At 45.7% G+C, this 143,380-nt stretch overlaps 5 protein-coding genes across 14 annotated transcripts; 4 read left to right on the top strand and 1 right to left on the bottom strand.

Annotated features, from left to right (window-relative positions):
• The first annotated feature begins 2,881 nt into the window (after positions 1 to 2,881).
• LOC144106358 (uncharacterized) lies at positions 2,882 to 21,947 on the top strand. 2 transcript variants are annotated; one of them, XM_077639136.1, is made up of 5 exons: positions 2,882 to 3,081; positions 8,745 to 8,817; positions 14,975 to 16,615; positions 17,038 to 17,184; positions 19,913 to 21,947. In XM_077639136.1, exons 3-5 carry the CDS (start codon positions 16,552 to 16,554, stop codon positions 20,164 to 20,166), a joined length of 465 nt encoding a protein of 154 aa, XP_077495262.1. In that variant the 5' UTR covers positions 2,882 to 3,081; positions 8,745 to 8,817; positions 14,975 to 16,551; the 3' UTR covers positions 20,167 to 21,947. The 2 variants fall into 2 exon arrangements, with proteins under 2 accessions (XP_077495262.1, XP_077495263.1); XM_077639137.1 differs by lacking the exons at positions 17,038 to 17,184; positions 19,913 to 21,947 and having other exon boundaries at positions 14,979 to 15,272.
• A 5,844-nt stretch (positions 21,948 to 27,791) lies between these two features.
• On the bottom strand, positions 27,792 to 33,118 carry LOC144107851 (uncharacterized). Of its 8 annotated transcripts, XR_013309415.1 has the most exons (4): positions 33,047 to 33,114; positions 32,890 to 32,972; positions 32,190 to 32,309; positions 27,792 to 28,308 (listed from the first exon to the last, which is right to left on the bottom strand). XR_013309415.1 is itself a non-coding variant. In XM_077641069.1 (2 exons), the coding sequence occupies exons 1-2, from the start codon at positions 30,907 to 30,909 to the stop codon at positions 27,911 to 27,913; spliced, it is 417 nt and encodes a 138-aa protein (XP_077497195.1). In that variant the 5' UTR covers positions 30,910 to 32,181; the 3' UTR covers positions 27,792 to 27,910. The 8 variants fall into 8 exon arrangements, 1 of the variants encoding a protein (XP_077497195.1); XR_013309414.1 differs by lacking the exon at positions 32,190 to 32,309; XR_013309413.1 differs by lacking the exon at positions 33,047 to 33,114 and having other exon boundaries at positions 32,890 to 33,039.
• A 4,613-nt stretch (positions 33,119 to 37,731) lies between these two features.
• On the top strand, positions 37,732 to 50,145 carry LOC144108214 (facilitated trehalose transporter Tret1-like). The gene is made up of 6 exons (XM_077641492.1): positions 37,732 to 37,967; positions 38,603 to 38,861; positions 39,805 to 39,993; positions 44,412 to 44,648; positions 46,898 to 47,137; positions 49,784 to 50,145. Exons 1-6 carry the CDS (start codon positions 37,732 to 37,734, stop codon positions 50,069 to 50,071), a joined length of 1,449 nt encoding a protein of 482 aa, XP_077497618.1. The 3' UTR covers positions 50,072 to 50,145.
• Positions 50,146 to 51,599: 1,454 nt separating this feature from the next.
• LOC144106822 (uncharacterized) lies at positions 51,600 to 62,801 on the top strand. Its single transcript, XM_077639769.1, has 4 exons — positions 51,600 to 51,665; positions 53,941 to 54,416; positions 56,055 to 56,265; positions 61,938 to 62,801. Exons 2-4 carry the CDS (start codon positions 53,941 to 53,943, stop codon positions 62,316 to 62,318), a joined length of 1,068 nt encoding a protein of 355 aa, XP_077495895.1. The 5' UTR covers positions 51,600 to 51,665; the 3' UTR covers positions 62,319 to 62,801.
• Positions 62,802 to 77,490: 14,689 nt separating this feature from the next.
• On the top strand, positions 77,491 to 102,547 carry LOC144107850 (E3 ubiquitin-protein ligase MIB2-like). 2 transcript variants are annotated; one of them, XM_077641067.1, is made up of 12 exons: positions 77,491 to 77,712; positions 82,817 to 82,889; positions 84,505 to 84,735; positions 86,025 to 86,196; positions 89,532 to 89,638; positions 90,229 to 90,423; positions 92,835 to 92,965; positions 94,251 to 94,358; positions 95,087 to 95,191; positions 97,479 to 97,595; positions 100,579 to 100,702; positions 102,204 to 102,547. In XM_077641067.1, exons 2-12 carry the CDS (start codon positions 82,829 to 82,831, stop codon positions 102,434 to 102,436), a joined length of 1,584 nt encoding a protein of 527 aa, XP_077497193.1. In that variant the 5' UTR covers positions 77,491 to 77,712; positions 82,817 to 82,828; the 3' UTR covers positions 102,437 to 102,547. The 2 variants fall into 2 exon arrangements, with proteins under 2 accessions (XP_077497193.1, XP_077497194.1); XM_077641068.1 differs by lacking the exon at positions 97,479 to 97,595.
• Positions 102,548 to 143,380: the final 40,833 nt, after the last annotated feature.

Below are 143,380 nucleotides of genomic sequence, written 5' to 3'. Positions count from 1 at the left end.
GATGAGTACAAGTATCTTGGGGTGTGGATAAATAACGGTGCGGAGTATCTGACCGAGCATGAAAAATATGTAATGGATAAAGCTAGTAGGAATGCAGCTGTCATGAAAAATAGGGCACTGTGGAATTACAATAGGTATGAAGTGGTAAGAGAGATCTGGAAAGGGGGGATGATTCCTAGCCTGACTTTCGGTAATGCGGTCCTGTGCATGAGGCCAAATATGTTCAAGCAAGGTTAGAAATTAAACAACGTGGCGTAGGGAGGCTAGCTTTGGGAGCACATATGACAATACACCAAATCAGGGGGTACAGGGTGATATGGGATGGGCGTGGTTCTAGAGCAGAGAAGCTAGCAGTAAGATATCATTTGAGGAGCGATTGAGAAAAATGGGGGGAAAGCAGGGGGCTAGGAAAGTTTTCAGATACCTGTATATAAGGAATGTTGACTCGAAATGGAGAAAGCGAACTAGAAAATTGACAAGAAAATGTCTGGACAGTTGTAGGGGGGGGGGGGGGGGGGCATCAATAATTATCGGTTAAGAAAAAGGTTTAAGAAAGAGAGTGAGCTCTGTGGAAAACAGGGATGCTGACGAAATCAGCACTGGGAAAATACAGAATTTTTAAGCAGGAAATTGCCAAAGAAAATATCTGTGATAACTGTAGGGGAAGCTCTTCGTTGTTTGAGGCCAGGACGGTAGTTTTGCGGACTAAGACCTATAGAGTCAGGTACCACGAGATAGACACGTTGAGCTTTGCGTGCGGAGAGTAGGAGGAAATGGCTGAACACTCGATACTTTTCTGTAAAGGGCCTAACCCTAGAGCGGAAAGCAGCGAGGCTTATTTATCCAAGGCATTGGGATTTAAGGACAGTAAAGGGAAAGTAGATTTTAAGTGGGTTGAAGTAACCAAGCGAAGGTTATCTGATTGGTGGCTAAAAGCAAGACAGGAGTAAAATTTCACAAGTCATGGATAGGTGACCTGAGCCACCGCCCAATTTAAAGGGTTCAGCCGTATCCATCCTTCCATATGCATCCATCCTAGCAGGCGACACGCAGAGAGCACAGAATTTTCATGTGACTGCCGTTGCAGCAAAAAGTATGCCTTCTGGAGAGCTGTTTCTTATATTATTTAGTGTGGTGTGTTTAGTGTTATCGTCTGACAAGTGACGCGTCGATGACTGCAGTTGCTGGAGGGAGTAGCGAGCGAAAATGCGTTGCTGATCGTTCTGTTTTGCATGTCCAGTCAGCGAAAAAATAAGCCTGACGTTTCGTTCCATGAAATTCCTGCCGACTTACAACGCCGGGAAAAACGGCTCAAGGTAATTATAGGAAAATACTAGCAGCCAAGCACAACATCAAATTATTCTGCAGTTTGTAGCTTGAATTTCCACCCAAGGAAATGGTACTGAAGACAGTTGGACTGCCCACCAAGACAGGGGTTGACTCTTTTAGCCGACGTCAGCGCTCCGAAGAGTGTTACATAGCCTCAATTAAGAAGTTCGTTGATATCATGCTCAAAGACCGAACGTATCTTCAAAGGCCACTGCATGGACACATTCTTGCTCTACAACTAGTGTGAATAAAATCGCGGGTTTGCCTGTCGATCCTGACCTGTGAGAACAAGAATAGCGGCCACAGAGAAGCACTGTTGCATATTATATTATATGCAATAAGTTCATCAAACCGTTGCTAACAAACCATGCACTTGACATAACAGACAAGAACGCAGTTTCGAATATGTACAACAAGAAACCCCTTTCCCGAAAATTCTTGAAAAGGCAGTAAGAAACGATTTCCGCCGCCTTCATCGCACCGACGCATGCCTGTGTCTGTGACTTCAAGCGCAGTTTTTTTTAAATATTCACAAGTCGCTCGTCATGTCTGATACTCCCCTTGTTCAAGTTGTCATTTCATCAACGCACGTGCTTGCCATTTGGAGAGATCCGGTCAGTCAGGCGTGCTGTGTTATTCCCAAAGTCACTGTGCGCGTGTGCATCACACAGGAACCTAGTGAGCTGTGTTTCTTGCGGAAAAAGTAGAGAAGAGGGGCATGGGTTTATTTGAAATTTTTTCAGTCTTATTCAAGGAGGTACCATTCGGCGAAAGCTCGTCGGAAAAATGACCAGAAAGCAGCGCAGGCTGGGCCTTTGATCCAAGATCTGCTTCAGCCGATCGAAACATCTCTCGCAATGCTCCGCAGCAAGATTGTAACAGACGCGCGCTTCGCAAAGTTCTAAGAACATTAGATATGAGGGATGTGCCCCCGTGGGCCAACGACTCCCCAGGCAGGTTACTGCGACGTCTCCGGCTTCCATCCATTGAGCGCAATGCAGTCCTCCATTCCCACGGGTTACTTCTACATTTGAGAGCTCAGGTAACTCCGGACTTCCGCCTGTCCTTATTCTATCTCAGGGAATGTTTTCTTTTTGCTTATCCGAAGTAGTTTATTTCTTGCCATTGGCAACAGTACAATATATACAACCATGCGTCATGCAATCTGAATACTTATTTTGCGGCATTTCTAGCCACTTCAAACCCTTGTTGCAATATGGACGTTTCGAACATGTTCATTTTGTTGTAAACCGTCCAAAAGTTACTGGTTATGCAGCAGACAAAAGGTCCTAACGGCATGATAGAACGGCGTGCACAGCACGCTTTCAGATTTCGAAAACGAAACTGATGATGCTCTTTCAGCATGTGGAACTCAGCTCAGACTTCTTAAGCATTTGTTCCACTGTTAGCCCTTAAAGAACATGTTTTTTGTCATTAAAAAATAAAAGTTGCTGCTCATTTTCTCAAAAAAGGATAAAACAAAATGATCGGGCGCCGCGCATTGAAACCGAAATTGAGGGTCATTTTTTAGCGTCGCCTAGCGGCCAGTCTGCGCAATGTCGAGGCGATCTCGGGGGCCATTGAAATCGAGCAGACGCTTGTTCTTCAGGAGGCATTGTTTATGACACGAAACCGCCGACCATGCCGCCGACATAGCCTAGCAAAGCTTTCGCTAAGTCAACCGTAGCCTCGGGCGCTGTTGCTGCCTACTGCAAGCGTAGAAGCAAGCCGGCCGATGCAGCGCTTCGCCAGGTAATTCTGTCTGGAGAGCAGCAGGTTGAAAAAGTGCTGAACTACTCTCCAGTAATCAACAGAAATATTAAGCTGCGCGCACGTTTTTCAATATTTGTATACGCGTGTTGGTTTCGAAGACAGCATCGCTTGGCGCGGTGCAGACAATTTCGTAGATCCCGCATCACTGCCGACTGCAGGGCCACACTTGTTTACAAACATGACGCTTGTCTATGCCCACTGACATGCCCCCGAGCAGTATTATTGGTATTATATAACCTCCTCGCCCCCGAGTTGCATGCATGGGAATGGCTGAAGCACGTGGGCTCAATCAGAAGAAAATATAGGAGGCCACGGCTAAATGCTCAGCTTTCCCTCTAGAGTCAGTATATTTGATTTGTTGCCATTTGCATGGGTGCTTTTCCGGAGGGTAGGTCCGGCTTTCCAAAAGAGGGTAAGCGTCTCGAGGAAGCGAGCGAGCAAAGCTCCGTTGACTGAGCGCTGAGGCGTAGGAGGTACTTACCACTCTGTCATGCCCACGAACATACCGTATTTACTCGCGTATAATGTACTTACTTTTACCTTTGAGAATTCAGCGATACAGCGTAAGAGTTCCTTAGCACGCTCCTAAGTTTCGCTTAGTTCGCGATTCAGACCGCGCTGCTGTGCACCATGCGGCACCAGTTTGCGCCTAGAAAGTCGGAGAGGAGCAGGACCTCCAGCTGCTCCAGCCCCTCTAAGCGATTTCGCGCGATCGGGTGCGAAAAACTGACTCGTAACCGTACTGCGAGTATTTTTAACCTCGCGTAAAAAAACGCGCACTTGACCATCTGCGCCAGTGTTTTGCATGTTCGCTTTATCTCGCCGCGATTGGCCGGCGCCGCGTCGATCACCCCAGTCCATTGTGAACCAGTGGTGAAATTCAATTTAATAATGCAGAAGAAGCCCCTCCTCTGCTGACTTCTTATTGTCTGTAGTGTTGAAAAAGTGTCTAGTGAGGGAAACTTGTGATGGAAGTGATGGGCATCCTAGTGCCCCAGGTGATAACTTTGTGTTCTGTGCTTTAGCCAGTGCGCTTCCTTTAACACAGTAAGAACCATTCCTCTATTGAATAAGGCAGAAACTTCTTATCGTCTGCTGTCTGCTGACTTCTTATTGTCTGTAGTGTTGAAAAAGTGGCTAGTGAGGGAAACTTGTGATGGAAGTGATGGGCATCCTAGTGCCCTAGGTGATAACTTTGTGTTCTGTGCTTTAGCCAGTGGGCTTCCTTTAACACAGTAAGAACCATTCCTGTATTGAATAAGGCAGAAACTTGTCTTGATAACTGCTTTATCTTGTCTTGATAAAGCAGTTATCAAGACAAGTTTCTGCCTTGATTGGATGTTGTGCATTGCTCTAGACAAGAGGAAGTGAAATTAGGCGCCTCATTTCAGAAGATTGATGCAAACAGTAAATAGCACAGTGTCAGCAGGCATGTTATGAGCGATTATAACCAAGCTGCACTATTGTAGTTATGCAGAGTGTAATTATATAGGTCTGCATGGACAAACAATTCTAGCCATGCATGTCTACAGCTGCAGCCTTGTGAACATCAAATCCTTATCATGGCTGCTGCCCATAAATATCAGCCCTGACATGAGAAGCACTGTCAGGCATGCGAGACAGCCGTGCTTTCATGTGGAAACATCGCCACTTCCATTCTGCAGTGCAAGATTAGAAAAAAGTGAAAGCCATCTTTTAGAGATTATTAGATATAGTCTTATATAACTATTCTTGCTGAAAAATTATATGCAGGAAAGCCAAATTAGAAATGAAGTGAAAATAAATAACCTGTTCTTAGCATATTACTTTTATGCTCGTTGTACTCGTGCCTAACAGTTTTAGAGCAGATGCACAGAGGAAAAGCCGTGAGCGTTGTCACACTAATTCAGGATTGGTGGATGGTGTTCTGACTTTACATGAGCTACGAAAAGAAAATGATTAAAACTCGAGTTAGATTGTGACTATTGGGTCATAGCATGACTCGGATGTCAGTGGGACCTGTAAGGGTGCAAATTATATATGCCGAAAAGAAAATTGGGGTAATTAGTTTGGAATTGAATTCGTGACCTTTGGGATACAGGTCATACACTGCACCTAGGGTATTGAGGCATGTTCATTCCACTTGTTTAAGGGGAGACCTTGTGGTGTATCAGGTGGTCTAGTATGCCCACTTATGTATGATAATAAGTGTGTGTAATTAGAAAGCATTACTAATTAAGAAATAAAGTAGCAAGTAATCATTTGCTGTCGTGCCATACCCTAAAGGCAGAGCTTAAGTGTTCCCCAAATTTTTCTTGTTGAAACTGTTTCACATGCTTTCGAACAGTGGGAAATGAGGCAGAGGGACAGTCGTTTCATAGTACCTCACATATAAGTGTACGCGTGTAGTTCTATTCATTTTATAATCATGCAACCACACAAAGTTGCCCAGTATTTCGAGGTGCTGCTCAGGTGCTCTCAGTCGCCAGGAGAGGAGGATTCAGACCGTGCACCGAGGTTATAACCAGGGCTTGCACACGGCTGCACCTGTGTTTGATTGCCCTCTAGAAAAATCTTTTTCATGTGACGTGGTGGGAAACGATCGACATAGCTGCAGCAGTCTAGTTTGTGCACAGCGATATATACAGCGGGAGGGAAGTGAGTAATTATCATCATTATATTCATCATCATCATCAACCTGACTACACCCGCTACAGGGCAAAGGCCTCTCCCATGTCTCTCCAATTAACTCTCTCCTGTGCCAGCTGCGCGCCCACTATGCCTGCAAACTTCTTAATCTCATCCGCCTACCTAGCCTTCTGCTGCCCCCTGCTACGCTTGCCTTCTCTTGGAATTCACTCCATTACCCTTAAGTACCAGCGGTTATCTTGCCGTCACATTTAAGTAACTATACAGAAGGCGTAACACCAAAGAAGGAACGTTGAAGGCTCCTGCTGGTTCAGAATACAGCGTGTGTTCACAATCAGCCCACCAGGAACACTTGTTCGTGAGTACGAACAATGCTGACTTCAGCGTGTCGTCTGTGTGCAAGGGTACTCAAAGGGCATATCTACGAGCCGATTAGATTTAAGCGTCCATTAGGTGAGTGATGTGGCTTTAATTGGATGTAAAGAAAAAGAACCCACGCAATGAACACACCTGAACAGAGTTGTGTTCACACACCTGTGTTCGTTGTGCGAGTGATGTGTCTTGAAGCAGGCACAAAGGAAAGAACCTGCCCGACGAGCACAGATGTGTTAAAACACCCTTATTTGTTGCTGACCTGTCAAGGTAGAAAATAATTTGGAAGGCGGGAAAATGGAGTTGAAGAACTCTGGGAAAGGTAGCAGTGCACTCAGAACTATGTGGTACAGAATGCCTGTCCTGATGAACTAAAAAAAATGCGGGTTTAGCCAGCAGCCTGGAGATAGACAAGAAAAGGTGAGGTAATAAGCAAGGAAAGAATGAAAAGAGGATGGCAATGAACGCGTAATAAGAAAAGAAGCTGCTTGAGCCATAGGGTCACGCAACGCTAAAGCATCAAATCGAATTTTTGCTGTGAATGAAGTTTATTTCAGTTGCAACGCTGACACGAGGACCATGTTTTTTCCTGAACTTCTTATGCAGAAGCCTTTTGCCCTGTCGGCTTTGATCAGTGCAGTGCAGTTTGAAAACAACTGTGATTTTGTCTTTTCATAAATATTCACGTCCATCTTCACTGACATTCCCACTCTGTGCCATTTTGCTTCGTGCTCTGCGCAACTTATTAGCTACCCCTAGTCAAACGTCACAGGAACCTGCACTCTACAGCGTAGTTTCAAGTGCATTGCTAACCATTAGTGTCGACACGTGTTAGCCTGGACACCTGTTTTTCGTTTCTAAGCTTATGCCCGTTCGGTGTACGTTGAGAGCAGAGGACAGGCTGCAGTTTGTCAGTGTTTTACACGAAAAGTTGTTTTAGGGAGCTCACCTACAAGGGAAGTTGTGTCCCACCACAGGTGCAGCTGACCTTGCTGTTCTGCGCAGCCTGTGCTCTGAACAGCCAAGTGTGAACTAGATGAAGGGACAGAAGTCTCAGTAACCGGCAAAGGCTGCGGTCATAAATTATCAGCAGTCATGGCATCGGCAAAGGGGTGCGGTGTCATGTCTTCTTCGTATCTGCGTTTCCAGTGCCCCCCTCCTACCCTGTCTGGCACACCCAAAACCGCGAATTCGGGAGGGAAAGGCAGCGCTGGTGAGCAGGCCTAAACGCTCTGCGTCTCTCTGCAGCTCCTACTAACTTCTCTGTGGTTGACTCTTCGATGCCGCTGCTGACTGGGTTCAAAGAGGCCATTCCTAGAACATGCAACCCAGGGGGTTGTAGAGTGGAACATAGGGGCGGCTTACAGCACTGCCCCATTGGCCCCGCCCAGGTCATCCATGGAGCTGCGGCTAGCAAAAAGTGTGCTAAGAGATAAACACTGTGCTCACAGGTTGAATAGCAGCGGGAACGCCTCTGCGGGGATGTTTTTTTGCTGAATAGTTCCTGTTAAGCAACGACTTAGCTGATGTAAATTTTTTTTTTCTTTCTGAACAAGCGAGATTAATTCTCGGCCAGCTGTGAAAGGTTGGTTCACAAAGTGTGCTTGGCACACACTGAAAATGATCTGCATTGGCATAGTTGGCACAAAAAGCAACGAGGGGCTGGCTAGATGTTTCTGCGTCAGCGCTGGTAGCTTTAGTTGTGAAAGCAACTAGTTATCGTGCAATTTGCATCAGGTGATATCATTTAGGGTATGCTACGTAATTACTGCTAAAATGTACAAGAAAAAGCAACTTGATAGTCCTCAAACTCGCACAGACTGAGCTTTTGTGTTTGTTTTGGACAATCAAGTGTTTAATAACGGCACTTGGTCTTTTTCACCAGCAGTGAATAGGAAAAGAAAAAAGATAAACGTCGTTTCTGTGTAAGAGCGACCGTGCTCGCGGTTTTGGGGAGAGAATTTTTTTTCGAAAAGTTGTTATGCTTGTAAAAGAAGCCTTCTTTCCTTGTGGATAAATTTGTGACAGAGTACAGCTCAGATCTTTGTATAATATGATTTTTTGCTCTTCCTGTGTCTATGATTTGATTTTGCTGACATGAAATGTCGTAGAGTGGGAATGTAGTTCAGGCGGTCTGGCTCTGTAAACAGGTATTCTGGTCATTCTTCTCTCTAACCATTTCTTTGGATGCTTGTACTTCTATATGTGGATTTATGTTCAGGAAGAGACAGAAGTATACAAGTGCACGTTTTGCAGACTCTTCGTTTATAGTTTAGAAACTATTTTGATGTTCGGGCTTTGAAGCGATAAGGATTTTGCTTCTCACTCATTCACCAGCACTCCATCGGGGTAGTCATTTGTGAGGCATGAACTCTGCCTACACGCCGGAACGGCTGAAAAAGTTCCACTGTGCAGAGTTACCACTGTGCTCGAACAGTGTTCTTGTGGCCGAGAGGCGTTCAGCATTGTCTTCTTGTGTGTCCATGCTTTCATGGCAAACATGAGGCATGCTTTTGGGATGAGTGCAAGGCATTTTTGTTAGCTGGTGCATGTGAGAAAACGTGGTTTCTCTTTAACAAAGCATTTTTACATGCATTATAGCAATGGTCGTTTTGATGTTTGCCTGTTTTGTGCTATTCCAGGATGCTGTCAGACAACCCAAAACAAGCGTGCGGCTTGGATGCAAGCTCTGTGCAGGCGGAAAAGTCAGCTGAGGTGTGTACCTCTTGTAGTTCTTGACTTGATGATGTCGGTGTAGCCTGTAAGCCGTGCCTTTGCTGGTATTACTTGTGTGGCTACCATTAGTGTCTGCTGTGTGAACTGCCATCGTTTTTCGCAGCAGTGAAGATCTGCAAGCACGGGAGATCGTTTCTAGCTTCCAACTACAACACAAACATTCTCTGGGCCTCCTAACTGTAAAGAGAAACACCAGTGCTGACTGCCATTGGGTTTATTACAAAAAGCTGCCAATCAGGATGCATTATCTGCTCACAAAACAGCTGAAGTTAGAAGTGATTCGGGAACGCGATGTTAAGGTTAAAGGTTGGGATGATATCTTACTTGATTTTTTGTAGTGTTTGGTAACGTAGCGCGCAAAAATTGTAGCTAGTGTGACCCATGACACATTTTTCACTTGCAACTCGGTAGAAGGTTCCGCTTTTTGGTTTTTAGTGTCCGAGTGAAATATGAATTTGAAATAACAGTACTGCTCTGAAGGTGTCACCCGTCGCACCTGGCTGTTTCAGGTAGCAGGTTGTAGTAAATTTATTAAAAGGTGAGTGCGCTTCTGTCAGCCATGTTCTCTGGCACAACTGTACTGCTACTCACTCAGGATTTCAATTACCTTCTTGTTGTTTGCAGCAAAGAAGTTGCATTCAAGTTTGATGAGGCACATTTCTTGAACACTCTAACAGTCTTTGCCCCAGATGTAGAAATCTGAAATTTTATGTGCAAATAACTTGCATCAAGTGACATTCATATGAAGAAAGCCAGCAGTCACCGAAACCAATGAAGGCATGGGGAATTTGTGTTTATTTTAATTTGGGGTGTTATCAAAGGGAAATTGGTTGTGTAATCACTTTATGCCTGAAAGATAATTGATTAGCAAGTAGAAGTAGTAATAACCACATGTCACTGGTGGGATCAGAATGAGTGCTGCTTTGAAATGTTCTTCTGGTGCACCAGCAAGCCTTTAAATTTATTCATGCTTTGATTGTGCAAGCAGTATGACATGTCATCTTGTAGTTCTTAATAGCTAGCCTTGCATCCAGGGCAGTGGCCTGCCCTTTTCCCGTGTTACACATCAGGTGCCACAAGGAGTACACTGTGTAATTTTTCTCTCTAACCATACTCCCCTATTAAAATGCCATTTGATTACATCGCATTTGAAACTTAGCAAGCACATCATTGAGAGCAGGAGCCAGTACCATGATGTCAGCTTTGTTTGGCGTCAGGTCCAGCATTTGAATTTTTAATGCGATGGTCTTAAATGTCCCATTACTGAAAAAATCTTGCTTCAGCATTGTTGGCATTGTGAGTTAAAAATCACGAGCATGGCTGTGGCAGGTGGTGCCCAGAGAGCAACCTAGAAGGCAGGTGGGTCACCTAGGTTGCATGACCTTGCAGAGTCATCACAGCCTGCCCACCGGATCCTAAGCAAATTACCCACTGTGGCAGGTGGCAGTTATACCCCTGTCACACGGGCATTTCGAGGGCCCTCGAACCGATAGTCTATCGACTCAAAGGCGATCGAGCGCTGCCACACGGGCAGTTTCAATGGCGATCGAGTCAATAGCCTATCGAGTCAACGGAGTAGCGCAGAACTCCATCGAGATTTCGAGGGCCTTCGAGCGCTGCCCAAGGTTGCTAGCGTTGCTTCGAGCGGCGCCAAGCGCACTTTCGTACACGACACATTCACGGTGCAAAAACATGAAGAAACATTATTCGCATAAAATTTAATGCAAGCAGTCTGTAAAATTTTTTAAAAATTATATTAGACTTGTTTTAAGCGCAATAAGCGCATTAATTTTGCGTTGCAACCTTTGCGTTGCTTGCGTACTTAACGTTGACAACATGGCGGCACCCTGCCCGCCCGCTTCACAGCGATAACAGCTTTGTCGCCAATCCCTCAAAGCAATGTCGTGTTCTAAGCTGTTGTATTCGCCTTCGATTTGCCCATTCTTACCCTCGCATAAGGTTTCAAGAGACAAATAGCTCTTGTTTTTCAGATATCAAGGCGATTTCCCAGGTCTTAAGCCTGACGAAGCAGCGCTCCGACGCAGTTGGATTGGCTGGGTTTTGGCTCGTCTTGTATTAGAGTGGCTACAGCAGTGTCTGCATATGTCCGTCGCGTACGTGCAATTAAAAGGGTTTTGAACGACTTTCGCGTATGCGTGTAGTTCAGCATTTAGTATACATTTGTCAAATATTTTTGTTATTTTTGCAAAATCCAAAGTAGCGATTCTGGCGCCACACATCCGTGGCGTAAGACACGAGAACCATTTCAATGGCCATTGAGATTTGCCGTGTAGCAGCGGCGAGTTCGATGGCGATTGAAAATCTCGAAAACCCTCGACTCGAGGGTGATTGAAACTGGCCGTGTGACAGGGGTATTAAATTAATGCTTGGTCTCAGTAAGAGCAGCCTGGGCTGCACAAGGCCCACCACTGCGAGCGCCTGCCATCGTAGCATAGTGGCGCATTGCTTAACCGCTGCACCACTGCTCCGGGAGGGGTATGAGGATTCCCAGAGATCTATGGCTGTAAAGTAGAGAATGACCTTCTGCATATACGGGAATTAACCCTTAACACTATCGCATCATACCCTTAAGGCAGAGCTTAACTGTTCACTCCAATTTTTTCGCAAATTTTTGCCGCTACCAAACATCTCCTTTTCTTGAGGGTTACTTGCAAGTCCTGTGTAATCGGTTTTTCTGGGAGACTCTTTGTGCAAGGAATAGCCAGCCTACCTCTATTTATCTAATCAGTGTGCATCAGTGATGTGAAATGTTGTAAGGAGGCTTGCGGCTAGCGCTTCCACATTGCATTCATGCACAGTTATGGCCAGGAAAATACAGAGCACACTTAGTTGTTTTTACTCTTCTCTTGCATTGCACAGAGGAAGCAGGAGGGCTTTCTGTTTTTATTCCGAATTTCACGAGTGGAACTTACTTGCCCAAGTATTAAGCAGCCCTTAACTGTTGCTAGGTAGCATTTAAAAGGAGTTTGATGGCCGATACATTCATATTATCCCGGCCTCTACCGCATATGTGTGGGAACTTGGGTAGCATCGTTATAGACGTCCCTGTCTTGGTGTTGTGCCCGAGGAAGCAGCAATCCCAAGTTCTGGGGTAAGGAAGAACTTCATGTAGAAAGTTTACACGTTAGAATTCAAGACGAGAGAGAGGTACAGCATAGGTTGGTTGTCCCCTATATAAAAAAAATGTTCGGGAAGTCACTCTATTATCTCTATACTCTATTTCACAAATCATTTGCAGCGGTATGGAGGCTATGTTGGTCTGAGCCTATCAGGACAGCACGCGCTGGATAAAAGTGTTTCTCTTGGTCTGTCACCCCACAACTGGTGGCTCCATCACTGGGATGAAAAGAGCACTAGTGTGCAGCTGCTGTGCACAGAAGACTTGGCTCACACCGTGTTTAGGAATGGCAGTGCACCACTTAGCAGGCCTTCGTAGTGCTGTATGATGACTTAGCAGGCCTTAGCAGGGCCACCAGAAACTTCCTCTGGCTCTGTAGCGAGATTCAAATCAAGAACGACTCTCCCCGGTGCTTTGTGCCTTTGGCGTTAGGCTGTTGATCCCAAGGTCGAATGTTCAGTCCTAGCCACGACAACCATATTTCGAATGTGGTGAAATACAAGAGCGCCCGCGTGCTGTGCGATGCCAGTGCAGATTACAGAACCTCAGGTGGTCTAACTTTATCTGGAGAACTCCACCGGGGATCCTTTATATCCCATGTGCTGCTTCAGAAGGTTAAACCCCACTGTTTACAGTTTTTTACAACTCTAGAATGAAGCAGCTAATGCCCAGCAAGAGAGACCCTCCAGCCAATGACGTTGACCGATTGTGATGAGGTTGTGGTTGATTTGGTTAATTCATGGTTAATCCTCTGGTTCCTCGAAGCTTTAACAGGTTCAAGAGGATTAACCACAGTATCTTGGCAATTTGTTTATGCTATTTGCTGGAAGGTCTCATTTTGAGGGGCATTTGCGACATATTTTTTTAATTGTATCCGACTATTGGCGATCTTCACGAAAGCAGCGCCACACTGCGCCGGCGTTGTCGCGAACTAGTCTAAGAGAGATCGGTGTACAGAACTTCATTTGCTCCGTTGCCCCAGTGGTTCGCTGGCACATTCCGAGGTTGTTTTCAAATTTTTGCTGTAAGAATATACCTCTTGAGAGTGCTGTTACATGGATGCCTGCAAGCCGATGAGACAGAAGAGCCACTGTGTGTGTAATTACATGATTTTCCTGGTGCCTGTAGTAGCGAGAGTGCATGCTAACAGGAGGTTTCCACGCTGGAGGGACACGCTCACAGGACCATCGCAGCATAGTTTTTGCCAGGCACCCAGCCTAATATTTCTCAAAACATGATTTGCCTGAACTAGAAAAGTCTGTGCAAATACAAGCCACTGTGTGTTCAAAAACATCACCGAGCACACATGACTAACCGCCACATTTAAAACATGAAGAGTTTTCTGCTACTGCCTCTGTAACTGCAAGCCTTATCACAGCAGGCATGTACAATGACATGGTGTGTTCTTGTTCACCATGTATTTAATGATATCATTATAATTTTGATATCCTTCGGATTATTTTTGCAGTTCAATTACCCAGTGCAGTAGATTCACTGGAATTGGGCTGATAGACGGATGACAACAATTGAATAAAATTGAACAAAACTAACTTTATCATAGCAGCCTTATAATCATTACATGCCTTCCAGCAACTGCATATGAAGAAACTAAATATGAATAAACTGAGGGCTTAAGGCAAGGTTAATTGGCCTGAGTACGGAAACAGGCGCCATCATTGATCTCAATTTCCACCTGTATACATATGACTAGAAATCTGTACTCATTTACTTTCACTTTCATTATTTTCACTTCAGATATTACAAAACATTTGCAAAAACTGCTTGGCCAATAGCCGAAGCTAGTATAGGCCCAAATTACACATCTGTTATTACAGCAACAGAAGATACCAACATGCAACTCGGTTACAAATTATCAGTGAACAAAGTAATAGCGAGCAACACTCAACAGTAGACATAAAAAGATTAACAGATAAAACCCTCAATCTTCAAAAAGGAGAAGCGCTTAATAGAAAACAGGAAATTGTTAGCCATTTTGATTTCAAGTGGTACACTGTTCCATACTTTCGCCCCGCAGTATTGAGTTAGGCGTTGACCATAGGCTTTTCGGGTTACAGGGTAACTAAGCATATCAGTAATACAATTCACAAGTCAAAGAAAGTGCAAAAGGTGCAGCTTCTTGATCAGTTAAAATCTAAGCGACACTGGCTACGATACTTTTCTCGTTTGTTTTGTGCAAAGCAGCATGGAAAATTGACATTTTCTGTGTTTTGCTTACCTGATCTCCTGGTTTTGTCATTCACCCACTGTAAATTCTTCATTGTCGATGACATCGATTTTAATTTCCCCCCAAAGTGCTCGTTGATTATCTACCACTCACATCTTCATGCGGGCCGTTTTCAAATGCCAGACAGTGATTCCTACGGTGTTTCTCGTTTATTCTCTCAGCCCTTCAGAAAAGAAACTGTCTAACTCACATGAGGCTGCTTCCATCAGTAAAAAAATGAGTCTTTTGTGAAATGTTAAAACCAGCACGATTCTGCATAGGATGAACCCCAGGTAGCCCGGGAACAGTCCTTGGTGGTCCTGTCATATTAAATCAATTGAGGCACCCCTTCTAGATTGCTCTCCTGTTCCATTAAAGTCCTTCTCCTCCTCCTTCCTTCTAGATAGCGAAAACTGCCAATAGTTTTATAGGCTCTTGGTCGGGTACCTCTTCCAGAATTATGCGCGCATCGCAAAAAATAAAATGGAATTAAATTGTTAGAATAGATTGTTGTTTCTTTTTTCTGTTGGAAGCCACTAACAGTTCGTCATGTGTTTATTGCCGAAAAAAAAAAAACTGGCTAAGGTGCTTTGCTTCTGATTCTTGTGGAAAGAACTAGTATTTTCTTTTTTCATGCTGAAATACATGTCCGCTTTTGACTGCGTTGTTGTAAAGTGTACAGATTTCAGCAACTGCATAAGTTGCTTGTATTCTATACAGTGGTTTTATGGAGACTATACACGTGATACGCGCAGTGCACTGCATTTGTGCAGGCAGTCATTGGTGGCCAAGAACGCTGCATTAAACAACGGAGGTGTCCACTTTTTGCCAGAGCTTCGCAACAACAGGAGTGCAGCACGGAGCCGCCAAAGTCGAGGGTAAGCCATGGTGTTGCATGGGAGCAGGTGTAGGAGCAAGTTATCGCTCATAGCATGGATGACACTCGGCGTGCCATGTCTGAAGCAGAGACGCTCATTTTGAGAAAATGCCACGCGTTTGTAATCCTGGCCCTCCAGGTGCTCTTTATGCTGCAGCCCAACGTGCTGCCAAAGACGAGGTGAAGTGTTGGTGGTGTGAGGATCCAAAAATCTGACCTGCCGAAGCAGAAGCAAAGCGGAGGAGGCGAGAAGATCCCACAGTGCAAACCGCAGTAGCTTGAGGCACAGCGTCGACGGCATCAGGATCCCAGAGTGCGAGCTGCCAAAAGAGAAGATCCAGCCGTTCTAGCTGCCATAGCAGTGGCAAAAGATCTGAAGCGAGACGATCCCGCAGCGCGAGCCACAGTAGCTGAGGCACAGCGTTGATGGTGTCAGGATCCCAAAGTCTGAGCTGTCGAAGCAGTAGCAAAATGGAGAAAGTGAGAAGATCTGATAATGTGAGCCGCTTTAGCTGAGGTGCAGCGCTGACAGCGAGAGGATTCCTGAGTGCGGGCTGCCGAAATAGAAGCAAAGTAACGAAAGCGAGAAGATCGTGCAGTGCGAGTCGCCGAAGCAGAGGCACACCTTCTAAGGGAAGAAGATACTGCTGTCCTCCAAGCTCCTGGAGCAGAGGCTGAGAGCAGAAGCACAATGGAGAAGTCTACGGGTGAACTGAAAGCATTTCACCAACACTTCAACTCTGTCCTTCCTATGGGGCCACTCTAGTTGAGTACAACACAAGCACACAGCAGCAAACACTCCTCAGAGGAGGCGTTCCAACCAATAACATCGACCTGTTGTCATGATGTCATGGGCAACACCTTGCACCTGCCAGCCACTTGCAGTGCCACTCTAACCAGCCATAAGCTGGGCAGCTATTGCTTCATATTTGTTGTTGTGTTGGGTTTTATGGCACACAGGCAGTTGTGGGTTCGTAAATTGTTCACTTTGCTTAGTGTTTTAGCTTTTTGCTTACAATTCTTTTTTTATATAGATTTTTTACTTATAAAGATGTGTTGCATAGTTAGTGATTCCATTTTTTGTTCCTACATAATTTTTTTTCTGTTCTCGAGATATTTATGTACTTCTAGTTTGTATGGTATCAGTGTGCTGTTACGTATTCCTTTATCCCTTTGGTGACCTTCCAATAGATAGTAACCTCGATTGTGTGCCTTTATGAATTTCTTGGCATTCAAATAAGCAGTCAGCTGAAAAGTATAGTGCCTGCTCCATCTTATGTGTTTTCCTACATTGCATTGTTGAATATTTCACTGAGAAAAAACTGCATAATCTAGTTCTGGCACTATTCTTGAAGTTAAGCATATATGAGAAATTGAGATATGAAATGAAAAATCTTGCACACTATAAAGAGGCTGCATATTTTTGTTCCTGCAGTGCTTTTTACTGTTCCTCTGTTGATCTCCTGTCTGCAGATGGGCTGCGGCAAACCTACCAGCAGCTCTCGAGATGCATCTAGGCGGCGACGTTCAAACTTGGGTGAGTGTAGTTTGAGGTATAGTCCACTGCACTTAAGGAGATGCTCTGAAGGCGAGTCTGCATTTGAGCACCACTTGCGTTTTGCTCATATTCAAGTGAATGGAGTGCTGTTTATTTTATTTTATGCTAATCTTAGGTTTAGGCCTGAAGCACAGCACCATGTGTATGTGATTTGTATCTTCACAAAATCCATAAAAATGTGGCCATATAAGACTGGGCAGTGAAATTTAAATCAGGCAAAGTTTGTGTTTTATGTGACTCTTTGTACTTCTGAAAGTGAGCGGGCCTGCTGTGTTCAGCTATGTAGTTCAGCAGACTTTCACATGATAGTGCAAAGAGATTTCTAACTTGATGCATGAGCTTCATGACTCAGGTTTCTGAGCTCGGTCCCTTTTAACTATGCGGCTTTTCTGTCTCTGCAGGGGAGCGTGAAGCATCCAGCCGCAGAGCGCGAGTCAAGGTCAAGCACACTGGCATCCAGTGCTGTGTGGGAGTAGCCAGCATGTCTAGGTCCACACAGTGCAGTGTGCCAAAGATGTCCAAGGGCACACAGCTGGGAGACCCATCATGTAAGCATCACACACTGAGCCAGTACTTGATTCATTGGTTTATGTGTCATATGAGTGAAGCCAAGTGCGCATATGTTTATGTATTGATATTAGTAGCTAGATTAGCTAAGCGAAGCCAGCATGCATGTACCAAATTTATATATCAATGTATTTTTTTTTGCATTGATACTTATTAGCCAAGCGAAGCCAAGAAGCAACAGATCCATAAAATGTTTTCAGGAGCTGCACTGTCTTAAAATGAAAAAGAACCTTCCATTACACTGCTACAAGCAGTTTCTGTTTCTGTTCACCTGAAACAGGAGCTTCAACATGGCACTTTCTGTGAAGCAGTTTTAATAACTTGATTACATGGCCACGTCACCTGTGGCCTAATGGCAATTAGAAATATGCTTGTATTATGGTATTTTGGGTGCTAACATTATTTTTATGCATCAGCTTATACAGTAAAACCTTGTTGATACATTTAAAAAAAAAATGCGGGATAAAGGCGTTATCTGGGAAAACATATGATCCAAACCACCTAATCTTGATTAATGTAACTGTGGAATGAATTACAGACATTCATTGAAACTTTTACTTTGTAAAAATTTCAGTTAGCATTTCTTGGCATAAGATCTGAAGAGATTCTTTTGTAGCACTGGCAGAATTCAGTACATGCTTCTGCTATCTTAAGCGCGGAAGGAACTTCGTAATGCATCCTGTCCATCGGCGGCAATGATGAAAGTAGCCAAAATCTCTTCCTTGTCATTTGTGGATGCTTCGCCCCTTCGCACATATGTACCGCGGGGAAGCCACCGCGGCAGCTCCCAGACCAACTCCATCTAGGTTACTGGGGGTGTTGCCTAGACCCAGCATGCTCATATGCAAGCACATAGCTGTAGTTCATAGATGCTTCGCCCCCTTTCCCTTATGCACTGCGAAGAAACCTCAGTGTTTCTCTTCTTCATGTGGTATCCCCATAAAAATGTCACTCTGGAATACTAGCGCACGCTTTTGTTGTTATTGATAGTGACGGTGGTAGTAGTAATAGTAGTAGTTTTCACCTCCTTGCACCTCGGCACTGCAGAGAAGCCTGCACGGCGGCTGACTGCTGGTGCATTACAGCTCTTCACGTAGTGTGCCATCATGTTGCATGTTTGCACATGTGCGGCTGGTCAATAAAGGTACTATATGACCATAATTTGTCGAAATTGTGAATGTAGTAGTCAAGAAGTCATGTTATCCGGGAACATATTTACCGGGAGAAATCTAGTCTAGCTCTATGGGACAATTTTAATGTCTGTGATCTTGAGCGTACGAACCGGGAAATTCCATGAGCCGGTAATATATCGACGCGACTTGGATAAGGGCTGCAGTTTTATTTGAAAATTTTGATCGGCTGCGACCCTTACATGAAAGCTCATTCCCCCGCTTAGTTTTTCCAACTATCACATTCCTGTGGCAAGCCATAATTTATGGGAAATTAGCATGGTCCAGTGGAGCCTTTATACTGCTTAATGCATTGAAATTCTGGGCAACATGAAAACTGGTGGGAATAGCACGCAATAAGACTGGCTGGCAGGGTACTTTACTGGCAGGTGTCGCGTCAGGCGAAGTTATTATGTACAAGAACCAAGGCAGTTATGCCCTGAGGCAATAATCATTGCCTAGAAAGAAAAGAATCAAGGCAGAAACGTGTATAGCAGTTTTGTGCGAGAGCGTAATGACAGTTTGGCGGCTAGCTGCAAAACATCCCACACCTAGGCTCCTGTACAGAGCACACTACACCTGGCAACATTGAGCCAGCGGTTTGCTACCAGTCTGCTGTTGCCCAGTGAGAGTGGGTAGCGTATTGCTGCAGGGAAGTGTACTGCGAACATGGCTTCTTCTCATTCCTGCTTTTGAGTCACAAGCGATTGTTGGAGTAATGAAGTTGTCATCGTGGCATCGTGCACGAGCAAAATATGCACATGTAAATAACTGCTTTCCGTCCAGTTTTTTTTTTTGTTAAATTATTGGCTGCCAAGTTGGTGGGAGTGGCAGTTGCAAGAGAGCATTCGGTATATTACTGAATTAAAAACTTGGTGCAAGCTTTCCCCTTTGTGTATTCCACAGCCCAGATAGCACATGACTTTAGAACAGTATTATAAAAATATTTAAGTTGCAGGAACATTAAATGTTAGTTTGAAATGTTACTGTAATGTTACAACACAACGAATAATGCTGATTGTACATCTAGAGCATTTGTTTTAATGTTTGAACTGAACATGTATTGCTGAAGCTGTTTTCTATGTGCTTCTATAATGTTGAAATCATGAGTGTAAAAAAGCCGTAAAAGTATATTTTGAGTGCTGCGTCCCAAAGCTTCTTCCACTCTTCATGCGGTAATAATGGTTTTGAACAGAATTTTCCACTTGAGCTCCTTGGATTGTGCCCATCGTAAATTGCATGCATTGTGCAATTTCATTAAAAAAAAATGCTTATTACCAATTCACCACTTGGAGGCTGGGTATACAAGCATGAGCCCATAGCGACAGTTCAAATGGTAGTCTATAAATTCCGTGTGTTCCTGTGTCCAATATAATACTGCCGTTCACAGCTTAATACCAGTTGACATAGCCATTTAGCATCATTTTGCTGCCTTCAATTATGGCTGTGTAACAGAGATGATAAATATCGTTAACAACCATTTGAGGTCAAGGACTTCGATTTTTTTTTTGCAGCGTACTCATTTTCTCTTTGTTTTCAGGGATACCTGAAATTGTGATCTGGCCTTGTGGAAGCAGCAGTGGTGTCCAAAAGTGTGCAGCCACTAAGGCAGTTGGAGGCAGCAGTGGCAGGCTGCCAGTGCGGAAGGCAGGACACCAATGTGGAAGAGTGTTGACGTCCAGTGTGCAACAAAGTGCTGAGGGAACTTCATCCAATCGCATATCATTTAAGGGCGGGACGAAAACCTATAGCCGTGTATCTAAGCCACCCACATGTTTGGACCCGAAAGCATGATGTCACCACTAGCTGTTTTTGAGAGCCATGTTAGTGCATCGTGTGTGCACTGACTGGGATACTGTGATAGGTTGCGCACGACTTTCCAAGCCAGTTTTGACTCTGTGGCTGAGCACTGAAACAGATACTACGAGGCACTGTGGAATCTTCTCTCTTGGTCATAACTTGAAAGTGACAGCTATTACTATCTGTAAGGTGCCGTCTTTCAACCCGAGGCAGGTTTGTAATGTTGTGCTACAGCCCTTTCCTTCCAAGGACTTTTTGGACCGACATAGTGAAAAAAAACTTTGTGTGCTCACTCTACTTCATGTTGCTTTTGTTTCCATGTGTCATGCCAGAGAAGCACATGTCATGCCCGCACTAAGTAGTGACTGTGGTATTGCAGCAAAATAAATAATGGCTGGCCACTAGACAATGTCATTTACTATGACAACATTCAGCACGCATGAGGGAGAGTTGTTTGGGTGGGACAAGCTGTGGTCAATGTTGATGGCAAAATAGAGTGAATACAGTCGAACCCCCTTATAACGGTACCAGTTTTAACAATATATAGGGTGCAACAATGAAAAGCTGCTGCACTGTCCACTTTTGTATGTTTTCTATGGTAAAATAACCCGCTTACTACAATGCTTCCATGCCGCATTGTTGGTTATAACATTGAAGTCTGGCTCCTGAGTGTTCGTGCCAAAAGGTAGTGGAATGTGAAATCCTTGAAAAGAAAAAAAAATAAAGAAATTCCAGCCGCTGCACCCTCCCTGCCTTGCGCTCATACAATAGAACCTGTTTTCCGGCTTTTTCCGCATCGCCAGCCTCGTGCGCTTCAATCCCGCCGCCCTTCCACCCCTCCAAACACAAATGGGCTGCGCCTATAGCTCTACACCGCGCCACCCTCCAAAACACGAATGGACCTCGACAACGCGCCAACAGCGCTGATCTGCTTGCTCACCTCTCATTCTGCGCAGTTCTACCAACGGATTTGGTTGTTTGTGTTATTTGATTGCGTCGAAGTCGTTCCTAGCCACGTGGTGTCTCCGTCTCGTTTCAATCGTTGCTGAAACAAAAAGTGAGTGATCCGCCCACTGATTATCGGACGACGTTGCCAGTGAAAAGAAAGCGCACGGCTATTGATTTGGAGACTAAGTGCTGTATCGTGAAGGACTAGAAAGATGGTTAAGAAGTACGCAATATCGCAACCAATGATGTTGATGATCATCCGCTCCGCTGTGTTGTTCGACAAAGAAAAGTGCTCGCTTGGCAGTGGGTGCAAACACGTTTTACAAGGTGTCTATAAGGAGGCGGGGGAGACCTTCTACGAGTGGTTTCTTGGTGCCCGTTCTCGGAACTTGCCTATCACTGGGCCGATTCTGGCCACAAAGGCGAAGCAGTTTGCCCTGCTGATTAACAGTGTGGACTTCCAGCCAGGTGGCGGCTGGATACAGCACTTCGAAGAGAGGCCGTGGAGAAGGATGTCGGCGAGCTTCGCGTGAGGCAAGCAAGGTTGACGGACATGGGGTTTTCTCGTGCAAGTCAGTGAGAAGTATATTGTGAGATGCTTGTGGCGATTTCACCCCAGCGTTTCTTCGGGATTTCTGAAGCTGAAAGGCAGCCGCGGCAGCCTTCTCGTATTTTTTACAAGGCCCCTTTCGGGCCCACCAAAACGATGCCTCGCCGGAGCTGGCATGTCACTTGCCGTCCGTAACCCCTCTTTGCATTTGTTATGCTTTTTTTCGTGCAACCCGTTTATAACAATTATCGGTTATAACAATGGAATTTTCATGGCACTTGAATATTGTTATAAGTGGACTCGACTGTAGTTACCACACGGAAGGGAGCGAGCAAGTGAGACTTGACAGCTGCTCCATAATACCAGCAACAATGGCCCAAGTTACATCAAGGATAGAGCTTATAGTGGGGCTGACAAACGATGGGACGGATTTTCTGCCGATGCGGAAAAGGCAGGGCACCTTCACAACATGGCCACATGAAGGCATCGTGCACGTGTCGCATGCCGCATGTTGCATCAAACAGACTAAAAGGCTTTGACTTGGGGCTTAGAATTTGGGTGCCAAATTTTCAACTGGCATGGTGTTTAACACACCTTAGCACAGCGCAGAAACGGCGAGATATCGGAATCATGTATGCATTGCCTGCGGCGAACGGAAAGGTGCATTGTGCACCTGCAAGTTAACAACTATGCTGTGGACAGTGTGAGAGAGACGCACAACTGCCAAACTGAGCACCGAGGGAAAGAAATAATCAAATATCAGAAAAAGAGACTATGAAAAAGGAAAACTAAACTCATGCCATTTTTAATTAGGATGATGTGAGTTTTTGTCCTGTGACCTCACTATGACCTGACTTCAGGTGTACTGCAGTAAATGTTCTCAATGCATTTATATTCTTGCCCTTCCCTCTTTATTTTTATTTTTCTCTCACTGCAGTTATCTTGTAGTATTGAAAGGCCATTTTATTAATTTGCGTGCAACACATATTTGGGCACACCTAGCATGTTCACGTCTTTATTTTGGTACACTTCTGTTAGGAAAGTGAACTCATTTTCTTGGTTCTTTCAGGTTCATCTTAAAAGTAGTCTACTGTGCGAGCTCTCCAGTTTGGCTTGATGGGATCAGCCTGTTCAGAAAGCTGTAGGCTTATTGTACTTCAGCAGTACTAAGCTAGCAGAGGGAGGGTCACAGCTGTGTGACCAAGCAAGCAACAGTTAGGCTGAAGCTCCTGCAACTCAGTCTTCAGAAACCACCTATCCAACCTCCACTTTCCTCTCAGACACCAAAGTTTTGCCTGTTTGCCAACAATGGATGAAAATTAGTAATGGAATATGGTTTCGTCAATAACAACCACAAAATCACCAGGTATTGATGGTGTCAGAATAAGAGACATAGCAACTAACTTTGCTCGACTTGAGCTACTACTCTACATAAATAAAATGTTGAGCACTGGTCTAATTCCAAACGGAATGAAGATGAGTGAGACCTAAGCACAAGAAAGGTTCAAAAACTAGACTAGGGAGCTACAGGTCAGTAGCAGTCCTATCTTCTCTTGCTTGTATTTTATAGAAGTTTGTTTATAAAACTAAGATACGCTTCTGCAGCAAGTTTGATTCATTGTATCTGGCCCAAAATGGGTTTCAGAGTGAGTTAAATACTATTCATCTTCTAGAAGATTTTAACGAGCTTCTTTGCAATGCAATAGATATAAATAATTTTTACACAGTCCTTAGTGTTTCCACTGACATGCGAGGTATTGGATACAATAGATCAGAGTTACTTTTGGTCAAACTGTATAAATTTGGTCTTAGAGGTATACTTCAGTCATTTGTTAAGGTTAAGATCGTCCTTAGTGTGTGCATGTTGAAAACACTTTCAGCACAGTTAACTTGAAACACAGGGTCCCACAGGGCTCTGTGTTAGGACCTCCCCTTTTCAGTATATATGTAAATGAGCTGGGTTATTTGCCACTGTAATCAAAAATTTATTTTTATGCAGACAATGCAGAGCTTGCTCTCCGCAGTGAAAGGTATGATGAAGCAGCCCGTGTTATTCAAAAGATTGTCTCTTGTCAGATTGGCTTGCAATGAATAGAATATTTGTAAGTGAACCTAAGACAAAGCTACTCTGTTTCTGTAATGCACACGAAAATATGCCAAACCAATCTGTGCGATGTTACTGCACATTAAGAGACCCCAGATGGACAAAATTTACAAAGCCCTTCACTTCGGCGTCCCGCATAGCCTGAGTCGCTTTGGGATGTTAAACCCCCCATAAACCAAAGCAATCTGTTTATTTTCATGGCAATACCTGCCCACACTGCAATTGCCGTCCGTTGCAATTCGTAAAAGCTGTGAAATATCTCGGCTTGACACTTGAGGATACCTTATCCTAGGGTGAACAAATTGTTCAAGTGGCAAAACGGCTGCTATCTATTTCCACACCTTTGCGCATAAAGATCTTAATGTAATCTGCCAGTAAAGAAAATGGTATACAAATCCTTGAATGAATCTGTCACAAACTATGTTATTGCAGTTCACAGGTTTGCTTCTCAACATGGGTTGTGCGAATATTGAAATTTTCGAATACGAATATGAAGAAAAAACGGCTTCGAATATCGAATCGAATATCGAACATCTGATCAGCACAAACATAAATTCATAAAATATGAACAAGCAAACATTGTTGCTCATATCTTTTTCAAAATAATGTATCGCCTCTGCAACTGAAATAAACAAAACTAGACTGCCTGAGCACCGTATAAAAAAAGACATGATGTGCGCAGAAATGTATACTACTTAATTAAACAGCATAACAGTATCTAACCTGTAATATGGTCAGGCAAAATGAAATCCATAACATGACAAGACTGGAAACAAAAAGAACATGATGGCTAGTAAAACCTCGTTAATATGGAGTTCAAAGAACCGACAGAAATGCCTGGGTTATTCGAAGGTCGATTTATAAAATGCCTCACGGCCCCGAAAAAAAAACTACCGAAAATGCGGTAGTCTTATGAGGCGGCTCTATCGTGCAAACACCTGTAATCGCGTGACGAGCACCGAGTTTCGGCGTGCTGGAAGACATCGCAAACATAAGCGAGATGGGAACGCATATTGACGTCGGAACGGCGAGACTGCTTCTAAAAAGGAAAAAAAAAATGACCAGCGACGCGTCAGTCAGCGTCTCAAAGAGGCACGGTGCTGAGATTGGACTACTGGTTAATGCGCGGGCCGACAGTTTCCATTGCCGCGGTCGAGTGGCGAAGCTCAGAAACCAAAACTATGCGGCTACGCGGCCAGGTTATTTTTTTTACCTAGTGATAGGAGCCCTCCGAGCGTTGTCACGCCTGCCGTTATGCTCACTTAAGAGGTGCACGGGTTACAGTGCACCATGTAATAGGCGGGATTTTTACAGGGTCGCTTGCCCTGTTGTGACACCTCGACTCGCCCCTTCGGGAGCGTCACGCGAAATTCCGCAAGTAGGCTTTCCCGCATGGTGTAATTGACCAAAACAAGGTGGTGGTGGTCACGCTCAGGGAGTTATGGTGACAAAACGAATGCCATGGGTGTGGGCATTAAATGGATAACATATTACGGAAGGATAAAAAAATAAACGCGCTTTCGTGTTGCAATTGTTACAAGCGGGTCGTCCCCCATCTTGTTCGCAGCACGTCTGGTATGTGGGAAAGCCCACTTGCGGAATTGCGCACAAGGTCAAGCCTAGCGGCATGGGAATGCGATCGTTCCACGCGGTAAACGATGGAGAAGGAAGAGAACAGGGCCTTTATATTGTTTTCCTGGTACATTAAACTCTATCTTCAGATAATTTGCCCAGATATTGCGCTTTTGCCACAATCAAATTTACGAAAGTTGGCGCGGTATACGATCGCTGCCGAGTATTCGGGAGTTTTCGAATATTTGGAAATTCACGAATACGATAATGTACCGAATATGAAACATATTCGATTCGTATTCGAAATTTAGAATATTCGCACACCCCCACTTCTCAATCTAAGTTAAATATACTAAATTCCATCCTTCATAAAATACACAATAGTCTTGCTTATGGCACCCAATATCACGAACAATTTCTTAAATACGATGCGCAGTTTAAGAATTCTTTGCATTTGTGAGCACTGCTTCTTTGATGTCCTGAGCAAAAATTTTTCTTTTGCCTTGAAGCCCGAAAATGTTAAAACAAACACTTGCTCTTCATATAGCCCCAAATTTTTACCCAATATGGAAAAAGGACACAATGATTTTATATACCATTTTATTTCAACCAGATTTTGTATGATAGCAGTGTACCAAATTTCAGTGCAGTTAAAAAGCTCCTAAGGTTGTGGCCAACATGTGACATACAATTTTTCCTGTTTGAATGGTCAGTGATTTGTATCTTTTGAGTGTCTTGTTCCCTTTCAAGATTACTTTTTTTCTTTTTTGCCGGAAAGTGGATTACACGATTTTTATTTGTAAAGATTTAGTTGCCTCTTGTTAATGTTGTTTTGCAATGTTGCTGGTCTGCCCAGCTAAGCACACAAGTGACCCAATGCTTATGCGAGCTGGATTAAAAATTCATTTAAAACCTTATTATTATCATTATTAGGTAGTGACCATTGAGATTAAACAAGATCTCCGAGAATCAAAAATTACAGTCTAACCTGAATATAATTTTGGCATTTACTAGTAAAATTCAAATGTACGCATAGGTAACCTGCTGTCCGAGGTGCCTTGATCCTGTCCTACAGTAAGAGTTTTCAGAAAAAATGCAAAAGCACTTGAGCACAAAATTATTTACCGGTGCACAGCTATTTCTGAGAACTCAAAGCCCTGTACTTTTGGCTATGGTTCTTACTAGAGCATAATAGATCTGATGTCACCTTGGGATGTAGAAACCCAAGTATTTTTCACAACAGGGTGACTGGAAATGGCTTCTGTGGAACAAGAGAAAGTGCATATACAATCGAGCCCTTTTATAACTGCCTCGAATATAACAAACACTCACTTATTAAAAAAGTTCGCGGTGCCAGCGTCAAGACATGCATGAGGGCAATGAAAATCTGTCTCAGATACAACGAACAACTCTAATCATTGTTTAAAGCGAATGAGGAGGTGCCATAAACCGTCCCAGAAATTGAAAAACTCGCGCTTCCAGCAATCAGGAACAGCGTCTCTCAGCTGCAGCAATATCACCCCGGAACGAAAATAAAGCTAACAATACGATGGCATTCAAACGATTGGTAAATGGCAGCCAAGCATGTGCCAATGGCCTATAGATTGATCATTGCCTGTGTGTGGGCCGGCTGGGCAAAGCGTCTGAAGTGGAAGCAGAAGCGACTGCACATGGCCGTCGATTTGGTAATGACAGTGATTTAAGAAGTTTTCAATGCCTTGTTGGCCAAGCTCTTGTATGCGCTGCCTGCTTAGTCGGCTTTGCCTTTCATGCTGCTACCACATAAAGGCAGCTAGATAGCAGACAGTGCAGCATCGTCGCTGCATGCACCCAGGAACGACGGACAACACTGTTGAAAACGCACGTGATCGGACACATGTAGATTTCTCGCGACGCATTGTTGATGCATAGCTGTGTTGATACGTCTATGCGGTGACATTGCAGAGACGTGCTCTGACCGATTCATTATACAGGAACTATGAGAAGTCCCTTACCACTAGGAATCCGATTAATGTTGGCAAACTGCCATCAGCTGCTGTTGACGCTTGAACCACGATTAGGTATATCCTGTTGTTAAAAGCAGATTTTTGGCAGGAGGACATCACCGCACTGGAAACCACCACGGCAGGTTCTGCTTTCAAGTAGATGCATATAAAGCACGTTTTACGAAATTACCGCAACTTTTGGCAGAATTACTAATTTTGACTCTAACACAGGGATTCCATTAACTACAAAGACTGGATATAACGAACACAATCTGTGTGAACTTCGTGTTTGTTAAAAGTGGGCTTGACTGTATATGCAGTTGAGTCTGCATCTGCCAAGGATTGAAAGCCACACAGTTCTATATGGTCTGAATGAGGGACAGCAAGCCTTAAAAAGGTGATGCGTGTACATTTAGTATAAAAAAAAATAAGATGGGAGTGCTGTAATAAGACGAAAAGCACCGTTTTAAACACCACATTTAATCGGCAACATGTGAATAAGTCCAGTCTTGCCACAAGAAACAAGAACTTGCACCTTTTCCCTTGTGTCCATTATATGGACCGACACGCTACAACATCTTAGGAAGGTTCTCGCTTGACCCTGGCCCGACAACTGTGCTTGACTATGCTCCTGGCGTTTTTAAAGATGTCGCCGCACATCTTGCAGCAGTGAAACTTGACCTTATTGTGCTTGTTAATATGCGCAACATACTCTCCCCTTCGCGCAAATGTTGAGGTGCAGTAGTGGCACTTGAAGCGGTCCACGACGGTGTGCGTCTTCTGGTGTCGTACCATGTTTGAGCGCTGCGTGAATGCCATGGGGCAGAAGTTGCATCGGAATGGTCGTTCACCCGTGTGCGTCCGCATGTGACGCACCAGCGTGCACTTGGCGTGTGTCTTGTAGTCGCAGAGGCTGCATGAAAACCAGTTGAACGCTATCTGTGGCTCGCCAACGTTGGCCGCAACCTCAAGGCACCCTGCATTTTTGAGACACACGGTGTCCTTGTCATGCCACTCATCACCCAATTACTTCAGTGCTCAACATTTTGTAGTCTCTCAAGCTTGACATGTATGCCACTAACTTGTAACAGTACCTATGCGAAACAAGAGCAAGGTTAAGTAAATAGCAAATGAGTTAAAAGCAAGGTTAACTAACTGCCATGTGAGTTACGTTTAGCCATTTCATTCTGTGTGGCCTAGTTTTAGGACTTTCGACATCTGCCAACATTCAAGCACAATTCAACAGCTGGGCAGCTGGAGAAACCTGCAATCTGAGTGGATCTGCAGTTGCTGCACAATCAAGTTGTAGCCACATGAAGGATTGCAAGGTTTATATTTTTCTGTCAAATATTATATAATAGAGATTCATTACCGATTCCTAATTCTCGCAGAGTGTCAAAGGTTAAGGCATCAGCACCAAGCCTTCATTTGTGGAAGCATGCACTCAGTTGCAGCACTGAGCTAAACCGTGATAAAAAAAAATCGTGGAGCAGAACATGAAGATAACGAAGTGCAACAAATAATGTGGCGACATCAGGTACTGTACATGTAAAGTTATGAATGCAAATAGGGCATGCTTCTGTCCCTTAATGCAGTCACTAATATGTCACGTAAGTAATGCTCAGGTGGATAGCAAGCATCTTGGGGAAGAGAAAAAGCTAAAGAAAAAGTGCATGCCATCAAAGCTTTGAAACTACTCTAAAGGAGTGGTGAGCAGATGAGCAAAAATTAGATGTTATCTCTTAAATTTTTCAAATGCTCATACCTTTAATTGCGTATGTGTTTTAACAGTGAAAAAGCGATGGATGTTTGTGCTATGGATTTGCAACAACAGCGAAAATTAAAAACATCTAGCATGCAACTCAACCAAAGCAAAATATGCGCGTCAGGCCTGTACACAAGGATTACAACATCCAAGTACAGAAAGTACTCAGACTTTCTGAACAATGTATGCCTCTTGATAACATGACAGCTAAAGCTAGTATCACACAAACAAATTCTTCATGTGAAGCAATTCCATTGCCTAATTCTATGGCATACTACCTGCCTGTTAAGTGAAGCAGGTGCATCAGCGACAGCTATGTTGAAATCATCACTTTTTTCAGCAAACTAAGAAAACAATGCAAGCAGGCACTTCAACCTGGCTTCTTTTAGAGGCTAGGCACATGGTAATAATTGGATTTTCAGCAGCACTGGGCTAAACGCTCACATGCAATACAGGAAGTGTTGAAAATAGTTTGAATTACCTAGTCGACTGCTACCACTGCATTCCCAGCCTGCACATCTCAAAACTTTTTATTCACCATTTGGGCATGGCTCTTGCTGAACACATTCAAGATGGGCATATTACTAGCACTAGCCATACCATAAGTTTCAAACCGTGAATCACATTTTCCACTTCATTTTTTTAACGCCCATTACCTGAAACAACTTTCACCTCTATTGCTGCTACTGCCTGCCCAATGTAAAGGCACCATTTGGGAATCTTTCAGGATGTAAAGTGATGTGAAGTTATGGCGAAAAATATGATATCAGTAATCATAAACAGCATGCAAGCCAAGTAGTAAGGGCAAAATGCTTATAAGCTTTGCATGGTACATTTTGATAATTTTCTAGCCATTTTTTAGACACGAGCACAATGAAATTAGTGTTTTAGACTGCACAATTTCTGACTTCAATGCTGAAGCTTCTAGGTTTTATGTCATTTTTGAAAGCCTTTTCTGTGTAGCCAACAAACGAAAAACACAAAAGAATGCATCACCATTTCCCGAAGCAACAAGCTGCAAGGGTAATGTGGTAGAAAAATTGGTGTGAAGATTAGTTACACAATAAGTAAAACTACAATATAAAAAGTCAATATCAAGGGCTTAAAGCACACCGATGCACACCAAATAAGTCATAGGCTAAAATTCAATGCAAAATCGCCCACATCAACACAGTGCCTTCTAGTAAAAAGGTAAGAATGCAGAAAGTTGCCTATTTGGCATTTGTACTTTACTTCCCTCGATTTCCTTCACCAGACTACATGTAGTAGTTGCTACAGCACAACTCGCAACAGGTGCAGCTTTGGGCAATTTTTCAGATTGATAGGAGCCAATGGCCGACATCTCTGCATGGTGAGCATTAGTGGCAACAATTGTGTAACCTGACGAAAGGAAACCTGCGCAATCTGCCGCAGACACTGAAACGCAGCTTGGATTAAGTCAGGGACTACTTAAAAGATAACACAGACTATAGTGTCTCAACAGAAAAACCAAGTAGTTTTTCTTGCACTGTAGGCTGCTGCAGTTGTGTCATGACACCTTGTTTGAAAGCCTGCAACAAAGATGCAACGCCACCGTTATTAGCTTCTCTTATAGCTAGGGAAGCCTAAGTGATTTCTTTATATGAATTTATAGAAGAGATTGATACTTCAGACAAAATACATGCAAAATCTGCATGGAAGATTTGACTGAAGAATGAAAGGAACATGTAGGCATTCCTGAGCTGTTGTTAACAGCAGCACTCTTCATACACAAACAAAGTTCGGAGAAAATGCCACAGCATAGGCAGACCGCACCTGTCAAGTGACATGCCATGAGGTTTCATACTGCAGAGATCTGGTCAAAACAGTTGTGCCTGGCCCGCGCGTTCTCCTAGTGTTAAAATACAAAGCACAAAGAACAGGTGGAATACACCATTTTGGCGTGAAAGCATTTGACTTGCAGCAGTCACAGTGTCAAAATACAAAGCGCAATATGTCCAAATATGCATAAATGTGGCCACAAACAGGTGCACCAGATGTGTTTGGCAGCCTCCGCATTTTTGCCACACCCTACAAAAGAGAACCAAGTGTGTTTAACACAGCAGTCAATCACTGAAGAATCAAGTGCAGGCTGTCGGCCTGCAACTAGCTCCTCTGCCGCTCTCTTGTTATGCCCATAGTGCAATGCAAGCAATGGCAAGCTTTATTCAAGCTTTGATTCCACACCTTGAACAATTATTCTGAAAGACTCCATTTCTTTACATACACCTCCTTTCAAAGGATGCCAACGAGCTCCAGTTATTAAGCCTTGTTGTTTTCTCGAGCTTTGAACAATAGGAGGGCCTAAGTGGAACCTCTTCCGTTCTCACAACTGGTGTACCTTAATGTAGTCATAGGTGACCCACCTGCTAATGACTCGTTTGCTATGTTCTATATCATTTTGGAAGATGAATATGGATTTTTTATGGTGCAAAGGCATCTATGGCCAAAGAGCGCCATGGCACAAGGTATTTCCGGTTACTCAAGGTGGCGTCAAAGACCCATTTTCCAAGCATTTCAACGCTGATAAGCTGAGCAACAGGGGAAAGCTTGTACCCATTTTATCACCGGTGGGTGCCCGGCAGCACTGGGGATCGAACCCTGCACCTCCTGCATGCAAGGCGGATGCTCAATCACTTGGCCACCGCTGCGGTACTATATAATTTTTATAATTACTTAAAAAATTTGCTCACAACAAAATGCAGGCAGTCTAAATTTCATGTCAAAGTGCAGAGGCATTGCGATAAGTACTCTAAATTTAGAGCACCTCAGTTTTTATGTGAAAGGAGGCTTGTAGCTCATTCTCAATTGGCTACTATCATTTCAAACTGGAATGATTTATCATTACTTGACGCTAAACAAAACACAGCAGTCCAATGTTCTTTTACAAGGAACTACTACCTATCTGGTAGTATTCCAAAACTGGAAACTGTTCTGGACCAATGGCAGTATGTCGGTTGCTGTTACCCCTGCAATAAAAAAGAAGGTAGAAAAAGCAGGATCTCTAGCTTTTATACATATATTTTTCGACCTGCTTACTGCCTTTGCTCAAATTTTCTCCCTCATAGGTTATACCTATGAGATCTTCGCAATCTTCCTATCTCTTCTCTGTTTTCTATGTTTGGTCCATTCCAAATCATCTGCCGATCCATGTCCCCATGGTACTGCAGCAAATGGCCGAGGCAGAATTCACGCCTGCGTAAACCGTGAGCAGACTCAGAGCCACGGAAGTAACAGCAGTAGCTTAGGGACACACTGAAGCTCCCAAAAAAGCACAGAGCGACGATCAAAGCTACTCAACACCTTAGCTTCAATTCAGTGTTACTCCTTGCTCAAGATCACACAACAGTTAACGTCGGGCTAATAGAGAAACAGAGTAGTTCCACAGAATTGCCACGATGAAAGTCCCCAACTCAAACTGACGAAGCAGGCAGTCACTCGGGCAAAACGGCAGCAAACGATAAACAAGAATCACTTGAATTTACGGCTGCAACAATGCAAACTTCGCAGGCTGCGGACTGTGAGACACGCTGAGACATATTTCTAGTGCTAAAAACGTAAATAATGGAAGAACGAAACAAGTGCGGACAGGCGCATCCACATCGCACATGTGTGCTCCATGAATGCAAATTAGTATCTGAGCAAGGATGTCAGTATATTTTGCGATTCCGCGCATTATTGCCCTGCTTCGCATGCGAACAAAGCATTTCAGGGCTTATTTATCATCACGAAGCGACTCATTGAAGCGGGAGAACAGTTCCTACACCGTAGTTACCTTGAGGCTCCTGTACTATTTATCGTATGCTCTACACTTCAATTTGCTTGATGCGGATGGACATCTTTCCAGCTAGGCCCCGGCTGCTGACAAAAAATCAGAGTAAGTCTTTTTGGTGCGGTTTCCAGGCCGCACATCAAAGCGAAGATCGAATTACCAAGCAGAACGGTAACAGGAGCTTGTGCATGGAGGCAGCCATTCCGTGATGCTCATGTTGCTGTCGATGTAGGAAAACTTTCACTTTTAGTCATATCAGTAGTTCTGCTAGAAAAAAGAGAACAATAATGCCAGTCTTTTTATATTAAAGACAACACTTCAATAATACCAATGCAAGGAACAGTGAAATGCGAATATAGACGGTTTTGTCGTATACACACATGGGTGGTGATGGTGATACTAGCCCCATAGCGCTTTCGGTATCGTGGCGCGGTGTTTGAAAAGGTTTGCGCCGGTGCAGGTGACGCGCCAGCTTTCGGTGCTTCTCTTTTTTCCTGGCACGCAGCGTGCGTTCTTTGAAATGTAGTTTAAAATAGTATAAACACCTAACTTTGGTGGAATGCTTTCTTCTCTACAATGTGAGGAAGGCACTACTATGCATGAACCACCCGTGGTATTTCTACGACCGCTAAGTAATTTGCAATCGAGTTTTTCTGGCATGCTGTTTCCGTTTTAACAGCCGAGCGATGGTTCGAGATGTGTGTAAAAGTATGGGCTCTTGCCCGCCGAGCTGTTTAGAACGTTCGGCTACTGATCCGGAGTTCTCCGGTTTGAACCCGACCGCGGCGTCTGCGTTTTTATGGAGGAAAAACGCTAAGGCGCCCGTGTGCTGTGCGATGTCAGTACACGTTAAAGATCCCCAGGTGGTCGAAATTATTCCGGAGCCCTCCACTATGGCACCTCTTCTTCCTTTCTTCTTTCACTCCCTCCTTTATCCCTTCCCTTACGGCGCGGTTCAGGTGTCCAAAGATACATGAGACAGATACTGCGCCATTTCCTTTCCCCAAAAACCAATTATTATTATTATTAGGTCACTTGAGGCACGAAAAAAAACTTGTATAATGGGTGCTTCTATATTCGTTGTCATTCCAGCTGTTGAGGCAGGCTGACTTTAGCATTGTATTGCATTAAAACGACGAAGCAGAGATTATGTCGCAGTTTTTTTAATATCCTGCGTGTCATTATTCGAATGTTGAAACCGAAATGAAACAGCACGAGAAAGAAAATCAATTATCAATATTTAGCAGTCGCAAAAGAACATGCGATAATTCATGTATAATAATGCATTACGCATCATTACAAACCACGCACCCAAAAATTAGGTGCCTATACTCCTTAACGTTAAGAGATCGAGGAGGGCAGAGTGGGCGAGGGAACAAACGCTCGTTAATGACATCCTAGTCGGAATCAAGAAAAATAAATGGGCTTGGGCAGGGCATGTAATGCGAATGCAAGATAGAGGAATCTGAACTCGTCTTTTTACCGCGGGAACTCTATCTACACGTCCCGGGCATACTTAGAAACTTTGAATTATCGTCCTTTGCAGCCGATTGCCCTAATTAAATGGAATTGCACGTCCCGGCTCCCGCCTTTATTTTTGAACTCGACGCGGTAGGTGGGAGGAGTCAACCTACGCGTCAGCCAGTCCCGACTCCCGCGGCGGCTTTCCGCTTCGCCATCGGCGAAGTGATATGTAAATGAAAGAGTCCACGTGTATTTTTATTCCTGCGGGCCTAATTTGCGGCTATATTGTCTGTTACTGAAACTGTTTACTCACAGAAACAAAAAAAGCAAATAAAAGTGAAAGCGAAGCCGCCACATGGCTGGCTGAAAGGCACTCCACGCGTTGGTTGACTCCGCCTACCTACCGCGTTCAGTTTAAAAAAAAAAAAAGGCGGGAGGTGGGACGTTTAAACCGATTTAGTTAGGACAATCGGCCGCACAGGATAATAATTCGAAGTTTCTAAGAATGCCCGGAACGTCTAGATAGAGTTCCCCCGGTAAAAAGACGAGTTAAGATTCCTCTTTAGTGCACCTCTAAGGGTAACGGAGTGGATTCCAAGAGAAGGCATGCGTAGCAGGAGGCGGCAGAAAGTTAGGTGGGCGGATAAGATTAAGAAGTTTGCCGAGGTACGGCGGCCGCAGCTGGCAAAGGGCAGGGTTAATTGGAAAAACATCTGTTTCTCTCGTGTACGTGGTTCGTCCAATGTTTGCGCACATCGATCTTCTGTATTATCATCATGGACCAACTAGGCCCAACAGAAGTGTTATGGGAGAGGCCTTTGTCCTGTAGTGGGCGCAGTCAGGCTGATCGTGATGACTCCTTTACTTGCCTACGTTGTCCGGGATTAAGGAAAAACTGCTGTAAGGTCATCTAGTCACCGCCCCGTCTGTCTTATGATGACAGACATAGGGCAGGCAGGGCGCGGTGCCAAAATGATAGCCTAAGACAGCACAACATAAATATCAAATATGCCGCGAGGAGGAACTTACCTAAGCACGTGGTCACCTGCAAGCGCACTGCAAACTTTGAGAAAAGCAAGGTTCCCAGAAGTTACAAGCATCAGCTTGTGTGCGAACTATATGAGGCGCATGTAATTCATTGCAGGGGAACAGCCTGCTTGAGCACTCATTTCAACTCTGAAGAGGAAAAAGTTCAGATTCGGGTGGACAACACCACGACCAAAGCAGCAGAAATCGCTAGAAAAAATGAATATTGGTTTTTGAGGAAAGGAAATGACGCAGCAACTTTCTCACATATCTTGGTGGACACCCGAGTCGCTAGAACCAAGTTTGGCGAATTGTCAGTGGCCAAGCTGTCCATCATTGGCACAGCTTTGGTGACCAATCTGTGTTGTTACTTGAAAATGACGACAAGCCAGTGCACGTTAAAGATCCCCAGGTGGTCGAAATTACTCCGGAGCCCTCCACTACGGCACCTCTTCTTCCTTTCTTCTTTCACTCCCTCCTTTATCCCTTTCCTTACGGCGCGGTTCAGGTGTCCAACGATATATGAGACAGATACTGCGCCATTTCCTTTCCCCCAAAACCAATTAAACTACAATTGGCCAAAGGAAGGAAAGCCAAACATACGCCCAACAACTTGGCATACCTTGGACCATGAAGGCGACAATGATAACAGTCCTTGCATTCAATTGCCACTTATTTGTATTTTTAGCCAAGCCTTTTGTCCAATATTTGTTATAGCACTTTTGCAGCATATGCAAGGTAGTTGGTCCATGGTTTGTTCTAGCACTTTTTCAGCATGCAAAATATATTGTCTACTGTTTCTTCTAGCACTTTTTCAGCATGCAGTTTAGGCAGTTCCTGGCATGCTTTGACTTACGGTGTTAATTTTGGAGTGAATATTATAGTCTTCATGCCAATTTTTTTTCCGGCGCCAGCAGTAGCTCTATCAGAGACGGCTGTCGTGTCTGCTCGCGCTGCCAGCACAGAGGAAATTTGTGTTTTTATTGCCGATTGCTGGAGTACAATGGCACGACTGATGTATAGCGGGGAGATGAAAATGAATCCTAGTTGAACGCAGAAAGAAATGATGGAGCAGTTACTTGAGGGTCAGTCCGCCTTGCAAAGCGGCATAAACCACTTAAAAGAGCCAGTAAACAATATGGAAAAATTATTCACCAGCTTCCAACTGACGCTTACTCAGTCGGAAAAATGGCTTGGGAATACTGCACAGTTTTCGGGCAGCACTGAGCAATATGAAACCAGCCTGAAATCGATTGAAAATTCATGACCTTTCAAACTAGAAAGCTGCAAGATCTAGAGGACCGTAGTCCGCGCTCGAACCTAGTCATCTATGGTATTACTGAAGGACATGAGGAGACAGAACAGTGATTAAAAGAAAAGCTAGACACAGAAGCCCTCAATGATTTATTTGTTATTTATTTTTATTTATAGACATACTGCGGACCGTGGTTAGGCTTAAGCAGGAAATGCACTTTACACAGTAAATAAAGCAAATAACATTATCCAAATTATAGAACAATTCACACAGCAATGCACAACATAAATGGCACTTACAACATGAAAAATTTCAGAATAAAACCTTAAGAATCATGACGAGCTCTGAGGTGTGATACAAAATATATACAAAAATTGCTAGGAACCACTCAGCATAGAACACACTTGAAACAATCCAGGAGCCTGCAGCTAAACTTAATGTTAAGGTCGAATCCAACTGGGTGCATCCACAGGCTCGGAAAGCAAAGCGGGAAAAGGCCAGTCATCATATATCATCAAGATTTTGCTTTAAAAAAACAACGCAACAAAACGTAAAGAAAGTAAAAGGGTCTGGTATCTTCCTTCAAAATGATTACACCAATCTACGTTAAAAAACTCAAGCCGCTTTAGGAAAGTGCAAAGGCAGAAAGGGATGCTAGCATTCCTCTTAGTTAAGAGGAAGATTTTTCAGCGGGAAGAGCCCATTATACCAAACTTATTTTTACGTTGAAATACCAGGAAATGTGTACACAGGACACCTTTTCACCACCTTCTGCAAGAGCTTCCACCAAATCCGCTCCTAAGCTAACGTTCACAAAAAAGCAGAAGAGGAAGAATAGGGTGGGCACCACCCCCAACATCAGAAGAACAAGGGCCAATCCCCGACGTGGGTATGTGCCTTTAAGCCTGACGACATCATCAGCATCATCATCAAGAACGAGGAAAGGTAAAAATCATCATCATCATCATCATGGAGTGCTTGAAGGCGTTGTAAGCAAGCCACTCTCTTTCTCGTGGACCAGCTTGTTAAACCCCGATTTCTGGCGGTTTCGAAGAGCTTAGACAGCCGACGGGAGCACAAACACCGCCAAGCACGCCGTCATGACCGTCTTGGGGGCTGATACCGAAGCATCCGCGCTTTGGCGGCCCATGTGGGGCAAGGGACGTCCGAGGGCTCTCTCGCTGGCCCAGTACCGCACGCTGACTGCCGCCTGGCTGGGCGGCCTGTGTATGGGCACGGCCTTGGGGTATGCGCCGTCCGCGCTTCGCACTCTGACGAGGAACGCTGCCAACGAGAAAGGTTTGTCGCCGCCACTCCTGGAGGAACAGGTCTTCTGGTGAGAAGGATGCACGCCTCTCTTTTCGTAGACTATCTAAGAGCCCCAGGTGTTGTGGTGTAATTGAACAAGAGTTTGTGTTGTTTCAGCTGAGGTATAGGCACAGTGATACAGCGAAGTGGGAGCAAGAAGTTATGGTATAGTCAGCTTTCGCAAATTGAATAAAGACGTCCAGATACGAATGACACGAACGCGCTGAACTTACACAAAATTTTAATTGAAGCACTTCAGAAGGCCTGGAAGGAGCATGCGCAGTCCTCCTTTCTTCTCTTTTTTAAGCAGAAAGATTGCGGCAAGAGCTGCTTATATGTGACACCTGGAACGAAATCACAAACCACGTTTGACTGAATGCCTCGTGTCTTTAGGACTTTCCACGTAATATAGTACTTGTAATAAGGGAGTAATTACAATTGGCATCCTTGGCCTGAGTTGGCTATGTGCCGTAAAACCCAACACATAAAAACACAACAACAATTAGCATCAACCGAAGGGCATCCATACGGCTACAAAGGAAAGCTGTACAGATTTCCGGAAACTTCGCAGAAGTCCCGGACCAGCACGAATTTTTCTTCAACTCAGCGGGCCGCGCAGGTTGTCTACAGATCAGCGCTCAGCGGAGGCGTGCCTGTGTTCAGGTTCAGCCGCATTCTGTCACCGGGTGCCGTGCTGGGAAGCCTGTGCGGAGGGAGCCTGTGCCAGTGGCTGGGCCGGCGTCAGGGACTGCTCGGCTGCTCCGTAAGCTTCCTAGTGAGCTGGCTCCTCCTCCAGTCAGCCCGTAGCTCGCTGTGGCTACACGCAGGCCACCTGGCCGTCGGTTTCTCCGCGGGGTTGGTCTCCCTCTGCGCGCCCGTCTACGTTGTCGAGGTGGCCGCTACCGAGAGCAGGGGACTGCTGGTGCGTGCACGCCAGAATTGGGGGCGATGTCGATGCCAGAATGACACTTTGCCGGCTGTTCTTGCCAGGGCGACGTTTCAGCTGCCGTACTATCGTGCTCAGCAGGAAGATACAGTTTCAGGACAGTTGGTCAGTCGTACTGAAGGGAATGTAGCAGAATGAACAGAAGGTAAGAAAGAAAGGTTCGAATGACAAATCACGCCATCTGTCCGTTTGGATCGTTTTTCGCTGCGTCGTGTCCGTCCCGCTATCTTTCTTTCAGCGACACTATGTGACCTATAACATGCTGGCAGTGACCACTTAGTGTGGTTCTCACCTGTGAACAGAGGCATGCGCAGGGATGCACGACACTGAACATGGGTGGTCATTGTAAGCGCAGCTATTTTTACTGGTCGATAAATGGATAACTTTTAAATACGGCACAGGTCCCGCTAATTTGCGAAATAATGCTCCTCGCACTTATTGGGTGATGTATAATCGAGTAGAAAAGAAACGTTGAAAATTTACAGCTGGAAACAGACAGAAAATCTAATTGGTTCCAGTTATGTTTTTCACTCACCAGCTGGACCCTTCCATCTGAATTCATCTGTATCCAAATAAAACAAACCAACCGGAACTATTAGGCCCGAGGCTGCTGTTGCATACAGCAAATGTTCACAAGGTGATTCTCCGAATTCAGTTTTGCACACTGCACAACATGCTTCTTCCATCTGTGTTCACGTCTTTCTATACCATTTAGCGCGATTTACTCAGAAAAGGCACGAGGTCTGCTAGTTTCTATGTAGCTGGTCAACCGAACCTAAGCTGTTAACATTGTCCGTGAGGAAGCCTATTTCGACACTTGGAACGATCATCATAGGTTAACGCATTGTAGACCTTCTAGCAGGAGTGGGAGTCCCGGACGCCGAGTCGAGTTCAAGTAGTGAATCCTTTCTATCCTTAGGGTGGCTGCCTGTACGTGTCCGTGGCGGCGGGCGTGCTCCTCTGTCGCTGTCTGGGCGAGCTTCTGGACTGGTCGTGGCTGGCGGCTGCCTGCGCCATGCCGGCGCTGCTTCTCGGCGCTGCGGCCTTTCATACGGTTGAGTCCCCGCGTTGGCTTCTAGCACACGCACGCAGGAGCAGCGCCGTGCAGGTGAGTTGTTGCAACGAGATGATTTTTACGGCCAACTTTAGGACTTTTATGCTGTCCCATGTAGCTTCTGAAAGTTACAACGTTACAAAGGTGAGCCTGGAAGGTGAGACAGATTGAATGCATATGTAGAAAAAATAAAAGATTGCCTCAAACAGAATATTCGAGCTTCGATGAGAGCTCCCGTGAAGGGTGGAGAAAGGTAGCCTTGATGGAGTGCAGTCATCGTCACGCTTAGGTAGAGGGCTCAAGTAATATGCGCACTAGACGATCAGAACTTTAATTAGACAGAAGTCTGCGATTTCGAGGAATATGCTGGCACCCGCATAGCTAGTAGGTCTATGGGGCACTGCTCTTTCGCAAATGGTGCCTCTAGAACCTAGAAGTAGTGAGGTGTCACCTTTCTTACGGGGCAATGCACCGCTCGAGCGTTTTACACGATGGTTACACAGACTGTTCATTTGTTTCTGTAGGAGCCGTTTCTAGAGCGCACACATGACTTGACATATAATGCGAACACTCTCACATTAAAGTGGCTGTGAAAGGGGGTCTCAACAAGGATGTGATGTGCCTAGGATCCTAAAGGACGCCGCTTCACAAATAACCTCCAGCAAGAATTTTTTAGATGCGTTTTGTAGAAGCCGAGTTATATGTAGTCAAAATTTGAATTTCCTCGTCTTCACGCCTCTCCCTCTGTCGTCACTTTTTTCACGCTGAAATGTCGGCGCTCCTCCGCCGGCCCCTCGCACTCGCCCCGTCCGCCGGCTGCCGATGCGTGCGAACCAATGCTAGCAGTCCGCTGCTGACGTAACGAGCGCGGATTCGAGCGAAAGCCCAGCACCGCAGGTCGCCCGCCGCTAGGTGCGGAAGCGGGAGTTTTAAAACTTGGATGGCAAATTACCGGCTCGCTTTTAAGGTCTTGTACGCGGCATGAACACTAGTTGGCCTGTACTCTGCATAATGCGAGCATTTTATAGACAACCTCAAACCCCCTTTTCAGAGTCCCTTTCATGCAGACCCTACTGTTTCCTTCTTAGGTGCTACACTAGAGGACTTATCAATGCTAACCACTTGGAACACTTTTCGGAGTCACAGAAATACTTGGAGTTATCTTAGTTTTAGTCCTGCGCTGTACTGAGAAATTTACATATATTGAGGAGTTGCGCTTTCAAGTTCTTGTAGTTGGCTCAGCTCCTTATACCTAGTTGCAAGGACCAGTGTCAAATCTTTTCAAACGTCGTTGTACGTTGTACTCTGCTGTTGTATCAGAGCGTGGTCCGTAAGACCATAATTACTTAGTGAATTGGGAATTAATTTATTTTAACCTAGTAAAGGAATTTAGATTAACTTTAGTTAATTTAACTTACTGAATTTAACTTAAGTTAATTGACCTTAATTAACTCAATGTAATTTATTTCGCCATGGCAAGTGGCGGCCACCTGCCAAGGTTGGTGGGTGGCAGAGTTGAGAAGGAGAAATCCATCGCTCCCTTTTAAGGCAGAGAACGGAGAGAAAAGAAAGAGAGAGATAGGGTGGGAGGTGACTGCTAGCCTCTGGAGGTTATGGCGAGAGCGGAGGAATGCTCAGCATGAGGGTGGTTCCGCGGCGGAATACAGGGTGTAACAACTTTCGCTGACTCATGCGCAAGATTTTTATTGAGCATGCTCTTTAGTTAACATCGTTGTCTCCGTCACTAGGTGCTGCAAGTGCTCTATATGGCTGATATTTTCGACAAAGGGCCAACTATAAAAACAGCTACTTTCCTTCACGTCAAGCTAGCAGTTATGTGATGTTTTTATTCCTGGAAATATTGCACAAAATATTTTGTTTTGATTACAGAAGGGGGCCCAGTAGCAACTGTAGGTAGGAGCTCCCATGTTGATCGAGTAAAACAGTGCCAACGAATATGAAAGGAAAAAAAGTAAGAAACAAATATTGCACATAAGAAATTGAATAATATACACTCATACGTATACGATCCTAGACAATATTACATCTAAAACATAAATCAAAGATAATTTGAAATTGGAGTAGTCGAATATATTGCTCAACGTAAAACTGAGATTATGGTACGAATTGTTACATTCAGCCGCAATTAAAGAAGTGGTGAAGATGGTGAATAAGTTTTTTGATGAAAAAAGAGTAGGGGGAATTTTGGAAAGGTGGTCGGGACCTCAGTTCAGGATTCCGTTAGCAAAGGGCCCGTCTTTGCTCTTTCGATGAGGGCTGACTGAACCTCGAGGTCCGAATCAGACAGGGTCGCCTCACATTCTTTCCCTGTTGGCTGTTCTATTAAATCCGTAGAACTATTAGCATGACAGGCCCATCCTATATGATATAGGTCTGTGTACTGGCCAGAGAATTTGCACTCCTATTTAGCCGCTTCTGAATTTATCTTGTGAAGTTTAGCCGGATTGTTGAATGAGATATTTTGCAGTTGCCCGATATGACATGCTTTGATTTGTTCGAACCCTTAGGGGTATTTGGATACATATGCCTGGTAAGAAATAAGTGTTTTAGAATTTCGGCATAGGTTATGAAAGGCTGAAATCGGTCACCTTCTCCAGGAAAGCAGGAAGAGAAGAGATGCTTTCAGTGAGGTTTCAGCAGTTCACAACTGGCAGCGAGGGGCTGGAAGTGGTAAAGGAATATGCCTACTTAGGGCAGGTAGTGACCGCTGATCCGGATCATGAGAGTGAAATAACTAGAAGAATAAGAATGGGGTGGAGCGTATATGTCAGGTTCTCTCAGATCATGAATGGCAGTAAACCAATATCCCTCAAGAGAAAAATATACAACAGCTGTGTCTTACCAGTACTCACCTACGGGTCAGAAACGTGGAGTTACGCTAAGGAAAGGGTTCAGCTCAAGTTGAGGACAACGCAACCAGCTATGGAAAAAATGATAGGTGCAATGATGCAATGTTAAGAGACCGAAAGCGGGCTGAGTGGATGAGGGAACAAACGCAGGTTAATGATATCCTAGTCGAAATCAAGAGGAAGAAATGAACTTGGGCAGGGCATGTAATGCGAAAGCAAGATAACCGCTGATCCTTAAGGGTAACGGAGTGGATTCCAAGAGAAGCCAAGCGTAGCACGGGGCGGCAGAAGGTTAAGTGGGCGGACGAGATCAAGAAGTTTTCGGGCATACGATGGGCGCAGCTGGCAAAGGAGAGGGTTAATTGGAGGGACATGGGGGAGGCTTTTGCCCTGCAGTTAGCGTGGACTGGCTGATGATGATGATGATGACTTTCACTATTACCGCGCTTGGACTAATGGCAGTGTGTACCGTGTCAGCCAATCAGTGTGCTTTGACCAACGACAATTTATCCACATGGTTGCAACACAACAAACTTCAGTTAAATGCAGTAAAAACAAAGTACATGATATTTAAGCCAATCAATACGCATAAAAAATAATTAACTTACAGTACAGAGGACATATCTTAGAACAAGTAAGTGTGCAAAAGTTCCTTGGGGTATGGTTTAGTGAAGAGTTGTCTTGGACCCCTCATGTTAATCATCTGCTGTCCGAACTCGCTAAGTCTTTTGGATGTATTAGAAAAATAGCTTCTCTTCTACCTCTGTGGCTAAAGCAATCATTATATTACTCCCTGTTCTATTCTAAACTTTTGTATGGCATTCTGGTCTGGGGAACAACGACAAAAGGGAACCATGATAGGCTACAACTGCTGCAAAAACGTGTCCTCCGAATTTTTGTGAACCACAACGGCACTATAGAGTGTTGTCGACGCAACCACTTTTTCCCAGATTTGATGTTTTACCAGCAAGTAAACTCTATTTATGGATACTGCAGGGACAGCAAATATATAAAAAGAAATTTCACAGTGTTTACACACCTGTTCTGGCTCAATATGATATTCGTAACCCCATACGCAGAAGTAAAAAAGTAAGAACAAATTATGGAAAACAAGATCTGGAATACCAATTAATAGACATGTTAAATAACTCTGCTTCTATTTCAGATTTCTGCCTACCCAGAAAAAGGTTCAAACGTGAACTGCGGGCAATTTTGTTTTCCGATGAGATTGTTAAGTAACAATGAGAAATGTAAATTTTGTTTTCAATTGTTGACTTCTATTTACGTGTTTTTGTGATATTGGAGTACTATCTGTAATGCAGCTTCTCTTTTTTGTACCAGCTCTCTGCTGTACTGTTGTGGCTTGCTCCTTTTGTTACGGGGGCAGAGACCTCGTCAGGCAACTTAGCCTCTGCCACCCGCAGTATGATGTGATTTTCCTGCAAATAAAAACTGACTGACTGACTGACAATGCACTAATTCCGGCTATAGTCAGTTCGAAACTGTGGGTGTATTCATTTCAGAACAGAGCATATCGTTACAGAATGAGAGAGCGTTTTTTTCCTTAAACCTGAAAGGGTTTTTGGTTTACGCATCGCGCAGGCCCTCAGGCTCCTCCGTTGGAGAGGCACCAGCGAAGACCGCGAGGCGCACCGTACAGAGGAAGCCTTCATCTGGGTTCCCCCCTCAGCGGTCAACGTGCTGCTGGCATACCACATCATGTTCGTCCAGCAGTTGACGGGAATCGCAGCGGCACCCTCATACATCGAGGGCCTGGCACAAGCTATTGGTGTGCCGCTGTCAACTTCTAAATTCGCCATCGTCCTGGCTTCGTTGCAGGTGCATATAGAGCTGCCCGCTCCATGCGGAAGTTCTAGATGCTGTGATTCTGGAAAGCGAGGCCGTCGACGCAGCATCAAATTCTTAAAAATCGTAGGGACGAGAACTCAGTAGTCTGCGCTGTGGTGATGCTAAGCCTTTAGAGCGCCTTGAAAATATATGAAGGAGACCACAGGATTTTACGACAAAAAGCGCTGCAGATAGTCTATAAAATATGCAGTGGCTGTGGCCAGCCTAGTGCTAAGCGAAAACCGTTCCTGTCTACACTTGGCTGCTGCTTATTAGCAATAGAGGTATGGGTCAGCCAATATTTTACACGTGGCTGCATCTTGTCGCTACAAGCCTGTTACGGCACGGCAAATAATTGTAGGTTGAAAATATTTGAAACTGCTCGGGTTTCACGACTATGGCTGCGACGGGGAATGGAAGCGGGGATGTACAGTCATTGTGAAAAATATACAGCCCAGAGGATTTTATTCCAAGTCGTGTAGCGCTGCTCTTAAGCACATTGACAATCCTAAGTTTGAGAGGGTTGAGTACTGAAGTTCCTCCCGCATTCGTGTGATTAGGGTCACTAAGAATGCAAGAGGAGCCGCGCTGCAGTGCTCAGAAACAGACCCCCTTGGGCTGTGTAGTTTAGACAAAGACCGTACATTGGGCGCTTTCATGTGCAACGTTTTTACAGCAACTCCAGCTTAGAGTCGGCGTTTCGTGTATTTTTCTTCCTACTCTCAGTGCCGCTATTGAAGGTTCGTTACTCCTTCAAGTACCTTTACGAATTGCGCGTGACACGTATTTAAAATTTACCGCATCTTTTGTACGATGCAGTAAGATACACGGTAATGAAAAGCTATAGCATATAGCTGCCGTACACCGGTATCGTTTACCGCCGCCACCGGCTACGACTGCTTACGAGCATGTGCTGATGCCTCCGGGTGGCTGGGTGCGCCCGGTGGCAGCCCGCATCTAGTTCATCGGGGCCATGTGCGAATGCGCTCTGGCTGTTTGCTGCGTGGAAAGCCTCATATACACCAGTTTTAAAATTACAGACGCTTTCCCTGAGGGTTCGGCGCGTGATCAGCGTTGTCTGGTTATGGAACTTGTATATATAATGAGGACGGCACGCATGACGGCAACTGTACGGAGCTGCCATCAAACAAATAGTGATATCCGCATAGCCTATGAGTAGGGGGTTCGTGGTTAAGTGTACTCTGCCTCACGGCCGGTGTGAAGGCCTCCAGTTTGAAACCAAGTGTTGTGTTGGGTTTTATGGCACATAGGCGGCTAAGGCCGTCAGTTTAAAACCAGTTGTCGAAGCTTGTCTTTACTTAAGGGTGAGTGCAGGGAGATCAGGGTAGCGTGGCTGTGCCCCCGGCCGGCAGCTTCCAACATGTGCACTATTTTTCCATCTTTTACGACGAAAGCAGCACCAGCATCACAATGCGAAAAAGTCGGTGCTTGTCATGTCTTTAGCCTCGGAGAGTGAAAAATCCACCCTCCAGAAAAACCAGCCACCCACTACTTCCCCATCTCACCACCCAATCTAAAGCGAGTTGGCTAACAAGAAGCATTCTAGATGAAATAAAGAAGCACATTTTCATCAAGCGAAAATATGTGGAAGAGTCAAACGGTTGTACAGTCGAATGATGGCTCAAATACCTGGTTTAGGGAATGTAATACAGAGGAAACAATATGTATATATGGATACAAAAAGTTCAAGAGATCGGTGAAGTGCGTAAGCATGGGATGGTCGTGTTAGCTAATAACAATCCTGGTTACAAAGCGATTAGTAAAGTCGCTATAATGAGAAGATAGTATTTTCATGACGCTCGGCTACTGATCCGGAGTTCCCGGGTTCGAACCTGACCGCGGCGGCTGCGTTTCGATGGAGGCGAAAGGCTAAGGCGCCCGTGTGCTGTGCGATGTCAGTGCACGTTAAAGATCCCCAGGTGGTCGAAATTATTTTGGAGCCCTCCACTACGGCACCTCTCTCTTTCTTCTTTCACTCCCTCCTTTATCCTTTTCCTTACGGCGAGGTTCAGGTGTCCGCCGATATGTGAGACAGATACTGCGCCATTTCCTTTCCCCCAAAACCAATTATTATTATTATTATTATTATTATTATTATTATTATTATTATTATTATTATTATTATTATTATTATTATTATTATTATTATTATTATTATTGTGATGCAAACAAGCAGCCATGATTCAGAGTTAGACATGCAGTTCCCCGCATTGTCCCAGCTGCTGTCTTCCGCGGCCTCAGCGGCGACCATGGACACGCTGGGCCGCCGCCGTCTCTTCCTCGCCTCGTCGTGCGTGTGCGTGTGCACACTGTTCGCCGTCGGAGCCGTTGGCATGTCGAGCCACTCAAGGGAGGCGCATTGGGTAGTGAGGGGCCTGGAGCTGGTGCTGCTGGTTGCCTACCTTGTCGGTCACTCCTTCGGCCTCGGACCGGTCAGCTGGCTACTCGCTGCCGAGATGGTACGTTTGGAAGGGTATATGGTACCCTGGTTGTGGATTTGCGTGGCGGCGAGGTTTTTTCGTTCAAGCCAAAAGCTGATTTCACAAATGTTGCATCGATAAACCGCGGTGGTTGATTGGGCAGGGTGTTCGGTTGCTTAACCCGAGGAGGCGAGATAATGTCCGTACCGCGTTTCGTTGCGGGCGACATGCAAAAGACGCCCGTGTGCTTTCCGATGTCAGTACACATTAAAGAACTCCATTAGATCGAATATACCCAACAATTCTGGACAAATGCATTTTTGAAAGAGAAATAGTTCATGAGCGCAGTTTTTTTCACATACAGGAAGCTTTCACTATAACAATCAATATACCCACCGATCTCTTGTCGGCACGCTTTTATTTTATTTTTTTTGCTATCAAGATTCTTGCTATCGTCAACAACTTTCCCCATTTGTTTTTTATGATAGTCTTAGCTACTCGCTTCGAGTGATGGAAATAATATAAAAGAAAGATTTTGCTATATATCGGAAGAATAAACCATTACCTTCAATATTTATATGCAACTACCTATACTTTTTATAATATTCAAGGTGTCTGTCCAAGAATGTTGAACATGAAACCAGAAGTTTTCCACTAGTGTGCTCCTGGCTCTCGTACTTATTTCGCTGCCTTCTTCCTTTTTTCCAATGTTGCGCGGTTCAAGTGTTCATCGAGAACTGAGACAGTTACTGAGCCTTTCATTCTCTGATACCAAATTAATTTATGTATTCAAGCACGCAGAAAGACATGGATTGCAGAAAGCGCATGACATGCTCTGGAGTAGCCAGCGCAGCATTATTAACTGCGGTAGCATTAGAATGGTCATGCTAACGAGAACAAGGCGTCCATCTGTCAGTGTACAGCCTCCGAGATATAAGAAAAATAGATTCGCATACTATGGTTAGCAACGGGATTTGAACCCGCCTTGGAAGAAGAGATCAAATTCGCTTGCCAATGCTTTAGACTCATGTCCAACATCTCTGACAAAAGTTTTGATAACTAGAAAATTGCAAGCTATAACTGGTATGGAAATATTAAGTTAATGGTCCATTCTTTCGATGCGTAGCATAATCTTTTTTTTAAAGTTTTCCATCGCTTGCATAGAGTAGTTAAGACTGCCATAGGAAAACAATGCAGAACGATGGAAAAGTCTTATTAACCAAAAAATGCAAACATGCAGAGGAGATATCTGTGGTTATATTGATTGTTATATTGAAATCTTACAATATGTGGAAGACTGCGTCCTTAAACTATTTTTTGTTGAAAAATGCCTTCGTCCAGAATTGCTGGGTATGTATGAAAGAGACAATTACATTTGGAAACCTTCCAGCTGGTCTATTCAAGGCTCATGAGGTCCTTACTGAAAAGGACGGGTTGCCACCGTTTTGGAGAAAATGGCAGTGTAGCCCAGCTTCTGATATCCGCGCCCAAAAATCGGTGTCGACGCAAGCCCTTTACGTGCGAAATCGGCCGCTGATGGCGAAGCTTCCAATCTGATCTTTTTTTATGACCCACAGCGGTGGCTCAGTGGTTAGGGCGCTCGGCTACTGACCCGGAGTTCCCGTGTTCGAACCCCACCGCGGCGGCCGCGTTTCGATGAATGCGAAATGCAAAAGGCGCCTCTGTGCTGTGCGATGTCATTGCACGTTAGATCCCCAGGTGGTCGAAATTATTCCGGAGCCCTCCACTACGGTACCTCTTCCTTTCTTCTCTCAGTCCCTCTTTTATCGCATCCCTTACGGCGCGGTTCAGGTGTCCGCTGAGATACGTGAGACAGGGCGCCATTTTCTTTCCTCAAAACAAATTTTCATTTTCATTTTCTTTTCTAGCTTATAACTGCTTAGATTTGGATGAAAGTGGTCTCTGTGATTACAACGCAGGACTCTTTGCAACACATGGCAACTTCTATTATTCTAAAGTGTGTCCATTCACTACTCACACTCATAAGCGCTTGTCTCCTGGTTCTGCTCAGCACTTCTGCCACTGGATGTTCTGCCTGCACTTGGCAAATGTGTGTCCAGACGAGCCTGCCTCACGCGATCCTTGCAATCATTGTGTAGAGGGAGGAGGTGTCACACGATACAAACGTCAAGGTCACTCATTTGTCCCGCAGGAAAGCGCATATCGCGCAAATCTTTTCCTGCGTCTGGACGACGCAGCGTAACGTAGCGCAGAAATGAGGATTGTTGGGCCAGTTGGTTCATCATGAATGTCGAAAACAGCGCGAAACACGGAACAGCGCTGTGTGTGGTTTATTTCCTCTGTCTGCGTTGTTTCTTTTCTCTATCCCTTGTTTCTAGCCGTTCTCGACATTAATTACTGCGAAAAATTATATTTTTTTTCGAAAATAACACAGTCTAGGTCATTCGCAGGAAAAGTGCGCTCAACTCACATTGTTTACCCGCCACTGTTGCTCAGTGACTGTGACGTCGGGCTGCTGTACCCAAGGACGCGGGTACGAATGGCTGGCGTGGCGGCAGTTTTTCAGCGCAGGCGAGATACAGAAGTGCTTGCGCCATGCGATGTCAGTATGCGTTGATGAACCATGTCTATACTACGACGTTCCTCACAGTTAATGTGCAGCTTATCCATACCATATCCCTCTGTTTACAAATGGCGGCGCAGATTCCACTGCGCGGCTGTGGCTTCCTGCTGAGTCTGGCGTTCGCCTTCAACTGGCTCAGCTCGTTCGCCGTGGCGCTCTTCTTCGGCGCCATTCGTGAGAAGCTGCCCTTCGCCGCTGCCGGCTGGTTCTTCAGCGCCGTGACCATGGCGGGCGCCTCCCTGTTCTACTGGTTCGCTCCGGAGACCAACGGCCGCTCGATGGAGCAGCTGCTGCTGGAAATCACTGCCGACGGCGAAGAGTACCGTTCGGTGATCTCACGCCAGCAGTCGCTGTTCATGAAGCACTGAAATGAACTGTCTCAGCACTGAGAGAACGCCTTTTCCCTTACCTCGCGTAGTTGCTTTCGGAACGCTCGATTTATGCCGTGTAATTTTTCATCGCTCGTTGATTATCTTTCCCAGAATAACCTGTTTCATCCTATAGCTCTCATTAAAGCAGTTGTCCAATCCTGTTTCGTCTTTACGGCATGAAATGCATCACGCGGTTACAATTTGAATGTGCCGTGTCCGGTCTCCTGTTGTTCGCCTTCCCTGTTTCTCCTAAATTTTGTCCATTCGTCCGCGAAGGTGCATCTTCGAAAACGTAAATCTGACCTTGTTGTTGACGTGTTCTTATACGAAATGTTTTGATCTGCGCTATTGTCGCTTGTATATAGCTGTCGCGGCTATAAGGAAGCTTCACTAGGCGGTCAACTTACCAACAGAAGCCTAAGCTCAGCTGCATATCATAGAAACCATCTATGTATTCGCAAGGGAAAATATTAGCCTCAAAGAATGCTTGGGCCTCTATTGAAGTTATGGGCGCGTAGCCCACTATACGTAATATCCATATCAGTTTTTGAATTTAGAAAACGCAGTTACCCTGGGCGCTCTGGTCCAAGAAATTTTGGCTATTTCTACGAGTTACGGCGTACAGTGGAGGGGTTGCGTTGAATCAATTAACCTTGTCGAAAGCGCACCTATTTTGGCGGCATGTAGGCAAAATTTGTTGGGTCACAGCACCGAAGGTAACCGCGTTTTCGAAATTCAAAAAACTGGTGTGGATGTTATTTGCGGCGAGCTACAAGCCTCTCAATAATTTAGGAGCCCAACAGAAATATTTAAAAGGTTAACTATTTAACATTAGTTAACTATCCTTCTAGTTAGCCCATCTAAGCTTTATTCTGATGTAGTACTGCGCTGAAAATGCTATGCCGAGAAAATAAATCTTTTAGATTAAAAAGCCTGCTTTTAAAAATTGTGTTAATTCCTAGGGGAAACACTTTGCATGAGGCTGTCGCCGCTGCATTTTGTTCGTTTTATTCCTTATCTTAATGAATTGAAATATCAGAGACATCCTGCCTACCCACAATTGGCTCCTCCCTGCCAGCTCTTTTCCAAGCCACCTCATTACGGATGTCCTGGCGAATTTTCTGATTGCGTCTTTGAAAGCATTAGTCGTGTACTTGAAGCTTTAGTGACATATGGGGCTAACTGGTTAGTCGCGAAAACTTAAACATCCATGTTTGGGAAGTTTCGGATTCCCTCGGGTGCAGGCAAGTCGCGAACAAGGAAATGTCTGCGTAAGTGATAAGGACAAGAAAATGTAGGATGTCACAAGCGCACAGTGGTTCAGGATGTCGGCTATCGCTATATCCAGTCATCCGCTCGAGGCGTTCTGTGAGCTATTATGAACGCTGATATGAACGCAGTTTCTCAACTCGATCACTATAGACGGACGGAAGAGGAAAAGCGCACAGGCGCGGCTCTGCAATACGTACGCTGCGCTATCTGGCCTCGCTTCCGCAGCCCTCACTTTCTTGCTCTTGCTGGAGGCGATACAGGGAGGTGTGCCAGCTTCTCTTCCATTTTCTGGGACCCAGGACGCCGGCCACGCAAGACTGTGAGTGTGCATCTCTTTCCCGATTCACTAGCGTCACTGCAGAGCAGCGCAAGTTGAAACCAAACTTGGCGCCTTTTTTTTTTCATATACAGGGTGTTTCACTTAAGACTACACAATTTTTAGAGATAGACTTTCTGACTTAGAAGAGCCCAGGAGTGTATCACGCTCGGCACAGAAATGCGGGGATGCTAAAGCGAAAAATCACATAATCCACAACATCACAGTTTCCTCGGACAGGTGAGGTGGTGAGTTGAATGTTGTGCTTTATTAGCGGCGTATATGTAGGCGGAGTTCGTGCGCAGGTCAAGCAGGAGAGTAGCTATGTCACGCGACAACCCTCGTGTAACTCAAGTGAGGTGCCCAGGCGGACGAAAGGCAGAAAGGTGTTGAACTACTAGCTGCCTTACGGAGTCCTCATCTTTTGAGACAGCCACTGGAGACAAATAACACCGGGCTTCTGGAGCAAGAAGGTCTGCCACCATGATACTAACGGCTTCTGTGATGTTCAACATTCGTGAACAAAAAATTTTATTACTTAGAAACTCTAAGATTCTGGTATAAAAATATTGAAGATCCGTTCTTTCTATGGGCAGCAAAATTTTTCTTTTTTTAGTGTTTCCATCGCTCGCATCTAGCACTTACGACTGCCGTAGAAAAGAAATGAGGAACGCTTTTTACGACAAAGAAAATGTTGTAGCAAAAAATAAAAAAGTGCAAACCTGCCCATCAGAGGTCTGCGGACGTATTGATTGCTGAAATATATTGAGCTTACAGTATATGAAAAAATTACGCTCAAACTTGTTACCGCTTAAAAATGCCTTTGTCCAGAATTGTTGGGTACGTAGCCATTGGAAGCAAACTGTAAATACTTGAAACTGTATCCTGCCCAGCCAGGTTAGAGACTGGAGACCGGAAGCGCCTGCCGCAGGAGTCCGTCGTTGAAGGCGCTCTAGTGCAGACATGGAGTCAGACTGAATGACGACATTGTGTGGTTTCAGAAATACACGAAAGCAAGAAACAAATGCAAGCACCCCTGGCAGTGACATGAAAGACCAAGCGAAGAGAGGCGTTAGCCATCTAGTATAAATATAGCACTTTTTCTATCATAATTAATTTATTTCTTTCGACACACTAAATAGCGCCGATAGAACACAACCCTCCTGTCCCTGAAGCTTTGTGAACGCTGCGAAACACGCAGTGCTTTTCGCAACGCTTATCAAAGTCGTCTGCATAGAAGCTCGAAGTGTACTGTGAAAGCTCTTTGGAAGAATATTGTCACGTAGTGGTGACGGCAATCGAAGCAGCGATGAAGACGGACGAAAGGGTCTTGTAAAAGAACTGTTTATTGGGCTGACTTGCACCCAAAATGGACTGAATCACTCGGCGGCGGCGAAGCGACAAGCGGGCTCGGCGGTCGTCGAACAGAATGCCCGCCGCTGTCGGCCGTGCTCAATTTAAAGCTGATAGCGAACATTCGAGATAAAGGACGCAAAGTTACTAGAATATTCCGGAACAACGTAGAATCAGCTTTGCCTGGCTGCGATCAATCGAGATAGATCTAGTCGCGTCTTGCGTCGCAAACAAAGCGATAAGGTGGTGTCGCGGCAGATTTGAAAAACGAACACTGGAAATATTCGCGCAATATTGTACAGATTTTTCTAAAGTGAACCCCTAATTCCCACAGAAATACCGTAGTTCTTCCCGGGGACGTTTCGTATTAATTACCAAAAAGTCCTCACGCATAATTTCATATATGTGAATAAGGCGTGCCAAAAACATTTTCCACACATACCATTACAGCATGTGCTATGTATGAAATTTAAGGTGCCGAATCAGAAGCAAATTTTTGTGGTAACGCCTGTCTCTCTTCACACAACCAATAAGCATGAAAATGCAAAATATTAGTACGTTGAAGGAAAGCATTGCAGGAGATAGAAATCTGGACTAGTCGGTACGCAAAGCCAGTGAAAAAGACGAAAGACGAAGAAAGCAATGCATAGAACGACGACTGGAATATCAAGTGTGCTAACAGGGAATGTGTAGGTCAATTAACAACAGTTACCGGACAGTGACAGTCTCCGTTGTATGCGTTCTTTTCTTCTTCCTTCATCTTTTTGCCTGGTGCTCGTCTAATGACCTATATGGTTAAGAGAAGTTCGATGAGATACTCTTGCGTTCGGCGCCGACATACAGTGCAGCAATTTTCGCATCAGCCAGTTATCTAGGAACCTCGTATGAAATGTCTTGTCGCCTATAATTTTTCCCGGTTTTTCAGATGACTACATCAACACGAAGCATTGGGTACAATCTGTCGGGGTTCCACGAGCTCTTGTCATGGTGTACCATATACTTTAAGGAGACTCTGCCCAAGACCAAAGTGTGCAGGCTCTGTGGCGTCGTACCATCGCTGGTGTTCCTCCTACCATGCAGGCATGGCGTATGTGACTTTTGCAAGACCCTGGCCTTGAAGGGCACCCCCAAATGTCCCATAGACGGAGAAAGATTCAAGGAAACAGATGTCTTAAAACTGGAATGCTCGCTAGGAGACCTCACGGAACGGGATGTGTACTGCCCGAACAACACTGGGAGCCGTGCTGGCTGCGCATTCAGTGGAAAACTGCTCGACCTTTCTAAGCACCTTTCAGAGGATTGTGTGCATGCTCAAGTGCATTGTCCTCAGTGTGGAGAAGGCTTCGCGCGAAGAAATATAATGAACCACCATTCCAGATGCGAAGCCGCCAGATCGCCAAGGTGAGAAGCGTTACCAATTCCCCTTGAGAACAAGTGGAAGTAGTATGTCGTTCCGAGAAAAAAGGAAATAAAAGCGCTTCGAATGACGACACGTGTAATGCTGATATGTTCGGCAAATTTTTTATAAAAGCTTTGAAAATATCCCAGAAAGAGGGCATACACGCGAGGAATTTTCTATAAGATGAAACGAATCACAGCTTTTACACATTGTTATTGACTTATTTTTTCCACGCAATTATCGCGAACAAACCAGGAGATGTCTGATTTGATGTTTCCCAAAAATACCTCGATATAAAATATAAACTACTTCATAAAAATATGGGCTCCTTTGAGTGAAGGCGGAGAACTGCCAGCTAATGCGCTCCAGTGTTGGGACGTACTTGTTCATAAAGAAAGTCTAATATTAGCAGACGCCTCAGAACCGCGAACAAATATTTCTGTATCCGAGATTGCACTCAGTCATCTTATCAACTATAAATTTTATTTTCTAAATTTGTTGTCTTAGCTAAAGTGGCAGATATTCGTGTTGTCAGTCGAAGTACTGCAGCGTAAATTACTTATTGTGCCTTTAAGAGTAATGAAACAACAGTAGGACACTAATAATCTAAGAGCCGCGAAGGTGACTGCCGCTTCCTACACATGCCGAATTTTCTGGCAAAAGTGCCATGCGAAGCTTGCAGCGGTTTTGTTTCATCAGCTGTCCCTGCAGAAATGGCGTTGATTTACACTTCTTGCTTCCCTTATTCTCTTCTCCCTTTATCCCTTCCCTTACGGTGCGTTTCAGGTGTCCGTCGATATGTGAGACAGATACTGCGCCATTTCCTTTCCCCAAAAATTATTTACCAATTACACCCAGCAGACAGAGGACAATGAGAACTGCTTTTGGGGAAAGGAAATGGCGCAGTATCTGTCTTACTGCGACGGACACCTGAACCGCACCGTAAGGGAAGGAATAAATGAGGAAGTGAAAGAAGAAAGGAAGAGGAGGTGCCGTAGTGGAGGGCTCCGGAATAATTTAGACCACCTGGGGATCTTTACGTGCACTGACATCGCACAGCACACGGGCGCCTTTGCGTTTCGCCTCCATCGAAATGCGGCCGCCGCGGTCGGGTTAGAACCCGGGTACTGCGGATCAGTAGCCAAGCGCCCTAACCAGTGAGCCACCGCGGCGGGTCAGTTCTCGTTTTCATTAAGCAAAACAAGCGTCAAAACCATATGATGGATGATAAGGCGCGGGTGAAAAATGAGAATACCGTCGGACGCGTTCCAGTAAACATTGCGCTAAATATTGAATGCAAACGGCATATCTCCTTTTAAATCAGGCATACATCGTACAGCTCAAATACATTTGATTTGTCTCTGGTTCAACCCTTTGTAGAGCTACGTGGGTGAATTTTCAAGTGACGTCGCAATGGTTAATTGGGTGTCGTTTTAGAGCTTCGCTGTCCGACCACCTTCCCAGCGTGGATTGGAGCCACCATTTATTTCTCCTATGAGGTTGACGAGTATAATTTAGCGGGGGTTGCTTACTCGTTTCTGTGGTGAATGCTGTGTGAGGGGAAGAGGTTAGTTGTTTTTATTGACTGTAGCGCTGGCGTCAGGGATTAATGGACAGTTTGTTCTCTCTTTTAAACACAGTGCAAGCACATCTACGCGTGGAGGAAGCAGCCAGCAACAAGGTGGCGAAGGGCGCAAGAGGCCTGGTCCATATGAACGTCCTTTCGGCTACAACTCGAGGCCTGGTGAAGTACGCCGTCCACTGGGTTCGGAACGAAAGGAACAAAGTAAAGGCGCTGAATGCGAGCCACAGCAGCATTTCTCGTTCCCTGAACACGCGGAACCCTTAGTGGTAAGCACCAGGGAGAGCAACTCGGTGCAGATACCGAGGCTATTTTGACAACGGCAGATGTGTTATTCTGAACAAGACCATTCATTTGCTGCAAGCATGGAAAAAATTGGAGGGGACACTCAAGCTCCATCTTGAGGGTATTACGCAACAGCGTAATAGGTTAATTCCTATATATGCAGAAGGTGCCGCGTGAACGTGATGCTGCTGATGCTACGTAAGGTAAAACGGACGCGCGCAGCGGCAAACCACGTAGAAGCGCTGCCAGACACCTTGCCGACACGCGCGGGACTCAAGTCGCAGTCGGGCACATCCTTCTCGACAAACCCGATGCCTTGAACGCCAGCATAGCTTCCGCGCCGATTGAACGGGCAGCGAGCCGCAAGCTTCGTGGTGAACGCGCCTTGTATGTGCGCTGCGTTGTTCGCAGCTCTCCGCGTGATTCCTGCGCCTCTGCACGGCCCCGCTGCGCCCGAACGAGATGAGCGGGAGGCGCTGCCGTCGCGCGCTACCTGTTGGGTCAGTGGTGCGCATTGCGAGGAGGAGGAGGGCACAGTGGTTTTAGTGGGTGCTGCCTGATATGGCGCTACGTGCGCGCCAAGCGAAGAGGAAAAGTAGGTTTGCTACTCGCTTAACTGCGACTTCTGTAATTTCCATGCTCATAATTACTAATATACACTACAATACATGTCTCTGAAGCACCCTTCTAAGACACCACCGTATTCACTAGACGCGCTTTTCATTCCAAACCATCGAGCTGGCGTGGCACAGTGGTTAGCGTGCTCGTCTCGCTATTTATTAATGATTCTTGGATTTTTCGCTCACGGACAACGCCACCGACGCGGACGACGACACCGGCTTTTCTGCGACCCGAGGCCCTTAGTGCTATAGCGTCAAAAGGGCTATAGATCTTTTCGCGACCCTCGGGAAAACTGTTTTTTTGGGGTGTGGGGAGAACGCGCGGGGGCTAAATCCTCAACTCATTCCTGTACTACGAGCACAGTGCGGTGCCCAATATGGCGGCGCCCGTGGACCTGATTATGAGGAGGACTATAGGAAGGCAACTGAACGGAAGGCTACGATAGCAGCTACAAGGCAGAAAATGACTTTACAAAGGGCGAGGTCAGTTCAATGTGAAATGAAAGTCGCAAGTGAGAGGCCACCTCAACTTTATGTTTTGAAGTTGAGACCACTTTAGCCCACCTGTCCTGAACTTTAAAGAGCCAATAACGCTCTCATCTTGGTATTCTGGACTTTTCCTTAACTAAAAACGTCTTGTGGTTATTATTATATCCGTCGTATGTAAATAAATAAGTACCTGTGCTTGTTTGCAAACATGATAATTCTCTCATTCCGTATGCTGAAACTATTGTTCTTGCATTGCTTAAAAAAGTTTCTTGTTTAATCAGTGAGAGAGGCCTTTGCAATCCAGTGAGCTTAGTCAGGTTGATGATCATGATGACTGGATGATTCGATTTCAGGAATAGAAGCGTGTTGAGTCACGTTTTGTTGTTTAGCATACACAATTAACGCTGTCGATAAGCAAATATTTATGCAGTCGTTTCGTTATGTCATGTCAGTAGTGAGCACACACATGACAGTAAGGCACTGAATGGCTGTTTGATTGTTGGGTAGTCTCCAGCACGGAAAAATTTTGTGCAGAGATCCAGCGCAATTCATTTGCCGACATTTGTTGGCGCAAATCGGAGACATGCGTTCCGCTTTCCTACTATGCAAAAAAAGAAAGAGTTCGATTGTCCTCTTTCTCGTAACATAAGCTTGGCCTGGTCGGCTGGCACAGTTGACTATGGGGAAATTTAGGGTTGCAGTGCAGGTAGGGAACTCTTCGGCGTAAATGTGGTGGGCGAAACACCTACACCGGTAATGGTCGCTGCAAGTGGTTGAAAATACGGCTCGGTGCCACAGATGCGGCAGAAGGATGGAGCGTCGGGTTGAAGTGCTGGTAGTGAATTCTTCGGCGTAAACGTCGTGGGCGAAAAATCTACACTGCCAATAGTCGCTGTTAGTGCTGGAAAGTACGGCTTGATGCCACAGATGCAGCAGAAGGATGGAGTGTTGAAGTGCAGGTAATGAAGTCTTCGGCGTAAATGTGGTGGGCGAAGCACCTACACTGGCAGTAGTCGCTGCAAGTGCTGGAAAGTACGGCTCGGTGCCCCATATGCGGCAGAAGAATGCAACGTTGATTTGAAGCGCTGGTAGTGAAGTCCTCGGCGTAAACGTCGTCGGCGAAACATCTACACGGACAATAGTCGCTCCAAGTGCTAGAAAGTACGGCTCGGAGCCACAGATGCAGCAGAAGGATGGAGAGTTGGGCTCAAGTGCAGGTAATTAAATATTCGGCGCAAATGTGGTGGGCGAAGCATCTACACTGGCAGTAGTCGCTGCAAGTGCTGGAAAGTACGGCTCGGTGCCCCATATGCGGCAGAAGAATGCAACGTTGATTTGAAGTGCTGGTAGTGAAGTCCTCGGCGTAAACGTCGTCGGCGAAACATCTACACGGACAATAGTCGCTCCAAGTGCTGGAAAGTACGGCTCGGCGCCACAGATGCAGCAGAAGGATGGAGAGTTGGGCTCAAGTGCAGGTAATTAAATATTCGGCACAAATGTGGTGGGCGAAGCATCTACACTGGCAGTAGTCGCTGCAAGTGCTGGAAAGTACGGCTCGGTGCCCCATATGCGGCAGAAGAATGCAACGTTGATTTGAAGTGCTGGTAGTGAAGTCCTCGGCAAAACAGCTACACGGACAATAGTCGCTCCAAGTGCTGGAAAGTACGGCTCGGCGCCACAGATGCAGCAGAAGGATGGAGAGTTGGGCTCAAGTGCAGGTAATTAAATATTCGGCGCAAATGTGGTGGGCGAAGCATCTACACTGGCAGTAGTCGCTGCAAGTGCTGGAAAGTACGGCTCGGTGCCCCATATGCGGCAGAAGAGTGCAACGTTGATTTGGAGTGCTGGTAGTGAAGTCCTCGGCGTAAACGTCGTCGGCGAAACATCTACACGGACAATAGTCGCTCCAAGTGCTGGAAAGTACGGCTCGGCGCCACAGATGCAGCTGAAGGATGGAGAGTTGGGCTCAAGTGCAGGTAATTAAATATTCGGCGCAAATGTGTTGGGCGAAGCATCTACACTGGCAGTAGTCGCTGCAAGTGCTGGAAAGTACGGCTCGGTGCCCCATATGCGGCAGAAGAATGCAACGTTGATTTGAAGTGCTGGTAGTGAAGTCCTCGGCGTAAACGTCGTCGGCGAAACATCTACACGGACAATAGTCGCTCCAAGTGCTGGAAAGTACGGCTCGGCGCCACAGATGCAGCAGAAGGATGGAGAGTTGGGCTGAAGTGCAGGTAATTAAATATTCGGCCTAAATGTGGTGGGCGAAGCATCTACACTGGCAGTAGTCGCTGCAAGTGCTGGAAAGTACGGCTCGGTGCCCCATATGCGGCAGAAGAATGCAACGTTGATTTTAAGTGCTGGTAGTGAAGTCCTCGGCGTAAACGTCGTCGGCGAAACATCTACACGGACAATAGTCGCTCCAAGTGCTGGAAAGTACGGCTCGGCGCCACAGATGCAGCAGAAGGATGGAGAGTTGGGCTAAAGTGCAGGTAATTAAATATTCGGTGCAAATGTGGTGGGCGAACCATCTACACTGGCAGTAGTCGCTGCAAGTGCTGGAAAGTACGGCTCGGTGCCCCATATGCGGCAGAAGAATGCAACGTTGATTTGAAGTGCTGGTAGTGAAGTCCTCGGCGTAAACGTCGTCGGCGAAACATCTACACGAACAATAGTCGCTCCAAGTGCTGGAAAGTACGGCTCGGCGCCACAGATGCAGCAGAAGGATGGAGAGTTGGGCTCAAGTGCAGGTAATTAAATATTCGGCGCAAATGTGATGGGAGAAGCATCTACACTGGCAGTAGTCGCTGCAAGTGCTGGAAAGTACGGCTCGGTGCCCCATATGCGGCAGAAGAATGCAACGTTGATTTGAAGTGCTGGTAGTGAAGTCACCGGCGTAAACGTTGTCGGCAAAACATCTACACTGGCAGTAGTCGCTGCAAGTGCTGGAAAGTACGGCTCGGCGCCACAGATGCAGCAGAAGGATGGAGAGTTGGGCTGAAGTGCAGGTAAATAAATATTCGGCGCAAATGTGGTGTGCGAAGCATCTACACTGGCAGTAGTCGCTGCAAGTGCTGGAAAGTACGGCTCGGTGCCCCATATGCGGCAGAAGAATGCAACGTTGATTTGAAGTGCTGGTAGTGAAGTCCTCGGCGTAAACGTCGTCGGCAAAACATATACACGGACAATAGTCGCTCCAAGTGCTGGAAAATACGGCTCGGTGCCACAGATGCGGCAAAAGGATAGAGCGTTGGGTTGAAGTGCAGGTAGTGAACTGTTCGGCGTAAATGTGGTGGGCGAAACACCGACACCGGTAATGGCCGCTGCAATTGTGCTGGAAGTGCGGCTCGGTGCCACATACGCGGCAGAAGGATGCAGCGTTGGGTTGAAGAGCAGGTAGTGAAATCCTCGGCGTAAGCGTCGTGGACGAGACTTCTACACTGGTAATAGTCGCTGCAAGTGCTAGAAAGTACGGCTTGGTGCCATAGATGCAGGTGAAAGCTGCATAATCAGTGCAAAGCGGACAGGGCCTCTTCTCAAAATTTGGCATTTCCTTTCAGCCCCGGATAAGAACTGAGATCCTGTTTGTCTCCCTGCGTCCGTGTCTGTTTAGCACTAAGTGGCAAGTGAACTGAGACCAGAGCACGGGCAGGTGTCCCGCTGCCCATGTTCTGTTCAATCTCTGCAGGCATCCGCCAGGTCAGCGCACGTGCCGTTATACCCTCTAATTCGTCTACGTCTTATTCTCTCGAGTAATGCATTATTTTTTCATCTAACCGTGCGTTCCTCTTTGTTTTCTCTATTATCTCCTCTTCTCCGTCGCCTTATTTTCTTCTAGACTTCTGACAGGTGGGCGTCTTTATAACGTCCGCTGCATTACCAAAGGTTTAATTATACGCAGAAATACTAGCTAGAAAAATTGCAAGCAGCCTGGTATTGATAGGCGAGTTTCTAGTGGCGTCTGCCTTTAAACCGAGGGGTGTAAGTTCGAATTTCATTTAAACCTGCTGGTTTTTCCGGTGTATTTTATTTTCTTGCGTGTTGTAGTGGTGTGCAGAGATGAACAGAAAAGAAAAATTGGACAAAGCACCTGAATATATTGCTGTTAAATGCATGCCTGCATTCAAAACTCTCTAGAGAATGAACGCTGCGCTGAAGATTTGGTTGAGGGGATAAAATCCAGGTTGAATAGCCCATGGGTACCGAGCGATGCCTGACGTTTAGCCATGCATTCTGCTGTACTGCTTCTTAAATGAGGGAGGTAACGGGATGGCTCCAGATTAGCTCAAATTCAGAGGCGAAGTTCCTTCTAGTGAGAAAAGTATTACGGCTAACTTTCCTTTCGAAACCGAGTGATAAAAAAATTGGCCTCGCCTCTCATACTTTTATGAAAGACAAGAAGATGCTTCGGCCCCAGAATATTGTGTGGCTTGTAGTCTTTTTCAGCTCCAATTTGAGTATTAACACCTTATGATTTTCCCAAATATTTGACGAATTGTTACTCGCGGAATTTAGCCTAAATGTTCCTCCTCTACCGCTTTTCGCAGGCACGGAATCCACCCCCGATGGAACCCGAACGCACGGCGGACTCTGCATGCAACACGAACCACGAAACAAAATTTGTGGATTGTGTAAAAGGTGTGGTCTACAGAATTCCCATGACTTGTGGACGTCATTACGTGGGCCAGACCGGAGGCTGTTTGAATGAGAGGCTCAGACAGCACCGCTGCTCGCTAGGGACTGTCCGGGGAAACCTAGCAAAGCATTGCAGTCAGTGCGGATGCCAACCATTGTTCAATATTACGGCTATTTTAGAATTTAGTCAGGTCGAAGCGGTCAGGTTGCGCATGGAAGCGGAATATATACACGAAGACCGTGAGATGTGCATCAGCGAATTTTCGAACCTGCTGCATCGAGGAAATCAATAGTTGCTAATAAGTCTAATTCTCGTAAACTTAACAGTACTCCGAATATCGGTCGTCTATTCCTGTCATGAATAATTAAAGGGGAAAGTGCCCTTGGAGACGTAAGAAAATGCTGCTATTTTGTTTGCCACTGGTTAAAGTTACTTGTAAAACTCAAGACATAGACATGTGGGAATGGACTTCGTTACTCAAGCAGATGGCGCCAGTAAACATCATTTTAGTAGTATGCTGAAGTATTCAGGAAGAAGGTTAACAACATGCTTGACAAATCCAAAAAATTTGTATACTGGGCAGAGTGCTCATGCGCCGTTTCCTGCTCGGCTGCACTAGCCTACACCTATATCCTCATCAAGCAAATGTTGCCGCTGACTATGCCACCTACCAAACTATATAAAAACGAATCGCAAGGCCAGGCCTTCCTCTCTTGGCCTTATAGCACGGGAAGCATGTAGGAGCACTTTCGCAATAAACATCAGTTTGCCTTTGTTCGCTCTCTAACCTGCCAGTCTTTCACGAAAGCAAAGCACATGTTCACGACATTGACAGCGATGATGGAATTGTCGAAACATAGAATCGAATCCGGCAAAGCAGCATCGGGAAACGACCATCGGCCACCACACGAGGCATCGAACGTCGCACCGGCTACAGTGAACATGCGTCGTCTGGTACACTTAGACCCTTATTAATCAGGTGCTTACAGTACAAACCCATGAGAAGCACAGGTGGGCAGAAAGCAAATATTTTGGTTTATGAATAAAGGAATGAGAGTTATGCATGGAAAAACACGAAAACACTACTCGGGCGAAAGGATGGAGAGAGGCCGTGATAGTAACCCTTAGCTACAAGTGTGGCCTCGGGAGAGCGGCTGGGTCTGAGAGCTTTAGTTCTCGCTCGAGTTCCGGGGACTTTGGTTCCGATAATATATAACGTTGCCTGAACCACATGCGACAAATAATGCGGGAAATAATAACAGTGCAGGAATGTATGCAAGTTGCTTCCTAATGAACTTTTTCTCTACAGCGGGAAAAAGGAACTTAAAGCGTGGGTTTGGTAAAAAAAGGTTTTTAGCCTAAATTAAAAAAAAATCTTTTATTGCACCAATCATTGTGCAGCTATTAGAGATCTCTTATTATTGACATAAGGAAAGGAACAGTAAATAAATTCGCCGAAAATTTATAATGAAAAAGCGCTGCTGATTTGTTAGATTTGAGATGCACAAAAATTCACAAAAAGATTTATATAATAATTCAGTAGCCGCCGCGGTGGCTGAGTGGTTATGGCACTCGGCTGCCGGCCCGAAAGACGCGGGTTCGATCCCGGCCGCGGCGTTCGAATTTCGATGGAGGCAAAATTCTAGAGGCCCGTGTGCTGTGTGATGTCAGTGCACGTTAGAGAACCCCAGGTGGTCGAAATTTGCGGAGCCCTTCACTACGTCGTCTCTCATAGCCTGAGTCGCTTTGAGACGTAAAACCGCTATAAGCCAAACCAAACCAATAAGTCAGTCAGACAATAGGAGAATAAAAAATCTTGAAAACACAATTTACGCGTTACTAAATCCGAAATTTTTATCCCGATCGACGGAAGTTTTCATGTTAAACTTTCTGTTCAGTATAAAAAAAAAATGCTCGTGTGAAGCGCTTAGGATTACTACTACACAATGTAGTGTCAAGATGGATCCCAGACTGTCTTGGAGAAAAGCCTATCCCAGCAGCTGGAGCCCTATTCTCGACCTGCCTGGCCGCCGTTCGGCGCCATATTGTCCCTCTGGTTGGATCCCGAGGGTGATCACATGCAAGCCACGAGTTTCAAATTTGTGGCGCGAAACCGTCAGGCTTCGAAGTCGCTTTTTGCTGTGACGTCAAATTGACGTTACCGTGAAGACTGGTTTTCGTCATAGTTACACTTGGTGCCTGGTTGGTAAATGTAAGTGCCTGTGGAAGGGAAACAAAGCTACAGCTGGCACGGAAGAAAGCAATTGCGTTCGATTTCGCAGTTTCTAGAAAACAGCTGCACACTGAGAAGGACCACTTCTTGAAATGTGATTGGCTGTCAGCACGGTCACGTAAATCACGTGATGCGCAAGCATTATGAAATGATGTAAAAATGACGTTTCGTGACGCTAAGAAAGTGCTGCCATTGCTGAAAAATGCCGCGTTTGGCCGCCATAATTTGGGACGGCAGCGAGCAACGTACTTAGTTCAAGAACTGTCCAAGAACGTTGACCGCCAGATAGCCGAATTATGCTATTGAAAAAAATGACGAATACAACGCCGATTTATACGGTTGTTAACTCACCGTAGTTTGGTTGGCGCTCATTTGAAGTTACAAATCTTTTCGAAAACATCTTTGTTTTGATTGCAGAAGTCATTGAAACGGCGTCATAAAGGTACCTCTTAAATAAGCAACGTTTTATAGCATTAATTATGAGAGCTTAAATTTAAAGTTGCGCGAGGGCTGTAGCTGCTCTCTTGAGTTGTGAGTTAGCGCTTGTGTCTCGTCTTCGTTCTTGTCTTGTGGTTTGCATGGTTTGGCACTAGTTTTTCTCAAATTCAAGTATGCACCAACTAGCCCAAAAAGAGGTGTTAATGCTCTCCCGTTGCAAACGCTTCTTCCCATGTCGGCGTCCGCTGCGGTCGTTCCTTAGCATAAGCTGCGAGGCATTTTAGAGTGCGCTGCAGTGCCTTCGAAGGACTGCACGGTTCGTGAGTGGGACGGCCTGACCAGTGATATATGATGTGGTAGCTGTGCAAGAAGCTTTGCGGCAAGAGGCAGCACGTGAGCACCTTGGTCTGCCCTAAATATGGGATTGTATGTGCTACGGCCGTTACTCTGATCCTGTGTGTTTCAAGGCGCGATCGGTAGCTGTGAACGTCTGGACACCAATTAGTTAAGCGTTTGCCTATCTTTACACGATGTCACTGACCTGATCTTCAACAGTGTCAGTGATGAGATGGTGGCACAAAAAAAGGTTGTCTGCCGGCAGGGCAACATGCTTCCAGAATGTGTCGGGCTTGTCGGCGGGACTGTGATCATCAGTGCATCATCTGTGTGCATCATTTGTGTGCATCAGCGTCTGTGTGCATAAGAGCAGTTTCCGAAGACAGCGGTGCCAGCAAGGCAGCGTACATGTGCCGGGCACATCGTCTCGAGCATCTATGAGGTAAGGGAAACTGCAACGAAAGCTGTAACATTGCCAGTTTGTGTGGTTTAATTGTTTCCGTTGCGTACAGGGTCTAAATGAATACAAAGCAAAGTTCAGGACATGCGGCGAAGATGAAAGTTGTGTATTGAGTTTCACGTCGCTTTTTGTTGACGTCTTCCACGGCGCACTGTGCTCCACTTTTCTGTTTTTCTACACGGCGCGAAATGGAGAAAAAAGCGGACTGTGGCGTTTTATGGTTTTGTTTTGTCATGCGAAAAATAGTGTACAGTTCTGTCTGTTCTTTCATCTTTGTATCTTTGCAAGGCATATGATGTAAATATCTGCGCAGGTGCATTTTCAATACAAGAGGCTACTTTTTGTTCTCATAGTGCCTTATACCGATGCCACACGGACAAATTTAATGCCAAAATTCTACCTGGCTCCAATTTTAATGAAATTTATTGGGTGCCAAAGGCACAAATTTAACGGCGTGATCCTCACTGCCGTTCAAAACCTACTTAGTTCTACACAACTCATTCGCCCAAGAAATGCGTGCTTTCATTACCATTTAACAAGGATAAAAGCATGCCCCTTTTATTAGCAACCACTTCCTATCGAACAGCAAAGGGGTTATCTAAAACTCAAGGTCAAGTTATTGATCTTTGCATTTTCGATCGGAATGCCGCCATTTTCATCGGAACTTTTGAAACATACTCTCGTCTTGTATGCCGAAACGTGACTTAATGGCTACTGTTTCGACTTGTCAACCAAGAGCACTGGCATTTCCGCCAAAACAATTGTCATCTTAGATTTGGACAAGATTGCCGACATTTTGCGCTCACAGCTCTGCCTATAATCAGGTGAAGTTTTTGGCTTGCTTAAAAGCGTAATCGTCTTCGTGACGTTCGTATAATGACATTAAATCTGCAAGTCTGGCACCAACTCCGGAAATAAGAGCATTGACAAACTTAAGGCATTAAGCATTCACTGTCATTTCTTGTTGCGCGTGTGGCGAGGGTACGAATGTAGTCGTGAAATCTGGCGCCTCATTGAGGCCGGCTAGTGGGGAGTAGGGACGGAAGAGCAGCATGCATTTGACTGTTTGAAGTGAGGGTGCTCAGCTTGCTGTGTGCATCCTGCAGCCGCTTGGTGACGTCACCCTATTTTTTCTGCCATCACTGGAATTATCAGTGCCGCCCGAGAACACACACACTAACAAGCTGACGCACGCCATCGGCTTTTATCATAATGGGACTTGTGATGCTTTCGCATTATAACACTTTTACAAAGCAATTTATATATTTCACTTTGCGATTCAATTTGAACACGGAAGAAATTCTGCGTGACTGAACTCATAACCAGCATGAAACAGTACGTCCATCGAAACCCACGTCATTCCATGGAAAAGTGATTATTTTTTCTCACCAATGCATGCAGTGCTGCTTTCATTACCAATTCTCCTAGAACCTTAAAATTCATGTTATATAAAACCCTTGTCCGTAGCAAACTAGAATACGCATCAGCAATTTGGAACCCCAGCTACACAAATTCAATTAATGCGCTTGAGCTCATACCGATCCGGAGTTCCCGGGTTCGAACCCGACCGCGGCGGCTGCGTTTTTATCGAGGAAAAACGCTAAGACGTGCGTGTGCTGTGCGATGCCAGTGCACGTTAAAGATCCCCAGGTAGTCGAAATTATTCCAGAGCCCTCCACTACGGCACCTCTTTCTTCCTTTCTTCTTTCACTCCCATCTTTATCCCTTCACTTACGGCGCGGTTCAGGTGTCCAACGATATATGAGACAGATACTGCGCCATTTCCTTTCCCTAAAAATCAATTATTATTATTATTATTATTATTATTATTATTATTATTGAGCTCACGCAAAATAACACCGGCCATTCCATTCTCCGTAACATTAATCGTACTGCAAGTGTCACCTCCATGAAAAACACGTTTAGCCCTCCGCCTTTAGCCTCCAGCCAAAAATTTTCACGGTTATGTTTATTTAAGAAAATTTTTAAAAACTTGCCCAATATACGCGACGAAATAGCCCCCCTCCTCCATACCTCCTTTTGTCTTTCATCTCTCCACGGCTATATCATGCTCGCAGTCTGGCATAACGTCATACGAAAGAAAAAGCTTGTTTACAGTCGTTATTTCCCCGTACATCAGCAGATTGGAACGACCTTGCCGCATCAACAGCCAGCATTCAAGACAACCTGCGCTTCCTTAACAGTTTAGCTAACATTGTATGCTAAGGCTCAGAAGAAATGTACATATTATTCTTCATTGCCTTTGTTTATCATTGTTACCTTTGTTTGTTCTTTTATCTCGAGCTTACTACATATGCTTACTTTTTTTACTGAATCGTATAAACAGGAACATGAGGCTTGTATCATTCATAAACACTCCCCTCTTAAATGCCTTTGGTACTGAGGGTATCAATAATAAATAGTAAATAAATAAAGAATTCAAAAATCCGCTCTCCTCTGTCACTTCTTCTCGTTTGTCGTTTGCTTCTCGTTTTGCAATTGGCCTTTGTACGAAAGCTTTCATCGCCCGTATCTAAGATTCAAAATTCTATCGAAGGCGTGTGTCTGTCTAGCTCTTCGTTTCCACATCGAATGGTTTCAAACGACAGGGATTTTTTTCCATATATCTAGTTTATTCCCTTACACAATATTGAAACGAGACTTTATTCCCCACGAGGCTACCGCTACCGACCAGCACGTTTACCATGAATTTTAAAGCAGGGGAGATTCTGCGTAGGCCGACCACAGAATCAATGCTCCAGAGCGCATCTGAACCATGAAAACTAGCAAAGCTTGCAAAAACGTCCTCTTGAGCGCACGTTGGATTCACTGACAGACGAATCTCCGATATTTGGCCGACAAATAAGAGAAACATCGAAGAGAGAGAAAACTCTAGGCTTAAATATTGTCCCTTAGTGGTGACGGCAGACGGGCTAGCCGGAAGAAAAAGCGAAAGGCTTCCAAACGCAACTCTTTATTGGAGAAACTTGCGCCCACAGAGAATTGAATGGCTCGGCGGCGATGTAGCAACAAGCGTGCCCGGTGTGATAGTCGAACAGAATGCCTGCCGCTCTTGGCCGCGCTTAATTGAAAGCAGGCAAGGAACGAACGAGGTCTGGTGTTAAAGCAGACACAGCAATCTGGAATAAAGTGGAGGCAGGTGCGTGTGGCAACAACCATTCGAGATAGGGTTGGTCGCATCCTGCGTCACAAGGAAATGATAAAGTGGAGTTCCTGCTGATTTCGGGCATGAACAAACAGTACAATGATTCGAGGAAATATCGAATCAGAATCGAAGGGAAAAATAAGGGACCGATGAGCGACGCGTAATTCTGTCACAGAAAGCACGAGGCCTTTCAGGGTAAAAGATTGGATTTTACGGGAAGTGAAGCGAAGCAGATGTCTGGCAAAAATTCGGAGGAGAAACGGGATTAAAAACGTTGCTTAAACAAATCGACCGCCGCGAGCTGCATATACGGGTATTTAAATAGCATTGGAAAAGTCCCGTTCCTTGTATTAAACTTCGTCCGGCTAGTGAAGATGGCACTCGCGACGCACGTCGCTGATCGTACTAGTTGGAAGGAAGGGAGGGAGCTAATGGTCGTGAAAGAACATTTAATGCCCAGAATAAATCACGGTTATTTTGTGCCGGCCGTGTTAATCAGTCAAATTCAGTCTTCCAAGCGGTTTTGGAAAGGAATTACTGCTCATTCGCTTCATTCTTTAAAACATTTTTTTCTTCTTCACCTAGCGGTACGCCTTGCAATGATTGGCGTTAAATTTGGAATAGCTTGTAAGTCACACTTCATTTCATTTATTTACTCTAAGTGCCCATAACAGTGCATTACATTGGGAGGAGGGGAGGCGGGGAGAAAACATCAAAACACAAGAGGAAGTAAACATTATTACAAAAATAACGACAATCGCAATTCTTTGTAGGTACATATATTTACGATTCAAAGCAAATATGAAAGCTAAACAGCATATATCTACTGACGAACTCTAAACACTTTGAAGAACCTACTCGTGTAACATTCAAGACAAAAATAAAAACGCGGACCTCTTTTTTGATGTACTAGCTGCGACACAATCCTGAAGTTGTGAACTTAACTTTTCAGGGATCGTAGTCTCGGCAATCTTTTTCGGTAACCGGTTCTCTTCGTTGACGGCTAAGTGTAAAAATTACAAGCGATTTACGTCAATGCGTGAGAACGATGGTCCAACCTTAGTTATGGTCAATACGAGGATAAAATCGAGAGGCTGGTGTAATAAGCGATGCTGTATTGGTAGTCGGATTGTGATAAATCTAATGAATGAACTTAAGGCGAGAAATTTTACGCTTGCTACCCAAAGAAAACAGATTGAGCTTCATTTTAATTTGAGAAACACTCTGGCTAGGTGAGTGATGGTACGAGATAAAACGGGCAGACTTATTTTGTAGGAATTCTAGCTTGTCATAAAATATTGTCACGGAGTTCTCACGGAGAGACGCTTCAACAGCTGGAGTCGGCAAGAGGAGACGGTAATGGCGGCCGATCCGCGATAGCACGATCGCAACCTCATCGTCTTCGCGGACAGCTTGCGCCACCTGGCAACACTAGGTGGCATTATTCCCCCCTCCGAAAAAGAAGGGCATCGCAGTGGTCACAACGGAGGGCCGCTAAGCCGTTATCGGGCATAGTACGGCTTAAGCCGCACAACGTGCACAATGTCAGAGCTGGTGGGCTGTCGACGTCTCGGTTGCGCGGCACCATCGGGAACCACTTCATAGGTAACATCACTGATACGCCGTAGCACTTTATAGGGGCCAAAGTACCGGCAGAGTAGTTTCTCGGACAAACCCTGGCGGCGGACAGGTGTCCACACCCAAACTTGTTCACCGGGATTGTAGTCGACCTGTCGGTGTCGAAGGTTGTAACGGCGCGCATCAGTGCCCTGCTGCTGGCCGATGTGTACGCGGGCAAGCTGACGGGCTTCTTCAGCGCGTTGGGCAATTTCATGAACATCGGGTGCGAGTTGGTCGTCATCGAGGCATGGTAGCATCGCGTCAAGCATGCTCTGGACTTCACGTCCATATACAAGACGAAAGGGAGTAAAGCGTGGAGTCTCCTGGAGGGCCGTGTTGTACGCAAATGTGACGTACGGTAGCACCTCATCCCAAGTTTTGTGCTGAACGTCTACGTACATTGACAGCATGTCCGCAATGGTCTTGTTTAAGCGTTCGGTTAGCCCATTGCTCTGCGGATGATAAGCTGTGGTCTTGCGATGGCTAGTGCAGCTCAACGTAAATATATGGTCGATTAGCTGCGCTGTAAACGCTGTGCCTCTGTCGGTAATAACGCACGAAGGGGCTCCGTGCCGCAAGACGATGTTTTGCATGAAAAAGTCGGCGACCTCTGAAGCTGTGGCACAGGGTATCGCCTTGGTCTCGGCGTAGCGAGTCAAATAGTCAGTAGCGACTATGATCCACTTGTTTCCTGAGAGTGACAACGGAAAAGGACCGAGAAGGTCCATTCCTATTTGATCGAACGGAGAGCGGGGTGTAGTAACGGGCTTGAGAAAACCCGCCGGCTTAAGCGGTGGCGTCTTCCGGCGCTGGCATTCACGGCAGCTTTTTACGTACCTTTGGACATCGTCCGAGAGTCCGGGCCAGTAGTACATGTTGCGTATCCTGGCGAGCGTCCGGGAAAAACCCAGATGGCCTGAAGTGGGCTCGTCGTGGCATGCCAATGAAATGTCGGCGCGAAGATCGGCCGGAAGTACCAGAAGGTAAGCTCTTTCTTGGCCTCTCGAGTTCTTTTTGTATACGATACCTTCGCGCAAACAGAAAGAGCCGAGACGTCGAGCGAAGTGTCGTGGTAGAGGCATGGCGTGACCTTCAAGGTTGTCAATCAGCGGTCGGAGGTCCGAGTCAGCCCGCTGCCGGGCTATTATGTCCGATGCATTAAGAATACCGAGGAAACCGCTGTCGTCGTCGATTTCGGGACCGGAAGAGTCGAGTGGTGCACGCGACAGCGTGTCGGCGTCTTCGTGTTTACGGCCCGACTTATATACGATGGTAATGTCGAATTCTTGGAGCCGTAAACTCCAGCGGGCCAATCGTCCAGACGGGTCTCGCAAATTAGCCAGCCAGCATAGGCAGTGGTGGTCGGTTACGACTTTGAATGCGCGGCCGTAAAGGTAAGGACGAAATTTCATGGTGGCCCACACGACAGCAAGGCATTCCTTCTCTGACGTAGAGTAATTGCGTTCGGCGCGGGAGAGAGTACGGCTAGCATAGGCTATAACTCTCTCAATGCCCTCTTGGTGTTGGACAAGGACAGCTCCAAGACCGATATTGCTGGCGTCGGTGTGGATCTCGGTGTCGGCCTCTTCGTCGAAGTGTGCAAGAACGGGAGATGTCTGAAGGCGTTGGCGGAGCGAAGAGAAAGCCGTCTCTTGGTCTATTGTCCAAACGAAGGAGGTGTTGCTCCTGGTGAGGCGCGTCAACGGCTCTGCAATCTTTGAGAAGTCCGCAATAAACCGTCGGTAATATGCACAGAGACCCAGAAAACGCTGGACAGCTTTCTTGTCAGTCGGAGTAGGAAAATTGGCGACGGCGGCTGTCTTGTCGGGGTCGGGTCGAACTCCGTCGGCGCTCACAACGTGACCGAGGAACTTGAGCTCTGTGTAACCGAAGTGGCACTTCTGGGGCTTCAGCGTAAGGTCAGCGGAATGGAGGGCTCTGAGGACAGTTCGCAGGCGCACGAGATGCTGTTCAAAAGTTTCTGAAAAAACGACAACGTCGTCCAGGTATACAAGACAACTTTGCCACTTGAGGCCGGTGAGGACAGTGTCCATCATCCGTTGAAACGTCGCTGGCGCAGAGCACAAGCCAAAAGGCAGCACTTTGAATTCATAGAGGCCATCTGGTGTAACGAAGGCAGTTTTTTCGCGGTCCCGTTCGTCCACTTCAATTTGCCAATAACCGCTCTTCAGGTCAATGGATGAAAAATACTTAGCACGCCGTAATCTGTCCAGTGAGTCATCAATGCGGGGCAACGGGTAGACGTCCTTTTTAGTCACATTGTTTAATTTACGGTAGTCCACGCAGAATCGAAGTGTTCCATCCTTCTTTTTAACAAGGACAACAGGCGAAGACCACGGGCTTTGGGAAGGTTGAACTACACCGTCGTCAATCATCTCCTGAACTTGCTTTTGGATTACTTCCCGTTCTTTGGCGGAAACACGATAAGGCTGCTGGCGGATAGGGCGAGCGTCGTCATACGTAATGATCCGGTGTTGCGTTAGGGGCGTTTGACGAACTTTCGACGAAGAAGCGAAACACTGTTTATACTCCAATAGCAAGTGCTCTAAGGCCAGGCGCTTTCCTTCGGGGAGGTTGCAGTTAATGTCGACATTCGGAACAGATTGGTCGTCAGTGGCGCGCGATGATTGGTCGTCAGGGGCCGCTGCCGCGAACGCAAAGCAGATCGGAACATCCACAACAGCTTCAGCGGTAGCGATCGCAGTTCCAGAGAAAAGGTGCCGGTGCTCTGGAGAAAAATTTGTAACAAGGATCGCAGACCGGCCAGCGCGAATTGTTAGTAAGCTTCGAGCGGCGCAGATGCCTTGAGTCAGGAGGAGCGAATGATTAGCCTCGGCGACTGCTTCAGCGTCGTGCAACTCAGCACAGGCGCCTTCAATCAAAACACTGCTACGGGGCGGAAGTGTGACGCTGTCGGCGAAAACTCGAAGTGCGGCACTGCGTTGGCAGGAGTTGTCGAGTTCGGCGGCTTGCTCTGTGGAAAACATGACGATTCGGTTGCGCAGATCGATAATTGCTCCATACTCCCGCAGAAAGTCGATGCCGAGGATTAGGTCCCGAGAACACTCGCCCAGGACGATGCAGCTGACGACGAACGTGGACTTGTTGCTGATCTGAACGCGAGCAGTGCACATACCCTTGGGCGTAACCAGATGACCGCCGGCAGTTCGAAGGTGCGCGCCAGGCCAAGGGGTAATCACTTTTTTCAGAATAGTCGCCAGTTGTCCACTTAAGATCGAATAATCGGCCCCGGTATCAACTAATGCGCTTACTCTGCGACCATCGATAAGAACGGGTATTTCTAAAGAAACGCGGTTTTTTAACTCTGGTGATGGCGTCGGCGGGTTTTTGTCGGATTGTAGCGGCGACGACGGGAGGTCTTCAGCACAGCGCCCCCCAGTGACCTCGCCCCCGAAGGTCGCTGGTTTCAGTTTTCCCGACGAGGACTTGGCGATCGGCCCGGTGCCGCTCGCGAGAAGCCGGGAGGTGTCGGGGAAGAGCGCCTCGGTGAGGGTGAGCGCGACTGCCGCTGCACTCGGGATGGATTGCGCTGGTCCGCAAGGAATTCTTCAATTTCAGGGGGTCGTTCACCTTGACGGGGTCTCGGTGAGTCGGTGCGGAAGCCTTGGATGCCGATGCGTCGGTAATAACAATTTCGATAAAGATGACCTGGCTCTCCGCAGTGAAAACAGAGCGGTCGTCGGTTAGGTGTACGCCAAACGTCGGCCTTTCGGAGGTGTGCTCGACGATCCTCGAAGTACTGCACCGGTTGCACAGAGGGCCGCGGGGCTTGAGGCGTGGCGGGAATTGGTGGCGGCGAAGCGGGAGCCGGACGCCTTGCAACTTCGGCGTACGTCGGACGGTGGTAGTCCCCAGGCAGAGGTGGTACGTCGACCGCAGGAACAGGGCCCCGGAACGCCTGTTGCACCTCCTCTCGTACAAGAGCGGAGATGGAACCGAGCGCAGGCTGCGACGGGCTACAAAATTTGTGAAGCTCCTCACGCACGATTGTGCGAATAAGTTCCCGCAAATCATCAGGATGCTGTCCGATGGTGGCAAACGATGATGTGACTGCAGCAGCATGCACGGGCCGGTCGTAACTGGCGCAACGCTGTTGCAGGACCTTCTCCATCGTTGTGGCTTCCGAAAGAAATGCAGCAACTGTAGATGGTGGGCTGCGCACGAGGCCTGCGAACAGCTGCTCTTTGACGCCTCGCATTAAGTGCCGAAGTTTCTTCTCTTCAGGCATGGCAGGATCAGCTCTCCTGAAGAGCCGCGTCATGTCCTCGACGTACATTTGTACGCTTTCGTTCGGTAGCTGGACGCGGGACTGGATTGCCCGCTCCGCTCTTTCGCGGCGATCCGCGCTGGTGTAGGCCTCCAGCAGGCGACGGCGAAACTCTCGCCAGGAAGTTAGAACTTCCTCACGGTTCTCAAACCACGTGCGGGCGCCATCCTCAAGGCTAAAGTAGACGTTTCTTAGTTTCGCGGCGTCGTCCCACTGGTTATAAGCAGCCACACGCTCGAAGTGAAGGAACCAGTCCTCCACGTCTTCGAAAAGGTCCCCGTGGAAGGCCTTGGGAACCCGCGGGGTCTGCAAGGTATAGTGGGCAGGTGTAGCACCGGCAGCTTGCGTGAGAATACCGGTGGCTGGTATCATGACTGTCGCGAGTGGTCCAAGCTCCGGTGAAAGTCCCTGCAGCCTCCGGCTGAAGCGGTGTACCGGGGTGTCAATCGGCGCAGGGCTGGCGGCACGGCTCCCTGGAGGGGTTTCTTGCATGGGATACTCGTACCCAGCACCTCCACCAAATTGTCACGGAGTTCTCACGGAGAGACGCTTCAACAGCTGGAGTCGGCAAGAGGAGACGGTAATGGCGGCCGATCCGCGATAGCACGATCGCAACCTCATCGTCTTCGCGGACAGCTTGCGCCACCTGGCAACACTAGGTGGCAATATACGTGAATAGAACTCCATACTAACGACGCATACTCTAAACTAGAGCGGACTAATGAAGTATAAGCAAGAAGCTTTGAGCCCTTGCTTGCGTGATGAAGTGGGCGACAAATGATTCCGAGTGTTCTGTATGTGCTTGCTAGCATGTTTTCAGTGTGAACAGTCCACTATATTGCGTGTTAGGTAGGCACCCAAGTATGCTTATAGGGATCTCGTGATTCTTACTTCGTTGGCAATTATGTGTTTAAAAAGCTATATTTCGACGCATTTATTAAATCTTATGAGCTTATAGTTTCTTGTGTTAATGTTGATATGCCAAGCTTGGCACAATTCCTCCAGTTTGTCTAGATCAAACTGCAACTTCAGGCAATCGGAAGAATTATGTAAGGGGCGAGAGACAGCTAGGTCTTCGGCAAGGAGCCTAGGGTAGACGTCATATTAGTGGAAATGTCATTTATGTAAAATAGAAGTGATGTAAGCCCAGAAAAGAGGCTCTGGGTGATTTGAAACTTGACATGACCAATTGATGACTTTGAGCAATCGATAACAACAGATTGGCGTGTCATGCTTAAATATTCTTCAACATAGAAATAACACGTCTTTCTGTGTTTTCGAGGTAGATTTTACATATCAGCCGCTTATGAGGGACGGGATCGAAAGCGTTCGCAAAATATATGAAGATAATATTGCTTTTTTCAAGGTCAAGTAAGCTTTAGTGAAGGTCAATGTTTAGTTTATTTAAAGAGTTGAGATTAACAAAAGCGCCCACGTTGAAATCTATGCTGGTTCGGTAGGAGGACATTGATATCTAATAGATAAATGATGACGTGGAAGTTAAATAATTTTCCAAGAGTATACAAACGACTTATGTTGAAGAGGTGAGTCTATAGTAGTTCAGTTGGTTTTCATCATGTGATTTAAATAGTGGTATCACATGCGCAAGTTTCCAATAAACTATATTGGTATTGTCAAAAGGCTGCAGAAAAAGCATTTAAGTATTAGTGAAAGGCAGTGCTTCGCAATTTTCAGCATTATAATGGTGATGCCATCAGGACTTGCGCTGGAATACGAAGGTAAACGGTCAGTCCCTTGAGAAATACCTTCGTAGTTGATAAGTGCACAAGGCATGGGTGAGGCTGCAAACTAAATCCGAAGGTGAACTAGAATACACACAGGTTCTTCGTGTTCAAACGTACTACAATGGAAAGAGTTGAGCCGATCACAAATTTCAGTTTCATATGAGTGTCCGGATTCAGACGCAAAATCGGGCAGCTGTCTTGTCGGTTCAGGAGAAGTCAGCTTCCAAATTTTTTTTCGGATTAAACTTTCGAAAATTCGGCGAATCAAATTTGAGGAGTTTGTTTTTCATGCTTGATTTTTCGCTTGAAAACGTATGAGAACACCTGGTGCACAGTCCAAGAACTTTCCGTGCTTCGGAGCTCGGGTTTCGCGTACAGGCGCATTTTTCTTGTTGAGGAAACGTTTTGTGTCCTTCGGGCACTATTTTGCTATTGTTTATCGCTTTTTTCCGAGATAAATTTTTTTCGAGTGCATCACTCCATGAACGTTTTAATCTCGTCATAGAACCGTGTCCAATTGTGCGGTGCAGATCTATCGTAGCATTCTTTCAGAAACAGCTCATCAAATTGGCCGAGGTCTGAGTTCGAACACGCTACATCTGCCCTTTCAAAATCATACACAGTATTCTCAATTGCCAAGTCGGCTGCACTAGTTGATGCGTTGTTTTGAATTAACTGAGAAGAAATGCGTCGCAAAGAAAGAAATGTATTCCCTGTCAATAGTTCAGCAGGGGGCCTCAAAGATATGACGTCCTAATCATGAAAACTTGTTTGTGGTCAGTGTTTTATCGAAACCGGAGTAGTCGTAAAGAGCAAAGAAAGCGTGGTTGGAGGAAACAAATGTGACAAAGCTATGCCCGAAAAGATGTCGAATGCAACAGCACCCATCCTTTTCTACAATGAAGAATGCCTGTGCCAACGTCATGCTTGTATCTTATCTATGGGAAGAAGGACGCATACCTTTGTAATTCAACTTGGGTCGGTGCCCTTGCTTCCTTCTCCAAGATAACGCACCTTATCGCGACGTATCAACCCTGCACACTTGAAATATAACGCGATTTTCAGCGCTACGAAAGCATATCTTTGTTTCCCAGAACCTTCATAGCCGCTAAGAGATAAAACACTCGAGACAATGCGTGGTGAGGTGCACTCACTGCTACATTTCTTACGAGTTTTCACATTGGCGGAGGGGAAGCGAGGTGCCGCTATGAAAACTTTTTATTCCTCATGTAGCTCCATAGGTTTATGCTAGAGACATCAACCGATGTCTTTGCACTATTCGATTAGTACTTTGCACTTGACCAACAGGTGTCTTGCGGCTGCCTGAGCTCGGTGTCTTACAGCCAAACTGCTGTTTGTTAAGTAGCCGGAGGAAAACGGTAAATATCCAAAAATCCTTTCCAATCTCCAGCGCATTGTCTTGTTAACTTTTTGCTTAATTGGTTTTTACGGTAATATTATAGCTTTCGCCGCGGCTATTTCTTAATATAAAGCCAACGAGATTGACCACATTGTGAGTCTGTTTCCCAGTGCTTCGAAGGTGTCGCACTCCTTCCTTGAACACTTTTATGGTTTGAGGGGCTATGCAGATTGCTTGTGAAATATTTCCTGCTTCGTATGTTTTGTGCGTAGGTAAATATGTTTATTTGTTACAGCATAAAGTCTCCGCTATGTCTAGGATAAAAATATGTCACCTGACCGTGTTCCAGAAAAAGTGTCAACATCTTTTATTACCTGTTGTTCGTTGTACCTTGCAGTGCTTGGGCACAATTTTAGTTCCGCGCAACAGGAGTGATTTTCCTTTTTCTTGTGGCGTTTGAGAGATATTCTGCTGATAGTTGCGAATGGTCGATATTTCGGAATGTGATGCATGGCTACTTTTTCCTAAATTCGTCGTTTCTGTGAGCCCTTCTGTCCGAGATTAACGACTAAAAATCGAGTACGGGTTTCTTAACCCTTTCTTAATGGATTCTAGCCGGTGAAATTTTTTGACATTTTTGACATATTGGCACCTACCCCGCAAAACAACGAAATCACAGGGTTTTCACGCTGGAAACATTATACCAAACCGGACATCGCCTCCTACAGACTTAATTAGGCCAACACCTAACCAATGTTTTTAAATATTGTGATTAAGTTAAGTGAGAGAAAAAATGCAGCGCAAGAAAACACAGCGCTTGTGCTCGTCTTTCTTCTGTCATCCATGAGTTTTTTTTGCGCTGCATTTTTCCTCTTCTGTGATGTACCAGTAAGCCCAAATCACCACCCTTCATCAGGTTTAGTGACTTGATGGTCCAATGCAATTAAAGGGCATGCTCAGCGTGGAGTAGACGTCGGTTACCTAGTAACTCATTACCATCCGACTTAGCTCGACCGGATTCATACAAAAGAAAGCTGTTTAGCTTTTTCAGAAGCTTCAGGATTGACGGAAAATTCGGCCCCGGTTGCTATTAAGGACGCCCCGTCCTCTGCGCTCACCCGAGGTTTACCTCAGTTTGTGCGGTGACACCGAGCAAACGAAGATAGGGCGCTACACGCGACCGCAGCAGACAATGGTCGAGATAAAGCGACGTATATCACCACGACGGCACACTACGCGTCCGTTTCCACGCTTCATACACAAAAGCCAGCGCAATAGCAAAGCGCCAACGCCACTTAACGTTATGAACGCAATATCGGAAATCGCAATATCGTGACTTATCTGCTATACACATGCCCACAAGCCGGAAGCCGTTTCCGATTCCTTTTTCGGGTGCACAAAGGCAATGCGTGTCAAGGACGTGTTCCCTTTTCCGAGAACTATCTCTCTCTCATCAGTTGCAGGCGCGCGGTGCATTCCCGTGCCAGCCGCTTCCTTTATTCTGATAACGCTAAATGATATTGCTGATCATGTTATTAAGAACGTTTTTTTGCTTAATTAAGGGTTTTTTTAAATGTAATGCAGCTTTGATAAAGAACTAAGCATGAGGCAGTTACCAAAAATTTGAGACTTTCTGCCGTGAGTGGCGAAGAGGAGACGACAGATTCCAGGCGCTGCGGAGGAGTAGACATAGCGGCGGCCAAACGTGCAGAACACAGAAAAGAGTTATTACCGGGAAATACCGCCACAGGCGCTGCTTTTACACGGGAAGAATGGGCGACTGCAACAGGCTAAACCTGTTCGGTTCAATTGTCTGTCGATGCGGACCATTAAATTTTTTTTACTCCTAGCTGCTCGAAAAAAATGCTGACATTTCCCGTGATATACGTCAGATCGAACAGACACTTCCCGGCTAAACCACGCTCTCGTTCCTGCAGAAACTGCGTACGGAGGTCGAATTCAGACGTCAGAACAATTGACACGTTTTCATGCAGCACTCGCTTGATATTTTCACAATAAAGCCGATTTGCGCGCGTCAGTGGTGACGCCGACCAAAGGGAACGGTAGTGATATCTGTCGGAGTTGCGGTGAAGAGAGAATCTCCACGCGGCGAGGTAACGTCTCGCCAAGTTCAGATTTATCATTGATGTCAGGGAAACACTTCCAGCTGACAGCTCTGGTAGGATGCTGTTGGAGAATTACGTGAGCTCCATAGCAACGTTTAACAGTCAAGAAGTTAGAACAGCGAAGAAGCCACCAGATGCTAATCCGAAGCCACGTCTTCCCGGCATGCCTCGGGCGTCCTTCGTGAATGAAATGTAGGGCTGCCACCTTTATCTCTACTAAATATTTAGGAAGTTCATGGCGATTGCAGTCCTAGGAAAGAAACTTGGGACATTCGATGCTTTACGTGTTTTGGACGGCGGTGCTGAGATTCATCAGTGATCACGTCCGTTGTAGCTGTTATATTTCGACTGTCCAGGTTGTCGGTGTCTGTCAGCACGGCTTTTCTGAAGCCGACAAGCCTGTTGGGCATGACCCAACCGTAGAGTGTAGGCGCATAGGACTTACACGCTACGCCCCGGGCGCGGCATGTGATTTTGAACGACCGGCGAACTCAGGCCAAACTCACGAGTTTTGAAAGCCTCGAAGTCCCCTCGGGACTGTCATGGCGATCACATCGGTAGTAGAAGTAGCAGCAACAGCTCGGGCCGTCGCTTCAAGTGGCGACTAACGTCAATATGACCGACAGAAGCCGTTTATTGACAAGATAGACGAGGAGTTCCAGAATAATTTTCGCCTGCCGAAAACGTCAGTGTGCAGCTGGCTGTGCGATGAGCTAGGCCCAGCCTGCCAGACCCGAACCAACCTAGCTGTTGCTCCCCCAACCTGTGCCGCTCCCCGTCCCCCGCCCCGTCCCCCACCCCGCCCCGGCCACTCGACACGACGAACTCCAGCCAAGGCAATGACCCGATCTACCAACTCCACCGACCCGATACAGGCCTCACATGTGAAAACACATTCCCTCTGCTCATGCCGTTCGACGCCTCCAAGTGCTTTAGCTTTCCGCTCCTGGCGACCTGCGGCCCGGAAGCTTCGTGGTCCAGTACTCGATCGTTCATCCCTTTCACTTTGGCGGCCAGCAATTCACCACCTTGCCACTGCTGCTGTACCGTCCTCTCAAACCGTCACCGTTTCGCACGCCTCTTGGTCCGTGCCTTTCATTCGGTGGTGGAAGTCTACTTCGAGCCTACCCAGTCTCTGATTACATTCAAAGACATCACTACATATTATAAGGACATTCATCGTCGCTTTCCGTAATCCTGTAAGAGTCTCCGGAGAGCAGATGAACGGCTCCTTCTCAAAATTTTTACAAATACAATGTTGTGCCCGGCAGTATTGAAACACATCAATTCTGAATTTGATGGTGGCTGCAGCCTGTGTGGAGCGACGTTCTCGGACGTTTTCCACATGGTTTAGGCCTGCCCTTCCAATCCTCACCCTTCCCAATCCTTCGTCTCCTACCCTTCTAGGGAGGCCTGGGAGGCGGCGCTGCTCAGCTGCCATGACCTACATTCCCAGCAGACCTTGGTCGCCAGGGCGCGAGCGGCGCTAGACGCCACTGGGGCTCAGGAATAGGAGCTCCACCTAGATTTGTGAGGACCTGGGACATAGGGCCTGGGCCCAAACACCTCCTTGTACATAGTCAGTAAATGTTTTCACCCACCACCACCACCACCACCACCACCACCACCACCACCATCATCACCACCACCACCACCACCACCACCACCACCACCACCACCACCACCACCACCACCACCACCACCACCACCACCACCACAATCACCACTAGGTACAGTCACGAACACGAAGCTAGCAGTGGCGCGGGACGGAGCGTTCGCGCTAGACTGGCGGCCATTAAATCATCTCTTTGCCATCATTCATCGCGCCTCATTCTTCGGCTGGCTACTGCGTAACAACATTTTGGCCTCGTCATTTTGATTGCTGATAACTACGCTTACATCGGCTCTACTCGCGCCTTTCTTTGTTTTGGTTTGGAATCACGCAACCACTTTTTGTTGAATATCAATCACTCAAGGTTTGCAGCCGGATATACAGAACGCCTCACCTTTAGGTGGGCTGTTACATGGGATTATATCGAAGCAACTTGCACTTAATGCTGTACCTATGAGTCAATGTCAATGGTGTTGAGGTAATTGTACCAGACATGCAGGATGCACAGGTGACACCACAGGACACTAATTGCAGCAGATTGTGCGAATCCTTGCGCCAGGCTTCGATATAAAAACCTGAGAGTGTCCACTTAATTTGCGGGTTTTCTTCTGCAGCAGGGACCCGCACGTTTATATTTGAAGCGGTATTGTCGGAAAGCCAGCTTCTGGCCTTAATAGTGAATGGATAGAAATGTTTCCCCAAGGAGCGGATTTAAACCTTTACTCATGCGCGTTGGTCATCGCAAGTTCATAATCGAGCACGTATTTTCGCAGATCAGACGTCAGAAACTTGCACGGCTTTTAATTAAACGTTGTGTTTGGGCTAACTGGTTGATACTTGAATTATAAGAGTGCAGCGCAAAAGAGGACACGGAACACAATAATAACACATAAGACAGGACGGGGACGGTGTTTATTGTGAAGCGACCCAGCACGTTATGGAGAACACAGCGCCCGCCCTGTCATCAGTGTTACTGCCCTGCTCCTTGTAGTTTTTTGCGCTGTCCTCATATGATTCAAGTTACAAGGCGTGAACGGCCATAATTTTCAGTGGTACTAACGAAACACATTCTATGCTGATAAATGCATTACTCTTTTATTGCTTGCCGAGAAATGCACGCTTAATTTTTTAGAATGTATTTCAGCACAGAAAGCCAAAACGCCTGAGGGGCTCCCTACAAAACACTGGATTCACACGGCAATGTATAATAACGTTTGTTAGCACTCTACCTTCAATTCGAAGGTGATCGATGAGGTATAATCGCACAAAATATTTGTGCAACTAACTTTCAGCTTAGCTAGGATGCAGATGTTTGGCAGATTGTTTGGCAGCGTGGAAACATTGCCGCTATAAAAGGTGTTTGCTTGATTCTCGCATCGTCCAAGGGCCTCTGAAGGATGGGGAATAACATTTCAATCCAGAGCCTTTCCTCAGCACAAGAGAGTTCCCTTCCAAACAGTAAGTAATAATTTTTTACCGGTTGTAGTGCTGTTTTCAATTTTATATGGCCACCACGATGTGCTATATAATGCGGACTATAATTTAAGCACACACTATATAAACATCAAGGTAGTTGTTAAACACAAAGTGTCAAAAACGATGTACTTAGTGTTTTCAGAAGAGCGCAAAGTGATTTCTTCGATTTAAGACAACATGCAGCGAAACAACGTGAAGAAGATTACCATAATAGTAACATAATAACCTGATTCGTGAATTGCATGCGCGACATCTAATGGAGAGGGTATGAGTCACATGAGATAGAAGGCCAGTGGATTAACATGTGCTACGTGGTGGCCACTAATTTTCAGAGACATCTGGTTACACAAAGGTTTTTGTGGGCCATCGCGATGGTTCAGTGGTTATGGCGCTCGGCTGCTGACCCGAAAGACGTGGGTTCTTTCCCGACCGCGGCAGTCGAATTTCGAAGGAGGCAAAATTCTAGAGGCCCGTGTACTGTGCGATGTCAGTGACACGCAAAGAAACCCAGGTGGTCGAAATTTCCGGAGCCCTTCACTACGGCGCCCCCCATAGGCTGAGTCGCTTTGGGACGTTAAACCTCAGTAATCCAAAACCAAGTAAAGGTTTCTGGATCGCACTTTTTTCGCGATGAGGAAGCAGTAACCGGGAAAAGAACCAGCTACATCGGGCTCAGCTGAACAGTACAATAGTCACTAAGCCATCACGAAGGGTAATCTGGGAAATTTGATCCAATGTTACTCGAGAAGTTTTTTGCAGCAAGATCTTAAGAGCTGCATTCCCCACAACACTGCGGCGGGAGAAATAAATCAATCAGTACTTTTCTTTAGACTGCCTCCTAATTTGTGCAAGGCGCTCGACTTGGATGTCAGAAAAAGATGACTACAAATGACATTTCTGGCAGTGAAATATACCATGAATCCAGCACAGATTTCAAATAGGAGGATAGACCCTGCCCATGTCCATGGTGATTAGAAATCTGGTTAAGCAACATTTGGTCTCCGATGCCTTCATGGTACACGGGCATGAAGGTGCTCTCTGCATTTCTCTTCAATGAAGACACGCACTATTTGCTTTAAGATCGACTTCTTTAAACTCAAGACTGCACAAAATCCACTCTTGTCTGTGCTGGAGCGATCGCGACACAGATGCCAAGGCCTGAGATGTCCATGTCAATTTGGACGTTTCTATTCATGTGAGTGAACAGATATATTTAATTCTCTTGGTTCGACAACAGGATAAACCATGAATTTATACTTGAATTACTTTATAGTGATAGTGATAGCTTTTTAGACCAGCCCTTTAAATGGGATCTCCGCGGTCTAAAGGTGCTACGGCTAAATCCTAGTGAAGTGTCTACAGAAATTTTAAAAGAAGTTATCACCTTTCTTTTTCAATCTTCGTTATCTATAAAAAATTTTGTTCCACGATTTAAAATGACTACTCTTGGTGCGATTTCCTGATAAGCGCAAGAGATGTATTGCGGGCTTTCGTTCTTGCAAACAGATTTTCTTCTTGCTCATTTCTACATACATGTCTTGCTCATTCCTCTACCCACAAATTCGCTCCCCGGCGCGATTTTTTTTTGAACTGGTAGGAACAGCGTCCAGACTGGGGCAACGAGTGATGCGTGGACCAGACTGGAAATGGGACAGCCAAGATGGCGGCGAGGGATATGTGGGAACGCTGATTGCGGTCGAGCATCCCTTGTCCGACGCAGCAGAGCCGTCACCAGTCTGGGTTGCCTGGGACCATGGAGTGATTGAGAGGTACCGTGTCAGCCGGACGGGACCTTGTGACCTGCGCCTATACGACAGCGGGCCTGCGGGCAAGTTTCATACTTTTCCTGGACGCTCATTGAGCACATGTTACTCTTCTTTGACTCTGCACTGGTGCCTGTGCGAAAAATGATGAGTGATAAAGCATCACTCGGATGTCAGGTGTTCGGTGCGGCAGTGTAAGTACTGCACCACACGAGATGTCTGGAGGAGCTTGTGCAGAAGACTTTCTCTGCCAGATTGTTCTCTAGAGAACCACATATCTCAGCAGAGGACATCGAACGCTGCTTCATTGATGCTGCGTTTCTCTAATATTTATGCTTCTGTGACTTGCCTCCTCCAAATCATCTCCTTGTCCAAGCAAACCACATCTATCGAAAAACCTTTTGTCTGTGTTTCTATGTTCAGATAGCGCCTCCATTGCGCTGCTTTATCACTATGTGTCTGCTTCGGGAAACGTAATCAGAACGCTTCGAGATAATGCATGATATTTTCCACGATAGCCAGGGTGGTCGGTGTTTTAAGAGGGTATTTAGAAATTAGTCTACCATCTTTAGCGCAGCCAGGACAGAACAACTGCATCCTGAATTTCTTCGATCGTCGGGTGCCTTTGCTGCTACCGCTGCCGGCCTAGTGGCTCTGCACACTGTGCTCTTGAAAACCCCTGTTTCACCCCCCCCCCTTACTGCGTCTCTTATGCACTCCTAATTGGAAAGGACTAAAAAGAGAGTACGCTGTCCTTTTGTGCAGTCCTTTTACGGGGCAAGGTATGCTGCCCAAGCCCTAAGGCAGATTACCATAACAAAAAAGCATCGAATATTTATGGTTGCTAATGGAAACGAATTCAACCTTCAGGACATTACAGGCTCTAGAAGTTACTAAGATTTTAACCTGGGTTTCAACCTCCTGTATTTGCTAACTCCAAGACCTGCGGTGCTGCGTTTGAAACCCTTCTTCAATTGCTAACTGTATCAAGCTGATTTGCATTGCAGTGGGAATGTACCGCCGTTGCTGAGAGTAAGCTTTTCGATTATTAAGTGATATATATTTCGGAACTTGGTCAGAATTCTCTTATCTTAAACGGATGTAGCGCTAGAGGACAGATTGCTCCTTTTTACTCCAATTAGGCTTCTGCATCATATATTAGCCCTTCGCTTACGTAGCACAGTGCCCGCTCTGCAAAAGTCTTCACGTCGTTTCGTGATCATGAAACAAGAGGAGGCCGATAATCAGTTGCGTTTACTGAAGGCGTTAAACGCATCACCATTTTCTGTTTCAAGAAAAATTATAAATATACGGAGAAAATGAAAACCGCACGCGTCTTGTGTTATTGCTTCAGGCATTCATTTTCCAAGCGTAACCTGCGATGCCTGCTGCAAGAGCGGAATCGGTGGCACTCGTTGGAAGTGCAGCGAGTGCTGCGATTACGAACTCTGCCACACCTGCTACATGGCAGACAAGCACAGCCTGGACCACGCTTTCCTTCGCTACGATGCTCCCGGTGCCACGGGGTGAGTGACGCTCAACCATGCCATGCATGATTAAGCTCCGTTGCGCATATTACCAGATGCTTCACGGAAGACTTCAATTAACTCTCATTATTAATAATAATTATTTTCTGGGGAAAGGAAATGGCGCAGTATCTGTCTCATATATCGGCGGACACCTGAAGTGCACCGTAAGGGAAGGGATAAAGGAGTGAGTGAAAGAAGAAAGGAAGAAAGAGGTGCCGTAGTGGAGGGCTCCGGAATAATTTCGACCACCTGGGGATCGTTAACATGCACTGACATCGCACAGAGAGTTAATTAACTGTCAAAGTATGTTTTGGAGGTAAAAATATAGCTTTTTAGCATAGCACAACCAGTGTTGGCGGGCACCGGAAAGCCGGTGAAATGTTTAAAGTAGTAAGCTGGATAACAAATTTTTAATAGTTTATTTTTTAAATATTAGAGTTAGGTGCCTCCTTGCATTTGGAGATTTGTAACCGGTTGTTAGTAATAGCCATATTAGTTTTCAAAATTTAGAAAACGCCATTACCATTGGTGCTATGGCTCTACAAAATTTGGCTTTTTTGACTATAGTTACAGCACTGGCAAGGTTGCTTCGCCTGCATTCGAAAGCGCATGTATTTTGGCACGATGTAGCGAAATTTTTTCGAGCCGCTGCGCTGGGAAAACTCGCGTTTTCGAAATTGTAAAAATTGATATGTCAGTTATTAACAACCGGCTACAAATCTCTAATAGCAGCCAGTTGCCTGGCTGTGATAGTATCTTTCTTTGCTTTCTTTCTTTGTTAGTTTAATTTTTCCAAGCAAGTGACACATGCTCGAGGAATGAATGCGAGTAAAAAACCGCATTATGCGGCTTGACAACCTCCCATCACCTATACGTATTCGGCATGGCAATGCTGGTAACAGCTGGTGGAAAACACATGTTAGTGTACACAGGTTACAAATTACGCCGACATGGAAGAGAAAATTACATTGACAGTAAAAAGCAAGAACTTCAAATAAACACAAAGAAAGCCATCAAATACTTCGGAATGATATCATGGAACGCACGTATATCGGCGTGAACTCGGAAGAGAATTAGAGAGTACACACGTTTTGAGAGGAGCCTGTCCATGACAGAGACTGAAGGAACAAGTCTTGTATATGCTTAAATGAAGATGAAGCAATTAATTGGCTGGAGAATGCAAATTTGTCTAGTGTTGAAGGTAGCACATACGTTAATGCTTGGAAAACACAGTTGGTGAGCGGACGTGCGACGTGGCAGTATTCATGGTGCCCTTTCTTATAATGTTGTGTATTTGCTGCTAACTGATCAATGTTAGAAAGGAGACAGTTGCTACAGTGTAACTGGGACTTGTATAATGTTAGAACACGGTGATCGTATGTGTCAGTCACTTTTAAAATCTTATATCTGGAAAATGAATCATTCGATGGCGATTTTGTATGGATAACGGTTATAGCTTTTAACGCGCCTTTCTGCAATGTCGAAAGCTTGTTTCAATTGGAAATGGTCGTACTGCCCCAGACTAGGCTGCAGCAGGTGAATATAGACAAAACAAAGTTTGGCAAATTGGAAGCTTAGTCCTGGTCGGTGAGGTGCATTCGAATTTCCGAAGGTCGCCAAGCAGCCGAGCTAACTTCGTTTCTATATAAGCCACATGATGATCCCAAAACATAAATTGGTTAAAATAAAAACCTATCGTTTTTACTACATCTGTCATTACTTCGTTTACGCCCATGTTAAAGCTCCCGTAAAAGCTATATTTCTTGATTTCTGCTCTGAACATTACAGCTTTAGTCTTTACCCCATTAATCATTGCGGCATTTCTCCGGAACCATGCTCGTACATTGGACAGCGCATTGTGCAAAGCGCCCACCTCACCAGGCTGCCACTCCGGAAGCTCAGCAGCGCGTGCCACCTTGTTCCCCTTCGACAGCAAATCGTCATCGACGCTTTTTGGAATTTTATAAATAACTACACTTTGACGGTGCCTTTTCCACTCTAAATCATTCATTGCCATTTTATACTGGTGAATTTCATATCTACTGCTGCTCTCCACGCAGATCTTTCAGTTCAGAGTCTTCCCAGGCAACTTGACACAACACCTCATCGTATTTGTCTAACATGATCTGCATTGACCTCTCGATGTTTTCAACTTTTCTCGGAAGATTTTCCAATTTATCAAGCTTAGCATGAATTGCGCTCAAGATGGCACACATGTCAGATTCTTCCTCTACTTTGCTCCCTGTTTTTCGCAAGCGGGCAGAATGACATGCTGAACATTTTCACCCCTAAAAGAAGGCGGAATCCTCTGTTTTAGCCGCAGACTTCTTGACGCCTGAAAGTTTTCCCGTATGAGACGATTTTGCACACTCAGAGCAGCACATGACAAGACCAGTCTTTGGAGCATGCCTGACATGTTTTAGCTTGTCCAGACATCTCAAAGCAGTGAAAAACAAACACTCAGAACTTCAGCAGGCTAATTGTGGCAATGCCTGCACTAGATTTTAGAAAATGAATGACAAAAACTAACCTGCGTCAGACAAAATGACGCTGGTGATCACGATGTGCTACTTGTCACCGCCGCTGCAAAAGTGGCGAGTGGCTTGCGTAGAGTGCTGACCAAGGACGCTTTCCAGCAGTGAGAGCGGGGTGACGCTAGCAGCGGTCCCTCTTGAAGCAGGTGCAGCCTAATGGAGGCCCAGGGGTTCCAGCGGCACGTCTAGATATAGCAGCAGGGGCGCGATGGTTGCAGTTAAATTGCCTCGCCGTGTCTGCGTTTCTTGAGTAGCTGAGTTAAACTGCGTCTGACAAAAGGACGGCGGTGGTCACAACGCCCTCCTTGCCACCGCCGCTGCAGAAATTAATTGTCAGAAATTCGTTAACCAGCTCACTACTTAAGACAATTCGCCAGCTTTCCATTGTCCGCCAACACTGGCAATACTCTGCCGCAAAAGCAATATTTTCACAACAAAAATTCTATTTTTGAAAATTACTTTGTCTTCCCTGAAACGTGCGGTATATGGCTCACTGTCGAACTGTAAGTGTTGAATATTTTCATGTAATGTGACTTCGTTGTGCCCGGCTTAATATTCGGCACTATCACTTTGTGTTGGGACATTTGTATAGGGTTCTTATACTTGGCGTCTATAAGACTTGGTTAGCCTTTAATGGCTTTCGGCAGGAAGGAATTGTACCGTCCACTTTGTGTACGATATTTTGTTCCACTTTCCATGTACTTTAATAAGGTTCTTCCTTGCAGGAAGTTTTCTTCCTTGACGCTAGCAGCGGTCCCTCTTGAAGTAGGTAAAGTGGCGTAACGTGTTTTACTGCAGGATAAAAGTGGCTCCGAGGAAGGGATCATTGAAACGCGTTGTACGAGGTATATTTGAAAGAGCCAAGGTTGTCCGTGGACCCCACTGGAAAAGAGGAGATGACGATGGTGAGGACGGTAACCATGCTTTGTGTGACAGGCGATTTGCATCCTTAATGATCTCGCATCAGCACAGCAGGCCGCATAACTTTTGCATTCAATGAGTTTATTTTATCAGCACTGCTGAAAGGTTCAGAAGCTACATGTTCTCGGCCAATTCAGAATAGCGCTACAAACTTTAGCCGATACGTTTTTTTAGTGTTGGGTTTCGAACTGTTTACGTGCATGGTAATCATTACCAGTAATTTTGGACAACCGCTTCTAGTTCCCGTGGCTACCACCACGTGGCACATGGCTTGGAAAAATGAAAATCTGCACGTTAGCATCGTCTGTGATGTAAGAAAGAAAGAAAGAAAGGGAGAAAGAAAGAGAGAAATGAAGGAAGAAAGAAAAAAAAAGGAAAGAAAGGGAAGGACCGAGTGGCTGCAGAAAAGGCTTAGTGCCTCTGGCTGCTCGTTGTACGATCACAAGAGCGGTAAAAAACTATGTGTAAAGCACGGTAGAACTGAAGATATGCCACGTCACAGTGCGTAAAGTGACAACTTCAGCTTGAGTTGATGTGTGTATTGTAGTTTATGCTTTTTCGCTTTTGCACGCAGGTGCTGACTGTACCATCGGCACTGTGCTAAGCGTGCGCGACGGCCCCAGTGGCACCTTCCGCAGTACAGCAAGGGTTCAATGGCCGGATGGCGACGTGGAGACGTACAGTGTAGGCCACGGCGGTGATGTCGCCCTCAAGTTTGTCGAGAGTGCAGCAGGGGGCACAGTATACGTCGATCATATGCCGCTAATAGGTGACCTTTTCGGCTGAGATTGCAAGCTTCGGAAAGCAGCCTCAAGCAGCTTTTTCAACGATATGTCAGCTAGACTGTTCCTTAGTCATGGCATTTATTTCTCATTTTGAGAGAAGCAAACCTCTTTGGCTTTTGCTGTTTTATGTGGTTTTGTTAGCTATATAAAGAGTGACTCCAGTCGTTGACCGCAGTAAGATCTGGTGCTGTGTTGTTGCCGAAAGGTGGTGCAAGCAACAAAGGTAAGCCCATAGGCATGCACACAAACCAATGTTTTCGTGGCGATTCTCTGATCACTGGGGATCTAGAAAGTCGGAGTTTAGTTAACGGTTGGCCAGTCGACATTACAAGAATGGCGCGCCAATTCGTGACAAATTCTGTATTATAAATCATCTTTAACCAGAAATACTTATATCGACCTCTCATGTAGGTAAAAACCTATCTATACACAACACGTAATATCTACACGCAACAAAGTGGCGAAGTCTCTCAGTGTTAAAGATGGCAAGTAAGTATTGAAGGTTGCACCGAACGAGCTCCGGTTGCCTGCTTGAGTTCTTCGCTCAATGAGTATTGCTTTCTACGCTTTTCTGCTAATTAAGGTAACAGAACCATCGGGCGATAGTTATATGAACACGTTGTTAAAGATTTCGCGCATGAGTATAGACAAGAGCCAAGCACATAAGGCGAGCAAAAGTGCAACCTGTGTCGAAGTAACTCTTGTGTATTTATCGTGCACTCATCAAGAGCAAAGCGAACATCAGCTATAGACGAAGTGAATAACAGCGTTGATCACGGGTGTGGTGCAGGTACCCGCACGGGGAAATAAAACAGCGAAAATTTTGAACTGCACTTGTACCCGAACTGTTTCAGAATATTCCTAAATTTATGAATATTCAAGCACTACAACGTGAAAATATTATTAAAGGAACTTATATCTTGTTTAAATCACTTCAAGGCCCGTTGTCGATGGAAAGTGATCATCGGTGGACTTTTATGAGCGACAAAAGCAGAAAAAAGAAGCTCTATAAGCTGTATTTCTAAAGCATAGCAATTGGGATTTAATTTTGCGCGCCGTATTGACCGTGGGTCATTTCTGACATGACCTTCTTCAGGTAATTAGAATTTCAGGAAAAATTTTAGTAATATACAGGACACGACAAAGGTAACAACTCGAAAAAATGCAGTCAATGTCATCATTGAAAATAGATGTACGCACGGCATGCACTGCAAGGTGTGGCGATTATAGTTCTGTTCATAGGCAATGGTACCTGCACGCGCAAGTGCTGAGGAGACCTCTAATCAAGCAATTTTCTCTCCTTAGCTTTTGTTAGCAACCGACAGCGCGCTCGGCTACCTTTGCAGTTTCTTTTTTTTTTTTTTTTGCGCGGTGACCCGCGTGACCAGTAATCTGCACGTGCCAATTTTGACGAGGTGTCGCGAACATGTGCTACACACAACGTTGCGACGTTCGACTCTGCTGACGTCGCCGCTGCGGCTCCATCATCCGGGACGTCGACGCGATTAACTGAAAGAAAGATGGTCGCGGTCGGTAAGTGGTGCACCTGGACCGTGATCGACAGCGCATTCCGGCGGTACCTGCTATACTTCGTGACATGGTCCGTGCTGGGTCACGCTTGTCTCTACAGTTTCTAGAACGTCTACTGCATTCAAGCCACTTTTCTTTTTGTACTAGGCATCGGGTTAAACTTCCCTCGCTGCATTCACAAGGTTGCTCTCGGTGTTTGAAGTGCCGTAATGCTCGTTTTTCAGCGGCAACCACCACGGAAGCCTAATGGTTAAGGCGCCTGGTTGCAGACGGAGGCCTGAGGATCAATTCTTGGCAGCATAGGTCACGTTTCAATCGAGGCGTAATGAAAAGATACCCGAATGCTGCGCGCTGTCAGTGCACGTCAAAGAATCTCAGGCGCTCGTGATCACTTCTGGATTCTCCAAAATGGCAATTATTCTTCTGTTTTTTTTTTTATCAAACCGTTCTTAATTCGATAACTTATAGCGGAATTGAGGTGTGCCCTGAGAAGTAAAATGGTAGCTGCATTTCTGCTTTCTTTTAAACCAAGTTTTCTTTCGGGGTCTTCGCAAACATACGCGGTGCAGAACAAACTTATAAAAGATGACACAGACGACGATATCCAAATCAAAGCGCGAGAGGCTGAAAGTTGAACACGCTGCTAGAGCTGCTCCTGCGATGTCCTAGTGGCCTAGAGCAGCAGGAAGAAAAACTGGTCTCTTTATACCGCTGACGTTTCCAATCCCGAGAATGGGAGCTAAAAACATTTCATGGTTTAAGCCTGCGCGTAAGCCGCGCAGCTCCTCCGAAACCTTTGTGAAGCACTTGAAACGCGAGCTTCGCAAAATGAAATATTTCACGGTTCCATTTTATTTCATCGCAGCACCCATTCAACTCAAGGATGACTGTGACACCGAGTTTTTCACGGGTGCGCGCGTAGGTGTCGTAATGGATGTTGAAACATTTCGTCTTCTTCAGCACGGGCACGGAGACTGGGTACCAGAGATGGCGGAGGTGAGAGTTTGTTCACAGCGTCCCGTGCCTATCGGTCGTTACGTTTAACTATGCACGCGTTACATGCTCCAAGCCTACCTTCGGTAAGCTTAATATGAAGTCGCAGGTGTTCAGTTCCTTACGGCACCATGGTTCAAGTAACGCGTACTCGCTACCTTCGCTGTCCTCAGCCACGCAGAAATTTTAATTATATTCGGGGACAATACTTGTTGGTTGACTCGATGTAGAGTCTATGGGACATCTGGGAAAGCTCGGTGACAACAAACCAATCCTCCGGCTTCGGTTTATGATGCTGGTGTAATAAAATACCATGATTCTTTTTAATTTATGCTTTTCTTCATTAGAAATAGGTTGAAACGAATTCAAGATTCCGTTATCCCTCAGCTTGGGGCAGTGACGAAAAGCAAATTCGGATCGAGGCCTAGCGTCAGCTATTCACAAAGGGTAGCAAATGGGAAAAATAGAAAAAAATTCAGTTTTTAAATCTCGATATATTCTCTCTGCTTAACATACTACACCATTAGGTTGACGCACTTGGGGAAGATTGGCAGTAGACTTTTGCTGTGTTTTTTTCCGATCTTTAAGTCTTAAATGCCTTCGTTGCATCGCCCATATCTGAATTCTTTTCGTATGGCTTCCTGTATCTCGCGGCAAGGATTAACGATTGTTCATAAAAAGTCTTGCGCAGGTAATAGGTAATATTTCATGGCGGAGATAATAGGTAATGCCCTGTGACGTGTCACGCCACGTGACACGCTGCGGAGATGCGTCGCCGCTGTGGTCGCGCGGAGCCTCTTTCCTACATTACCACGTGGCTAGCGGGAATTTAACAGCTGCTTCGCCGGCGCTGGTCGCTCACTCTCACCATGGATGTAGCTCGCGCCGCCCCGAGCACGTCAACTCTTGGTTACAGACGCCAGACTGAGTGTGATAATGCGGCCGATACAGCTGGCCGGAAAGAACTTCTGAGCAAAGAGCGTGTTACGTTGGCGACTGAGACAGATGAAGAACGAGAAGCTCGACTAGCGAAGCAACGCAAGTATAACCCAGAAAGGAGGGTTAGAAAGCTGGCAGCTGAGGCTGCTGCCGCTGAATTGACTTCGTACTCCACGACAGTTATACTCTTTCTAAACCAAGTGAAACCTTGTTGCTCTACGAGCTCTCGCTCGTATAACTAGGTTCAAGTCGTACTTAAGCCAGCCAAATTTTTTGTTCGGTCTTTGTAAAGAACCACGTATTCCTGCTTATTCTTCGCAGTAGTCTGAGCTACGTTTTGTTTTTACAGGTTATCAACCGAATAGGTGTCGTTCAAGATGTCACGTCCGAAGGGGATGTGAGGGTGTGTTTTGGGACAGGCGAAAGATGGAGCATCAATCCTGCTGCACTCATAAAGGTATATCCTTTCTCTGCCCTTTTATTTGTATTCGTGGCAAAATTAACTGTATGCTCTGGTCGGGAGTTGTCATTGTACTGCAGAATGCATCTATGGAGTGTTCGAGGTGTTGGCGAAAGCTATTTCAGAGAAATTTATCAGAGAAAAGTTTTAGAAATTCCAATCTTGTAATAGAAAGTCCGCCGAATGAAGTGAGATAATCTTGCAGGAAAATTTTGTGCTCCCCACAGAGATTTCCATAGTCAGTGAGGCGCCCGCAAATATTCCTACGGGGCTACATTGACGCCGGCTCAAAAATGTAGTTAAAATGTTTTCATCAAATTGCCTTCACTCAATAAATGAAATTGTTTTACTCTTATCATAATTGCTTCTCATAATACTAATCTTCGGAGTACGGCAAGGGATCTCGCTACAAAACGAATTTTGGAAGTTAGGAAGATTTTCGCAGCAGTAAATTATTTACACCTAGCATCGTGGTTGCGATATAGGTGAATTGCATATTTCTGTAAATGCTTTCCAAAGCAATGCTATCTTCTCCTATTACGCGTGGTCATAGAGAAGCAGGCTAAATCTGTCGACAGTACACTGTCAGTACAGCGCGCACTGATGACTGAACACATCTGCGTCGTAGGCCAGTAGAAACAGCCGTCACAACGCGTAAATAATTCGTTAGCCTGGAACGCGCTTCGTCCGATACGTGTTAACTTTTAATAATTCACTGCTTTCAGGTGCCGAGTTTTTCAGTTGGCGACATGGTTAAAGTCGTAGAAGACTTGCCTACCCTGGAGAGCCTTGAGTACGACGACAGCGATTCCTTTGAGCCAAGAGCAGAGGTGTGACACTACATCAGTGTCTTTATTTTGCGAGACTGGCGCTTCCCGGCGCTTAAAGCGGTTGTAAAGCGGTGAAAAATTTTCCACTGCTCGATACAGACTCGCAGGCGCAAATCAGAGCTGTGGACGCTGCATTTCGGCAGGGGTGAAATGCATACGCGCCCTGTCGCTGATGATGTCTGTGCGCAGTGAAGAATGACAGGCGGTTGAAAGCAACCCAGAACGCACCAGGCTAAAGTTTCTTATGTACAGAGTGTTTCACCTACGACTTTACACAATTTTTAAAAATAAGCTTTTTGAGTTAGAAGAGCACTACCTTAGACATGGTAGTTGCGCGGAACACACACACACACACACACACACACACACACACACACACACACACACACACACACACACACACACACACACACACACACACACACACACACACACACACACACACACACACACACACACACACACACACACACACACACACACACACACACACACACGCACGCACGCACGCACGCACGCACGCACGCACGCACGCACGCACGCACGCACGCACGCACGCACGCACGCACGCACGCACACACACACACACACACACACACACACACACACACACACACACACACACACACACACACACACACACACACACACACACACACACACACACACACACACACACACACACACACACACACACACACACACACACACACACACACACACACACACACACACACACACACACACACACACACACACACACACACACACACACACACACACACACACACACACACACACACACACATAAACTCAAGACCGGGTACGGGACGAGCGCAACACTGGTGCCCGTCCCGCACCTTGTCTTGGGTGTGTGTGTGTGCGTTTCGAGCAACTACCATGTCGGAAGTATTACACTAACTAGCCTGACAACAAGTTCTGTGCTGCGCTCGTCCGTACCCTGTCTTGAGTATGTGTGTTTCGCGCAACTACCATGTATTGCACCAACTAGACCGACAAAGCGTTCTACTTAGATGGGCACTTTTTTAGGCATGGCACTGTAAGCGGTATATTACACTAAAATACGCTAAGACCTGCTAACTAGCAGGTTGGTTAACTAATATTGAATAGTTAACTTTTTAGCAGCTACTGTTAGGCTCCTTAATTATAGACAGGCGTGGTTCTCCCGTACGCATTATTTATATCTATTTTTAGAATGTACAAAATGCACTTACCCTCGGCGCTTTCGCCAAACAAAATATGGCTACATGTCGAGAAAATACACGTGCTTTCGAAAAGCTTGCAGGCAAAGCAACCTCTCCAGTCCACGTAACTCTCCTAAATAAAATCACCTCGTTTAAAAAAGAACTGTGAGAACGCTAAATTATTCTTTACAGGAAGCTCCTTGGTCCTCACTTGATTAGTGAGTGGCGTCGTCGCTGGCTTAACATATCACGTGATATTGATGTAACCTGTCACGTGCATGGTCTCGCGGCGTGGCGTGAAATCACGTGAAAGGTGACATGCGCAGTAGCGAAGACCCGACTAAGCTTGCTCCACAGGGGTGTTGGTGTAGTCTTTCGGTACAATTTGGAATCGCTTTTGCAGTAACTGGAACAATTCACATTACTACATCCTCACAACAAGGAGCGCCACTGCAGTTTCTGCTTTCCGTTATTTCAAGCAGCGGACACAGGAACGACACTGTTTACCACTAGCAACGCTTCTACTAGAGAAGTCCAGGCTCAGGCTGCATCACACAAGCTAGTAGTAATATGCCAAAATAAGAACATCCCGTACTCCTTTAAAACTGACTATCTCAACTCTGGCATCAGTACGAATTGGAGTGCACCATACATATCACGTGCCTAGCTACCTTTTGTCGTGATTTTAGTGTTGTATTATGTGGCGGTTGGTTCGCTTTATAGCATCATTCGCAGCAGTTAGTCTGTCAGGTCAGTGCACGACTGGAGTCAGCTGGTGAGAAATGATTGCATTTTAAGCTGAGCAGGGACCTCTTGTCCGAGAAAATACACTGTAATACCTACTCTCATATCAGATGCCGAATTTATAAAATATGAATTCAAGGGAAAGCACTTAAATCTTCGAAAGGCGCAAAACACATTTGAAACGTCAAGTGAGAATCATCGTTAAGTTATTGATGAAACACACCAGTGTTCAAGTTTTCATGAGTTCCTTTTAAGTCATTAGAACAAGCCAATGCTGGTCATCAGATCAATCTATGGCACATTAGCGCACACGTAACGTAACTCATTCTTGGGTGCAGCTTCACATGGATTACCACCAAGCGGTATTTTTTACGGAACTTCCTCCTGATTATATGCCGAGCGTCTCGGATCATTTTGGCCGCCGTGGCAGCGATGGAAGGACGCGCACTCAAGAGGTGAATTTTGCCACTTTGCAAGGTGGACACAATTTTCTTTGTGCATTTTTACCTGGATCGAGCAACTGTCGGTGCTTCGCTGCTGCCATTGCTTATTTGTAGTGCTGTGAATTTCTTGGTACGCTACATGGAAATATTTCGGATACAAATGACAACGAATGTTTGGCCTGCCATGGCACTAAGCCGACGCCAGGTCTCTTGTGCTGCACCGAATGCGAAAAATGACTGTAATGTGGAAAATGCTTAGCAGTGAATGCTGCCTCCTTCAAAGTTAAAGAAGAATCATTTAAGGCTACTTGGAAAAGTCCTACATGCTTAGCCGTAAGGCTGAGAGGAGCTAGCGAGCAAAAACTGAATGCAGAAACTGATATCTTGACAGCTGTCGCTATCAGTGCAAGGCTCGAGGCTTTGGGCCGATTGTCCAAAAAAGTCGATGGAATTCAATCCTCTACAACACTGATGTCCCCAGTGTAAGACGAAATTCGTCGCCCTTTCTCTTTCGCGAGCTGTGAAACCAGCGCCACGCCCGGTGAGAAGCTGACCTCCAGCTGCTGCTTCTACACAACGCCGGCTACGCTTTCAGGGCCGTAGTGCTTGCTTTGTGACGTCACGAGGTGGAGGAAGGTGCGGGCAACCGTAACTCGAATTGAAGGCTCAAGCGCTCCCGCTAGACAAGTGATGAGCGTTATTATCTGGAGGCGGCCGTGGCAGAAAGAAGCATTTGTTGCCAGGTTTGACAGCGGGCTGCAGCCGGTGACAAAAAGGGACGTCGTAAAAGCCATACCGCGATGCTGAATTCGAATTTAAACACATTGTTTGCTAAAGTTCGGCGAGCCACATGGACCTCCACTCTGTGAGGTCAGGAGTTGGCGTGACGAGGCCTTGAAAGTCTAGTCGGTGTTGCTCTACATTGCTTCTCCTTCGGCTGCGCCCTACTTTTAAACACGAGCCGGGGCTGAAGTTGAGGCATGGATAGCCTGCGCGCCGGCGGCGACACGCACCGTCCTCTCGTAGATAGATAGATGGATACGGCTGAACCTTTTAAATCGGGCGGTGGCTCAAGCCACCTAGCCATGACTTGTGAAATTTTACTCTTGTCTTGACTTTAGCCACCAATCAGATAACCTTCGCTTGGTTACTTCTACCCGCTTGAAATCTACTATCCCTTCGCCGTCCTTAAACCCCAATGCCTTGGATAAATCAGCCCCGCGGCTTTCCACTGTAGGGTGAAGCCCTTTACAGAAAAGTATCAAGTGTTCAGCCGTTTCGTCGTGAACTACACCAGCGCAATCTTTCGATCTTGGTGTGAAATTGTTAGTCACGTGACCCTGTAAGTTTCGCGCGTGTGTTCGGGGCGTCGACATGCCCAATAAACATGCAACCGGCCCGCCGACACGCACCAATGTCGCGCTTCGAAAGGCCCACGCACACCGTCGGATACGGTGCGACCACGTGACAGCTGTGACAGGAGCCACGCTTCAGGGCGTGACGTCACTGAAACAGACTCCCGATTTAAAAGAACACGGATATTGAAATTTAACTGTTCCGTTCAGCGTCTCCGAGCGGTATCGTTGTGACGTTTGCTGAGACTGCAAAAATGAGCGCGTAAACTCTCGGCAAAACGATCTTTTGTATAGTACGTATTTGAGCGTAGCTCAGAAATTCTTTTTGGCTGAGTGCTTTATTGTGCAAGACATTAGCTGCACTAAATGCGGTTCCTGAGTGGCTTTGGAGTCTTGAAACACAGAGGGTTAGTGGTAAATATTTGATGGAATGTGGAGGTGAAGAGGAGGAACAGCTGTGCACTGAGATTTTCTTGCGCTTAAAGAACCCCAGGTTGTAAACATAAAGTTAGGGCTTCAGCACCGGCACTGACCAGAGAAAACAGCGCAGTTTTGATAGTTTTGATCAGGGTGTGTTGCTGGGTGAGTTGGTTTGACATTGTGAACACAGAAGCGCTGGCAGACGACGTACGAAAGGAGGACGAGACACACAGTGCGCTCACTAACAACTTTATTATCAAAGGAAGGCGATTCGCACATTTTTATACAGTGACCCAAGATTAGCAGTGATTACAGGGCGCATTCTCAGTTCAAAGCAAACAAAAAACACGAGCGAAAAAGCAGGGGATGCGCGCAGGCGCATTTTTGAACCCACACCATGCAGACACAAAAGACACAATGGTGTCCGACCCACTCCGGTTGGCCAAACATCAGGCACAACCCCCATTTACACCGAAATCAAGACGTGGCAGCGAAGGGGAGAGGGGCAGGGGAAGGGACGCAATAACAACTCTTCGCAAAAAAAAAGAAAAAGAACTATCTATATACACCGGCAGTCCTTTGCGGCCGGCGATGACAGGGATAAAAAGATAAAACAATAAAATGCAAAAGGCAAAGACACGAAATAGACATTAAAATCTCAGACAGCGGCATGAAGACATGCATAATGAGAATGAAGTGAAAGGGTGGTTGGAATGGGAAAACAATTAACAACCTAAAAGCGAGCGATGAAAGTCAACGAAGAACACGGCCTAAAATGATGCAATGCTAGCCAACAATGAACACGGCCTGAAAGGGGATTAAGGCTAACCATAAAATCGACCTAAAACAGCAATGATGGCTAAAGCTAAGAGGGGGATGAAAACTAGAAGAAACGAATATAAGTTGCGTCCACAAAGATATTTTAAGAACAGTGGCGAAAACAATGGGTTTTGAAAAGGAGCCGCGTAAGGAACCTCGGCACCAAGAATTTAAAGTGAATCGGAGAGAAGGTGAAACTCTTTCCAACAGGGCTATTGAGGGTGTACTGACGCAGACGTTTTGTCGCTTGTTAATGAAACCTGCCTCAATTATCTCCCGAGTGAGTTGGTTGCTGCTCTTTGCCAGAATTTTTGTTGCCTTATACATCGGAGGGCACCTGCAGTTCTGACAATGCGGAATCCATCATCTGTGAAACACCTGCTACCTCTTATACTTTGCAGGTACTTGGAAGCACCGGTACGGTCACTGAGATCTGTAACAGCCAAGACGTTCGCGTCAATATCGACGGCTGTGACTACACATTCAATCCCTTCAGCCTTGCTCTCATCCAAAGGCATTTGGATGGTGAGTGCATTTACAATTTTGTTTGGTCGTCGAATGGATTTTCAAGTCATTAGTGGGATAACCGCCCTCTCGTCTCAGCACTAGAAAACCAGTTTTCTTGGTACGGGCCGGTACAAGTTATTATTAATTGCCTGTAGCACACATACTTCTGGCCAAAAAAGGAAGAACTAGACATATTCTTTGCTGTGCATACAAAGTTACAAAGTGGGCCAACAGCAAAAGCTCTCCTAGCCACTGTTCCCTACATGTGGCCGAGGAACATAGGGTACCTGCAGCTCAGTCAAATGCCTGCGCAGGCTGTCTGCAACTAAAATTGCCTTCATACGAACTTAAGGAAGCGTTCTTGCCTGGATTCTTAAGGGCCGAGAACGTCTGACCTCCAATGCGGCCTTCACAGCGGCCGTACCAATAGCGTGTAATTACAAACTACCGTCAAAGGGTTCTATTGATTTCCTAGCGGCCTAGCGATAATACGTGATCCTTCTGATTTCAAGACTCGGTTATTAATCTTTACCACAAAACATTATTAACTTGCGTTCTTGCGTCCTACCCTCATGTAATGTCCCGCCTAGAGATTGCTGGGGGTTCAAATAAAATAAAGAAATAAAAACGCCCCCAACGACATAGTCAGTATATCGAAAATTCACGTCGCTCATGCTATGTCACGCATTAACTTGTTGCATCATTGCACTATTTGTAGGTAACTAGTCGTAGATAGACTAATATGCAGATAACGCCCATAAAATACGCGCATTGGAGAGAATCGGTGTTTACCGCGAACGCGAACTAACTACGACAGACAAATGTTTTCCTTTATTCTGTCATTAATCTTAAACAGTTGTGATGAACTGTAATTAGAGAACAGTAACAATATATCGATTCTTTCTTTACTGTACTAAGTCAACCTGCTGTTGTGCCTTCCCTCTTGATCGTTTGAATGTTTGACCGTTATGTCCTTATTGATGCCCTGAACATGTATATTTTGATGCAATGTGCTCTTTATTTAAACATATCACTGGCCTTCCATGTGCTGCAGCTTGTGTGATTATGGGGTTTTGTGCACAATGAAGCTGGTGCAGGGATCGCGGACCCATGTAAAGCCTATAGGGGCTTTTTGTCACCGCTCACTCCTCACATCCTTGATGTGAAATTAACTTTGACTGACTGACTGACTGACTGACTGACTGACTGACTGACTGACTGACTGACTGACTGACTGACTGACTGACTGACTGACTGACTGACTGACTGACTGACTGACTGACTGACTGACTGACTGGCTGACTGACTGGCTGGCTGGCTGGCTGGCTGGCTGGCTGGCTGGCTTGCTGGCTGGCTGGCTGGCTGGCTGGCTGGCTGGCTGGCTGGCTGGCTGGCTGATAAGAGATGTCTCGGTTGCTCACCTTCTTGTTCATTCAGTGACGTCAGCTCTATCGCTTACTCTTAAAATTTCAGTTTGTCTCGCAAAGTGATGGCCAGTTCCGTATGAATTTATGCACAGGGCCGAGCCAGATCGCAGCAGCCGCCGACACACACTGCAGCAGTGAGGCTCAGAAGGAGCTCGAGGCTCGGCTTCATGAGCTCGAAGAGGCCCTCCAATGTGCCATCTGCATGGACCATCGGCGTGATGTGCTTTTCCTGTGTGGTCACGGTTGCTGTGACGATTGCAGTCAGGCTCTCAGTGTATGCCATATCTGTCGGCAGCCGATAACACAGAAGATTCCAATTTACTGATCGCCCCAGCGCGTGTAATTTGTAGCGTTTTTGTAGCTGTTTTTACGTGTGCCTGGCTAGGTGGCTTCTTGCAACCGCGGCTATTGTAGCTTTAAAGCATACTTCCAATACGTAAGGTATTATTTTTTAGCATCTTTTTTAAAATCTGGAAGGTTTCGTTCTCTAGTAATTATATTTCGACAACTTTGTCACATGAACGCGAACAAAAAGTAAATGCACTCTATTTGCTAAGACATATTACAAAGCTTCCTAAAACATTAGGAAGTCTTTACTGTAATTTACTAGAAATCTAGCCCAGCTTAAGGGCTGACCCTAAACTTTCGTTTAATTATAAAATGACATTATGTTAAACCTCACAGAGTGTTCCAGAGTAACTGCTGCATTTGGTTGTTCGCATCTTTGGGTGTTTTCAGCCTGTCTCGAAAGTGCCACTGTGGCAGCTTTGCTTCACTTACGCACAATCGAGTTTATCGGAAGTGGTTGAAAAAAGAGAGCAATTTAGCAATCCTTTTCTTTCCAGAATTAAGTTGGATAGACAACAAAGACGACATCCCCGTCTACGAGAGCTGGATATTGATCTTTCTTGCTGCTAGTCATTGTTCTTGCGGTAAAAGAAAAATTGGCTAAAATAGGCAACAGCTCAGTTAAACATTTAAATTTCTTTCATTTAATTAATATATTTGTTCAGCTATATGTTATGTAATACACTGGAAATATATTATATTCATTCAGTTATATTTGTCACCTTTCTCCTCGGAGGACTAATAAAAGGTAATAAAAGGACAGCTGCTTATCCATCTGCACGTACTGGATTTTCGCTTTGTTTTTCGCTGTTATAATATTGGAAGGCATTTTTCACCGTGCACTCACTATCGAGATGAAGCCTCTCCGTGGGAGAGACGAACACAGAATCGATTAGACCAGCTCACGTGACCGATAGCTTTCGTGGCTCCGATAGCGAGCGGCGGTAGGCACCGCTGCATTTACCTCTTCTTTCAATCTCTCTAAAGACAACAGCTTCCCTCGATTTTTTCTGACCCTTCTTTCCTTTCTGCTCCAATCACCACCCCTCGATTTAATATATTTCTCTCTTGACCAATGACCTTGGACAGGCTTCGTCCACACGACGACGGCTTGAGGTGAGCTCCTTATCACGGGTCACACCGTAAAAGCTCACAGGATGTAATTGCGAAATTCATCGAAAGCTGCTACGGTATTTATATCTCACGATGTACTGAGGGAGTGAAAACGAGAGCGACTTCATACCTGTATTATTATAGAGCGCTCTCTTAGTTTCCCACATATAAAAACGCCAATGCGTAATGGAGAGTCGACACATCTATAGACCGTTTACAGCGCGCAGTTATTCCCTTTGATGCCAGATGGCGCCGCAGATGCGCTTGGAACACGGCGCCATTACGGGCCTCGTAAGTTGCCAGCGTGCGCGCCTCGACGCAATAGCACAAATATCGCGGGTGGCTGCCGAAGTTTTCTTTCTGCGATGATGGGGAAAGGCCGACGAAATACACGCTGTGTTGTGGAATGCAAGAATTGCGACAGAGAGTTAAAGGGGCGGGATGCGATCGTTTGAGAGCTTAACGGAACCGAGCTGCACAAGGACATGCTTCCCCTGCGTGCGCGTTCGCCATGCGCCCTTTCCGAACGGGCGAACGCAACAAACACGTTCGCCAGCGCTAGATAGCCAATACAGAAAGAAAGGCTTCGATCTTAGAAACTCTGCGAGGGTAAGTGCAAAACATTACCGCACGAACAGGCTGTTCTGCCACCGAAACCCCCACTTCGTGCTTTCAGTTGCTGTGCAGTTGCGTCTGCGTGTGTAGCGAGACCCCCGTCACCGTAAGTTAAGGCGTGCGGCCATTATAACAAGAGCGCCCGAGGCCGAAATAGGAACGGAAAAAAAGGAAGACTTACGCTATACCGCTACTGCGTACAGATTGTGCAGGGTACAGCCGTGCGCTTACCGTGCATTGCACGCCTTCTTGTGTGCTACTGATGAACTTTGTGCGGAGTAGCGCGGTTCTTGTGGACCATATTCGGAATAAAGCATTTGCGTTACGGCTGCTGTGCCGGGTGGTTGTCACTTCCGTCACTTCCTCGTGGTCCATGCAACACAGTCACTAAAAGTAACTCCGCAGGCCAGAGCTCAGAGTGAAGCTGATTACTTATCACCAACGAGACCTCGACCATCACGTCCGCACATCGAGCGTGGAGCGTACTACAATTTTATATGTGAGGCTGATATAATTGTGAACTTCGTGCAGTGTGAACGCGTTGCCGTGCGCGCCTTATAACAATTATAGCGCTGAATACCTAGAAACGATTGCACGCCAGGTCGTGCAGGCCGCTTGATGCATGGTACTGCTACCATGGTAGTTAACACTTTGTGTCTATCTTTTTTGTCGCCTTTCTGTGTTTAACAAACCTGCAGAAAGTATTCTAGGTTTCCTACGCGCCGTTAACAGGTTGTAAACAAATGCGCACGATGTGCATATGTGAGCATTTTAGAGCGGTGTCTGCATGCAAGTACGAAATAGGACAACGACCTGCGCTGCCGCTGGGGAATTACACCTTAGCGTTTTAGATAATAACAAAAAAACATTCAGCAAAGCTTCCCGCGGATGCAAATACAAGCATTCAGACGATCCATTCGTTGGCTCGAAGAAGCGGAGAGCCGAGCGGCTGTCCGCGACATGAAGCCCGATCATGATTTCACGCCTGTGATCAAATTAGGGTTCTCACATTTCCTTCGAATCTCTTGACAAACGATAGTGTCCTCTTCCCAGTCGTTTACAACCGTATCAGCCGAAACACAGCCGGCCAGAACCGAACCATCAGGCGCAGAAGCCGTCGCGGCGAGGCGCGCGCCGAGCAGTCAGGAGGCGTGTAATGGCGGCGGGATCACGTGATCAAAGATGGCAGCCCCCATGATACGCCGCTGTAAAGCGTCTATAAGCACGCGACGCCACCACCGTTTCTCTCTCTCCTCGGGTGGCCCGCTTCGCAGCAGCCGCTGCAGATGTACCGCGCGCTCTCTCTCTCTCCAGTCTTGCCACACTCTCCCGCCTCGTTCCACGCTCATCTTCCCTCCAAGTACACCTTTTTACAGCCTTATACCGAAAAAATCCTCTAGGCAGACATATTTTCACGACATTTCGGCAGAGGCACTTAAGGCTGCCTATGTGTGGGACTGCGCGGAAGCATTGGAGTTCCTGGCTGCATTGACACCCACACACGCGTGTGACACCACCTGGAACACTACATGGCGAACGGTTGCATCAAAAGTTTGATACAAAAATCGTTTTTTTGAGCAAAGAAAATGGCGCAGTAACTATCTCATATGTAATGATTTAACGTCATTCTCTACACGGAAACCTGAGTGGTGGTCACTTGCTTGGGTCTGGACGCTCACAGTCAGGTCGAGCGCTTTCCCAAATGGTGGCCGGCTGCCGTGCCAGCTTATGTTAAAGCAAAAATAACCAAAATACACCCCAGGTTGACTTAAGCCTCGTATATTCTTCCTACCAATAAGCTTTCAGCCAGCTCCCCTTTGCTTCAGTCATCTTTATGTCAAGGGCAGAACTTTTTTTTTATTTGCTGCAACTCTCTTTTCTCCGTCATCTTTTTCTCCCCTCATACCTTTCCCCCCCGTGCAGGGTAGCAAACCGGTTATTCTTCTGTTTAACCTCCCTGCCTTTTCTTTTCCTCCTCCTCCTCCTCCTCCTCCTCCATGCCAAATTTCCTATAACAGACAGTGCCCGATTATCTATTCTCAAGTTTTATGCGCCAATCTCACAATATGTCTTTACGAGTACCCTATTGAAGATTAGATTTTAGCGGTGACTGACGCTTTAAGCGAGCCTTTCTGTTCCTAAGCGGACATTCCCAATCTCAATGTGGAAATTAAAAGAAAAACTGCAATCTTCATTCACACCAGGGGATGCCCTTTTTTTATTTGATACATAATCCCCAGGGAGAAAAAGGGATATTCTGGAAGCACTGGAAGAATGCTAGGACGAGCGAACTAATAAGAAATCCTGAGCGCCTCGCCATAGACCATCGAGCCCAGGTTTCAGGATCGGTCGTTACTGACCTCTCTACAACGCGTTTCGTTCATGGAGTTCACCCGAAATGGGCAATAATCCGATTGTTCCACGCTCATGCCTTGGCCAAGAGATTAGAGTCGCTAGGCGCCGCTAATGAGCAAGCAGTTTCGCCTCGGATTTCATTTTATCCCTTAACGAATGGTTGCAACACCCCGTCTTTATTTTTTTGTTTTTCAGCGTTTAGAAACCCGCGTGTCTGTTCTTGTAAGGACCGCTTCATATTGTCCCCGATCAAATGATGTGCTCCCATCGACTTATTGAGCCACGCCTGCAGGCGGTTAGGATGGGTCCTTCGTGACTTGTTTAGAAGACAGCAACTCCCCTCCCGCTGAGAAGATTTGTATTTTACAGGACTCAGTTCTTCGGCTGTGAGGAGCTGAGTACAAGCATTGATACTGTTCCTTAAGCTCACATTGTACTAGGCGCCATGAAAAATTGCAAGTAGCATAAAACTTACTCGTTGCCGCCGGAAATCTTGTAACGTTCAGCATATTTTGCAGCTGAAAAGCCAAGTCACAGTTACGAACCACAAGAAGAAAATAACTAGGCCAATAAGAAAGGGGTCGAGTGCTTTGGTTGGTTTTCTCAGGTCATGTAAAACAGTTTACCACTATGCGTCAAGTCAAAGTATTTAAATATATATTCAATTCACTCGTAACAACCTATGGGGCAGTAACTTGGGGGCTAACAAAAACGGTTAAACTTAATTGGGGGAGAAGAAAGCAGGGGTTGTTTCAGGGGAAAAAAGGAGAATTAATGATATAGTAGTCGAAATCAAGAAAAAATGGAATATACCGATGCTACTTTTGGGTAACGGGGTGGATTCCAGGATACGGTAAGCCTCGCACGGCGCGTCGGAAATTGGGCGCGCAGATGCGATTAGGAGTTCTGCGGTGATAAAGTGGCCGCAGCAGGCAGAGGACAGGGTAAGTGGGAGGGGAATGGATGAGGAATTTTTTATGCAGTGAGCGTAGTTAGGTTAATGACAGTGATGATAACTAGACTGCAAACATCAACCTTATCTAATTATCTGATAGTGGTTTTTAATTAGTTAAATACTCTTCTCGTACAACACGAATACGTGCAGCAAATTTAAGCGAGAACTACCAAACCAATGTCTGATATTGCACCTGCTCATTTTGGCCAACACTCATATTGTAGCGGGGAAAACTCGTAGAGAAAAGCACAGTAAGGAATGGATCAGAACTACACTGAGCTAAAGTCTTTCAACGCAAAGGGAATAAATTAAGGAGCTGAATTCGCTCCACAAGTAGGACAACGAAAGGGGACGTCTGAAGATTGCGACCAAAGATGAGTGATCGCTGCGTTTGTGTCTGCACGCCTGCATGCATGTGCGTGGGTTTGTGCGCGTGTTTACACGCCGCGGTGATTAAGTGGCTACTGCTGAGCACGAGGTCGCCAAAATGTTACCGCCACTGTGATCTTGTTTGGATTTTATTTACGTGTATGCCAGTTTAGCCAAGCGGACCTGAAGACAAACGAGCTTTTAAGGCTGCAAAAAGGCACGAAGGCAGTGCTGCACCGCAATTTTAACGACCCGTAATATAACGCCACCTCAAAGCAAAGTGTAATATTCAAGGAATGTAAAAATAACTATGAAGCGCACGCCACATGATTCGTTTCGTTTCACCGCTTTAATAATAATAATTAATAATAATTGGTTTTGGGGGAGAGGAAATCGCGCAGTATCGTCTCACATATCGGCGGACACCTGAACCGCGCCGTAAGGGAATGGGATAAAGGAGGGAGTGAAAGAAGAAAGGAAGAAAGATATGCCGTAGTGGAGGGCTCCGGAATAATTTCGACCACCTGGGGATCTTTAACGTGCACAGACATCGCACAGCACACGGGCGCCTTAGCGTTTTGCCTCCTTAAAAACGCAGCCGCCGGTGTCGGGCTCGAACCCGGGAACTCCGGATCAGCAGCCGAGCGCCTAACCACTGAGCCACCGCGGCGGGTACCGCTTTAAACTGAAGGTGTAGAAAGTAGAAAAGAAATTCGAAAGGAAAGGGCGCAAGAAGGAAAAAAATGGGACATATGCGTTCTCTCTCTCTCTCTACACTTCTCCTGCCACCCCCCCCCCCCTTCCTTTGTGCTCCTGTCGCCTGAAAAGCATGGCGATCATGGCGGCCCTGGGGAACAACACGGTCAAGGCGGGGCTTCGCAGCAGCAGAGAATAATAAGTTTTGAACGTCGACACACGCGCTGCGAAATCAGTTGTTTACGGGCCTACCGCTTCTGCTCCTGACGTACGCGCCCGAAACCTAACAAAAAGGGACGCAGTTATCGACGCCGCACACTCACGTAGGCAGAGTGCTTCGTAGACCCGCGCTATTCCCATGGCGCCGTCGGCCTCGACATGCCGGACTCTCTACCATCGTCAGAATACTAAATTCTATTCAACGGCGCCGCTTCCCGAGGGCACTCACTCTTGAAGTGTGTGTCAGAATAGCCCGCAACACTACACGAACTAGCGTATTCACTCGCGGAAAGGCCGAGTTCTCTGTTCAGTACAGCGCTAACAGACTTAAAATTCGATCAATACGCGAATCATAGACAGGCCAAGGTGCAAACGTGGCCACAAACGCAGCAATTGGAATGAGAACGACTTAAGAAAATGCTACTGCGGAATGTAGTGTGTTCTTGTCCCCTGAGACCTGGCTTTAAGAGAAAATAAGACAGTTGCTAACACTGTTTTCCTGATAAAAGTTCCACACGTCACTTTTTTTTTTTGAGCTGAGGTGCGCAAACCATTGTCGAACAGGGCTGACATTACAAAAGGACAGAGCACCACCACGGCATTGCCGCGTCAACAACGCAGCTGGAGTTGAGAGGAATCTGTAAAAAAAAAAAAAATCAGTCCGGCAGCCACGTGCCTAGTCGTTGCTCGGAAAATCATGTCAGATATTGGGTAGAGATAAGGGAATGCCGCGTCCGTGGTAGATTCCTAAAGGCGCCTCTGTAGCTCGTCTATGTTGTTAACTGGGCCGTTAACCGTAATAACACTTAGCGGCTTGGAGCTTTTTTTTATCGGCGTCCTGAAGTTGCGCAGTGGACTTCACGAATGTGTTGACCAGTATCCTAACAACTAAGGTTCAGAAAAGTGTGTACCTTATCATTAACGGCGACTTGGTTGACTTGCAACTACAATTGGCGTCTTTCTTCGTACGAGGGCAAGTCATTGATCGACTCGTCGTTACAGTTGTAAATGTCTCAGACAATTAGTGTTCACTCCTGCTAGTGCGACGTTCGCTGCATAGTGTAGTTATCCGCGCTTGTTTCCCGATGCTGCTCTGTTGGATTTTCCGTCTGGTTAATTGTATCAAGGCCGTCATTGTCGTGAGCTTGTACTTGGCAGTTGGGAAATAAAGCATCCTTGCACTTGAGGTAGAGAAAAAATTAATGTGGATTAGCCCAGCTAATCCAGGATATACAAAGCGAAAGCGATATTGAGGTCTCCACTGACCCACGGAGCTGGTTGTGTGCCTTTCTTTTCGCGAAAATGAACGGTCTTTGCAAAGTTGTCAACGTAAATGAACTCTATGAACGCCGTCGGATCACTTGTTTTGTTTGGTTTTGAGGAAAGGAAATGGCAAAGTAACCGTCACACATATCTCGATGGACACCCGAACCGCGTCGTAAGGGAAGGGATAAAGGAGGCAGGGAACGAGGAAAGAGAAAACTGACAATTTAAAATAAGATTTTGAGGAAAGGCTCTGTGCAGCGGCGGAACACCTGTGCCTTGGTGCTACTAGTGGCGCATGCGCAGTAGTGACTAGGGAGCGAGAGAGAGATAAACAGGCGACGGAGTCGGCGGCGGCCATCTGCGCCGTGCGTGATGTCACTCGTGCTTCGACATACGCCGGCTCGCGCGAAGCGCGGTGTTGACTAGCGTAGTGAAGGTTTTCGCTTCAAAAGCAAACGGGTGTTTATTTAGAAAGTAGTTGTGCATACTTATGGTGTTTCCAGACCAAGAGAGGAAGGCTGGATGTTGGGGTACAGTTTGGTAGGCGGTGAAGTGAGTGGCCACGCTCGATTGACAGGGATCGAGGTATAGGCTATCGTCGTCGAACAGAAAACGGCGCATGCGTGCTCTGTATCCAGTCTACTAATTTGGCTTTCGTCACGCAGTTGTTCAACATACTAGAGAAGTTGTTTACTGGTGACCACATTTCTGTGTCTCTAGTGTTACAAATAAATTGACCAAGTGGCGAACTGAAAGTAATATTTTCTTACTTCTCCTCGGACCCCCTTTTACCTTTCTCCTGGAGAGCAAACTATGATTGATATTTAGAGCACTGCCGAGTCTACGGGAAGTGCTGACAGGAACGAAACCTTCGACCTATGCATGGCCTACTGACCTTCGCGAAGCAGCCCGCTCGAAAATTCACTAATGCACATCTCACGGTCTTCGTGTATATATTCCGCTTCCATGCGCAACCTGACCATTTCGACCTGACTAAATTCTAAAATAGCCGTCAGATTGAATAATGGTTGGCATCCGCACTGACTGCAATGCTTTGCTAGGTTCCCCGGACGGTCCCTAGCGAACAACGGTGCTGTCTGAGCCTCTCATTCAAACACGCTCCGGTCTGGCCAACGTAGTGATATCCGCAAGGAAGGAGAATTCTGTACACTGCACCTTTTACAGAATCCACAAATTTCGTTTCGTGGTTCCTGTTGCATGCAGAGTCCGCCGTGCGTTTGTGTTCCATCGGTGGTGGATGCCGTGCCTGCGAAAACCGGTTGAAAAAAAAATTAGATCAAAATGCATGCGTCTCCCCTTGTTAAGTCTCAATTCCCCCATTCTTAACATATGTAGGGATATACTAAGGTACTATTTATTAATCGAATTGGAGCTTCGGGAAAGAGCAAGGCACACGATATTGGGCGTACAAAGATTACTCTGCTTTTGATATAAGTAAGTTTTGGTATGAGTAAGTTTTTGATTGCTCGGTTCCAAAAAGAAAGTTAGCCTAATATTTTCGCAAATTTGAGCTCAGCGGCAGCCACTCAGTTATTTCAGCCGCTTGAAAGGAGAGCAGAAGAGTCGATTGTCTACGAAAGGCATCGCTCGGTATCCATGTGTTATGAAGGCTGCATTTTACACCAGCCCACTAATCTTGAGCCCGGCGTTCTGTTATACAGCAGGTTTTGAATGCCTCAGTGCATTTAGCGGATATATTTTCAGCGCGCCTTGACCACACTTTTTTGTCTGTTGGCCTCTATCCACCTCTAGAAAAATCGCGAAAATAAAATACACCGAATAAAATGGCAGGCTTAAATGGAATTTGAACCTAAACCCGTCGGGAACAAGGCTGGCGCCTCTAACCAGATCGGCTATTTCGGCTACGCTGATGGTGATTTTTCTAGATAATATTTCAACCTACATAAAGCACTGGTGATTCAGCAGATGTTGGACGCATGGCCGCCTGTCATAATTACAGAAGACAAATGTGCTCATCGAAAACGTCGAGAGAAAACTTCCGGAGCCCTTCCCTACGGTGTCCCTCATAGCCTGAGTCGCTTTCGGACGTTAAACCCGATACACCAACCATTTACTAAGGTAATCGCTAATAGAGTCAGGGAAACCTTAGACTTCAATCAAGAAGATGATCAGGCAGGTTTTCGTAAAGAATATTCCGCAATAGATCATATTCACACTATGAATCAGGAGATAGAGAAATGCGGAGAATATAGGCAACCCCTCTATATAGCCTTCATTGATTACAAGAAAGCATTCAACTCAGTGGAAACTTCAGCAGTCATACAGGCATTGTGGATTCAGGGTGTAGAAGAGCCTTATGTCAAAATACTGGAACATGTCTATAGCAACTGAACAGCTCGCATAGTCCTGCATAAATTCAGAAATAAAATTCGAATAAGGAAGGGTGTCAGGCAGAGAGACAAAATCTCGCCAATGCTATTCACCGCATGTTTACAACAAACGAGTTAGGCAGAGCAAAACGGTGGGACTAAAAATTAACATACAGAACATGAAAGTGATGTTCAACAGTCTAGCAAGCGAACAGCAGTTAACAACTGATAGCGAGAAGCTGCAAGTGGTAAAGGAAAACGTCTGCTTAGGGTAGGCAGTGACCGCTTATCCGGATCATGAGAGGGAAATAACTAGAATAAGAATGGAGTGGACCGCATATGACAGGTTCTCTCAGATGTTACAGGTTCTCACATATAGGGCAGAAATGTGGAGGCTAACGGAAAAGGTTGAGCTTAAGTTAAGGACAACGCAGCGAGCTATGGAAAGAAAAATGATAGGTGTAACGTTTAAGAGACCGGAAGCGGGCAGAGTGGGTGAAGGAACAAACGCGTGTTAATGATATCCTAATTGAAATCAAGAGAAAGAAATGGGCTTGGGCAAGGCATGTAATGCGAAGGCAAGATAACCCTGGTCCTTAAGGGTAACGCAGTGAATTCCAAGAGAAGGCAAGCGTAGCAGAGGGCAGCTGAACGTTAAGTGGGCGGATGAGGTTAAGAAGTTTGCGGAAATACGGTGCCAGCAGCAAGCAAAGGACAGAGTTAATTGAATAGATAAGGGAAAGGCCTTTGCTCTGCAGTGGACGTAGCCAGGCTGATGATGATCATGACTTGGACAACTGGCTTCACCGACAACGTTGACGACTACGCAGACAACACCGATGACTACAACGACTGTGACGCGGAACGTAGTCACGGGCACCGAAGTGCTGCGCTCTAAAACGTGTTTCCTACACCTATCTATACGCCACTCAACATTTCTGTAAAAAAAAATCTGCGGTTTAACTAGTGCTTAACCTGATCAGAGAGCGAAGGCTGTGGTGTATCGGGCAAGTAGATGCGGCTTGGCGTCTGTAACGCCATTAGCTGACTCCGCAGCGGTAGTTCGACTGACAGCACGAATTTCTGCGACCTAATTCATAACAATTTGATAAAGAAAGTAACAACTGATGAAATGATTCCGCGATACTCAAGTGTTTTTTCACAGTTTATGAACAAGTTTGGTCCAAACACTAGCACGCGTTAGTTGACCCGTACTCGCCTGCCTTAGGTACAGTTTCATTATTATTTCGAGATATTGCTCTGAAAGTATTCAATCACAGATCCGCTTGGAATGGTCGCCAGGCAGTCCGGAGAAAAAAAATTAAGTCAATCCCAAAAACCATTTGCTGAGATTCATTTCTCCTTGAAGAAAATTCACAAAGTGTAAACCGTTTCGCTGAGGTTTTTGCGAACCTATATACGATGAATTTACCCAATATGCGAGCACAACATGTCTCGCGATCCGGAATACTGTTCTGTTCTTTCATCTGAGCGAGACGAACGATCGTTAATATACCGGTGCCACTGCTTCCCAAAGCGAATTCTCGCCATCGATAAACTTCGCAAAGTTTCTCACCTTGGCGAGTTGGTGGCTGTGCATCTTGAATGGTGGGCCAATATATTTCTTCGGGCGAAGCCTTCTTCACATTGAGGACATTGCACATGAGCATGCGCACAATCCTGCGGAAGGTGCTTCGAGAGGTCGAGCAGTTTTCCACTAAAAGCTGCCGCGGTGGCTCACTGGTTATGGCGCTGGACTTCTGGCCCTAAAGACGCGGGTTCGATGCCGGCCGCGACTGTCGAATTTCAATGGAGGCGAAATTCTAGAGGCCCGTGTACTGCGCGATGTCAGTGCACGTTAAAGAACCCCAGATGGTCGAAATTTCCGGAGCCCTTCACTACGGCGTCCCTCATAGCCTGTGTCGCTTTGGGACGTTTAACCCCCATAAACCACAAACCAGTTTTCCACTAAAAGCGCAGCCAGTACGGCTCCCAATGTTGTTCGGGCAGTACACATCGCGTTCAGTGAGGTCATTTAGCGAACATTCAAGTTTTAATACGTCTGTTTTCTTGAATCTTTCTCCGTCTGTAGGACATTTGGGGGCACCTTTCAAGGCAAGTGTCTTGCAAAACTCACAAGCGCCATGCCTGCATGGCAGGAGGAACAGCAGCGATGGTACGATGCCGCAGAGATTGCACACTTTAGTCTTGGGCAGCCTCTACTTAAAGTAAATGATACCCCACGACAAGAGCTCTTAGAGTCCCAACAATTTGTAGCTTATTCCCCGAGTCGGCAAAGTCATCTGAAAAGCAAGAAAAGTTTGTCGGTGAGAAGACGTTTCATGCGAGGTTCCCGCATTACTGTATGATGCGAAAATTATTGCTCGGCATGGCTGTACTGCACGAAAGCGTATTTCACGGAAGCTTTTTAAGCTTATTAGTTATGAGAGGAAAAACAGTGAAAAGACTAACGACGAAGGACGGAATGCACATAGCGATGGCTATCACTGTCCTGTGTGACTGGCGATGGTTGTGCTGCGCATGCCCTGTTAGCCTTGCTGGGTAGGTACCGGCTTCAACAAAGCAGTTGATAGTACAGCTGTCGTTGTGATCAATCGTTTCTTCGTCATTTGTTTTCTGACTGTTTTTTCTCTAAAAAGTACGCACCAACTAGCCCTAGATTTTTATTCTCCTGCAATACTTTTCTTACGCGCGCCAACGAATATGTCTTGAATAAACGGAGCAAAAAAGCTCATTCTCATATTCGCGTCTGGACAGGTCCGCAGCCTGTGTGAAACAGAAAGTTCCCGTTTGAATCAAAGAATTCCGGACCTATGGCCAGTACGACAAGAGCAAAGGTGACGCAGAACAGGACAGACGCTATCTGGGCCCTCACCAGTTATCATACCTACCTGAAGAAAGCCGTGACTCAAATGCACAACGCTCTTAGATAAACACAGCACCAGTCAGCCATATCTTTCGCAACCTCTTCTGCTGTGTATTTTGTGGAAGAGCATAAAGAGCTCGTCGGGGCACTTGGCGGTGCTGCCGTCTCAGGTCGCACCTGATGACGTCATCAACGGCACATGAAACGCGGTCATCACAAGCATGCCATGTCATGACTCGTTATGATTGGCCAAGCGTGACAAAACATACCATGTGACAACTTAAAACCGGTAGTGACGGCTGGAAGTGATGCCACCGGTCCGGAAGTGTTCCGACAACGCCTCGACGGGCTAATTGCGGTACCGCTACCCATGCTAGGAACGCTAGGATTGCTTTGGAGTCCACAAATTTTTTTGCTGTCTTCACTGTTGTGATTCTATCGACAATCAAGTAGCTATATCGGAGTGAAACATTGCGTAGTACGAGCAGAAAGCTTGAAGGGCTGCTATCTGTTGAAGCGTGACATCGAGCTACCGGCGAACGTCTTGTAGGCTCGTTGTGCTCGAGGTGAGTGGTGAGTCAGTGGAAGCTGTTCGGCAGGATGCAATAAACGCATGCTTTCTTCTGCAGGCAGGTAAATTGCTTACATTTAGGAAGCCATAATCAAGTCTTGCGCTAATTAAAACTTTCATCAATTTATAACGACCGGGTTTCAGAAGCGCTCCCGTCATCTTTTAATAGGCATTTCCTCTCCTGTTGAGGAGGGAAGTGGTTCCCAGAAAGGCTGCTAGCTATAAGGCATTTTCATAAGATATTGTGAGTGAATATTTCGCTGCCACATAGCCTTTTAAATTTTGCAAAAGGAGAAAATTGGCATCAGCCCCTTAAATAAATATTTCTTAAGGAACTATGAAATTTTCTATCTATATAATAGACTTTGGCTCACCTTTGTAATTGTAATGGTCCAGAAACGCGCCTTGGAAGACGAAGTTCCGTAGTTCCTGAAACAAAAAAAAAATGACGTTTAGACTTTGTCATAGACTTTCTCACAAAACTCGCTGTATATAGAGCTTCAGAGGTATGCTAATTGGCAGAAGGAGCAATACACAACGAGTAGTAGCCGAAGTAGATTTCAAATCTCCACTGCGCCAAAATTTCGTTTTAAATGAGTATTGAAGGAAAGCTAGCAAAGATTTATTTTCAAATGCTCTCGAAGAACAAATGCCTTCATGAAGTGCTCTCATCCTTCGGAAATGCGTAAAAATGAGGCCCAACATGAAGCAGAACCTCCCAGAAACATTTCGAAACTATTCGCCTAATGCTGCCCAGCTGTCACAAAATCGGCGGAGACTAAAAGAGCCACCACGTCGCGTAGCGAAGTACGCAGTTCGGCCAATCGATGATTATTGAACGACGGCGAAGACTCCTTGTGCTCCGTCGGCAGCGCGTAGGGTAGTGTGTACATACAATCATGTTTCTCTGCTCACATCGGCCGGAAGCCGCGCGGCCACACCGGGTTTATAAATGGCTCATATTAATTAATGTATTCACTTATTTTGCCGCGCGGGCCGAAGGTATTTCAGAATAGAGTTCGTTACTTAGATAGAAAGGGAGTAGCACGCTCAACATTTTTCGACAAAAGAATTCCTTAGCGGGAAACTGTTTACGAGCGCAGTTTTTTCAGATAATGGAAGATTTCACTATAACATTCAATATATCCGCCGATCAGCCGACGGAACTCTGGCATTTTTTCTTCAGTTAACGCTTTTGCTATCGTCAAAAACGTTCCCCATTGGTTTCCTATGACAGTCTTAAATACTCGATGTGTTTGATGGAAACACTTTAAAAGAAAGCTTTTGCTACATATAAGGAGATTCGACCATTGCCTCCAATATTTCCAAAACATTGTCTCACAATTCTTCAATTTTGAAAATTTTTGTCCGAGAATGTTGACATGAAGACGTGAGGAGCGAGAAGCTTTGAGCGGGAAATTGGGATATGTTATAAGGTGTTAAAAAATGATAATCGGGAAAATTTGATTTTGGACGCACGAAAAGATAGACTAAAATTTTCTTTACATATGTAACGATACACTTTGAAATGATAAGCACATGACTGAATAGGCATTAACACATTAACGCTAGTGCATCATACCTATAAGGTAAAGCTTAAGTGTCCTTTCCAATTTTTGATCCACCAGTGGTGAAACACATCGTTATAATCGTTGTCATCATCATCATCATTAGCCTGGCAAACATATAATCATTGTACTGTGGGTTATATTTTAACGGCGTTTGGCTCTGTAGCAGTCTTTGTCGTTGCTATGCGTAAACTCACTCTCGCTTTATGAAAAAAAAGCGTAAACTCACATTTCTTACTGGAAGGATAATATCATATTATTCTTTTTCACCAAAAATATCCAATGCAGGAAATGAGAAAGGAATTTGCCCGTCGCATGCTTTGGGCGAGCGAACAAATCATTAAACTTTGAGAGCCACACCGTAGACCGCTGCGCTTACGTTTTAAAGCCGGTCGTTACCCACTTCTGTACAGAGCGTCTCGTTGGACGCTTTCACCCGAAATGGGCTAAAATCCGATCGTTCCGTGCGGAGAGATGACCAAGGTTTTAAAATCCTCGACGCACCGCTAACGAGCAAGCAGGCCCTTGTCGGATTCCTTTTTGGAACTTAATGAACGATTCCCACGTCCTCTCTGCCTCCTCCTGCCGCATTTCAATTGCTTAGCAACCATCGCGTCTGTTCTTACCAGAACGGCCCCAAATTGGCCGCGGGCGAATCAAATGGTGCTCCAGTCGACCTATCGATTGGCGCTTGCAGACCGTTACGATGGGTCCTTTGTCAGAGGTTGTGTATTCGGTAACTTCTCTCCCAGCGGGAGAACTTGCGTTTTTCAAAGCGCAGTACAACGGCTTCCAGAGGCTCAATGTATGTATTTATATAAGGGTGTTTCACGTGATTTGAACCAAGAAAAATAATAAAAAAGAACCGCACTGGAGCTCGTTCAGAGCAATGACATATTTTATCTCATAATATCATGATACTCGGAGTATTTTTAAAATTCTGCCTAATAAGGTAACTAGAACAGAATAATTGCAAATAATTTTTCTGAAAAGACAACGACAGCACTTTTTGAAAATTGCGCAATATTCAAGGACTGAACTCTATATGCGCTGTAGGTAAAAGTGTGCCAAGTGTTTGAGCGCTATCATTTAAAATAATGACGTTCTCGACGGTTGAATTTTTTGCTTCTCAAACCAACAGAGCAGTGCGAGGAAGTTTGATACGACGTCATTGAGGTAAAATTTCAAATTATCCCTGCCGCTAGGCACACCCTGCCGTGCCTCGTTGGATGCTCCCAAACAATGCTCGGCGAGCTGGCTTCGATGGCACTTCTTTTTTTTTTTGCTTTCATGTGTTGGTAATATACGGGTACCTTCGATGCAGCAGGCATCTGTATGGAGCAAGCCGAGCGGTTCTCGGCCCGCTGCATACCGACGTCATGATGGCATATGGGCACGTATGGCGTATTGCAAAAGGAGTCTTCGAGGACATCGCGTAGCTCGTTGCACCTGTCTGTGGCAAGCACAGCACTAGTGGTCGACAAGACTTGACGGAGACCTCCAATGAACATTTCTTCCCCAAAAACCCCAAAACACAATACGGTAAAAAGAACGCATCAAAAGGCAGAAGTCACCCAAGCGAGAAACCAACTTCTGGCAATAATGTGAAGGAACGTTCGTAAATTGGATGATTAATTTTGTTAAGAAATTATGCGGTAGAAGCTTTATTCCTAGAAATGAAATACGTCTTGTCAGTAACTAGAAAACTGCGGCTAATTTATTCGGGCACTGTAGTATCAATATCGTGAAGTTGCTGCTTACTTTTCCTGATTGCAGGTTGCAGTCACCGAAAATTCTGAAAAATACCAGATTAAAGAATGGATGTGTTCATCAATCAACCGCTGACCTTCGATGCAAATGAAAATACTAAGAAGCTGGAATTCCTCGTAAGAAGCTTAAAGATAATGCAGGTCTTACAACTTCATTCAGAAGAGGGTACGTACACGTGGGTGCGTGCTTGCGTGTGTGGGTGTGCGTGTGCGTGTGTGTGCGTGTGTGCGCGTGTGTGTGTGGCAAAGCTATTCTGCTGTTCATCGGAACATCGCCGCCATCAGAACAGCTTCTACCCTATCGAATTTCTATCCAACATTTGATAAATTTGGTGCAAATAATGATAATAACATTAATGCAATTCGTGATAGTTAGGGATCGATGTCACACGAAGACAGTTACTTCAGCGCAGCGCTACCGAAACGGACGATCAGGACGTCTCGTAGAAGGAAAGGAACGAGAAAATAACTCGAGAAAATAATTCAGTGCACACAGCACTTTCATTACGTTGTTTGCTTAGTTTCAAAAACTGAAAAGTTGAGTAAAAAAGAACAACAAGGAATGCGGAAAAGGTAGAACTTCAAGTACAGCCACTGCCTATTGTGTCCCTCACTTCACCGAAGAATACAGCGACAACGCATAACGTCCTTTGGAGAGACACGACAAAGGCGGGGGCTCAAAGCAGACCGAAAAAAAAAATGTTTTCAACGCCTACGTACGCGGTGCCGAATAAGTTGTTTGCAGGTCTGTAGCTTCTGTTTCTGACGCACCGCCTCGAAGCATAACAAGAAGGTGCCCAGTTATCGACGCGACACACGTGCGTCGTCTGAGTGCTGCATGAACCCTCGCCATTTCTCAGGCACCGCACGCCTCTGCATGCATAATGGCTACTCTCCCTCACTGACTCCCTCCATTCCATCCATTTGCCGCTGCTTTCCGAATACGTTTTCTGCAGAACTTGGCATAGCAGTCACCGGTAACCCTCTCGAAACTGCCTCGCTAAAACGCTTCTCAAGAAAGAAAGTGATAGAGGGTGTGTTAACCCCGCCTCCTTCAGGGAACGAAATATGTCTTCGTACTAACCTAGTATTGAGCAGCAAAAAAAAATGTTTTTCTGTAATGCTTTTACGTTAGTAGCACTGAAACTGGCACTCTCGTCGATAAACGCCGTTCACGTGCTGGTATAAATAATCACTTGCGTTCTCCAGGTAGACTTGGAAAGGGCGAGAAATAGATTTCTCTCTGAGATTTTAAAAAGTCGATTTAAATAATGACGATATTACTAATATATAGTATTCATTTTACTTTAATGATCATTGAATGAAACACGTCGCCAACGTAAGTCCTGCAGAAATACAATTCTAGTATCTCCGGAAGCTGCACCTTTATTGGAATCTGCAAGGTGCTCATTATTGTGCAGATGATTACTACCCCGACGATTTTAGGTGAAATGTTCATTGAAGTGGAGATTCGTTTTTGAATTGCAAGCGTCACCTCCTTCTGGCTTGTGATAATAATTGAACGCTGTAAGGAATCGTCCTAATCGATTATGCCTCTTCTTGTGCATCGGATTTCCTTTCGCTGTAAAAAGGTTAGCTCTTTCTTGTCGTTATGGGATTATAAATGCACGCGGTTTAACGCGAGATGTCTTTTGCCTTTACTGTGCTTACTCAGCACAGATGGCGATGCCATGATTTAATGCAGGTAGCTCTAGTGGGAGAACTTCGCTCCACAGCACTGACCACGTCGGTGCGCTGTGTCTTGCAGTATCACCCCTGTCCTCTCTTTCGCGCCTCACCTTGTTAACATTGTATTCATTTCAGCTAACACCCTAGTGTTTATCTTACAGGCTCTTCTCTGTTTGCTTCTTAGCACTTCGCTGGTGATTTAGCTGCAGTAAGAAATTTTTTGTTGCGTTAATTACTTTAATTTTCTGCCACATTTTCTGTTTTATAGTGTTTTGAAAGTGAACACATCTTGTGTTTACATCATTAGCCTCCGCCGATCGGACGAATATCTCGCCAGGAGCATGTTTAGGACGTATATAGTTAACCAGTTAAGGTTACCGGAGTCTATTCCAAGAGAAGGCAAGCGTAGCACTGGGCGGCAGGATGTTAGGCGGGCGGATGAGGTTAAGAAGTTTGCAGGCATAGGGTGGGTGCAGCTGGCAAAGGGCACGGTTAACTGAAGGGACATGGGAGAAGCCTTTGCCCTGCAGTGGGTGTTGTCAGGCTGATGATCGTAATGATGGTGATGATGATGGTGAGTTAACCATCGCAGTCTTCGTCGATGCCTCTTCCCGAAATTAGTATTATTGCAAAAGTTTTAAAGAGTGCCCTAAACGTAGGTACAGTATTCATCGTGCCTGAAGTGCTCCCGCCTTCCTTCCTCTGAATAGCGTGCGCAGATATGAAACAACAGCACGCTTGGAGGTCGCAAATAGGCGCAGAAACAGTGCAATGGTTCCCTTCTTAAACCACTGAGATAATATCCTTCCCAACCCCATTGTTGCCTAGCTTTTTACCTAATCATCGTCGTGTAATGACTGAAACAGATAACATTTAGAAAAGCTCGCAAGGGGTAAGCGAACTATTATTGAAGATATCAGCTTTGTGACATTTCACTTGTGTAAATGAGGTCCTCTTAACAAAAAATACCACGCGTACTTCTAAGTGAATGCGAATTCTATTGGCGAGGGCGTCAACCACAAATGGCAGGCTGTCTTCCGAGTGATTGCTCTCCAGAATGAGGTAATTTTTATTGTGCATTTCAGGTAAGATTGCCGATATGGTAAACAGAGTGACTGCTTCTGAGTTTTCAGAGAGTGAGGAAATAATGATATTGTTGGCAGGTCTAGTATATTAGGGATGGTCGGACGACATTCTTTTCCTTCGGGAGTACTAGGATTTTGGCACAGCCACTACTGTCTCTCTGAAATAAACTATGCCAGACAGTTAAGTCGAGACCTTAATCCAAAGGCAGGTAAAGAACGGAAGATATAAGAACTCTAAAAACAATTTATGTGAAAAGTAAGCAGGGGACTTTTAGGGAAAAAAAAGAAAGTACGTCGACGCTTTATCTACAGAAAGGCGTTCAGAAAGTTTCAGTAAAAAGGGCAAAAAAGTGAAAGGGTCGAAAACACCCAAGCTGCATGCTCAAGGAAGTTAGAGCGTTCGTCTGTACTGCATTGAATCGTATGTCACGTGAAACACGTGGCGTGTTTTAGGAGCTGTTGGCATCTGGTACGCTACGGCATAAAGCCAAAATGGACGCTTTCCTTGATAAACAAACACCCCAGGCTTTGGCAGAAAGCTCAGGGGAAGCTGCATTTAAACCCTCTACTTTTTCGTTTCAAGAGCTGCTCTGGCAAATGACGGGTCTTGGTCCGAGATGCAACGCCTCGCAAGCTGTTTCACAGCCGAACAAAGCAAGAAAGCTTTCAGTTTTTTTCTATCGCACCCTTTGACTCCCGAAACTTGTAAAGCAATTAAGCCTTCCAAATGCGGCTTTAAACTTTGCAGTCCGAGCTGCGGAACAACGACTTACGGGGCAACAGAAACGTTTCGGCCTTGGCTCTGCCGAACAAGCGTTTAAAAACACGAGGCATAGAGAAGGACGGGAGAGGGGTGGCGAGAAAACGAGGGTGAAATGACCGGGGTGTAGAGAGAAGCAATGGTTCGCACGCCGTAACCTTCGCTCTTTGTCTTTCGCCGCTCCGCTGAGCGTTTCCGCGACGATGGTTTCATCTCCTCAAATCGCACGAGCAGAGGCCTGGTTGTTTGCGGTTTGTTCTTAATCTATCAGCCGGAAGGTATACAGGTCGGATTAATCAGTAGTGTTGCGTCATTTCTTGGTATTGATGTGGTTGGTCTCAGCAGCTATCACGTAGGGGGCCCAGGTTCACCTGTAAGGTTAGACCGCGGGCGAGTTTGGGAGCGCCTTCATTTCCCTGTAGCCAGCAGTGGGGCAGTTAATGTATGAATTGTCCCAAATCTATTCTAATACGTACTCACCACCTGCAACGTGAGCTCTCTTTTGAATACACAAATGGCGTATAGAAGAGATTTGACAATAATGTGGAGCCAGCTTGAAGAGTGGAACTGAACCACAAGTCTTACGTAAACTAATTCGTGATTGTCTGAGCCAACTCGCCCACATACACAGAGCAGACTGGCTCAATGCGATTGTTTTAACGCAATAGCGTTAGCGCTGCTGCTCTGCAGAAAATCCGGCGCCATCGCTGCCGGTGTTGTGAGCGAGGAGGAGGAGGAGGAAACAACTTTGTTAAGTCGCCTTCAGAACGACACCCTGACTAAATGGCGCCGCGACGCGGGCCCTGACGTCTTCTCAGCGGGTGGTCTCTACTCAACTCCAGCGCGTGTTACTCCCGCGGTCGGTCGCCCTGATGGGCAACGTTCCGTCGGTTTCGCTCGGCCTTTGTCTTTCAAGAGCCGCCGAGACCTGCTGGGCGGCCCAGGTTTGGATTTCGTGGTCATAGCATTCCGCCGCAGCCGCGAGTAGCGGCGGAATCGTTGTAATTGTCGAAGGTTCGTCAGGGAACTTGGTGCAATCCCATAGGATTGCGCACACGCGGCACACATCACTCACATATATCTTCGGGTACAGATGATTCATTAACAATACGGTGGGTAAGGAGCCAGCTTGTAATTTTCTGAACAGCACCGCCTCCGCTCGGCTCAGCCACGGGTGCGGGGGCGGGAAAGTCCTTAGAGCCAGGGGGAGAAAATGTGTAAGTTCTCTGAACGTCGTCATGCGGTCCTTGGTACTACACCACGTTGTACGGTCGGTTGCAGTGGCGCGGCTGGTTAGCGCTCGCACCACTGCGTGTGCCGTCTCGTTGTGGTTATCGTGCTTCTCCGACGCATCGCTGCCCGCATGCGCCGGGAAACACTTGATTGTAACATACCTATTCTCTCGTTGCACGTCAGCCGAGCACAGAACGCTGACAGCCTCACCACACAATTTGCCCTTCACATAATTCCGCAGTGCACTTCGCGAATCACACAACACAGTTTGGCACCCGGGGTCGGCAACGGCCAAGGCAATGGCCACCTCTTCCGCCTGACACGCCTCTCGGACCCGTAAGCACGCCGTTGCCCTCGTGGCGCCTGGCGACGCATCGATGACGGTAGCTACGAACGCCACGTGGTCTCCCTGGTATTCTTCCGCATTGAAGAACATAGCGTGCTCGTCCTTAGCGTGAAAGTCGATGAGGAACTTGGCCCTCGTCGCTCTTCTCCCCTTATTAAACTCCGGGTTCATGTTTCTCGGGATGAGGTCTACTCGAATCCGGCGCCCGGTCCCGTCCGGGACAGGAGCGTGGCTACTCGCCTTTTTCGCCCTTGGCTTGAAGCCCAAGTATTGAAGTATGCGCCTGCCAGCCTCGGTCATAGAGAGCCGCTCCAGCTGGGCGGTCTATTACGCTTCTGCAAGTTCCTCAAGGGTATTTGGACCCCCAGGCTCAGGAGCTTGTTGGCGTTCGTACACTCGAATAGCCCGAGCGCCGCCTTGTAAGCTCGGCTTATCAGGGCGTTGATCTTATTCTTTTCACACTGTATCCAGTCGTGGAAGGCTGAAACGTAGGTGACGTGGCTAACTACGAAGAAGTGCACAAGCCGAATCAAGCTTTCCTTCTCCATCCCGGCCTTGCGGTTGGCGACCCGTCTGATGAGGCGTATTTAGTGGGTAATCTTGGCTGTAAGGCGGGAAATAGTCTCACTGTTGCCCCGTCGTTTGTTGATAATCATGCCGAGCACCCGGATTTTGTCGACCTCCGGGATCAATTAGCCGTTCCTCGTCACGGTCTTGATGGCCTCGTATTTGCTCGGTTTGCTCTTGTTACGCCTGACGTACTTTGGTGCTAACACCAGCAGTTCTGTTTTGCCTGGCGAACAAATTCAACCAGATCTATTTAGCTGGTCTTCGATGGCGTCGACGGCTTCTTGCAACCTAGGGAGCAGGTAGGCCATCGTAGTCAGGTCAGCTTGCGGCGTCATCACAGCCATCATCGCATTGTGAGCAAACTGACCAGCGTGGCAGGTGGCAGTTAAATTTATGATTGGTCGCGAGAGGTTGCCCTGGAAGAGCATCCTGTGCCGCACAAGCTGCATCGGTAGCAGCACCTACCATCACAGGACAGTGGTACATCGCTTAACCGCTGCACCACGACGACAGGAGTGGCGTAAATACTCCCAGGGATCTATGAATGCAAAGTCGAGAATGACCAATTTCGCATATATGGGCATTAACTCATTAACGCAAATGCATCATACCTCTTAGGCGAAGCCTTAAGTGTCACTGCGAGTTTTTTTTGTTGTCACAGCTCTCAAAAAATGCCCAGATAGCTGATGATGTTCAAAAATGGGAGAGGTGAATCACAACGCAGAGAACAGCTGGAAATTTATTTGCGATGTTATGCTCCCTAGCGTTCCAATTTTGAGGCTGAAGTTGACGTTGAATAGAATCTGACAAGAGGAGAAGCAGCATATAGAGTACTCTCGATTCATCACCTTTTTCAACGTTTTCAATATCGCGCTAAACTACAAATAATGTGTAAGCCGTAAAGAAAATGAAATGCCCGAATTTACTGGCTCCGCTGACAGACAAGCGAAAAAAAAAGTGTAGTGAGGCGTATAAGTTGTCCAAACACGGGTCACATTCAAGTCTTTGATTTAAAAGAAAAAATGCCTGGCCGCCGCGGTGGCTCAGTGGTTATGGCGCTCGGCTACTGACCCGAAACGCGCGGATTTGTTCCAAACCAAACCAAGATGCAACAAAACCAAACCAAACTGAAAATACCCACACGCCGAAATTAGTCAGATATATACAGGAAAAATATTGACAATATGCGGTGAATAAAAGTCTGTTCGCAAATTGGACACAGCGGTATAAGGCCACCAAGCTGTGATGTGCACTTGATTGAAGATGAATGCGGAAAATATTTCGCTTCAAACGTGGAAGTCAATGTGCATTTTTAAAATTATGGCGACATTCAAACTAAATTATTATAAGCGGCTGCCGAAAGGAAAGGCCCAAAGGAACATAACTTCAAAAAATAATGCGTACCATCTTTCTTCAAAGAAAGAAAAAAATTACGTTCAGAAACATTCTGTACAGACTCTGATGCGCTTGCCGGTTGCTCTTTCTGGCGCCTGCGCAGCATTAAGGCCTAGTTCAGAAGGAAATGCTGTAAGACCCGTGAAACGCGGACGTGATGGCAATGCTCAACGGGTAATATTCACCAGCTGGCCTCGCCATATGTGGAACGTGATAAAAAATAAGCAACTTGAAAACTTCTTCCTTTTGATATTTCCGGTTCATGTGAGGCACATATCGAAAACGCAATCTCTACTTCCTGAATTGCGTACCTTTCGAAAGCAAGCGTCGCTTCCGGTCTTTCTGATAGCGCAGTGAGTGCAAGAAACAGAGCGCCGAGCTGCTGATCCCGCCTCGAGCTCCTGGTAGAAACCTTTTGCTTTACATAAATACATTTGATATGATCGCACTGAAGGCGAAGTTGGAACCAACTTGCACTTAGAGAAGTGAGATTCGAGTCTAGCCTCTATAACACACTACTAGGCTACAAAACAGAATATTATTTGAGTATCAAGTTTTCACAATGTCACATATACAGCTGGAGTGCTTTAGTTCAGGTTCTTCACGATTCTTCAAAATACAGCTGGACGTGATTGTATTGCTTTCTGGTAACGTGTTCGTTGCTGCTTGAAGTTATCTAATTTTTTCAGAAGCTTATGTCTCAGTCCTATGACTTCTGAAGCTACAAACCGTTTGGATGACAACTTAATCTCGTTAAAATGACAATTCCTCATGAAACCAGACATTATACACTTTCATAGAATGAGTTAACCAACAATGATCACGCTGTAAAAAATTTAACACTGCTTCAAATTCGTTTCACCAACATGTAAGTTTTCTGCAAATGATCAACACAGCATTCGCTCGGTATTCGACACGGCGAATTCGTTTTGTGCTTGGCTGTGGCTTCGCAGTGAGCTGCTGTCGACTGCGCTGAGGTATAGAAACTAATTTTTGGTGAGGACTTAACAAGGGTGCACTATGGTGGGCAGGCTATTAAAGCTTCTCGGGTGCCCTTGTATACTTGCACATCGTTTCGATATTTTCTGGCGTCCTAGAGGTGGCGCTACGTTCTGTACGTGCCAGAAAGTCCGACCCTAAGCACGGCCAGATAAAAAGTAAAACGCGTAGTGGGAAAACGACCCTAGGACGTCCTGTCAGTATGGATGTAAACTTGCAGAACGGTGGTTCTACCAGTGTTCAAAAGAAAGCCTTTAGTGCAGGCTGTTTTGTTTTCTAACAATTTCGAATGGGCGTTACAGAAATGTGATAACCAAGGAAAAATCTGGAAGAATTGCGTATTGTAAGGAATACCACCTCCTGGAGTGACGACGTCAAATGTCATAAATGAGATAAGGCATGCTGAAGCGAAGGCGTCAAAGAAGAAGTTATTAAACACAAGCGTTCGAAGGAACGGCCGCGTGTGTTGCTTCACCTCCTTTACAGTATCTACCAAGAAGGACAGCGTGGCACAGAGCGAACTGTTCGGAGCTCCATAAATCTCAAGCGCTACCCGCGGTTGAATATTCATTCGAAAATAGCAAAAAAAAATCTATGTGCTTGTGTGGCCGGAACTGCGCAGCCACCTCATAATAATTAAAATAAAAAAGTGCAAACAAAGAAACGTGACCTCACTCGCATTCCACTTAACAACGACAGCCGTTATTGCCACTTTTCTCGTTTGTGTGGCGTCGGTGACCAGGATGAATATGCATTTACTTCAGCCCATACCAAACCTTCATTTTGAACCAAAACTCTCCGACACATTTCCTGAACCACGCTCTTGTCGGTACGTGAGCGTGGCAACGTGGACAAGGTCGTACTATTCTACCATACACGTACTGTCTTTGCCAAAAGTAACCGAGTAGCTACGACGGCAGCGGGAGCGGGCTCTCAGCCAAGCGGTGGCTCTTCGGTCTCCGGCGTTAGCCGCTGCTCCCCGACTGCAAGCGTAAGCTGGCTGGCGTAAGATCGCGCCCTAGCCTTCCTTCCTTGGATGATTCGAAGTAAGCAGGTAGTATGCTCTTCGAGCAATTTCCCGCCTTTGGGGTGCTGTCATGCCAAGCGAGGGCGCAAGCTTACGTGAGCCAGTTCACACTCGCGGCCGGGAAGCAGTGGGGAGCGCGGAGACCGCAACGCCATTGCTCGGCTGCAAACCTGCTCCGGCCACCGACACGGCTGCTCGGTTGTTTTTGGCAAGAGCAATGCATATCCCTCTTTCACGGGAAACATCCACTCAGATAGAAAAATGTGAGAAAGTTTCCGCTAGGCTGCCTAATGGCGAGAACTCCGAGCCAACTAATGTGCCTCGATGCAGCTTCCTTTCATAGCTGCATCCAGGCGCCTTGGCGGCAACTGTGACGCAGTGCCCTCTTGTGCAATGCCAGGGCGAGTCATCATCTCCTACCACTCTGCGTTGCAGCTGCGAACTCCCACTTTGAACACTGCGTGGTGTGGCCGCACTACACCGACTACACTGCCTAGGCCGTACTGCTCGGCTGTTCCCGTCACGCGGGGGATGCAGGTGCACGTCTCCGTCGTGCGCGCAAGGAGCGAAATCACCAATGAAATTGTGTACAAGGATCACCGTATATCTCGGGCGCGGATAAATGTTCGAACGCGGCAGGTCGCTTTTCTTATCACTTGCCTCCTCCTATCGAGATTTACTGCATAATTCACTTAACACCGATGCCAAGCAGTCGAAAGTTTCGTTAAAAACGTCACGAGTTGGAGTCAAGAGGTGGGAATATTTTGCAATAAAATTTCTGTTTTCTGCCGGACAAACGTTAAAATAGGTAGTAAGAGATAAGGAAGCAATTTTTACTTAAAACATGAATTGAGTGGCGTGGTCCGGAGCTTCTTAACTGTAGCAGATAACAGCACTGCTCCACGACTCCAGCTTGCTTATCAGTCTTATGAAGGAAACGCGAAAAGCACGTGATAGAAATACGAATCGCGTCCCAAATCAACTTGAAGGTCTCCGTTGAGCTAACTGGCTTGACGCCTTTGACAGCAGCCTCATAGCCTACTTCAGTCCTTACATTCTGAGAGGGAAAAAAGGAGTGCCTATACTCGGGGACAGCTTTCTGTGGCTACGCAGTGGAAACTACGAAGATGAGGCGCTAGGCTTTACACAAGCGCGCTCTTATCACGTGCTCACGAGGGAGAGACAGGCGTTGGCGGCGCGCACTTGTAGCCTTCATTACATAGCGACAGAAACTTGTCCCCGTGTATATTAACCTTAAAACTCAATGCGCCTCTATGTCGTTAAGAACCTGTCGTGCCGGAGCCTGGCCACCAGATGCTAGTAGTAATTTCCGTAATTAGCGAATCAATAAACTCCCTAATCCAGCAATTCTATGAAAATTGGAATCTCGCACAAAACAGTAAAGACAGATGAATGTGTATGAACTGAACTGGAGAACACAGAGATTTCGAATTAGGGTTAAACTTCTTTTTTTTTTCTCGAATGCACTACTTGATAGAAAATGTTTTTCTCAGGTTTGATCTGTATGCTCTGTGTACCTGTTAATTCTCCTATTTGGTTTTGTAACTGCTGTTCTTTCAAATGTTTGAATTATTTTCAATCATGCATACTTACACTGCATTTCGTACTTGTACATTTCACAGAAACTGTCTTTCAGCATTTTGTTATGTAAAAAATATCTATCAAAACGCGTTTTTTTGTGTGTGCATGCTGACCTGTATATGTATATTGCATGAGCTGCTGTTGCCTACGTAAACAAGGGGGGTGGGAGCTTGTCCAGCTGTTATTGAGCAGTTTTTTTCTTCCATCTCCCCATGTTTTGAACAAACATGAAATAAACCATATTGGTATTACTGCAATTCAACTGTTTTAATATGCCTGGTTCCAAATATCTTAAGCATTACAAGACTTAGAAGCCTTCAAGCCTGCTACCTGACTCCGTTATAGAGCTGTTTAAGACGCGCTTCGAAAGATCTGTCTTTGTCACAAATATCTGTTTTTAAGTTATTTCTTCCTATCCCGTTGTGCACGCGTCATCAGCCAGTCCCATGTAGAACATTCGATAGAGCTGACAGAAAAAAAAAGGCGACTGTAAAAGAGCGGTTGCATTCAATTCCAAATCGATTACAACCGACGTGATGGAAGATTCTGGCTTTTTATTAAATGCTTGCGGACGCAAAAGACGAAAGAATGAGTCGGGAAAATAAACGCTCTTGCACTGAAAGGCGTGACCGAAAGGGTTTGCATTAAACACCGAGCCTGGTTATCGATCCAACGCGCAGGGCGTGGGCCGTCGCGACGCAAGGCATGCCAAGCATAAAAAAAGAAATAAAAAAAACAACAATGACAGACCTCAGTTAGGCGAAAAGTTTTCTTAGCACAGAAGTGGGCATAGAAGACGAAAATCGTGGATGTGTTGCGCGCAGTATAGCGAAGTTTATGCTGCTTTAGTTAGAATGCTTATTTTTTTTTGTTTTCAGTCAGCGCCAGATGCCGGCAACTGTCCCGATTTTCCTTTGGAAATTGAGCGACAACTATTTGCTCCAAATATTTCGCTACCGGCATATACTCGCCTCGAATGTACGAATACGAAAGGGAATACTGAGAATGAATTATATTTTTGTGTACGGCGCTCCCGTTCGATGTGATTGCTTGTCAGCAGCTATCTTCAGTTAAGCACCATTCGTTCCTCAAATAGATATGGTGACAAATTATTATTTGTCATCTTCACTTTTCAGCGCATTGATTGAATTAAAGACTGTAATCTCATTAAGTGTGAAAACGAAGTCTGACACCGAAATATCTGTCCGCTTTTGAATGGTTAGAGTTTAGATAAGTTGCACATCTTCAGCCTCACTGAGGGCGATGGCTGCTACACCTTCTCGATAAACATTTATCTCTACACCAAGTTGAGTAAGGACAAATAGTTTTAATAAAGTGAGATGGAACAAGCATTCATAGCTTTTCAGTTTCGCGTAGTCTAGTCATTCGCTATATTGTCGAAAGTGGTAAGAAAAGATGCGTAGCATACATTCAGTCCGACAATTGGCTTCAGTTTTTGATATTTCAGATGTCAGAAAGTTAGCATGAGCCGACCAGGTGGGTGCTTTATAAATGCGAACTATCATATCCTCACATTATAAGACAATGCCATGATTATATCTGATGGGTAGCTTTCTGGCCAGAGCTGACGCATGTTCGAGGGTATATTAAAAGGCATTACACTGGCTTACGGATAATCAGTAATGTATTTCAGTAATGCTCTAAACTCTGTTCCAATTACTGGTCAAGACTGAGTCTGTCAACTTGCTCGATAGCCGGTAATGATAGGAGGATAGCCACATTTAAGACCGTATCTTATAACGAAATTCTGCAGACCTGAGAATGAAGCCTCTGGTCAGGGTGAGGTAGCGAAAGAGAAAAAATAATGCTTTACTTGGACCGGCGCACTTGTCTGGTCTCGACGGCAGGAGGGCTTCGTCAGGTAGCGTCCCCATGGAAAGTGGCAAACTTCGGAGCACCGAGGAGTGAGGTCTGTTACTTTTCCCACGACTGTACAATATCCCCCCGAAATAGGCCAAGAGATACACCGTGAAAACGATGCATCCTATCTGAATCGAGCAGAAAGATCTCTTGATACGTTATCATGAGCTCTCTCGTAGATCGAAGGTGTAGGTGAAATAACAAAATATGCCCCCTCCCCCACCGCATAAATCTCTAACCAAATCGGAGCAAGTTGCCTGGCAAACACATACCTTACCGGAGCCCTATGTATATATTCCCTCATGTGCTTCACGCTATATTCATTCCGCTGCATTTTGCGCAATTACTCTCAATCCAGTCTAAATCACATACTATACGAGCGCCATAAAAGCTTCCCCCCTCAACTTTTATTCCAAAATAAGGGGGAGCCGGCGTTACTCCGGAGGTACAACTCCGGACATTGAGCTGGGCCCTAGAAGTCGCCCGGAATCACGGGCTTCTCGCCACCTGACGCCCTCGGGAGGGCCCACTGTATACATCTCAAGATCACCCCTAACCCTGCTTCTCTTTATGACAACCAAGTTTCGTCACCAACACCACCGAGCAGAGTGTATTTCAATGTGTTGAGTTCTCCTTTGTGTTCGAGCATGGGTTCGTTGCAGACCTCGTACTTGCTCTTGCCCACGCTCGCACGCACCTGCAGTGTCTGCGTTTTGTTTTCTTCGTGTCTGATAGTTTTTGCGTTTCTGATTGGCTCGTCACGCGCGCAAAATATTTATAAATGCGCTTGCACCATTGCTGGCATCCGATTTTCTTATTCGCTAGACCGAGCTCACCCCGAACGCGTGACACCATTGGAAAGTAAATTAAACTGAAAGAAATACTGGCGCCAAGGACACCGAGAACAAGCAATGATTGTAAGTATAGGCATACGGTACTCGCTGCACCGTCCTTGCTGCCGCGTGGGTGCTTAGAAGTGACGTTAGAAAAAGAGTGCATAAAGGTTTCGTTAGTGACAACCTTCCTTGCGTTGTTCCTTGTTTATGGCAACGGTCAAAATATTGAACAACACACACAATTGCGTTGGAGTAATCAAGGCGCTTGAGCAGATTAGACCTCTAGTTTTTAATACCTTTACCGCCGACAGCCTGAACCGCTCGCCTGCGTTGCCCATATAATATTTTTGTCCACCTTACTGATGAAGTGGCGAAACGGAAATACAGAATTAAAACTCAACAATAGGAAAGCAAGGAAACAACAGCGCCGCTTTCCTTGATAGTTAAGCTGTTTTCATTTTATTCTACAGTAGGCGAAGCAGTCCATACGCCGAACAGTGTGAGCCTGCAAAGGATTCGACCTGCCTTATGGATATTTAAGTGAAAACCGCAAGAGAACAACACGTAGCACTTGATAGCGACGCCGCTGTCAGCGGACATGAGCCAGCCGAAGACGCTTAGAGCGCGTGCCAAACATACGTCTCGTACTCATTTGCACTGGAAATGACTGCGTGTCTTTGAAGTAGATAGGGGATGGCGTGTATGTGCCGTTTAACACATTAGCCGAGGGCGCGCACTTTTCTGACTTGTCCACTCTGCCATTCCCTGTAATGTACTTAATCTCTTCTTCTCGCTGACGGAAAATGAGAGTCCAGAAGGTAATGTCGGCGCGCTTACGTTACCCCCTCAGCCAATTGGGGCGAGAGAGTTTTCGCTTGGGCTAATTTCCCACAAAGCTTTGCTCTGCAAATATACCTGCTCTACAAAATCGATACTTTTTGTTGCTTCCGGCTAAGAGACATCTTCGTGATTCGATACTCTCCGTTCTGGTAGTGGTGGCGAAATCTGTACGCGTGACACTTCGGAATTTCTAAGGAAACTAGTCAGCGCGTTGAGTGCTCTCAATTTCACAATACTGCCGCCTATCGAATGTTGGTTAAGCATCAAAGTGGCGTCTTGCACACCTGAGAGTTTGGTTCAACGTCGCACCGAGGACACGCAGGAATCATCCGCTGGAACTGCTTCGGCAACAGAATGATAAGTTGACGCCGTTACTTTGTATTGATTTTTTAACTCACACATCAGGAAGGCGACGACGGGCAGAGAAAGTAACATTTTAAACATACACAGGTGGAAACTAGACGCTGCTGTTTGATGATAAGAATCAGTAACATACATAAAAATGTTCTGGTCCACGCGTTGCTTGAGCAAGAGGCGCGTATTCGGCGAATGTACGGCAGCGTCGGTATACCGGCAGAGATGGGGGCTTAATGTGAACGTTTCCTTTGTAGGTTTTGGTAGTGTTTTTTTTCTTTGCTTGTGAATCAAATATGAATGAAATACTCGAGCCGCACGTGTACATTTACTTCATATCCAGTTAAGCCTCGAATAAAGAAGCCGAAAGAATCTCATGGTCTCTGCGTTAGATCACGTTAGCAGTAACAGTTGCATGCAAACAGGCTTACGTCCCGCCATGTAGATCGAGAAACGCCTAACTAGCATTTATTATGCAGCGTATGAGTTCTGAGAAAGTGACAGGAGCACCGGGCATCCCCGCCACGCCCAAATATACGTGCACCATCCTAAAATGTCCACTTGTCTAACGCGCACCCGGTTCTTCCGCAGCCCGCATTCACTTGAGCGTCTAGAAAATGGGGTTTCAAAAACTAATATGGCAATGAACCGACAGAGACTTATCCACAATATTTATCACGTTTCCTAGGTGATTTAGCAGGTACGGGATGATGCGAAAGTGGCCACCCGGTGGCGATTCGATGCGAGCAGCCATTTTGGTTGGTTTTACCTCATGACCAATCTGCACACTGTCCAGAATACGTCAGTGTAGGACAGTAGTGCCATGTTTAATATGGGTTCTTCTATGTGACGGCGAACGAAAAACCGTTTGAAAACTTTGATAAGCTTCAAACAGCAGGGATCTTAGCATCTTTCTGGTTTTACCTGCTAGATTACCAACGCGGTAATTTCTCGTTAAAATTGAACATTAATTTCTCTTAAATCGATACAATTAAACATTAATGTCGAAGCAAAAAGAACGGCAAAAAGCAATTGAAAAACTTAGAAAAACACATGCACCAAGGATGTTACCTGATTAATCTTTGACATGTTTCAGTACATTCATGAGAAATTATTGGCAGTTAGATACGGCAGGGATTTGGTGGGGAAGTTCATTTTAGCGTTTCACAGCGTGTGGTAGCGCAGATGAGTACTTTGGTTTTGCTCCAAATGAGCTTTTAAGTGCAGTGTTATGAAGTCGTCCAGACATAAGGAGAGGTTTGTTTGCTGGTTTCCTTCATTGATGTCTTCATTTATTTCACATATATGCGATCATTCAGGGGCTGCTAATCAGTCTAAGCAGGGGAACAAAAAACGGAGGGTGGACTGGGCCATTCGGCCAAGAGGTGTACCGGGCCTTCGGATTGGCGAGCTTTTGTAATTGTTAGTTATATGGGGTTTTATAGCACATAAGCAATTGTGGCTATCATGCGCCAAACACAAGGTTAGATGATCTGTTATATTAAGTGTATAGATGTTATAATATTACATTAGATTCAACATTGGATTTCTTCAGGAACTTAGAAACAAGAGAAAAATCGACGAGTGCTTGCTCGCCTAAAAGCAATGCGGGATGAAATGAAGAGTGTTCATTGCAAAATACAGTAAAAACATTTTTTCTAAGTTCATTGAGATACGAACAAGAGATTAAAATGTGATTAACTGTGAGCTCATCACCACACATTCACACACAGGTTTGTCTTTTTTTACTAATAAGAAGCTATATGGGTGATGTGGGTGACCTATGGGTTAACGACGTAAAATTACTTCGATAAAACGCTCTTTATGGCGACATGATTTTCATTCTTCTAAAATTGGCTTTATAGAATGCGGCTTGTTGTTTCCTTCATTTTCCCAAGAAGCTTGCCATTTGGCTCTTAGTTTGCTCTGTACTAACTTCATGCAATTCCTTGGTGGCAAGTTCGCGTGTTTTATTTTTACAGTTCTGGCATGTGCAGCACACATGTTTGCTCTCTCACTGTCTCTAATGCCAACGTGACTGGGAACCTAGCAGGATTTTATGGCAAGTTATTGCATCGCGACCTTCCCTATATTGTGTATGGTGCTTTCTATCAGTGGTCCCATGGCATTTTCGGAGTTTAATGCGGTAAGGACGCTAAGTGAATCTGTATAAATGATGCTATTTTTGATGTTTTCGTTTGTAATTGTTTTGCAATTGTGGCTGACGTCGTGCTGACTGGATCAAGACGTAGAACTGAGGCCTATCGGCTATAGTTAGGGTGCCTAATATGCATATTTTTGGGAAGCTGAAGATGAAACTCTCCCAGATATAGTACTGTGTCGTAGACAAAGGGAGACACATTTAGTGTTTACCCACGACCTCTTGTAGTTGAGAATAAAAGGTTAAGTTTCTGTTAACCTCTGTTAAGACGGACAATTTGTTCCATCGGCAAGAGATATGGCCTTAGCCATTTACATATTTTTGAGTGTAAAGGGTGAAGTCGAGGTACTTGTCAAGCGGTTCGAGCAAAATGCGACGTTTTTTTGGTGTTGTGCAGGAATTCCTGCTCTATATTAAAGTAGTAAATGAAGCAGCCCTAACTCTATTGGCTTCTAACATGCAGATTAGATCATTTTGCAGCGGTGACCTTAATCATGATGCGCTTTATACTTAGGGACGAACCAAGGGGAATTCTGCTATCTTATGGACATTATTTGTGTAACTTCTTGAGTCGCGGTGTATGTAACATCACGTTTACGAAGCTTTCGCCAAAATGGTTCAAAAGTGCGTCGACTATGAGAGGTTGTTTGTGAGATGGTTACCTAGGTATTTATATTATGTTAATCGACAAATATTAGTATTATCTACTAGGTACGTGAAGTTAGAAGGGCTTCGCTTATGGGTAAACGTGATGCTCCTGCATTTAGTTGAGTTTAGGGCCACTAACCACGCAGCCCACCATTGTAGTATTACTTGAAAGCTACATTGCAGCTTAATGTTGTCACTAGTATTACTGATTGTGTCGAAAATGATGCGGTCATCAGCACATATGATATACAATGAAATGTTATTTGGCAGATCCGTAACTCAAATAAGAAGAGCAGGGGTCTCAGACAGAGCACGAGTGTGGTGTGGAATAACTGCCATTTACGCGTAAGGGGCTTTGGACATAAAGGCCGAGTGGGATGGCAAGTGCACAAGTTCACTTGCCATCTAAGGGCATGCTTGGAGGTGCACTTCAGAAAGGGTGGTTTTATGTGGAGGAGGAAATGTATAACCTTTTTTAACGCAGTCTTATAAAAGATGTTAAGATAGCATTACTCATGTTTATTTCACATCATAAAACGTTTTCTGCTTCCTTGCTTCTTTATATTTCCCATCACTGTGTTTTTCATCTTGTGACGGTGACATGCTCGCATTGGGGCGTTGAATATGGTGTTTTTTAAGTCTGTTGACTACTTTGCTAGGTTACGTATTCGTTTCAGATGGATGTAAAACTTGTTGCAATATTTATTTTTCCGGCCCATAAATTTCTTTTGAGCACTTCTTCCGAATTGGCTTTAAAGGCAAGCTTATCACGCCTTTGTAAATAGCATGTGCCTTTTCGCTTTTTGTTAAGCTGCCGCTGTGCTTGAGAACAAGGATCTTAAATATTTTCTCACAGAATATTGCTTTCCGCTGCTTGTCTGTCCATTTTTCATGCTCCGGTATTGTCAAACTATCTTGCAAGGCTATATCGATCGACGTTAGATATGCTGAAATTGAATTTTTAGACGAAATTTGCGTATAATGAAAGATATCTTGTTTTACATTATTTTTCTTAAGTGCTGGCGGTAAGTCGTTGCCTTAAATGGCAAGGCCGATTTTCAATCAGTTTAGTACGCTGTCTTTTGAAAGCGTAAGAGAGTTCCTTCCCAGTGTGCCGAGAAAATCCTCAGAAAAGTTTATCGGTTCCTAGTATCTGCGATTTTACAGAGTATGGGGATAGGGGTCCAGAACGCATGATGAGCTGCACAAAGAGCAGGCTAGGTTAGGTACCAGGCTTGAGCGTGAATCTCTCTTACTGGGCGTTCATCCTTGATTGATCACGTTGCAGAAACTAAAGTTGAAAGAGAGGCGAAGCGATATAAAGATTTTACTTTCCCGCTCTAATCGCGTTACTAAGAAGAATGTGTTACACTGCGTTTATTTCATCGTTTTTCACGAAGGCTGCAACCGTTAAACTATTTTGAAATTTTGGTTGGAGCATATCTGATGAAGAAAAAGAAAAAAACCACACTTAAGCCAAATTGTCCGGAGCTTACTAACCATGCCGTATCTATGTTTTCTCCCTCTCGAATACTGTTTGCAATAACATTTTATGCCTGGCTACGGGAGCATTTCTAAAGAGGGTAGTGTTCAAACAAGGTGCTGTTAGGACAATGTGAGGCATCTAGTTGCAGCTAAGATATGCGGTACACATTAACAATCATTATGTTTTTCATACATTTTCATAAAAGAAGACATCGATACTGAACGCACACTGTTTAGTAGCTCTGTAGTTTATTCGTCATGGTCGGAAAGTTTAAAAAGTCTCGTAATCAATGAAGGCACAAACGTTTTCTTAGTACTGCGTATATGAATGCCATCAAATGCAATTTTAGGCAAGAATAAACTATAACTTAAGGTGGTGATTTTTAGTAAAGTGTTTGTCGCGACAAATCGCTAAGCTGGCCTATTATGAATGCCTCTATCCGATGCGTCATCATCATTATCAGCCTAACTACACCCACTCCACTGCAGGCGGAAGGTCTTTGCTATATCTCTCTAATATCCTGTCCTGTGGCAAATACGGCCACTTTACCTCCTCAAAGTTTCTCATTTTCTCCGCGCACCTGAGCTTCTGCAGCTCTCTTTTACTTTTACCTTCTCCTGGAATTTGTTCCGTTGCTTTTAATGACATTCGGTTATCTTTCCTTGGAATTATATGTGCTTTCCTATGCAAACTGCTTTTAGTTAGTTTTCTTCTGATTGTGTACAATTAACGATACTGCACACGATGTCAACACTTGCAACTTCAGAAGAAATTACGGCCTTCCAAATGCTGAAATACTGAATTAGAAAAGATAAGTTTAGTGCTGAGGGGGGTACAAATTGGAACTGTGAAGTCCAGTTCATTCACTGTTCCCTGCTTTCGTGTAAAAGCGTTCTAATGTAAATATGATTCAGGGCTCCTAATTAAGGACGAATACGGATGGCACCCACATAATAATCATATTCGAAGTGGTCATTGGCAACCTGGCCTCTCAGAGGAGCGTCGCATACAGTCTAACCTGCTTGTCTTAAATATATACACCTTCCAGCAAGATCTTACACGACGGTACGAAAAGTAACCATGAACAATATTCTAAATGCTTTCAATGAAAGGATAGGTATTTCAACCCAGTCTAAATTACGATGCTCAGTTTCGTCTTAATGTGAAAAAATTGTTCTCCAAGCATGCAGTTGACTGCCCCACTCTGGTATCGAGCATTATCTAGTCTGTTCGGAAGCTCAAAGTTCGGCATTTTCTACACTTTTTTCATTCAATCAGTGGCTTTGTCTGGAGTTAATTCAAAACACCGCACATTTAAACAGCTTTAGCACGCCAATATCAGCGGAAATGAATGTTGTAGCCTTTTTGAGTTATGCATGGCGCGTGATGCTTTTGAAGATTTGCCGTTTGGCTGGAGCATTCTGAGGCACACCCCAAGGCCGGAAGTGCATGCAGAATGCTTGCCTAGAACATTATATAGACGCATAACGCATGATGCTGCTGGAGAACATAGCACAAGATGAATAACCCGTAGCACTAAGCTTCTTCCATAATGCTAAATGAATAGAATAGAATTAGGTCAGCCGAAAGGAAGGAAGGCGCTTCCGAGGTGAGCAGTACAATTTTTTTATACTGCTCGACTATAGCCAGTATTTGTTTCACGTGCGACCGGCCCCACACTGCAAACAGCTTTTTTTGCACTGGCATGTTTTTTCCGTTTCCATTAATATCACAGCTTCCATGCGTTTGTCGGGAGCAAGTGATTTCGGAAGCAATGAAAAATGAAGGGCAGGGCCATTTTAGTGGCGAATTGATTGGTTAGCTTTTTCATTTATGCATTTTCGGGGGGAATTTCTGCTATTAGCTATTAGCGGTACAGGCGAAAACAAAAGGATACGAAAAATGCGAACGCTGTTGGGAAGGAAATAAAACTGTACAAAACAATGGGACAGTTGGTGGTCTGAGTATGCGCGCAATTACACTATATTGGACGTTGAGGGCAATGACTGTAAGGGAGTTTAAGGATGAGTTTGAGCAAGGGGCGATAGGCATATTCAGGCGCGGACAGGAAGCAGTTTTTGGCCTTTGGCAGTGCAGTCAGCCCGAGGCAGTTAAAGTATCGCTTGCCCGGCCCTGGCAGCCTTGAGGTAATGCGCATTGCGCTTACGTCGTCGCTAAGCGGCTCTTTTGCGATACGGGGCACGAAGTCGACGAACCCGCATCATCTTAAGATCCCGGGAACGGACATTTTTCTCTCCGCCTTCCGGGGCACGCGTTGAACGACGCAGAAGTAATACGAAACTTGCGCCAGCGCGCTAAGAAGCATGCCACAGTTACAGAACTGACTTACCAGGAGCCCACTGGACGGAGCGTGTGCCGATGCAGAGAGGACGTAACGTTTAGGGTATTCACGGCTTGCGCAGGCTTTGCTGTGAGTTTCAGTTGGAGCCGGGTCACGCTGCCATATGCGTAAGCAGTGAAAATAAACGTTGCATGGAAAGGGCCCTCCAACCTGGCCCCCAAAGTGTGCACATATTTGTCTGCCCGCTCGCGCAGGGGGAACATGTGTGACGGGTACTCAACCTACGCTCTTATACTGTGCCCCTGTGTGGAAGTCCTACGTCGTCAAACAGGCAAACTCGTCAAACAGGCATACACAAGTTTCATTTGTCACTCAACCGACCAATGCAAGTCTAATCTCATCTAGTTAACAGAGTACCCTTGTGTTTAAAGAGACGCGCAATGAGAAGGAAGCACCTGCAGCGTCAACGAACATCTTGTTACATTTCATGGAGTAAGTTCATTCAGGCCTTGCAAGTAATATATTCCAATTTTCTCATCTGCGTATTATATGTAGCAGTTATCATTGTCCCCAATTTTTTTTTTCTGAATTCTCATACTGGCCTCCTATGCACCCTTATTCGTAAAAATCCTTCGAGTGCAGTGCTGTACAGTAGAGTTCGAGTACAGTATAGGAAGAATTGTGCTCGTTTTGTACGCAGTATTGTGAATCAACATTCCCGTCTCCTGCTCACTAGAATAATATCTCCGACCAGCGCCATGATCCAACTCATTGCGTAACAAATTCACCCACCAGAGGGGGTAGTGGTCTGAAACCCATGTTTTCTTTTCAACCTTCCGCAACGGTTGCAATTGCTAGTGACGTCAGAGCTGATAGTTGAAAAGAAATTTCAGTGTCCATGCTCTGTTCCACAAAATGCGCTGAATAGTACGGAAATGTAGAAGTATGAACGCAGAAAGGGGTAATAATCGTAAAACCTGAGCCCAGACGCCGCCTTCCTTTCCGTCTACTGCATTGTTTACATAATGTAGAATCGCCTTCATTGGAACCGACCGAGGCAGCCGCTTTTCGATGGAGGCGAAACGCAAAAGCGTCCGTGTGCTGTGCGTTGTCAGTGCACATTAAAGATCCCCAGGTAGTCGAAATTATTCCGGAGCCCTCCACTACGGCACCTCTTTCTTCCATTCTTCTCTCAGTGCCTTCTTTATCGCTTCCCTTATAGCGCGGTTTGGGTGTTCGCTGAGATGTGAGAAAAATACTGCATCATTTCTTTTCTCTGAAACCAATTTTCAATTTAAGAGCTTTGTAATCACGTTCGCGCTACCAGTGCTCGAATAAAAAGGCAGTACGAGATTTGTTGGTGCTAGCACATTTCGCTTACTTCATCACCTTGAACACGGAAAGCCGCAGTGAATTCTGGTCACGACGGAGATATTGAACACTGGTCTGGTCTCGTGAACACTACCACGCTATTGCTTTTTAAAGCATAGTTCTGCGGAGCATCTCGTAGTAAACAAGATAAAGAGTTCCGAGAAGATTTGATTGTTGCCTGAAGCAGAAAATTCATGATCTGTGAACGTAAGGAGAGTTTGGAGCTCTCACTGCCGTTTGAGAAATATTCATTCTCCGCAGCGAGTGGAAAGTCGTGGGGTGAAACCAGAAAAGCGGGATTCTACGAGACACACGAGATTTGAGCCGCTCCGATAATTTAAAGCGAACGCAGAAGTTTAATCATCCAGGATTGCCTAGCTTCCCAACATTTGGAGAAAACTGGAATCAGAACCCGAAAGGAAAAAAACAACAAATAACGGAAGCACGAACATGGTCTGGATGTACTGGTTGGGCATTGGGAAAACTGGCGCAAGCCCTTGTTTGGGGCCCGCCGAGAGCTTCCCGGGATCTACTTTTTCGCACAAAAAGTTTCATAATCCCATACACGGCATCAATCTTCAGCTCGTAGATCCAGGCTTGCCAATCCCGCGCTTCGCACCACTATGAGGAAGTAAGGGATGCGGAAAAGGAAGTGGAAGTGAGTAGTGCAGATAAAGTTGCGCGGACCTCGCATTCCGCTCGCAGAGCGTGCCTCAGATAAAACCCAGAGAAAAACTAAAAAAAAGCTGAAATAAAGAATACTAGGAATAAAGGCACGGAAGCCTGGCTGTATGAAGTCTTCCCCCACTTCGGCCCTTCGCTGATGTCTAGTTTGCGCTTGATGCCGCTCTGTTTTTTTTCCCTAACGCGTCTCGATATTGTCTCGATCTGTTGGGGCCATCCGCAGCCTAGTGCGTCTAGGTTGCGCTTTGGCCGTCCTGGAAATGGTTTCTCTTCCCGGCAAGGCTGGCCCGTTTCGGGAAAACGGGCTTCGGGGATTTAAATACTTTTCGAGCAGAGGCGTCTGAAAAAGAGGCACTTCTGAGCAGATATTTTCTGTCCGTGCCTCAATCTCGCGTATGGGGTGCGTATCCTTGCTTTCTACAGGAACACGCGTGGGTATTTGGGCGAAAATATGCATCAACAAGAGGGAGAAAGAAAAAAAAAGAAAATCAGTGAATGTGGCAAGAAAGTAGAAAGTTTCCGCCATGTTTCCACAGCCTTTCCGTTACTTCCTTGAAAGAAGAGATGTCTTTCCAAGTAAGGTTGTCTGCAATCTCGTTTGTTGCCCTTTTTTTTCTGCTCCGGGAAGCGCACCTCTTGTTGAGACCCCAGACTTCGCACAGAGGCGTGCAGGGTGCTGTAATTTGAGATTGTTTGAAGGCTTCAATCATCATTTTAGGTCCTTTTTATGTGTTTACCGCTCTTTTTTTTTCGATTACCTTACTCACGTCTGCAGAGGGCAAATCCTTCAAATGGTGTATAAACTAATCCTATTTATTTTCTCTGACTCCATGTGTTCAATGTTCCGAATTTTACGCTTGTCGGTTCAACAAGATGTGTTACCGGAACAAACAAGAATCGAATACTAAAACGGAATCT

This window comes from Amblyomma americanum, chromosome 10 (assembly GCF_052857255.1).
Source record: "Amblyomma americanum isolate KBUSLIRL-KWMA chromosome 10, ASM5285725v1, whole genome shotgun sequence".
NCBI lineage: Eukaryota > Metazoa > Arthropoda > Arachnida > Ixodida > Ixodidae > Amblyomma > Amblyomma americanum.
Note: the sequence above shows the minus strand (reverse complement) of the source record. Positions and strands in the feature narration are given on the sequence as shown.

Bases quoted from the DNA above. Each gene is read 5' to 3' on its own strand.
- LOC144106358 (XM_077639136.1), top strand. From the start codon at position 16,552: ATGGGCTGCGGCAAACCTACCAGCAGCTCTCGAGATGCATCTAGGCGG. The intron at 16,616-17,037 runs GTGAGTGTAGTT...CTGTCTCTGCAG, and splicing joins GCGGCGACGTTCAAACTTGG to GGGAGCGTGAAGCATCCAGC. The intron at 17,185-19,912 runs GTAAGCATCACA...CTTTGTTTTCAG, and splicing joins ACAGCTGGGAGACCCATCAT to GGATACCTGAAATTGTGATC.
- LOC144108214 (XM_077641492.1), top strand. From the start codon at position 37,732: ATGACCGTCTTGGGGGCTGATACCGAAGCATCCGCGCTTTGGCGGCCC. The intron at 38,862-39,804 runs GTGCGTGCACGC...TTCTATCCTTAG, and splicing joins CCGAGAGCAGGGGACTGCTG to GGTGGCTGCCTGTACGTGTC. The intron at 47,138-49,783 runs GTACGTTTGGAA...ATGGCGGCGCAG, and splicing joins GGCTACTCGCTGCCGAGATG to ATTCCACTGCGCGGCTGTGG.
- LOC144106822 (XM_077639769.1), top strand. From the start codon at position 53,941: ATGACTACATCAACACGAAGCATTGGGTACAATCTGTCGGGGTTCCAC. The intron at 54,417-56,054 runs GTGAGAAGCGTT...TTTTAAACACAG, and splicing joins GAAGCCGCCAGATCGCCAAG to TGCAAGCACATCTACGCGTG. The intron at 56,266-61,937 runs GTAAGCACCAGG...CGCTTTTCGCAG, and splicing joins AACACGCGGAACCCTTAGTG to GCACGGAATCCACCCCCGAT.
- LOC144107850 (XM_077641067.1), top strand. From the start codon at position 82,829: ATGGGGAATAACATTTCAATCCAGAGCCTTTCCTCAGCACAAGAGAGT. The intron at 82,890-84,504 runs GTAAGTAATAAT...TTGAACTGGTAG, and splicing joins AGAGAGTTCCCTTCCAAACA to GAACAGCGTCCAGACTGGGG. The intron at 97,596-100,578 runs GTGAATTTTGCC...TATACTTTGCAG, and splicing joins GAAGGACGCGCACTCAAGAG to GTACTTGGAAGCACCGGTAC.